The sequence below is a fragment of the Ammospiza nelsoni genome, chromosome 9, assembly GCF_027579445.1.
Source record: "Ammospiza nelsoni isolate bAmmNel1 chromosome 9, bAmmNel1.pri, whole genome shotgun sequence".
Lineage (NCBI taxonomy): Eukaryota > Metazoa > Chordata > Aves > Passeriformes > Passerellidae > Ammospiza > Ammospiza nelsoni.
In genome coordinates this window covers 16,705,357-16,849,535 of record NC_080641.1, presented here as the reverse complement: position 1 = coordinate 16,849,535, position 144,179 = coordinate 16,705,357, and positions in this window count along the sequence as shown.

Genomic DNA, 144,179 nt, shown 5'->3' with positions numbered 1-144,179 from the left:
CTAGGAACAGCTAAGTTAATAGAGCTGCATTTTGTTTTTACATCTCTGAATCAGAAGATACTCCTCTAGATCATACAGCTGTAATTGTAAGTAGAATATTTGAGTCTGGAATACCTTATGGGCTGTCCCATGAGCTTTTCTGAGCATTTCCTTGAGGAGATACCCCTGAGTCTTTCTTGGTCCCACCAAGAGCCTCTGCACTGCAGGAACTGAATAACCCTGCTCACCCAGGAGGCAGATGAGAGCCCCAGTACCTGTGAAGTGTACAGAGCACTGGAAGCAGACTTTGCACATCCTCCCTTTCACTTAAATGTGAAATAGACGGAAAAATAAAGAAGACATATTTAATAGTGTGCTAATCCTAAAACAAACTGCAAAGATAAACAACAAGCAAGGCACTGTTCTGTTCTGCTCAAAGATTGTCAATAGAACATGTGCAAAGTGTTACATAAGTTTTAGGATGAGGATCCCAGAGTTTCAGAGAGGGAAAAGGTAATGCTCAGGCTGTTTCTGGTAGTGAAACAGAGGGATAAACTTCTCTAGAAGGACTCACACCTCACTGGGTCCTGGAGCTCCACTAAACAGGCTGCTCATAGAAGAAGAGACTACTTTAAATCTCAGAGAGTATAAATTAGATGAGACTAATTGTGGACATGGTTTCAGCAGCTGAGGTTTCAACAAATACAGCCAATACAATGCATCACAACTTATTGACAACAGATTTGTGGTCCATGTTAGAAGTAAAGAATACAATATCATAGGGTTCTCAGTTTTTACTGTGTCTTTCAGTTAAGAATAAGAAGCAAATCCAGAGTCTTGCAGAGTCCAGAAATTGCTGACAGCATGAAAAGAGAACAAAAGTAACACTGAATTTTTATGGAAACTCTAAAGCAGAATGCACTTTAAATTATTTTAAGTTTACAATGTATCTTTCAGGCAGCTCTGATAAGACATGGCTTTCAGCAGTTGCCAGATTCACTGCACAGAATATTCAATAGCATTTTCAATATGGAAAACAATATTTCATGTATCAAATAATAATTTTAAAAGCAATGATTAATAATTACCAATACTATCTACCAATTTCATGGTGACTTTACTAATTTTTTATTGGAAAAGCTTATCAGTATCTTCAGGGTTTTTCCATACAGGGGAAATAGTTAATTCTCTGGTTCCATGGTAAAATAAAACAGCTCGAGGTGTTTATCAACAAGGCTGTAAATCACAGCAGAGCATCTGTGGACTTTTTATTTTAATGCCCCATTATGACGACCATAATGATTTGCAGTGTTTACTAGCGTGATTCTAACATAGAAATCAAAGAATTTTTGTTTGGGGAATTTTTTTTAACCTACACAGAGCCTATGTGATTTTTCAGGTAAGAGAAAATCAGTATTGTTATGGGAAAAATTGTGGACTCCTATTTTGTTATAGTACAGTTAAGGGAATGGCTTAAGGCTGAGAACACAAAGCTGTGGCACTCCCACATGTGCCAAGTCGATCAAACCCAGTGCCTCTCAACACTAAAAACAGAATTAGTTTTTCCACAGACTGTTTAATTTAGCAGAACTCCTGGTCACAGTCCCAGGACACTTTCCCAAATTCACATTTAAGGGTCCACTCTGGCCCGGGCACAAAAAGAAGAAGTTAAATGCCAGGGACCTTGTGGAACACGTCTCCTCATGCTCTCCAAAAGCTGTGCTGGAGGAAGGTGCTGCTCACAGGGGCTGGTGTGGGGTGGGCAGTGCCAGGCTCTGGGCTGTGCCTGCTCATGGGCACATCTCTCACTTGCTGTGAACTGCAGAGATGCCAGGCAAGAACTGATGCTGCCAGTGGTCTCCAGTGCCTCCCCAGCAGGGGTTTGGTGAGATGCTGGCACACTGCTCCTGCCCCAGCCAGCCCCACTGCACTCCTGTCTGAGCGACCCAAGGGACCAGGAAAACATCCTGCTTTATCTTGATTTGGCAACTTGTGCACCGAACAACCAGTTCAGGATTCCACACCTATTTGTCACCTGGCTAAAGGGCACTTTGTTTCGCAGAAACTAAGTCAGACCTCTGAAGCAGAGCATGTGCCAATACTATCTTGATTAACTAGCAGTCAATACTCCAGACTGCCACCACTTTCCATGGAGATAGACCCAATAAAGCAGCTAACCCTATTCAGTGTGGCCCAATTGAGTATATAGTAATAATATTCCACATTTATATAAGCCATTCATTCTCAAGCTCTTCAGAGACTATAGTGTTCTGATACCACTGTGGTGGCTGGATCATAACTACCCCCATCCACTGAACCACAGCAGTTTTTCTACCATGGGTGCAGAGATAATGCTGTAATGTTTCTGAGAGAAACCCATGAAACCCTAAAAAAAAAATAAATAAAAAATTGGAGTTTCTGAATCTACCTTTGGAAGACTTTTAGCTTTAGAACTAATCAGAATAAATCCATGTAATAAAATGCAAAGATCTCGATCAATTTAATTTGAGAAAACAGCCAGTGAGCCAGTGGAATTATACATAATTCCACAGATCCTGCAGATTAAATATTTTGAAATCTCTTATTTGGACTGCTAAGCTCCCTTTTCCAGTGACTGAATGCTGAATTACTGTTGGATGAGTTTTCCTCCCTTTAGTACCTAATTTTGGTTTTATTTCCTCTTTCTACTGTAGAAAGTATTTCTGACTAACCATCCTCTTCTACAGCCCTTCATTTTTTGTTATAATCCTCCATTTGATAAAAGCAGAGAATATCTCATCTTCAGCCACATTTTCTAAATGACAGAGGGAATGAAAATGAGCTATTGAATGCTTAGCTATTACTTTCCCTGCAAGAGCAGTGCAATACTTTATATACATGGCATATGCAGCATCTTGTTTAGATGTTGGGGATGGAGCAATGCATTCACTCATAAGAGAGAAGCAACAATATATTTGATTGAGAAAAGACACTGAATTATCAACACTGATTTAACAAGATTTGATGGCAAGGTACGCAAGAATTTACTGCATAATGAATAGGATCAGACAAAACTGTCTGGAAGATCATGAGGTTCATAAAGGATCCCTTTGCTTTCTAAACCTCTCAGAGGAGAGTTCAGGCACAGCTGAATTCAGCCTTAGTCCCAGACTTGGTCAGTGGTTTATGTCCAAAGGATTATATACTCGCCATCCATCCTTCATGCCACTTAGCCAAGATTTCAGAATTTCAGTGTGTCTATTCCTAATTCATTTACCAAGTATATGATGTGATAAAGAGTTTCTCAAACCTGAATAACTACCCTTTCCATCTGCCCTCTTAAGTAAATATTACCTTCAGCAAACAGGCAACTTAAACTGCTTGTTTAGGAGGTTGTGTTTGTCTCCTAGATGTATTTCCCCAGAAGAAAGCGAAGGGGTTTTTCTGCCAAGCCTTGCAGACCTACCATTTTCCTTTAGAGGTGTCAGCTTTCAGTTCTTCAGACCTTCTGCCGCATTTTGTAAATGCTATGAAAATACTATTTATAAAGTACAATTTTTTAAAATGCTTTTATGAACAGAAGTTCAGTTAGATTATTTGTTTTATTGCTGCTCTCTTATTCAGAAATGGAAGAAGAAGTTTTGCTCAAACATGCCAAAATAAAAATGTTACTTCTGAGAAGGAATAAGTTCAGAAAGCTGTTTCAGCCCAGCTTTAGCTCTGGCATATGGTTACTCTTTGCTGCAAGGGGACTTAATCCATTCTCAATGCACTGTTTTTGAATAGAGACATTTGCTGGAATTGAAGCTGAAGCCCCGGAAAGTTTAGCATTGGAGATAAATGTTTTGGAAGGTTAATAGCCTGTGGAAATAGAGGAGCCCCATGTTATGTTCAGTACTCAGCACAGTTGAAAGATGAAATAGAGACTCTCCTCACCCAGGCGCTGAAATGCAGCCACCTGTGGGGAGTAATGTGCCAGCTCTTTAGTGCAACAGTGCAAAACCATTTAAGTGGGAAGTGGAGCGTTATGCTCAGTCCAAAGGGAGTGTTTGCCATTGCTATTACTGAACAGCATGACATTTTTCTCTGGGTGGAAGGCACTGTTTGTGTAATGCCATGTTTCAAAAGAATTTGACTTTAGATACACAGGAAATGGGATCCTGCCATCAGTCAATCGATAACTCACTGCCACGGACCAATCTCCCTACTTAGCACTGGAAGAAACCAGCAGAGGCAAGACCAGGAACAAAGTGAATGTTATTTAATGTAAGTGCCCTCTCCAGTAGGGGTACTTGTATTTATAATTGTTTTTCACTGAACTTAAAGAGAGATTGAAATGTTTGGTAAGGCAAATAGCTTTGAGAGTTTTGCTATAGATTGATATGACTATTTAATTAATCATAAATTTCCTTTCTTTTCCAGCAGAATTAGTTGTCTCTCTTTAATTTAGGGAATTTCTCTTATAAATTTAAGCTTAACTTTGATCAGAATTTCAACCAAGCCGAATCTATTAACTTTAAAAATCGTCTTTATTCTCCCTTCCATATTAGAAAGGGAGAACTTGGAAGAAGTTTTGCAAGAGGCAAGACCATATAAAAGTAAACTGCAGGATTCTGGTTCTCTGAGATGATTTGTTCAAGGAAATCACACACTATTTGGGTTTAATGTATTAACTGTGGTGCTTTCTTCCACTCTGCTTTGTGTTCCTTAAACCCAAGGAACTGAATTTCCCCAAATTCAGCACACCACCCTGTCTGCCCTTCTGTGCTCAACTGTCAGAAGCAAAAGCATAAACATGGTTTAAAAATAGTTAAGATGAAAAATTGTAAGAGTATGTGTGAAAAATTCTCCTTAAATGTTTAGATATGCTTTCACCTGAAGGTGGCAATATTTAATAATGTTCTGAAGAAAGAAGCTTCCCATACAGACACCTTTAATTAAAGATTTTATGGTTTTAAGTGGATATCCTTCTCCCCCAGTATTTTTCACAATGTATTGAGAGGGAAGTATGATGAGGTATCAGACAATCTTGAACATATATTATGCAAAATTATTTGCAATTAAAATTAAAGCAAACATATAATATATAAGCCATAATTTTAATAATAAAAATATAAACCTTATATAATAAGCAAACCCTTCCCTGCCTTCAATTTAGAAGCAATTTTAAAAGAGATAGAGATAGAGATATTTCTTTTCACAGTATTACTACCAATATGCTCTTAACTCCAAACCCAAACTGGGGCTGATTCTTTCAGACCAGACCTTGTCTTTATGCTAAGTTATTTCACCTGCACTCCATACATGCTGTGATTTAGAATGTGATGCATCAGCCAGGCAAGAAGAGGCAGTCAGTGCTCTGGGAATTGTGCTGTGTGATGGCAGGACTGGGGTGCCCTGCAGACCACCAAGGGCAAAGTGCTGTGTGCACTCAGCACGGGCTAATAATCAGCAAAGAAGCTTGGCCCAAGGCATTCTCTGCAGAACAGAAGAAATAAGGATTTAAAATAGAATTCCTTTTTAAAAAGTATTTTATAGATTTCTTAAAAAAAAAAAAAAAACCAACAAAAAAACCCAAAACAAACAAAAAAAACCCCCCAAACCCAAAAAACCGAAATCTATCGACACCTGTCTTTGGACTATTGAGAAGATATAATTCTATAAATTTCTTAATCTTTGTGTCCTAATTCATCTTTCACTTTTTTTCCTCACAGCTCAGTGATTTTTCCTTTGATTTCTATAAAATCCAGTGTTTTCTGCAATCCCATTGATTACTGTCCTTTTGGCTACACACAGTAAGATATTGTACACAGAATTGAAATGTTTTACACAGTCCTGGCTGGTAAAGCTGCATCTGCAATGCTCTGAGCATTTCCTACTAGGAAATGATGTTAGATTTAAAGAGAAAAGAACATTTAACTAGGGCAGGCAGCAAACAAAAAAATCCTCAAAGTTCAGAAGACAGCAGCTATTGTTTTAAGAGTAGTTAGGCAAGAAAGCCAACTGTTGAATTTGGCCTGTCTAGAGAAAAGATGAAATGATAGCAGGCTGTGAGTGCTTAAGAAGAATTAATAACAAGAAGGTGGAGGGTGGTGTGGGAGGACAGTTGGCAGCACGGGGAAAGCAGGTAGAAGCATAGTAATAGCTCAGAATTACTGAAGGGGAAAATGTAGATTAAATAGTACTAAATGAGAGAGGAGGGAGGTAATCTGGCAGGGAGGATCACTGATTTCAATGCAAATGTTCATCCCTGAGGATCCACTGTTTGCAGGGGCTGGAGCTGGTGACCACAGGGGTTTTTCCAGCTCTAACATTGATGGGTCAGATGACTCCTCTCTCTGGCACTAACTGGAGCAGGAGTGTTCTGCAGGAGAGCCCTGCTTCCCGAGGCACTGCCCTGTGCAAAGGAAGCTGCGAGCCTGGCTGTGCACACCCTGCCTGCTCCCACTCCTTGGTAACAGCCTGCAGCTGCACCCAGCCTTTCCAGCCTGAAACTCTTGCTAACAATGACTCCTCTTGGCTCTGGAGACAGGCTGATATAAATAAAGCATCAACAAGAACTGGAGAGCAGTTACTTGGAGTACCATTAGTTGGAGTACCATTATTTTGACTGGAAAAAGAGCCATTGATGAATTGATGGCTCTACAACCAGCTAGTTCACATAATTTCTGACAGAAGGTTGATTTTGCTTTCATGTCTATCCCTGAGCAAAAGAGAACTGGGAATTATTTTCCTTTCAAACCAGAAACAAAGGCAATCTAGGAGGCAAGGTGAAGAAAATAAGGCTGTGGTAATTTCCTGCCTGTTCTCCCTGCCCAGCCCCTTGCCTAGCAGAGGGTGTAAACTGGCAAATTCCCTGATCTGTCCTACCTCTGGGAGAGAGACACAAACTAGCTCCCTCAGGGTATGAAATGGGCTCCTACTGCATGAGACCACAGCCACAGTCTTGTTCTTAAAAGATTAGCCATATTTCTTATTGAGTTTCAAAAGTTTTTTGGGAGAATGTCTCAACTCCTTTTTTAATGCATCCACTCTGTGACATTCAATGCACTTAGTCATTAAAGCAGGTTCACTACCTTTGGCATTTCTATTAAAACTGCATGTTCAGGAAGGGAACAGTGTCTGAGTGAATCACTGACAAGAAAGTACAGGTATTGCAGAGGGGAAAAGGGTGATTATCTCCAGGCATACTCTGCTGGAAATTGAATATACTCAATAAAGAATTGACCAAGTTGTAATAAGAACCACAATCACAAGGTAACAACGCAGAAAACCAAAATTAACACAGTCCTAAGCCTATGCATTTTAACTTCATGGTAACAAACAAAAATGCTAACACAAATGGCAGAAAGACTTCCTGTATAGTCTGACACAAGATCACTCACTAAAGCAAACATGACACAATATGTTCATGAGCAACAATGTGTGCAGATTAGTCATTTGCCACAGCCATAGCTAAAGAAGATTTTCAGCCTGCAGCTGTAGGGACAAATTAAGTGCACTCACAAACAGGATGGTCTCAGTATAAGAATCTCAGAACAACAAAAGTGAAAATGAATTTAAATAAAAATAGAGGTGTGAAAATAACGTATAATAGATAAACAAAGATCTGTGCCATCCAGAAAGTCTTGCTACAAATACAAAAGTTTTCATCAAAGTGTCCAAAGCAAACGCTTTTGGCCGTTCTTGGATCTGGGGGTGTTTCAGCCTGCAGGCCTAGACCCGAAGAGCAAAGCTGCCATGTCCCAGCCCCAGAGTCACAGTGCTCCTGCTGGGCTCAGGGGAGAGCAGAGGCAAAGGCAGTGCTGGGCTCCCTGAGCCCACGGCTGGCACCTGAGCAGATCAGTCCAGGCACAGGGTTTGTATCCCAGCCCCATCTCAGGGAACCACTGAGCACCACCACCTCCACACCTCTCTGTTCCCAGCAGGGCTGCCTTTCCCTAAGGCTCCCAAGGTTGGTGCTCCCTGCTGCTCTGGGTGGGATCTGGGGGATGCCAGGGGTGCAGAGTGGTGCAGGCTCCCCTGATCCATGCCTGGGGCAGTTTGCTCTTCAAAGGACGGGAAATGCAGCACCAGAGGCTCCCTGCTGCCACACAGCTCCTCCCGCTTACCAGGACTGGCTTTGCAGGATTAACAGATCCAAACCCCAGGGCCTTGGCTAGAGCACTTCATTATGGCAAAGCCCTGCTAAAGCTATGGCACACTTTGCAAAGAATAGCTTAATAATAAATTTTAATAGAGTCACATGCGCTGCTTATTTGTGCTTTAATTATAATGTCTCTCCTCTCCCACTCTGCTGCGTTGTGCCCGTTTATTTTCAATAAGGGTGCTTGATGAAGATGAATTAAAACCTGTAATACTTAATTTAGCACAGAATAAAATATTTAGTGTGTTAGTTCATATTCTGATGTGCTAGGCAAAATTTTCTCACACTTAACAAAATTAAGGGTCAGCCAAACAGCAAGAATCTGTCAGGTCCAACTCTGACTATAATGATCTGTGGTTTTGTCAGGATCTCTTTCACTAAGGAGAATCTCAGTAAATCTTTTTTCTTGGTGAAATCACATTGAAATGTACCTTTGGGACAATAGATTCATCTAGTTAATGAGACATATTTCCAATGCACATGTAGAATGGAGGTGGAAGGGTGCTGGGGTTTTTTGTTTCATTTTTCTTTTCTAAAAAGCTTACACAGAAAAAATGCTTTTCCTTTTGGGTTCTCTTGCAGTTAGTTCAGGGCCCTGGAAATGGTTTTATCTTTTATTAACCAGCAGGTCATCTCTATTATCTCAGATGGAACATACTGTCCCATTTACAGCACTGCCTTCGAATACTTTTTCTGTGTTTCCAAATTTTTCCTTTACTGAAAGAACCCACTGTTGAAAAACAGAAAAAAATAAATTTCAGGTTGAAGAATCCTTTACTAAAAGGAAGAAGTACTATGGCAGAAGAAGCAGGTCATTCCATAAGATTAATTTGCTAAAGTTTAATGTATGCCTCAGCAGGGTGGCATGAGTCTAATTGGATTTGAAAATTGTGTGAATCTCCTGTAATAAAAGCCATATTTGCCAGGGCAGCTACAGGAAAACACTATTCCTATTGGGTCTTAGATTTAAGGGACAGAAGAATGAAAGAATGAATAACAAGCATTCTACAAAATACTCTTCCACATGACTGTGGAATGCTGTGCAACTTCAAATCACAGTTCCAAAAAACAGGATTTATATTAGGTTTATGTTGTCTCCTACCAACAACCTCATATTGATAGAATACTCGGGGGGAAGCTTTAAGGAAGATTAGCAAAATAATCCTTTCATGCTGGGAGTTGCATTTCTTCAGTTAAATGGCCACTGCAAGCAATGAAAACGCAGGCAAAACTGCCAGTAAAAGAAGATATTCACAGAAGACTGAATCTGAGTGTTTTCTGGAGTCAGCCTAAATTATCTGGTAATGGACAGCTATCACACATGTCCCTCCTTCAGTGAAAAGGTATGATCTATACTACAACAGCATCTATTAATGAAGTCTCACTGACAGACAATACTGTATTGATGTAACCTGCTATTTAATTATTTTTTTTGGCTAGACAAAAATGATATGAAGTTTAGCATTTAGACTTTTCATTTATTTCCTGTTCAAAACATTTAGAAGCATGCACATGCACTAAGTCTTAAATGTGAGGGACATAAAATTTTTCTCACAGCACTTAATAAATCTGAGCTTTTTCTTAACCCCACCTGCAATGACAGATCAAGGAGAATTTTGTTCTTAAAAAAGACTGCCTCCAGAAACAAATCTTTCTTCAAAGGACAATGTATGGATTAGAGTTGAGGAGTACATCTACAGTCAAATGTGAAAACAGCAGCATTTGACCTGGCAACAGTATAGAATAGAAATACACATAGTCTTTAAAAGATACTCTGCACAAGTGGTTTTACATGAAAATCACTGGCTAGAGTTTGGGTTTTTTTGGTATTTATTTTTCCATATTTTTTACAGAATAAACCAAGACTAACTCCATTTTCCTATCTGACAGTTAACAATTTTATTTCTGGTTCAGCACCCTCCTTTAGATACAAAGACTCATGAATAAAGTAGCTGATCTCCTGAGGCAGCCATAGGTGATATTGCTATTACCCACTCATATTTTATAGCAGTCCTGCTATGAAATCAGCCACAGAGCAAAGGAGGCAGAACTGCCCTGCCTAGGATGTGACACAGCATCACTCAGGCCTGATGTTATACAAAGTAGCGGGGTTTCACCCAATGAAAGTGATGGAATAAATATTTGTTTAATTTCCTTCCTACTCAGGAGATTTTAAATTCTAGGCTGAAGGGCTGCACTGCAGAATTTATGCTGCAGAGGGAGGTTTTTTCAGTTAAATTTGAATCCTGAGATGCTCACAATGAGACTTTTTCCAAGTGAAAAGTGATCATTTATGGGGAATTTGGGCATCACCTCAGCAAAAGTCCAGAGCATATAAGATAGAACAGGCCATTTCCCTCTCTTTCTAAGCAGCCAAAATAAAAAATGAAAAAAAAAAACCACAAACAAACAGCAGCTGCAGACCAGGGCCATGGCTATGATCTAATTCTCCTCTCATCCTGAGGTAAGTTACTTGACAGCACTGTACTGTCATGCAGGTCAATATTAGGATGGAATGAAGCCAAATGGATTTCCATCAGTGCATGCTTTCACAGTTCTGTGGGAAACAGCCCCTGAGTTCCAGAGCAGCTCAAGCTGTACGCTGTCACAGGCTGGAGGGGAGGCAGGTCCCATCTCCATGTCCCTGTGCAGCACAAAACAGTGAATTTCTAACATTTTTTCTCTGTTAGGGAGAGTCTCATTGAGATAAAACTCTGAGACTGATGGTTGCATCCATTGTTGTGCTCCTGCCAAACACAATCTCCACCATTACCACCACATTAACCTTGGGTGTTTTCAGGGGTTGTTGGTTCCTTCAGCCAATGCCCGAAATGAGGGCACTGGTGCAGTTTGAGGCATCTCCCTGAATGTCCTCTCTGCTCCTCATGGAATCCCCTTGGCAGCCCCTGCAGATCACCAGCTCATGGTTAGGCCTGGGCCTCAAGGGCAATTACGTTTGGGAAAAACCTCTGCCAAGCTCCCCCGTCCTCCAATATTCCTCACGTTCTAGGGATGGGAAGTATTCCCAGGATCTCATAGCAGGCAGCACCAACACCCAGTACTCCTTTGTGCAGCCCACATCCCACCTTTCACTGCCAGTGGACCTTGAATCTGCACCTCAGAAGGTTAATGACTACCCACTGTGACAGCTCTCAGTCAGGTGTCAGCAATGGTGCCTTTTCAGTTCAAACCTATAGTCCAGAGATGTTTTTCAGATGCTGATACATTTAAATAGCAAAACAGTTTAAAGCAAGAGAGCCAGTTTTCCAGCTGACTAACCCCAAGCAATAAAAAATCAAAATTGCATTAACTATACTTCACTTTCTTTTTCCATCACTTAAACTCTCTTAACAAATGCATATGTAAAGAGAAACCTCCTGTAGTAGCCACTCTAGCTGAGTGTATGGAAAGCATTAAAGTCCTCATATACTGCAGAGTGTTGCTCTTAACCTGCCTACATACTAAACTTCTAATAGAGACAAGGGGAAGTGGAGGTGAATGAGAGAAAAAATTATTCTCTTGTAGACATGACTTGGGGCACAAAGAAGTGTTTTGCTTTGCTTTTTTTAAATCTGATTGGGAGGGGTCTTCAGTTCATATTCCCAAAATTAGCCAGTGACACTAACTGGTAATTTGAGCTCATCAATAACTATACTAATTATCTCCAACCTATAGTAAACTGAAAATTCTTAGTTTTTTTTTTTTTTTTTCTTTTAAAGCATGCATACTTTGTGTTGTGTCAACTTAGAAAATGCTTCAAGCACTTCTTCTCATAAGGGAGAAAGAAGAAGGTTTTTTTATTTTACGTGTGTATAAAATAACTTTTTTCTCCCCCATCTTTATGATGATTTTTGTATAGTTCTGGAAAGCAATTTTGCACCAGTCCTGGAAAATCAACTGTATAATTAAAATACTTTTGCACATGGAATTAAAGAAATAAGGAGATGCAAAATGAGAAACAGCACCAATTGACAGATATGAGAAATGAGGAATGTAGGTTTTAAGACTCAGACTTCTCTGAGTTATTAATACATCTAAATCCTTAAATAAAAGTCTAGGTCTAGGTTCAGGCTGGCACAGGAACACTGGTGATGGCACCAGAAATTGCAGGCAAATCCAGAAAGCTCCATCCAATTAGCAGCTCACTGACAAGACATTCTTACTCCCTACATTTTCAATGTTGACAGAATTTTTATAGATAATTTTCATGAAGATGTAAACTATCTTTTTAAAAATACACATACCTTAATAATACTTACATATGCAAATTCAAAAATTTCAGAATAACTAATACAATAGAAAGCAGGAGAGGGTCAATAATTGATAGGAAAATATAAAATGCATGGGAGTGCTATGCTGATCTTCCTCATAAGAGATGATGAGACAGTATTTTGAACTCACATACCAAATGTGAATTTTCAATTATCTGCAAATAAAAATTTTTATGGGACTTGTCAGATAAAATTATTGGGAGAAAAGTCAGACCTTATATATATATATATATATATATTATTTCAATAATGCCCACCTATTTATAACAACTCTTTGTAATGGATGTATTCTGTACCTAACCCTTTCTAGCTTTTGAAGCTTTTTAAATTAAGCAAAGCATCCTAATTTTCACAATTCAAACTTAGCTACATTGCTTATTCTGTTATCTTTTCCTCTTTACATTGGATGATAACATGAGCTATTGCTCTCTTGTTTAAGCTTTCTACTGATTTAGCACTTCTATGGCCCTTCAAACCACAGATTTTGGAGTCAGTTTGAAGATAAGATGAGCCTAAGCCAAGCTGAATTTGCCCAGCATTGCTTGTCCATTTCTTTCACCAGACATTTAATTAGCATTATAGAAGGAAAGAATACATGGAAATCACAAGGATATTTGATGATTTATCTGACAAAATATATTTCAAATTATGTTCAAAGGAAAAGGCGATAGAAAGACATTGTACAAATTGTCGTTATACTTCCTCTGCTGGACCTGGTACTGAAAAACTCAGAACTAGGTCTTGCATCAAAAATGAGGAAGAAGTGAATCACGAAAGTCAAACATGATTAGAGGCACATGATTAGAATTAGGAACTTTCTCAGTTTTGGCACCCCAGCATTTGGACACCATCCCCCTAAAGAGTCACTGTACAAGGAAAAGGAAAGGGAGTCCCAAGGGTTTGGTGGCTCCATGAGTCAGGACTGAAGCACAGGCAAGGGCAGGGACTGAGCTGATGGTGTGAGCAGAGTCCTGGGTTTTACTCAGCATTTACTGTCTGAGGTGCTGTGTCCCCATGGGACCTGGCAGCATTTCTACACTTGCTCTGCACATGTTTAAGGAATTCAGGAGGCAGTGCAGAATCGACACAAATACAGATTATGATGCAAATACTCATAGTTAAACTGATATTCCAAAGCTGTAACTTTGCCAAGATGCCATAACACCTCCTGTTATTGTTACTTATATGTTATCATCACTGGGACTGTTTAGGATGCTGCACCATCTCAGTCTCACCAGCACTGGGCTAGAAATTGCACAGCTTCTCAAACGCAATGAAGGTTCATCAGCTGCTCCTTGGCCAAACTGAGGGAGCATGTGGTGTGCTCTTCACTAGCTCCATTCTGTGGTGCAAGACAAGCAGTACTGTTAACGTGAAAGAGGCAGGGTAAAATATACAAAAGCTCCATAATTTACCAGAAGGTAATAAATAAACATCAATGCATTTAAATTATCTGAATGAGAAATCAGGTCCTAGGTACAAAAGGCTTGCATTCAGCCAATATGCATTCCCATTCTACTATCCTGTCCCATTTTCTGTGGCACCCTTATGTTTTCTTTCAGTGATCTCTTCTGTCATTCGGCCAAGATCTGGTTCAAAATCTTTTCCCTGCCATTAGTAATGACCCTTTGCATACCCTGGGAAATCATCTTCTTTTTGAATACAAAATGCTTCACCAGAGCCCTTGCTCTCAGTAAGTTTGAAGGGACACCTCTAGCACCTAATAAACACAGAACAGATTTAGCAAGGAGATTCAGAAAAGTTAAAAAAAAAAAGTAGATGAAAATGTAGTATAGCATTAAAAAGAGAGCCTTGAGACTCACTCAGAAGATTAAAGGATTACTTCTATCTTGGAAACTTGTGAGATGAAGGTTCCAGGTAACCTATGCACCTGTGTATCGTGGCATATTTAACTTGCCCAATACTAATTTATTTTTCTGGCATTTTTGCAAGGTAGAGTAGTTAACTAAACCAGTCATGATGGCATTCAAATAATGAGCCCTCTATCAGTGAGGCTGGAATAAATTCCATGAAAAGAACAGTCCACTACAATTTAACAAAGTGTTATTTTACTGTAATCCAGTTCACATTTTTACAATTTATTGAGGAGTTCTAGTTCTTATGAATTTTCTTTTTTGCCTACTAAATGTTATTTAGAGTATAAATATTCTCCCCTAGGAAACAAACCATAGTGTCCAACACTTTTGGGATCAGTTGTGACAGTTTATATTAAAGTGCTACAAATTTCCTTCTACACCAGATATTAGAATCAATGACACAAATTAATATACCACAATGTAATTACTATGATATTATACATTTGCTCAGGAGTGTTATTTTTTACTTGTCCAACTAAGTTTCTTTTGATACTCCAGGACTCTTCTATATTTAAATACTTAAGGAAATCTGGTAAAACACTTATTGTACTACTGTATTATGCATTTTGACTTTTTTTTGATGCAATATCAATGTAATTCTTCATGCCATCCTGTTTTCTTATTCTTACTTTCAGTAACACAAAACATCTAGAATTTCAGCCAAACACCTCACTGAATGAACCAATAAGTCAACAGGTCCAACTTTGTAGCGTCACAAGCAGACAGAGAGGAGACCACTTCAGGTGTGCTTTGACAGGGAAGAATCCTGACAGAATAATGGGTTTTGCCCATTTACTTCGTGCCTTTCAATGAAATAGTTTATCTGCACCCACAGAAAACTGCTTTTACCAGCCCGTTTCCCATCTGCTGTGCCCTCACCAGCGCTAAACAGACCCAGGCCGTGAGGGCACTGCCCACACGTGCAGCAAGCATCACCCAGGGAGGGCTGAGCACCTCCAGCTGCAGAGGGAAGGGACATCCTGCAACATTAAGCAAGGGACATTGCTAGACTTGGGCTTTAAAAAATGACTCCCAGCTTTGGCTTGTCAAAGTAGATGATCTAGTTGTTTTTATTTAGCAAGGAAGCAGCTGTACCAGAGGTTTGAGGGTCAGGGAGATAACTTGCTTCTGTAAATTACATGAGGATGGGATGTGGCCCTGAGAGCATCTGTAATTCAATTTCCGAATAGTTTCACTAACAAGTATTGCAACATCTTCTCTACCTTAATGCTTTTCAAGGACTAGAAAAGCTTAAACATTTACTCTGAACTTCCAGGTCATGTAATTCAATTCTCATAAAGTAACATGCAGAGCACCTGGGTATCATAAAGATGCCAGTCACTAAAGCAGACTTGCATGTAAATGTTGTAAATGTTCTGTTTGGGGTTTTTTTTTTTTCCCCATCATATCGTAATAGGATTTCATTATGATAATGAGACTTACAAGGAATTGTTCCCATCATAAATTTGGATAGAAAAGCTGAGAAGTCTATTTAACCCAAGTCACCATCATGCAAATCTATATAAAGCAATAGTCAAGATTAATTTTCTTGTGAAATGAAAGAGCAATAAGACTCATTTTACTTTGCTCTGTCTTACACATTAAGGTAGCAGGCATTTTAGAGAGAGCACATTAACTATTCTACATTATCATGAGAAATGGAAAAATTGAACACATGCCATTGGGTATGTGCATGTGCATCTGTTTTTCAGCAGTTAGTGTCTAAAAGGCTAAGCTACATAGGCAGAAATTATCCTTTTCTTTGCAGTTGTGAGGGTTCAGTGAGTTCACTGAAGTTCCTTTCATCTGTATTGTGTGAAAGGAGAATCAGATCAATCAAAAATTAAAATCCCATTGGACAAAACTGATCCCTGTGCAAGCCAACTTTAATTGTGAAGTTTCCCCTGATTTAAATTCCACTTAATTTGACTGAAGGCAAAATCATGATCCTGCCTTGCTACCTCACTATCTCCTCAAGTTCACTGTGAAAGCAACTAAAAGATATATTTAACAGGCTGAGCTATGTATTCTGCAGGTCAATAATCTCCAAGGATCAAGAGCAAAAGAAAATGCTGAATTACACCCTGCCAATGACACTGTCTTTCCTGCAGCTGCCAAAATACCTGCAGAGGGTTATCTCAGCTCATCTCAGTTACAAGGGCAGAGCATGACAAGAGGAACAGATTTGAAAGATCCAAAGAAGAGACTGAAACCAAGAACCTGCACTGAATACAGAAACAGTACATAAAACCTATCTAACACACGATAATGTGCTCTGTGCCTACAATGCTGCTGAACTGAAAATGGAAAATAGACCTTCCAGGGTGCTCAGTGTAATTGAAGCTGGGTACAAAAAGCCACGGATAACCATTCTGAGGGATCTGGGCAGAAAAGGGCACAAACCCTTTGGTGACTGCAGGTGGAAAAAGTGCTTTGGGCATCCTTATGACACCATCCAGAAGCTGATGAATACCCAAAAAGAAAGCTCTATTAAGAAAATCATGTACTGTTTGTTCAGATAGTTATTCTACTAAAAATAATTATTCTTATTTGCCCCAGTTGTTTCATTTCCCAGCTAACACTCATCTGAGTTCATATGAGCAATGCAAAGAAAATCAGAATTTTAACAGCAGTATTGCATGGGGTTTCACTAAGAATTTAAATAGTAAAAGTCTTTAGCATCCTCAAAATATAATTTTTCATTAGTCTCAGGAAATGCTGGTACCAAAGGTCTGTCCCAGAGATTTTGAAATAACAAAAGAAACCTTTGCTTTGTAGCTTCTTTCCAAGAAGTTGCAGAAAGTCAAGTAGTGTCAGGACTGTGGAAGACATCAAAGTGCCCCAAAAGTCCCTCAGGAACAAAATCCTTTTCTTTAAATCTTTAGAATAAAATGTTGGGACTTTTGGATGTGAAAAGACGTATTTTCTAATTTTGACATTTCCTGAAATCAGCTCTTCAACCACTGTTTTAAGCCCTTTCTAGGGCTTAAAAACATTCCCTATGTTGCTCCTAACAGCTAATTTCAGCTAATTGAATATCTTTCATTTTAATCAGAGGGATAGCTTTTATATGTATGCGAAAAAATAATGTGTTAAAACATAATATTTGTATAAAATGGTCTATAAACTAAAATCTGACTCTTTTTCCCATGAGGTATCCAATGTTTCCATTTATTGGATGGAAGGAAACTCCATCTGGTGCCCGAATCACACATTCAGTGCAGTCCATGTTCAGGCACAGTTCTCCCCTAAACATTGTTCCTGGGTTTGGGACACTGTGGTGCTCTCACAGGGCACCTCCATGCAACAAGAGGGCAACCTAGTATGTTCCTCTGGATTCTAGATTTCAGGAATAATTTTTTTAATGAATATAAAAAAAAGAATTTTACTTATCTGGTTTATAGAAAAAAAAAAAGTGTTTAAACTAAACAAGAAAGAAGCTTCTACTTTAATTTGTTTATGTTTGAGACTGAGCACTTTCAGAGTAGGAACAGAAATCTTGCCAGGCAATAACACCCTGATCTAAAGCTGGGGTCTGTGACAGTGCATGAGGCAAAGCACTGATAACCCTCTTTGGCAAACAGACATCTAACCCTGACCCAGCACCTTTATTAAGAAATTCACCCACACACTGAGCAAGCCATTGCTTTCCAGAGCTTAGTAAATTCACATCCATTTACTGTAATATTTTTCAATATAGAGTATAATACACTTAGAAAGCACTGAGAGCTGGCCAGACAGCATTTATTCTTTACCAGGAGGAATAAAACATTCTATACTGAAGCAAGCGTGAAAGTCCCTTTGATAAAAGGTCTTTTGCCAAAATCTGTCATTGCAGTTTTTCAAAAAGCATTGATAAACATGGTTCAAATTGGCTAAATACCCACCAAAAGATGTAGGCAATTTAAATCATAATATTAGTGTTGAGAAATCTCCCTTTTGTGGGATCACCCAGTGGGTGTGATGGCTGTGCAGCCCAGGGTTTGCAGTGGCCTGGGTTCTCAGAAACTCTCTTTCCCTCTCGTGCAAAAATCTTTAAAATTCATTAGCTTTGATTAAAAGAGAGAGGAAATTACATGACTGAGCATGTTAGCAAGAAAAACATGAATGACACAAAACCTTAAAAGAAACCCAGTAATTCTATTAAGAAAATTCTATTTTTCCTTTCATACAAACAGATAACCCCTTATTCTCTACTCCTTCCCTGTCTTGCCTTTTCAAAGTGATCTCAATTCTTACAACAACTCTAACATTCTGTGTCTACCACCAGCAATACTATGAAGTAGATTAAAAAAAAAAAAGGAAAATAAGAAAAAAATAATAGTCCTTGTGAACTTGGGCAGCTCAATTATGGTGCCACTGTGGGAATCTTTCCAGCCACCTAATTTAAGAAGGCCATAAGTTATTTAAAGATATAAATCACCAGTTCATTTCCTAATTCTGTTCTGTATGTTATCTCTCTGTTTTACAGTAACACATAAATATCTCCATATGCATAATCCATAGGGGTTATTGTTACTATTCTCAGTGCCTATTTTCAAATGGGCTTGAAGTATGCAACACAATGTCTTGTTTGCTGTGAGTATAAGTGTATCTACTGAAGTAAGGGATGACAATAGTGTTATAAAACTCTTTTAGGTGAGTTTTTAAAATTAGAAATTTAAAAAGTAGATACTGTCCCTGAATACAGAGTTTTGGTGCAGCGGGAGTTATTTCTCTCCTAATGGAGGGTACTTATGAACAAAAAGAGTTTTCTTTATTTGACATTAGGTTTATTTGAGAGGGCCATATTTGCTCTGTGATTGGTACATGATAACAGAGCAGAGAAAGGCAGAGAGCAAACAGAAGTGGCTGCATTTCCAGAAGTCATGAAACACTAATGGAAACATCCCAGAACTGGCCGTACACATCCTGGTCCTTCCCTAACAATGGGGGAAGCAAGAGGTCTGGAGTTTAATTTTCTCTTAGGGCAGCTCAGTAATACACCTTAATTCATTCAGCACTGACTCGTATTCCTGTAGGGCACAGGGGAGATGGCGGGAGGCTGGAAGGGTCATTTCTCTCCTCCTCCTGCAAACAGCCAGTGGCAGAAGTGTCTAAGGCAGCAGAAATGCCAGACCCTGGAATGATGCTGGGATGTTGCACAAGTGAAGTGAAATGACAAAAGGCAAGGCACACTCCCCACAGCCCCCAGCCTGCTCTGTGCTTGAGCCAGAGTCATCTCAGGGGCTTGGTGTAACGAGAGAAGACACAACATTTTCAGATTGAAATGTGATTTTCGAGTTGACAGTGCAGCTTTAATTAAATGGGAGTCCAAGGAAAGAACATAACACTGGGAAATAAATAGGCTCTAAAAGAAGAAAACCACTAGTGTGGATAGCCAAGGAAATTAAGGGAGAGAGCAGGAAAGAGCAAAGGCCATGTGAGACATCTATTACAAAACATCAAGGTTAATGCTACGAGTGGAGGCATAGACAGCCAAAGTGATAGAGATTACAGAAATGATCAAGGAAGCAAAGATCAAGCATGAAAGGAAATTGGCACATTCTTACCCAGTGCATTCTGTCTGCACTGACTGAAAAAGGGGAATTTTTTGTGTTTTAAAATGTTGTAGCTAAAAAAAATGGCACTGAAATATATTGTAGCTTTTTAGACTGTGAATTGACTTAAAATGCAAGCAGCTATAGAAAGCAATTATTTTAATATTCTACATAAAATTAGACTCTCTGTCACTTCCTTAAAAACTGTGTCTTAAATTAATATGAAAGAAGGCACTTTGAAGTATCAAACAGGGAACTTATGATTCTCTAAGTGTAGCTCCATAGCTGAACACTTCTGCCATTTTCTATTTTTCCCCCAAAAAAGTGGGGGGAAAAAAAGAGAATTGCTGCCAAAAGTATAATGGAATTAGGGAAAAACAGAGCCAGGCACCATGGTGCAGCTGGTGCATGAGCTTCTGCAGCTTCCAGCAGGAACAAGGAGGCCCTGTTTGAGCAGGACACCTGGGCTCTGAGGCAACCTGAGAGCCAAATCAGAACAGTGTTTGCTCCCAGAGCTGGTTGTGCTGGGAAGCTTTTCCTGCCACCCTGATGAGAGTGATTCTGCTGTTACGTTGCTTTTGTAATGGCCATCCCTTTTCCATGGTGCTCACCACACAATTCTACCTCAGCCAGCTTTTAACTGCACCTTGTGTTCTGTTTGCTGTAGTTATTTACAGCTATTTACTGAGTTCAGCTGAGCCCAATCTGATGAGTCACAGCCAGACCCTGAGCAGACATGTAAAAAGGACATTTACTGTTCTGGAAAGCTTGTGCTTTGCCTGTCAGAGAAGAAGAGATGTTCCACACCATATTCGACCTACCTGGCATAACTCCTCCACATACTAATTCAGTCATTATGACATCTGTTTAGACTAATAATTCTTACTAGTGAAACAATAAAAAACCACAGATACACTCATGCACACTTGAATTAGGTTTTTTTTTAAACTTTTTGTTAAACTGTCAATTTTAGCAATTATTTTGCCTCATCTTGAGGCTTCTGTCTTTTCCTTCTGTCTTCAGTTCTGGGTTGTACCTGTAGCTTACATGCTGTAGCTCACAGGTTTTCAGCTCTTGTACTTGAACCTAGCATTTAACAAGAATTTGCCTTTGAGATAGAAATGAACTACACTAAAACAGACAATTTCTGAGCCAGCCCAACATTTTTCTGTATCCTAAGGGCAGAATTTCAAAGGAGCAGCCATATCCCTGCTTTTACCATTCTAACAATCATTTTTGAAGGAGGATAACATTACCATATCTGCGATTCACCACTTAGAGCAAATCTAAAGTGAGGAAAGGCAAGTAAAAGTAATTAAAGAATGTCTATTTTTTTTTTCTTCCAGAGAATTAAAGTCTATTCTTACAAGATTTATATAATCATGCTCTAGTTGCACTTGACTCCTAGTGTTCAATTCCCTAAGGATTTAGGAACAGTGCTACTGCCTATACATTTTCTTCAGGGGACTACAATGGGAACTGTGAAATCCAGTCTGCTGGAGAAAGGCCTGCAGAATGCTCTCATTGCTAGGATTAAGGAGCAGAATTGTTGTCATTACTCTTTTCTAAGCACATCACAGCTTAATTTACTGACCAGTTCCACAAAAGGGTTCATAATTACGTATTACAGCCTTGCAGTACTAATTCTCTTTGGTGAGTGGAGACAAAAATCACACCAGTCTTGCCAATCCTCTCTGTTTTCCTCTGTTGGCCGCTCCCTTCTCAAAGAGCTGGGTGCAGGCCTTGCTCTGCAGCTCCTGTCTCTGGGCTGATCACACCTCACTCACATCAGGCACAGAGAACACTGCCAAGCACAGCAGGAAAGGGAACTGGTGTTGTGTGACTTCTGAAGAATGTTTAGAAGGGTAATAGACACACACAGGAGATGAACTGAGCAGAAACCCAGTGGGTACATGACAGCTGCCTACAAACAGTTGAAGGAAAAAACCAGAGCTTTAGGAAGGGTACTATTTATCATAAGCATTGGGGGAGCAATGCAAGCCCTGGATAAACACCTGGGGACTGAGCTCTTTTAACTTGTAGAGTCAGCTCCTGTATACACATTAAAACATTAAGGCATAATTTTAGGAAGCTAGTTTGAGGGCCTATTTGACTATCACAGAAAAACTCTCAGGGACTGAATGGGTTTGGAATCAAGTGTATTTACAAGTTATTTTCCACCACTACAATCTCCTTTTTTTTCCCTCTGGAAATGTAAAGAGACACGTGGTCATTTTACACCTGTGCTGGTCAAGGTTTTTACAAGCAAAAAATTAATGCAAATAATACATGATTGTTAGCTCCCTTAAACCAGTTTTAGTTCACTGGGATGTGCTTAGACTATGCAAAAATGGAGTGCAAAGGCAGAGAGCTTTGAAAGGAAGGGCCAGTGAGCAGCGATGACAGAACTAGCTTTCCAAATTTGCTTGGAAAAAATGCTTCATTTCTTTCTAGCCTTTGAAGGAAAACCGTATCTTTTTTTTTTTTTTTTTTACTGCAGCCTCAGATAATCATAAGAAATAAAGCTATACCTGCTCCTCTGAGGTAGCCAGAAAACAGGTGTGAAACCACACAACTCCTGGCTGATTTGGGTATGGCAGAGTGCTCTGTCTAATGCCCTTTCCTGCAGCAAATCCTATGGCTACTGTGAGAAGGAAAACCCTGAGATTATAAATATATTACTAAGAAACCTTTCCATCCTCGTTTTACTGTTGGGTCAATATCCATGATTAAAGTAACCTTTGGACAGTATCTCTATTTTTTATTTTTATGACTTAGCCAGCTATTTCAGAATAGAAAGGACAGTCAAAGTTATGGATGATGTTGACAGAGCAGCAAAACTTCAAAGATCAAAAGATGTTTATACTTAGAACTTTCACAAGTCCTTTAAATCTGTGTTTACCAGCTTGGTTTCCCATACACTGGCATCTATTTCTTCTGAATTGATCAAATTCTCACTTTGCAAACTGAAAATTTCAAGACAGACATAAAAATCGAATTTACAGAACAATGAACTCAGAGTAGACATGATGAACATTCAGGATGTCCTTATATCCTATATGAGTACAAGTGATTTTTTTTTTGTTTATTTCATTTGACTTAATATTATAGCACCTACAGCTTGTTTTGGCTCTAGAGTACCAAAAATAGTCCCTGTTGAAAAGATTTCTTCTTTTACTTTTGGACATATTTGTATAAATACTGCTACTAAATTTTTATTTTAAAGCTGCAACTCAATGTGCTTTTTTATTCTAAACAACAAAAACAAAAACAAATTATCTACTCTCCCTTATCACTATCTCCCTCACCTTTTTGATCCCTCTTCTTCCATGGCTGAGGCAGAAGGAATGGCATTAGAGGGAAAGGGATACTGTGCCCTAATGGATGTGGCCAGCTATGAAAACTAGATAACAAAATGCTTTCTGGGATATTATCCTGGATGTGAATCACTCTCTGGGCAATGGCAAAGACATCCCCATTTTTCAGCCATTTTGTTGTTAAAATGTTTGTCATTATTAGATGACAAACATCAGCATCTGATTCAGCATCAGATGATTCAGCATCTACACTGAAACAAAGAGCAAAGCCATTCTAATGATTTCAGAGTATTTAATACTCTCCACTAATTTCTTAAGTGCACATAAAGCCCATTAGGTCATGAGTCACACAGGATAAACACTAACAGTAAACTTAAGCTTATAAAAATTACTCATCATGTAATTTTATGCATATGAAATAGAAGAAATTGTGTCAACCATTGGCTATCCCAGCAGGGAAAAATGCGGGGTAAAGGTTTACTGAGAGAGATCAATTTATGCAGAAACAAAGACAACGTGCTTCAGCACATTGGGACTCTCTATGATGCATTTCCTGTGATTTTAGCCAGCTCCTATAAGCAGTTCCATGGGCAGATACAAAGTGCTCTTCCCAGTGCTCTCATGCAATGAGATGTCTCATCTGATCATGTTGTTTGTGTGCTTGATTTTTTTCAAGGAAGTGTTCATGAAAGTAACTTGCATTAAATTACCCAGATGCAATGTTTTGCAAACAGCCAGTGAAAATTATGATGAGTGCTGCTAGTTAGCTGATCATCAAGCTATAATCATTTTAGGATAAATTAAGCTATGGATATTATGGAAAAGTAAAGAAATGTTAGTGCTAGGGATTTTCTGTTGTTTTTTGGGGATTTTTTTTGTGTGTTGCAGTCAGTCGAGAAGGGCAGAAGAGGTTTGTTTTGCACTTAACCTCTGTTCACTTGTACTAAGAAAATACAAGTTTTTCAAAGCTCAGAACAGAAATCCTGGTTTGAACTGATCTTTTCATTACCAAATGGGATTTTCAGTAGTGAAGAACCATTTGTTTTTGTCAGATTTGACCCCACTTGTCTTCATCAGGTTACTTTTTTGAAAGAAGACTTCAATGATTATCTTAAAGAAAGAAATGATGTACTGATTTAAATGGCCCTGAGTGGAATTCTCAGAAGTCACACTGCTATCCTGGAAAAGGCTAATGAAGAAAGACCATCTCCTCTTCCATGACACTTCAGTGGCTGACAATACACTATTAAAAATCTTTAATATTCCATGATACAACTGACTAGGAAAAAAAGAGAGAGACATAGACTCATAATAATCTACCTAAATACTGCATGTTTGCAGACATAATTATGTTAAAAAAGTAATTCTACTGTGGCAATTGCTAGCCAATACAGAAGACATTAAAACTGTTTAATTTAAAACATATGGAAATCTTCACTGCTTTGGAGGCCTTTCAATCCATTTTAAAATGAGCAGTGTTGAAAACCATTATGAAATATGGACTTTCTAATAGCACTTCTTCTGTTTTGGTACCTGGGGCAATTAAGGAGGTCCTGCTTTTATGGGTTCTACTAGATTAAGTTCTCTGTTTATACATGAACCATGGCAGCTTCAATTTGTGTTTCACAGACACTGCCCTCAAAGCCTTCCTTAAGATTTTAGCTATTAATTATGCTTTATAATACATTTGGGCCCTCAATGGCAGATTAGCACATACTGGATTTGTTTCATGAATGCATTGAAGTTTTTCTGCTCTGGTATAAAATGACAAAAATTTCCAGTGATGATGAATTTAGAATTTTAATAGACTGCAATTAATCTTTTGTACATTATTTTCCCCTAAATCTAACATATCTACCTGCCATACTAATTACAAGAGAGGCTGTAACAGTGCAATTTGTCATGCAAAACAACTGTTTCTAGACCTCCTGTCACACAGAAGTGGAAGAATTTGGTTTGGGCTACTTTTGGAGCCAGGGCATGTCGACATGTAATAAATGATATCTAAGGGTTTTTCCTTTTTCTTTTGATATTGTTCCAAAAGAGGTGAAGTTAAAGTAGGAGAGGCATTGTAGAAGTTCAGTCCTGCCTTGTCTCTCAGAGGCACATTACAATAAGTGTCATATATATAAGATTCAGTCTGACAAGTGTTTGTGTAGCTGCAAGCCCAAGCTTCTTTTGACTAACTTGAATAGATAACCTTTTTGCAGTGCTACCTGTATATTTTAAGGATTTTTTTTTAGTTTAAAAAGTCATTCTAAAGAAGCTAAGTAGAAAAAAAAGCACCGATCATTTTTTTAAAAAATAATGTGCAGAATTGTAACCAGAACGAAAGATGTATATCATGTACCAGAATTTCACTAGGTCAAACACTAACCTCATTATAACCCTCCATAAAAGGGAAGTATTAAATATTATTGCCATCTCTGGCAGCAGCTAATAATTACAGAATCCATTTAGGGATCCACCTAGATTTTGCACAAAGGTGGGAAGAAGCAGCATGAGAAGAGATGGATCAAAGGCTGGACACAATTCCTGCCTGGGCTCTGCAGATGCCTGAGAGAAGACAAGAACTGTGGAGGCTCAGGAAGCTCCTTCTGGGCTCTGACTGCCAGCCAGGGAGGGCAGAGCTACACCTAAATCTCACCCAAAGCTCATGAGAAACAAACAAGCAAACAAAGCAGCAAACAAATAAATAAAATGCATTCCTTGTGGCCTGCTGTGGATGTCAGGGGAGAAACAAAGAGCCTCTGGATGCATACAGCAAACAAGGATCCAGAACTCAAGGACCAATTCTTTCACAGGTTCAAATAGCCCCACATTTGTACTTTGAGGTATCTCAGACATAATTTTGAGGAATTTGAGGCAGCTGCAGCCTCTTTTACTTTCAAATAAAACTGTGACACCCAATGGCTCTAAAAATTCAGCACCTCAGTTTCATGCAGGACAGTTACAAAAGGAGACTCTAAGAATTGAGTTACAACTCTGTCATGTCAGGCTTTTGCTTGGTTTATTTTCTTTTTCTTTTACAAGCAGTGTGTTTATTCAAGATTTTCCCCCTGGTATTATATTTTAATTAAAATGAAGTATTTAATGTGAAATTCAGTATTTTCTACCTATGTATAAGAATGTTAAATAAAGCATGAAGTTCTAAATTGAGTGTAGACATGTGGACAGGCTTGTCCTTTTAAAATGTTTTATTTATTTCCCCATCAGTAGTCTGACTGAGCAGGAATCAACTTTTTAACCTGATATTCCTTATCCAAATTGACTGGATGCAGAGCAATCCTGAACACAGAAACTTTTTCTGAGGCAGCACAGTGACTTTTTCTGACTGTCCTAATTTATTTCCAGCAAATGAGGGGAGTCAAATGATCCACTGCAGGCCTAGGCCTAGTGCAAAGGAGTTGAAAATTGCTGCAAGGTCAGAACAAAAAAGTTTCTTGGGTATTTATGCATATCTAATATCTCTCTAGATGCAAGGCAGAAATGAAATTAATTTCAAACCCAGCTTGTTAACAGTGATCATCTCTGGGGGAGGAGGACCTATTTTTTTCAGTCCTATAAGAATGTCTATGGTTTGTTTGTTGTTTTATACAAACTACAGCCTCAGTCTGAGGCTCTTTCTATAGTGATTCAACCAATATTAAAAAAACCAAAACATTAAAACAACGAGGTTTATCAAACCTTCAGGAATAATTCCCTGGACTCTTCAAGACAGTTTTCTGTTGCCTTTCAAGCCTTCCTGCACTCATGCAGCCTCTCACATTATTTGACAATGATGGTGTTTTGTCACCTTGCTCAAGTCAAGGTTCTGCACTGCAGTTCCTGAAACAGACCTGGGCAGGACCCCAAAGCCCACCAGGCGTTTTGGATCCCATTCTGCAGCTGGGAGAGGCTCCAGGTTCTGGCATCCATGGATTGTGAGAAGGGAACATTCCAAGTCCTTCATGCTGGACACTGTCCATGGCAGCAGGACACCTGAAGCCATATTTACCATATTACTGTTTATTACAGCAAGTGTTAATTACCATGCCCAGTCTGAGATGCTGGGCTAATATGGCACCACAAGGTGAGGATGTTGAAACCACACATCTCAAGAAATCCTCGTACACAATAGAAGCAACCTCAGTATTTAGTGAAGGTTCTGATGATTTTTCTCTCTACATGCCAATTGAACCACCTGTGTTAAAGGACCTCGTTCTATTTTATTTTTACCCTTGCCACCCTAAATACCATATGAGACCAAACCTCAGCTTTGAGAAGAAGGATGGAGTAGCTGAAAGGAGCGAGAGTAAAGAAAAAAGGAGCATGCATAAAATTCCTTTTCATTAGAAGAGCTTCCATTCCTTCTAACATTGATAAAATAAAATTCTGACTAGTGGTCATGGTCCTAAACTAAAGTACAAGAAGTTTCACCTCAACATGGGGAAGAATTTGCAGTGAGGGTGGCAGAGCACTGGAACAGCTGCCCAGGGAGGTCAGGGAGTTTCCCTCTCTGGGGACATCCAAGTTCCACCTGGACATGTTCCTGTGTCACCTGCTCCAGGTGACCCCTCCTTGGCAGGGGGTAGGGCTGGATGGTCTCCAGAGGTCCCTCCAACCCTGCAATTCTGTGAAAGGATGTCTGCAGAACTGCTCATGCCTGAAAGTTACAAAACTTCCAATGGCTGATAAGGAACAGGAAAAGACATCACAAATACACATCCATAAATAGCTACAAGTCTGACCAAATCCTACAATGACAGTGCTGAAGAGTGAGGCTTGCCATCTTTGATGCAGCAGCCCAGCAAGTGGCAGTTTTCTGACAGCTTTTTAAAGCAGGATTCACAAACTCTCAAAAACTTCAAACCTCCCCACTTCATTGTAGAAAATATCATTTTTAGTTGATATGTGAAGAAGGTGGCTCTGCCATGAAATAGCTCACATACCTCTTCGTTTGCATAGAGGGGCATCCTTTGAAGATTCCTTTCCTATTTTCCCCTTTGATTAAGGCCCAGATCTAACACTCAGTCTCCCAAGGTCCATTTGTGAGAGCAACCAGCCTCTGTGTCTTGAGAAAAACTTCAGAAGTGGGTTCTTGGAAAGTGCCCCAGCAAGCTAAGTCATGACAAAATACAGCTAAAAATATAGCGTTAGATTTTCTTAAATTAAGCTCTGACCATCTCAGAAAAGACTGGGTGTAAAATGGGAAAATGTTTTGTAGCCACAGTCTCTGAACACCTGTAGTCTAATTTCTCTTATTTTTCTGTTGCATTTGTACTTATTTAGCTAGCTTTTGAAAAAAAAAAAAACAAACAAAAAACCAAAATCAACCAAACAAAAAGAAACCCTACCTGTCTAGCAGGTAAAATCCCAAACTCGTCCTGGCTGCAGCTGGTCCTGTCCTCCCATCCCACTGCTGCTGTACACAACAAATCTCACACAACCCTCACTACACCTCACGTACCAAGAGAAACAAAGAGTTAGCAGCACCAATAACACTGAATTAATCACTTGCACCGGGGAAAAAATTCCATCTTTCCACATTCCTGGTTTTATTTTTTGGATGTTTTTCTTGGCTGATATTTATATCTCCACAGCTGGCAGAGCTCAAACCTGCTGTAGCTCCAGCTTGGTCTCAGAGCTCTCCATGCAAGAAATCAATAAAACTGATTAATGAAAAGCATCATTCATCAAACCCAGGTCTTGGATACAGCACTGCAGTTGATAAAATAACTTAGTTGTCTTATCCTTTAGCTAACTGCCTCATGTGTGGCACAGGGGATTAATTGATTTCTTGCCAGTACTCACACTTTTCATGTATTTTAACTAGTAAGAAGACATTCTGAATAGATCCAGTTGAATATTTTAATTATAGTAAAAACATTATGCTGTAAAAATAAGAATTAATTCTGGCAAAGAGTAAATCTATAAACAATATTCTCAGTTATTTTTGGTGAACAATACAGCATGAAACAAAACTTAAAATCTGGTGACAAGGAACAATAAAACACATGGACAAAGGTAATAAAAGCCTAAAATTATATCATGTTCAGTTAGTTATATTACTCTTTGACCATTAAAACGTTAACATGATTATAATCAATCTTAAATCAATTACTGTGTAATTGCTCAGTCAATAGAAGTGCAGTTAAATATTGATAAGCCTCTAAAAGCTCTATCAGGACATATTGACAACTGGAGGGATGAATGCAGGCCTGTGCAGAGGGAAAGCTGGACTTGCGTGGCTTTGATGGAAAGCAGCGCAAGGCTGAGTTTACATTCTCATTACCAGTGAGACGCGGCAATCGATGCCGGCTGCCTCTGCCCTGTCAGCACGGAGCACTGGAGATGCCTCCGTGTTATCTCCGCTCTTTTCATCTTTACAACACTGTGCAGATGACCAGCTAACATCCTGGGCAGAAGAGGACAAAGGACTTAACAGTCCAAAGAAAAAAAATTATCAATTGGTATGAGAAAAAACCTATTTATGTCCAAAAGGGTCGCTGCTGTTTCTGCTTAGCATTCTCTGGTGGTTGCTAAGGTAGTCAGAGTAGCCTGCAGGAACACTCACTGGAGTGCCTGTGCTTATAAATTATGAAATAAGAGTCCTTTTATTTTGGAGGATATAATCAAAAAAGCATCAAAGATTTATGCCATCTTTTACAAAATTAGAGACAAGACACATTTTAATAACACCCAGCTTTGTTTTATGACGCTGTTTATCAAAGGAATCACCAGTTTTGTTCCATGAAGGTGCAATAGTCATCCCTATCCTCCTGTTCTTCAGTTTATGAAAACTCTCTCTTTCTGCAATACTGTTTCTGCAGTACTTGTTTCTACAGTACTATTTCTACAATACTTGTGTTCCATTTGTCTGATGAAGTCATTATGTTGAGGCAAATACACTTTACTATTTCTTTTGTGTCTATGAGTGGATGAACAGTCGGTATCTAGACACTAATATTCTTTGAATGAAACATGCTCAATTTTATCTGTAGCCAGCAGCAAAATATAAAGGAACAGAGAACAAAACTATTTGGCTTCGGATTTGGGTCAGATAAGATGCAGTATTATAGTAAGCTCCAGTAGCAGTAGCTGGTAAGGTTAAGTCAGGAGTGCCATAATAACTTTCTATTTCTTTCATTCCGATAACTTTTTGAAACATTTTCCTTCTCTGGTGATATTTTCCTGCTTCGTGGCCACCCAGGGGCAAATGGTTTTTAGCAGGTTTCAGCTAAAACTATTTAGCCATTTACCATTACTGAAAGAATAACTTTCATTTCCCTCTTAACCCCTTAGTATATATTTAGGCAAAGTTTTTTTTCTTGAAGCAACAACAGCTGAGTGAACCTTTCAGGGCAGCCCTCATGGCTCCTTTCCTACCTGCCTCTCCAGGCTGGCAGCCAGACACAAGATGTGAGAGGAGCATCCTCCCCACCAGACACTGCCTCCAAGGGCTCAGGGCATGGGAAGCAGGGAGCTCAGTTCAGAGGTTCCTGACAGGAAACACCTCCTGTGTCATACACAGGATTTCCGTGGCACGACTTCTAAACCCCTCTGCTGGAAAACTGCCCTAGAGTTCCAACAAGCCCTGTGGATTTTGCCAGCTGAGGAGAAGCCTTCCAAAAGCCCTGCCCCACAGCATTTTCCAAATCTTCACAACTCCTCAAGTCCAACCACATCACTGGGGCTCCAATGTCCTTTTAGTCTCAGGAACATCAATCACATCCATTTGTCTCAGATACACAAAAGGGCTTGTGGTTTTGCTTGGTACTGTATTGTTCAGCAAAAAAAGGATGAATGGCCCTCAATTACAGCGACCCTTTAGCTTCACGAGGCTTAGATGACATTGGACAAGATGTGCAATTTAGAACAGTCTGGGACAGGTAACTAAATTGAAGTTTGTTGCTCACTGAATAACAAAACTTATTTTTATAGCCCATTTACATTGCTGAATTTGCTCCTAATAGAGGAAAAAGAGAAGCACTTATAAGTTCACTTTTACTTCCATCACTTTCTTCTGCAAGCTTCAAGAAAGAGAAAGTGCATATTTCCCTGGATGGTTGGTGGTTCTGGGAGTGGAAAATTGATATCCTCAGCAGGGAAAAAAAACCTTAACTGATGAACATTCTGAGGCCATGATACAGCCCAACCTTATAGAGATATGAGAGAGATTTTGGTTACTGTTAAACTGATATGACTCCTCGATTGCAGCACAATGTGCAGAGTGGCTGCCTGAAACTGAGGAGTGCAAACTGAGAGGGTGCAGGAGTGAGCTGTGGCTCAGACAGGCAGAGCAAGCAAACTTCCACAGCTGAGCATCAACACCTTCAGTGCTGCTCTGCCTGTGCAGAGGGGCAAGGACACACATCTCTACAACTGAGACTCCAGAGTCTTATTTAGATTCAGAATGTGGATGGGGTTATTTTCTAGCAGGAATAGACTCTCTCTATCAATCATTGCCATTGATGAAAAAGTCTCTCTAATGGGGAAGAATGTTACTCTTTCTAAGAGGCAGAAAGTTTTTAAAATGTCAAAGGCTTTTCATAAGTCTGTTAAAAAACTCAACCTGTGTCAGACTACAGACTGGTTTTATCCATTGTTTGGATGTGTTACATGATAAGTTATGCTTTAGGAATCATTTGGAAAAATGAAACAATAAATTATAGATTAATGACTCTGCTAATGAGATCCCCATTTTAATTAAAGCCTTTAGCAGATGAAACAGATAGGAGTTCAATAGTCTCTAACTTTTCCACTTTTCCATCTACAACAAAGCATGCACTTCTTAAAAAGTGAAATCGAAATGTGATGTACTTACTCAGATACTGCAGTAAGTAGCAGTTAAGACAAATAGTATATTTAAAATTTTGTTGAATTCAGCCTCCAAACAAGATACAAATTTTATTTACAGATTAAAAGAACGGTTTGAGGCACTTATTAAGGACGACAAGTCAGAGTCTTAGGGTGAGCTGTGTGGCCAGGGAGGTCTCTAAAGGGCTGGGCCTGATGGCAGCACAGTGCACACACAGGGAGAAATGTCTGTACTCAGCTGGATCCCTCCCATGGCTGCATTTGCCCAGGTAAGTCCCTTCAAATGCAGCCAGAGTCAAAGCCCACACCAAGTCAGTGAAAAGGTTCAATTTGGTTTTTAAAATCGGGTGTCAAGGTTAACCCTCACTGCAGTGTGTTTAGAGACCACATCAGGATCACAAAATGTTGCGTGATGCTCAGATCATCAGAATAGGTCTGAACTGAAGTGCTCACTAGTGCTGCTCTTTGTGTGAAGAGAGAGAAGCAAAGATACCTCACACATTTAATAAGTCCAGATAACAAATTACAAACTGGTAGCAGCGAAGTACCCACGAAACAAATCAATTTGACATGGAATTTTCAGTGTTAGCCTCAAACAAAAAGTATGAATTATCCCTCAGCCTTATCTATTTCCCGGTAGACACTTTGACAAGGAAGACTATGCAGTTGCTCATGCTCTCTAAATTCTCCATGTCTACACGTTTTAAAAAAATATGCAAAACCTCTATATTTAACCACATTTGGAAAACTAAAAAAAAAAAAAATACAGTTCAGAGTTTGAAATTATTTAAACAGGAAACTAATTACCTCTAAGGGGAGAACTGGTTATTTCAGCCAGCATGATTTTAAAACCAACCTGATGGTCAAAAAAGGAGATGTGAAACAGTAAAGTTTGAGAATTTCTAACCACTGAAGAGATCCCCTTCAAATCTGCCTTTGTCACTCACTCCTCATTAACATAAGCCTCACATATTGAAAAAGAAAGTGGATTTTAAAATGTAAGTTTTAATACATTCTTACTATTAAAATATGCCATATATAATTTGGGATATGCAGCTTAGCCACATTACAATTAGAACAGCCTAGCCTTCTAAAATATTCTGATTTTGAGTGTCTGATATTACAGTGCTAGCACTGCATTAATGTACCATTTTGAAGCACAAACTGTTTGTATTTATTATTAAATTTATAGAAGTGGTTCTGTACTCCTTTAGAAGTGTGAAGATGCATTCTATATATACCCCAGCACTCCTGCCAGGCCTGTGCTTTTCAAAGACTGACTGCAAACCCAAAAGAGGCGTGACACTCTTCTTTACAAGCATGACATGGAATCTGTTCAATATTTATGACCTTCAGATGTAAAAGTGCTCTTTATCAGCTCCTGTTTTACATTCTATTCAGCTAAGTCACACCACAGGTCAGCTAAAAGACTATCACTAGTGCAAGATAAATGAGCAGCTAACAGAGTATGTGAAAGGCTGCAAGTATCATGTAGTGTAAGTGGATAAAGTATAGGATTTGCTTTTACGGGAAAAGGCAAAGTCCTTTGAAAATTACTAATAATGAGTGAATTAATTTGAGCTTTACAACAAAACACCTACTTTGCCAAGAAAGAGAGAGGATGAGTTTCAGCTGTGTGATTTTTAAGGAAAATTACAGATGGGAGATTTGTTGTAGCATTCAAGGCTACATCTTGCAGCATTTGTCAGTCCTGCATGTCTTCTGCTGGCGTCCCTGATGCTCTGGGCCTTGGCATGTGCATCTTCCAAATATGGCCCGTGCATATTTTGGTTTGGACAGAAACAAAACGTGTGCTTTTTCTCACTGCAGGGCAGGAAGCACGAGGCAGTGGGGTCTGTGCTTCAAGGGCTGGGTCAGCAGCACACCAGTGATCAAAGCCTGTGGAAATACCCCATTTTTACTGACACAATGCCAAATTCAAGGAGATTCACCCTCCATGGGAACAATCTGTCTTTAATGAACTGCACTGCTCTGAATCCTGGAAGATAAAATCATAAAGACCCTAGACAGAAGGATCCAAGGTTTATAAAGGCGATGGCTGGTTGTTCTCTTTAATAGGGTGTCAATTTTGCAGAAAGTGGTAAAAGGGGTTCTACTATTAATCAAATAACACCTTTTTTTAAAGAAGTCCTTTCAAAAGAGTAGGTTTTGTTTATCTAATTTGTTTGAAATTGCCTTTTCCATTTATCTGGAAGGTAAAAATACACAAGCCTTGGAATCTTTGGGTGAGCCTGTCAGGAGTAGGAAAGTGTCTAATGCTGTTCCAGCCTCACTGTAAGGTGGTTGGACATTTTTATGCTCCCCTGCACAAGGATCATATAAGGCCTGTGCTTTTTCAGCAATATACTTAATCATATGAATGTCCAGACAAATAAGGACTGCTACAAACAAAAGGCAGAAACACTTTCCATTCCAAAGGGGGCAGGAGATGCTGCTCTCCTCAGGTTCTCCTCAGTGAGTCTAAAAAGAGGTGATCTTTTTCCAGTTAAAGGGTTTTATTTCCCACAGACTTAGGAGACACATTTCTGTATGTATTACCTGTAAAATACTGCTGAGGCCTTACAAGAAATACCTGCTTAAAACCAGTTTTGAGGGGAGGCTACTGTCTGTCCTGCCACATACACATTATCTAAAAACACTCCTAAGGATTTCAGATCCATTCCTTGGTCATCTTTTCAAATCACAGGTGGGTGGAATGATTTTACAGTGGAAGAGTTGGCCATGGATAAGTCAATCAAGTCCCTTTTCAACAGGGAACACTTGTCATAAGCTTTTGTTAACAGTGAGCAGCTCCAGTGTATATGTGCAACTTTTTACAGATAGAAGGAGGCGCAGACAGGAGGTGCTAGATAAACCACTATGCTAGAAAGGCTTTTAAACATTCCAGTAAAACTGTCTTAGCAAATTTGTTAATTGAAAATGAAAATTCAGATTTTTACGTCATTGTCACTCTAGCAACCTTTTCTAACAAAATAAATCTGCTCCAGGTCTCTCCGCAAAACAAAGCATTTTTCTTTTTATTTGTCACACATTTTCTCTCAAGGCATATTCAATCATTTATTTCAGGCACTAATCATTTAAGGCTATAAAATTGATTCAAAATAGAAGTCAGTGTACAGGTATATACTGACTTCACCTCTGGAATACAAATGCATTCAGCTGCACAGAATTTCATGGTAGATTTTGACTTGACTTTGAGGAAAAGCTAAACACAGCATCCCTGACTAAGCTAATGCCTGGCATGCACAGGTGTAGCATGGGGAGAATGTGTAGTCGAGGTTTAGGCTGAGAAGCTTAAAGAGAAATTCACTTCAGGAGGTTTTTTAGTACCAGTATAAATAGCAATTGCTGTTTAAAATCTGTCATGGTAATTCAGCTTTGTATAGTAAAGAGCCCTGAGCAAAAAAATTTCTAAATGTGCCTTCTAGTTATTTTTTCTAATAGCATGCTAATTATGCAGAAAGTATGCTGAAAATTGGTACACTGAATGTCTTGGTGCACTGTATATTTTTCTTTCTGAAACAAATTGTGTTTATCTTACTGAGCTATTTTCAGTACCATGAGGAGAAACGTTCCAGTAATGATCCCAAGAAACCTTGAGTGTGCTGACCCCTCTGTGACATCTGGACTGCAGCACAACACTGACAAAGAAAGCAAGCAGCTTTTTGAACCATTTTTGGGGATGGCAGCTGAACACAGCTGATTTGTATTAGCTTTGCTAGTTTACTTTTCATAAGTTTGGGGCAGTATCAAGATATGTCTCATCTATGGCCTCCCACCACCAAACTAGTTTGCTTGTACATTAGACTGGTCTTATCCCATCTGGCATCACTCGAGGGTGTTCCTACAATTCTCTAAGTCTCCTGATGCTTGCAATGATGTTATTTATTATTTTGCTATCTTTTTAGATATTTGAGCCAGGTGACAATCTGCACAATACAATAAAGTAGTCAGTTTCTTTTAAATATAGATGCTAAATGTGCATTTCTCTACTTTGTCTCTTTTGCCCCTCAAGACACCTCAGCTAGTTCCTTGAGGGCTCTGCTGAAATTTTGCCTTTTTTTTTAAATTTTTCTGTTGACATCTGATTTCTCTAAAATTATCCTACAGTCCATTCTTTCCTTAACTTTGGAATATTCTCATGATGCTTTTTTCTTAGTTTTAGTACTATCAAACATCCAGTAACATTAAAGCCTTCTGTAAGTCAGCAGCAAGAGAGCATTTAACGTTCAATATTTTCCACATCATCCATTATTTGTTGCCTCCTAAATACCAGATATCCACAAGCCTTTCCTCTGGTTGTAGTGAAATTATTCTCTTTGATTCATGGGCAGTATATTATGGCTAAGAACCTCAGCTGCTAAGAACACTTAGACAAAAGCTACCCAGGAAGAGCTCCCCTTTCATCTTTGAAACTTTCCTTGATTTGCAAGCATTAGAGAGGATTACCTAACACAGTTTTACATTAAGAGCAAAATAAAGAGCATAGACTAAAAATGTGAAAGTCCAAATGCCTCAAAGTAAAACTCCAGAATCATGGAGCACTGTCAAATTCTTTGATTGAGTGATCATTTCCATTAAGTTGTGTATTTTCCTTTAATTTACTCTATATTACAGTACTTTGTGGCTTTTCCCTGGGGATTTAATTTTGTTCTACCTCAGCCTTGTGTAGTGTAAAGCATCTTTTCAATACAATAATTAATTTTTCAGCTTGGCATTGCTTTTTTCATCTTCTTTTATCAATGACCCCCAGGCTGCTCTACAGAGCAATTTTTGCATGTGACACCGACAGAACAGCTTTTCATCAGAGCAGACACCAGCCAGAACAAGAACATTTTACATTAATGATGAAGGTCCTGACAACAAGATTAGAGCCAAATTGTTTACATTTACTGACTGTTCTTCAGTGTGGTAATTAGGTACACACACACCAATGCACTGCCTTTGCAAAAGAACAGAGCTCAATGGGTTTTGTTAAGTTGTATGCTTGCTATTATTTTTCATCATGCACTCATTATGGTAACTCCTACCTTTCCATAAAAAAAGATAATGAAATCGTTAATTACTCCTGGTTTTCAGCTGAGCTAGAAACCTCATGCATAATTTCTAGAAGGTAGGAAAAGGATCTGAAAAGGGGGGGTGTTTTGGAAGGATATGCTTACACCTGGGTTATGCGCCTATGTGTGAAAGTGCTGGCTTGGAGAGGATTCAGTACAGCTGTGCACCATATAGATTCATCAGAGTTCTTCTACAAAGGGTGCACACATGAAGAGAGGTATTTTATGTCTGCAATTAGCTATCATTGCTTTCATGGTCAGTAGTACCCCTCCATTAGGGATTATCTTAGGATAAATGAAAAGAGAGTTTGTTTTCATACTACTAAGATGCATAGAATGAAGAAGGAATAATTGCCAACACCAGTTACTGTTATTTTGAGCAGTAACTCAATAGGACAGAAAACAGAAGGAGCTGCAGTTCCCTTTTATAGGCAAATTGGTTTATGACCAATATTTAGGCAAGACAGAAAATCCCCTTTTCTTCTCAGTTAATTTTGATCTCACTGGACTGCTTGTACAACACCACCATGCTATTATGAAGAGAGACATCATCTGGTCCATGTAGGCAGAGAGCACTTGTCAGTGTTTATGATTACAGAAGTCAAGCTGCTTTCAAGTCACATTCAGAAACGCTGAAAATGTGCGTCTTTTGATAGCCTGCCAGTAGTGTATAGATATATAACCAGTATGGTTACAGCACATCATAAAATTTTATTTCCTGCAGATTTGTCTGCCACAGAACATTTACTCGCTGTCAAAAAGGTAAAAAAAAATATGCTAACAGCTCTGGGTTTCCTCTACACACTCTGAAATTTCTGAAACCATCCCTACAGCTACTGTTTTTTTTCCTTCTTGCCGCATTTGATGTACTCTACTTTTGATATATGAGAAGAATTTATCTTTAGAAATGGATTATTTTCATATTGGTATCTAGGGAACAGCAGCTTTTGGAGATATGATTTAATTTGGGTCTCCTCCATGAGGCTTAGGCACGAGCGTGCTGCACACACTGCCCATCATCTCTTCTGGAAAGAGCCCTCACAGAGCGACCCTGACGTGGTTTATGAGATCCAGGTACTGCTTGGCTCAGCCTGTTAAAGCAGAGATGAATTCAGAGCAGAGCCATTGCCAGCTCAGTTGTTTCGTGCTTGCCAAATAGAGGGGCTGAGAAGTGCCTCCAGGGCTATCTAATGGAGCAAGGGTTCTTGTGCTGTGCCTCAGGGCTCCTGGTACAGCATCCAAACCAGCTGAGGGGGGCTGAGCAGTGGCCTCAGCTAAACCATTAGAGACCAGTCTGGAGCCACCTGGAACTCAGCACTCCTTGAACTCTTTACTGAAGTCATCCTGTATCATCAAATTACCTGAAGGTCTTTATGCCAAGTCCTTCATACAGCTGGGCATTGCCTCCTACTGTCACATAAAGCAACCAGGTGTGATCCCACTGCAGACATTGGCAAGCCCAGGTTTCTACTGCTCTTACTCAGACCATCCCCCTGTGTGCATGGATAAATCCTACAGCACTCATGCTGAACGGTGCAGGGAAGGTGCACAGCCAACATCCATCCAGCACCTGGCTCAGCTCTTCCCAGCAAGTGCTGGAGAGGAATTCATATTTACTCCTCATGTTCAGAAAGGAAAATTCAGGCCCGTAGCAGAGCACCACTCCAAGAAGTTCTCTAATGACACTGTGCATGTGGGAGAACAAACCAGAGTCACCAGCTGAGCTCAGCCACTACTGGAGATGACACAACAGCTCTGATGTTGGGGGTACCTTCTGACACCATTAAGGACTCCTGGAACAACTGTGGCCATACTAAAATCCTCTCATTGCTAGAGTTTTCATGAAAACAGCTTTCTTACACAGTATGTGTGGCATAAAACTTTTGGGGAAGGAATATCTTACACAATTTGCTTCCAATTAAATTTTCTTTCTGTCCAAAAATAGGCAGCAAATCTGGTCAGACAGGCAGCACAGGTTTTCCAGTCTTAGATGTTTTTGTGTTGAAAGAGGAAATCCACAATTCCAAAAAGCCAGAACAGACAAAACCCTCAAAATTACTTCCTAACAAAATGTTTAATTTTACCTTAAACCTCTTAGTATATTCCATGCAGGAAATATCAGAATTATACATTTAAATGAAATAATTTATTACAACAGATTACCCAGAGGACTGTTTTCTGAGGAAGAATGATTAGTTTTAGTGAACAAACAGCTTCTAGCATTTTTTTCTGAAAAATTCCCAAGTAATTTTAATCACATAATAGAAATACCACTCTCAAACTCTATTTGTGTGCCTCTACTTTCTCCTAAGCAAATGGGATGCTCCCAAGACCATAGGGAGGAAAACCCCCTCACTAATTTTTAGCATTTGGAAAAGGAAGCATAAGAGAAACCAGTGCACTCCTGTGAGAGCATGTGCATTTGGCCACACAGCAGTGCAGCCTGTTATCAGCAACTGCATTGAAGTCACACACTCATTTAGATGGAAAAAACCTTTAAGATCATCAAATCCAGCCATTAACCCAGCCCTGTCAAGGCCACAGGTGCACCCTGTCACTACGTGTCACATCTCTGTGTCATTTAAACACTGCAGGGACATTGACCTCACCACTTTCACAGGCAGCCCATTCCACCCAACTGATAATTTTACAATTAAAAACTGAGAGGCTTTCAGTGACAGACAGCTGAAAATGAAACCCATTCAAAGAGTTTTCACCAGCCTGGTGATAGTATTTGTACCTCTGTCCTGCTAGTGCCAGGCAGGACTCTCCACTTCAAAGCCTGCAGTGCTTCCCCCAGGCAAGCAAAAATACTGAGGGCTGGATTCAGGCTCACTTCAGCAGAAATGTGAAAATCAAGTTATTTCAGATTTTTTGCTAGACCCACAGCCCCTTGGGCACATTTCCCTCCAAAAGCTGGGAAGGATTTGCCAAGGACCCCTCTCTGGGTGCAGGCTTTGAACTGGAGCAGAGCGTGAGCCATTGCAACTCTTTCCAGAGTAGGTTTTAAACAACAAAGCTAAGCTTTGCATTCAGAGTAACAATGGCCCAAACACAGCAGTCTTGTGAGCCTTATGTGCTATTAGCTGCATTATTTTATGTGCACCAGCTCTGAATGTCTTCTGTCAATACTGCACAATATTTTTGTTTGGTTCAGTGCTCTCCTCATTATGAAAGTACAATAGCATGTACCTAATCCCTGCTAGGAAGCCTGGTTTACACAGACCTCAGAAAGCTCCATTTGAGTTGAAAACAATCTCTGTATCTGGGGGTTTTCAGAGAGTCATAATATTTCTATTTTTATTGTCATTGTGTCTTTTTTACAAATTCCTAAGCACATGCAGAATAAATACATCCAATTCCATGTAGAGTTTTTCAGTACAATAGGCATTTATGACAAGCAAATTGCCAGGAAAACATTTGCAATGCATATAATTTTTGTGTGAAATCAGACCTTTAAAATAGAAGTAATTTTTTAGAGTTCCACAGTTTTTACAGCAAAAGCTTGAGAAAAGAGTGTTTCCCTTCTGAGAAATAAAACAATAAGATAATTGCAGAGCTGCTGTGAACCATTTGGCAAAAGCTGCTTGCCATATTTGAGATTATCCCTATGGTAGGTTTTATTTTTTCTCATAAACCTTAAAGTAGCTATTAGATGAATAGTAATGAATGAGCCTGGAGAAATACCCATATTTGGCCCTGAAACCAAAAGAATATTAGTATGTTACTGTTTTACTCCAAGGAGCTAATGGAAAGGCAGATTAACTGAAGGAAAAAATGGTTGGATCATGTTCTGTATGAAAACAAGAGGAGTCTGAACCTGGACATTAACTAAGCATGGAAGATTCTTGACAGGAATCAACCTAATTCTTTTTATTTTAATAATGTGACATCCTCTTGTGTTTCTGGCCAGCAAGTTATAAATCCAATGGAAGGAAAAATTCAAACATGGAAATGGCAACATCAAAATCAGTACTTCTGAAACATTTCCCCTTGAGTTTTCCCTCAATGTAAGAGAAGACAATTAGAAATCTGGACAACTGCAGGCCACAGCAAGCAGGCAGCAGTACAGTCTGAAGGGGAGTTGCACTTCATGAACCAGGAAATTAAAAATAAACAAATAACTATTAGCACTGGAAAATGTGGATTTCACACTTTCCAACAGCATATAACATGTGTTGCTAGCTCCAGGAATTTGTGCAATTATGGTGCAACTGCTCATTCCAGGCCAAAACAGGGCAGCAAAATCAATCAGGCAGAGAAGCCAGAAATGCCCTGAGCACCAAGTCAGCTTTTCAGCCACTCTGCTGTAATATAGCCATCACAAATATTAAAATCTGTAACAAATAAAACTGCAAGTGTTTAGGATGCTTATTCTGAAGAGTCCTGTGTTTCACTGACACACCTGAAGGCTGCTGGTAGAACTACAGCAACCAGGGGTATTTATGATGAGCAGTTTTTCATTATGAGATGTAAATCTCACCCTGTCTTTAATTTCAACCTTCAAGCCCAGTGATATTTCTAAATATGCCACTGAACACACTCAGCTATGTGGACCTTTAATGAAATATTGAAATTTCTGAAATATGAATGAATATACTGTCACCCCTGTTCAGAAAAAAGGGTAGCTCTATTTTAATAATTTTAATAAATTCATAACTGAATTTGATATTATATCACAAATAGGCACTCGTATTGTGAGAACTGAATCTTGACTCTGATCTTCAGTGGGGGCTAAATGGAAAAATGTGATGACTTTTCAAACCTACAAAAAACTCTTTGAAGAAAGACTTACTATAATCAATGCTGTGTCACTGAAGAATCCCTATGACCACTGAAAAGATTTCCCTCTTTCTCTCACCACGCTCAACAGCCTGAACATAAGTTTAAGAAAAACTACAATAAATCTAATTTTGGATCTTCCAATGCAAAGATATTTGGTTTGGCTGATCAGTGCTGTAAGGTTACTTGACTTATTTTATGCAGGTTTGAACTGATATATTTTAATTTCAGGGTTTCACACAGGAGTTATGTAGACTCTGTTGCTGCTGTCACCTCCTACCAATTTTATAAATCTAGTAAATTATTAATGAATTATTAGTCAGATTTTGGGCTCCAGTCTAAGCTTAAGACATACTACATGAAATCAGAGCATGCTGTAAAACAGGGCATGGGTTTACCAGTCCCAGATTATGACAAACATGGGCTACTGTGAGCTATACTTCCTTTTCAGAGAGCTCATGAAAGAAGCTCTTGTAAGGCAGCAATGATTTGCATTATTCCTTTTAAAATAATGTGTGCAAAGAACCGAGAGGGGGAAATAATGAGTGAGATTTCTAGAGAAATTGTAAAACACAAACCTTCTCTGCAACTGCATTCTTGGCCCCACTAACCATTTCTAGTGGTTGCAGTGACAGGAAAATTGCATGCTCTTGTTCTGGGTGGGTAGTACCAGACACGAGCAAAGGTGTGCCTCTGCACATCTCGCCAGAAGAAGAAATTACAGTCAAAGCTTGTGAAGCTATTTAAGCAAAAATGAAATTCTGCTGTAGAGGAGCGCTGTAATGACTACATTTGCACAGATAATGACAGCGTTCCAGTGTCTCTAGTTCAGTGTGCTAATAAGTGTGGCTTGACTCCTGTCCCTCTGGACCATGGTGTGACAGCTAATCGCAGGGTGGGGATGCCAAGCTCATTACTGCCAAAACCAGCTGGTTTTAGGCACTTCTCCAAAAAACACCATTCCATTGTATGGTATTTACAAGTGATCTGTCACACTGCCACATCAGCCACACCTTCATGTCCCAATATGGGATTAGGTATGTCCTAATACCTAACATGGTACTCACCCCTCTGGCAGGCTCCTGTCTGTGGGGCATCTGCCAGGTCCCATTTCTTCCCCCAAGGCCTGGTGGAGACAAGCTTCTCTGTGCTGCCATGGAATTCTGCAGGCACAGCCCACAGCCTGCAGCCCAATTCCATCTTATCTCCCTCTACACATCATAGTAATCTGGTGCTACTCTTCCTGAAGATGCCAGAAAATAATACTTTAGGTAAAATCAGCACAGAAAACAGTGACTATTGGTCTAATCCCAAATTAATGTCCCACAACTGGGTATAATATTCAGATACGATATGCTATTCAGATATTATATTCAGAGGAAAACTAACAATATTTCCTCTGGGATTTCCCAAGACTAAACTATCCCTTACATTCCTGGCATTTACACTCTGAGAGCAGTGTGCCAGTGACAAAAGTAAAACGTCCACAGGATGTGTTTTCAGACATTTGGATAAAAATATTGAAAAATGCTAACAACAGACATGAAATGAATGCAAACTAACCTGTTATTTGTGTATCTTATGTGTCGCTATACTTGATGTAGACACCAGAGTCATATTACTTGCATTTATTAGCTAAAATAATACCAAAGCAAACCCCAACCAGAAAAACAGAACCCAGCAGAATTTTGTCCTATTTAGATGGGAATTTTTTCTAATGTATTCTAAATAAGCCATGGGAGGAAAAGGAAAACAAAACTCCTTTTTCAATTAATATTCTTTGTTATATACCTGTGAAGGGTGAAGACCATTGTTTCCCATGACTATTGCAAAACTCCTAATGCTCTAGAGATGCTAGGTCACATGAGAAAGAGTTACAACTCATCTTTTCTAAATTCAAATCCTTAATTTCATTTTTTCCCACTGATAGGTATGGCTTATCTTTTATTTTGAAATCTGGCTTGTTTGGTTTCACTCTACAAAACAATAATAAATTCATATATGAATTATTATGCTGCTTTGTTTAATGATACTATTTCACTTCCAAAATTAGGAAAACCACTTTTTTTTCCCATCCATATACATGATTTTTTCTTTTAGATACTCCCTTTATTTTCCTCTCCCTTCCATTTAATACAGATTTTAAGCCGCTAAAAGTTTAAGCAATTAAATCTTGCAGAAGATGATAAAGTCTTCCAATTAAAAGTAAACTCATATTTTGACCTGCGTAGCCCTTTATAATGTACCTTCCTTTATTTATTCAATAGAAAGCTGCTACAGGAGAATTTAAGGTGGTAGCTATGGTACATTTCTACCTCTGAAACCTGAGTCTGTCTCTGGTTATTATGCTCTTCCTTGGTTGCCTGCTGCTTCCTAATCTTTCTGTCCCTGTGCTTGGGCTCACTGACAATAATCCATTTTAATTAAAGCTCTCTACCTCAGTATTAGGTCAAAAAGGAAAATGTAAAAAGTGATGGTTAAAAATACGCATTTCATTATACTACTGGAATCAACCCAAACCTCTTTTGCAATGTGGATAATTTCCTTTGCTGTAAAGGAAATCTTCTTCTGGTCCTACTTGGTTTATTATTTTGTTCACTATTGTGCACTGAAGTATTGAAAAAATGAGGGTTTTTTTGAGAAGGTGGTTCTGAAAGTATTTGTCTTCTATTTGAAATGTGCAATTTTATAACTGTACATCCCAATTGGTATAGCTGTTCCTACTGTTCAGATTCCCTTCATATCAGCTTCAGGCAATGGACTTATTTTACTTGCACTCAGCAAAATTTCCAGTTCTGTCTATCTGGAATGACTCCATTACTTTTTAAATGGTTTGAGAATGAGATGCTTGGATACACAGTAAATGGGGAGAGAAATATTTTTCTCAGGTTAGTCTACCATGATTACAAGAAAACCTTTTTTATATAAGAAAACACTTGTGACAACTCTTCCTAAAGGTTTTCTTCTTTATATAATTAGTTCATCTTTAAGTCCCTTCCAACCCAAGATATTCTATGATACCTTTGATGCCCAAATAAGAATTAATATACTAATTTATATTTCTATTAGAAATTACATCCTGTCTGTGGCTATTAGTATATTTATTAATATACTAATAGCCACAGACAGCATGTAATTTCTAATAGAAAATGTCTTTTTGATGTTCATGATGTAGCATTTATACACTGCTATCATTGTCACAGTGTGGTAAAAAAGGAAAGAATAGAGGTAGACATGAATGATATAAAAAGAGTTAATGGTAAAGGTGGGGTAAAAGCCTTTTTTCAAGCTTGTTAGAATGGTTTGCCTTTTCACAGACTGCAGTCTCATTTGCTGATAATTGGATAGTGGGCAGAAATTGTTCCTATCTTTTCCCACCTGAGAGGACTGAACTTAAAAATTTATAGGAGGACTGAGTTGACTGTCTATATTCCAGATAGCTCTGCACATGAAACAGATATTTCTGTTTCATTATTTCATTCCATATAGCTAGGAAATCTTCCTACCACCCTCAGCTCCAGTGAACTGCCCTGGATGCTGAGGTGCACAGTAATAATTACCTGGGTTATCCATAGTGGGTCACAGGACAGTCTCAAACCAAACCGCATAAGGTACCACAAAATAGGAAAAATCACTTTAGAATACATAAAAAGGAGCCTCATTGTTTTCATCCACTGCCAGTTTTCTAAGAGATCCCTATCAGAGAAGCTTGTACTTTCAGGATGATGATGATGATGATGATAGTATATTATTATTATTATCAGTAGTTCATAAGTGACTTAACCTGTATGAAAAGTGAAGGTTTGCTGGAGGAAGACTGATGGTTTGTAACATCTCTCAGATATAGAAAGTACCTCCTAACCTGTGCAGGCAGAACAGTGGCCATAATGTTGTTACACACAATAGAAGAAAAATTTATTAGATTACAAAAAGTGTTATTGGCCAGTGGAGGAGCTGACATGAGCACACCCAGCTGTACTCTCTGCATGGGGATGGCATCCCTTAGCAGCCCAGTTGTCAGGGGCAGATGTTCTGCAAAGTACATTTCTATTAATCAATTTGATATTCCAATGAGACTAAGCAAGAAAAAATTTCTGGTTTAATTTTAAGCAGGAAGAAGCACACTTCTGCTATCAGTCAATCAGTGTGTGTCAATTTAGGAAAAGGATTCACTGCTAATAATCTGTGCAGAATATTGGTAAGCATTTAAATAATGCAATTACATTCAAATAAATACCTGTCTCCAAAGACAAGAACTACTGAAAGAAAAGACCTCAGATGGACATTTTTCCTTGACTAAGGAAAGACACAAATATTTTACTGAAGAAAAGTATTTATTAAAATTCTGCAAGACTGAGCATAAATAATTTGAATAATCTGCAAAAATTATTAAAAGTATTGGTTAAAAACTTATTTCTGGGTCTTTTCAAAGTGTCATGAAAATTTGGAACCAGGTTTTAACCCAAAGGAAAATGCAAATGAATAAATTCAAGCAATACGAAGCATGATGGTACAGGAATAGAAAGTGTGTGCCATCCACATTCCTTTTTGCAGCTCCTACCAGCTTGGTAGGAACCATACACCCCAGGAAAAACACTTTGCAGAGGAAACTGATAAAATTTAGCTGTGCACACAACTCTATGTGTTCCTGCAGAATTCCAGTGATGTATTTTGAACAGTACTTTCACCAACATAAATTTTGAGAACTACAAAATAGAAAATTTACATTAAAAAAAAAAAAATTTTTCCTGCCATCCCTCCCTGATGTGAAACCAGACAACTAATTTCCTTCCTTTTTCAGTTCAAGCAGCAAAATGAGAGCAAACCCAGCCAGGAAGCAAACCAAGCAAGGTTAGTGCAAGTGCTCATCATAATTCTGCAATATCAGCCACCTTGAATTGCAGAGACTGGCATTTCAATCATTGCACTTACAGAAGGAAACAGGTTTCTGATCTGGACCATCCCTGCTGACTTCACTGTGGCATTAGGAATTTTTCCCTAGCACATAGTTTTTATCATATGCTTGGTCTCTGGCAGAGATCAGTATAGAGATGATTTAAAAGATTTAAGTAAAGGCTCAAAGGCTTCTGAAATGGTAAGTTTCAAATGAATCTGGATGGGATGTGTTTAAAAGATGATCACCTACACTAATCCTTTCATGGTGAAAGGATGGGAGCAAAAATGAGATGATGAGAGAAAACAGAAAGAAGTAGATGTTGAAAAGATGAACAGTCACCATTAAAGCAGGTGATGGATGCAGACTACAGCCATGCCGAAGATGGCTCCGCTCCCAGCACTGCACTGTGAGAAAACCACTTGATATATATATATATATATTCTTTTGTCCCATTATATAAGACCATTCTCCCACTTTACTTCTTATTTTGAAGGAATTTTTGATGAATCACAATCAAAAGCTTATTCCTGATCAAGCTTCCATGGGAGTTTGTGCCCAGGCACATTCAGAAGCCCCCATCTGCATGTTAGCTAACAGAAACTTTTCAAAATCTGGCTTTGTGTTGCCAGCGCAGATTGAACTGCTGAACGAAAACTGCTGGGAGAGAAATGTGTAGGCAGAAACAGAGGTTTTTTTGTGGTTCCTTTACATGGCCTGAGCATTGCAAAGCAGACAGTCTGCTCGCAACAGGCAAACAGAGGATTGTCCTAATGCATGAGAACACTGCACTCCTCAGAGCTGTTAGATCCATCTCCCAGATAAGCAATGCCACCACCCCATGCAGCAAAGGAAATAAAGATAGAAGCTTTTGAAACAAGGCAAAGCAAAGCAACCTTTGCCATGTCAGCCAGATGTAAGTTCTGCTTTGATACTACAAAGTATATATTGTGGTGACACCAGTGTGATCTTTGCAACTAAAACTTTGTCATCTCTGCTCGTATATTCTGCCTGGAACAACAAAGCTTCTGTTTCCGCCTGAGTTGGTTTCAGCTGCATCCAATCTGTTTTCTCAATGTTCATATGAATAATACTGCTGCTTCAGGTTTTGCAGACACTCCTTTTAATCACAAGAACAAGGCTGACATGTGAACTGACATCTGCAATACTGCACTGTAATTTCCCTCACACATCTCCAAAAGCTAAATTTGTGACTTATGTTGTCATTACAGCTAAATTAGTGCAGTATTTCCCAATTTTTACCTGATCTGCTCATCCTTTTTTTTTAATGGTATTGCTCAATTTTATAATTCATTTAATAAGGTGAGGTCTGTTCTTTGGTGGGTCATTTGCCTTGTAATAAATGTTGGTAGAACTGAGATTTCATGGCCAATCTAATGACAGAAAGAATATTATATGGTACCATCTCACAGTGTTATGGTCTAGTGAATCACATTCTGATGCACAAATGGTCAAGTGCTTACTTTAAAATGGACTGGAGATGGCCATCTGCAGCCACAGATATTTCCATGTGTTTAGGATATGCATGTTTCATGCGCTGCAGTCTGGTGTCATTGTCCTTCTCCCACTTGGCATTACAAAGATATTACGCTCCCATGAATGATGACTGACTACAGCAGTTCTGGCACTGACAGAAAATGCTGCTATTGTAAGATGTGCAAACTATGGCTTCCAGCAGTGCCCATCACGGCATGGTTCTCAAAAGCCTGGCCAGAAAGTCTCTTTCCAGTTATTCAACAGAACCACTCTTTATTGAGCACTGTGTTTTGAGCACAACAAATGTACAAGTCCAGACTGGGATAAGTCACAAAGACAATTCTATTTTGAAGGTACTTCAAGAGCTACATTTTCTCTTCTCTGGTGTTTAGGTAAACCCAAGGTTCTGCTGGGAACACATTGAGCCTACATGTTCGTGCACTGAGTTCTGCACAAACACCAACTAAGGAGAAAACACGGTCTGCATCTTACAAGTGGATTATAGCCACAAAATAGATGCTGACAGTTGTATAAGTTTTCTCCATTAATGACAATGGGCAGTCCTACAAAAATAGCATCTTTCTGGTTTTCAGAGGTTTTAATTAATGGGAATAAATACACACACTGTACAGGGAAATGGATCAGTGATGCAATCTGGGTTTTTCTTCACTGAATTTAATAAGTATCAATGTAAAAAATAATTCCTAGGGAAACCCTTTGTGCTTTGTAACCACAAGGTTCCTTAAATTAATCCCAGGTGATCATTGCCTTTCTCCAGCGAACACCTCTGACCCTTCCATGTCATGAACTTGATGACTTGTGGGAGATGCTTGACCTCAGCAGAGAGGTCTATTTTAGATAGTGCTGATTATTGACTGAGAGAAGCAAATGAGAATCAATGATAAAAACATCTCTGATAGTCAATGGGGAGGAATCTCATCTGCTGGCCACTGAACTTAAAGTCCTTTTTTAATGATTTCAGAGGGACATTGGCTCACACACACAAATCCCTTCATTTGTCAAGAGCAGGAGAGGCACCACATTCCCAATTCACCTATGGCATCCAACAATGTTCTTCTCAAACAACTCATGTGATTAATACAACACACAGAGTGCAAAGATTACAATTTTCCTGGCCACCAACCAGCAGTGTTTCAAACAATAAATGTTTAAAGCAGTGATGCTTTGTATCAAGCTCTACCAACCCATCCTTTTTACACTTCTTTTCATTGCTGTTATTAATTTAGAGCTGCATTTTCAGTTCCAAGTAATCTATATATGAGCATGCTTAACGTCATACAGTCACCATTTCCCTTCAATCTTTTGCTGCACACACCTTGAATGATATGGATGACTATATGCAGTTCACATTTTCACCTCATGTGTATAAGTTCTTCATCTTTTCAAAATAGCTTCTTTGTTACACTACATTAAAACAGGATAAAATTTTCTGAGAAACCATTACCAGTTCCTGGCAATTCAACTGTATAGAATTTTGTCATCTTTAATATCCTTGATGTTGAAATTCTAAGAATTCTAAGTTTCTAAGAAGCAAGAGGACATATAACCATATCACCCTGCTGCAGCATAGCATACAGAGAATACAACTTCAATGCATCAACTAAGAAGTTGCACAAGTTGCCTACAAAATTTTCCATGTATCCCAGAGAGACAAACCCCTTCCTATCAGGACAGAACATACTAAGCCCTCAGATAAGACAGCTTTTAAAAAGCAGAAATACTTATTTTACATTTGACTTCTCTCTTTCTCAGGTATACATGCCCCTTGGAGGCAAACTAGCAAATTACACAGGAAAATTTATGTGATAAGTCAGTCATTTCTTATGCAAATATTATGTTCTGCTTCAGGGTGTATCCTTAAGCTGCATCAGATATTTACCTCAGTTTTTGAAATAATTTCTTCTGCTAGACCAAAGTGCTGTGGTGTAGAAAGGAAATTATACTGAAGTTTGTGACAAAACAATCTGCAGGCATTTTAAAAGGCATTATCGCCAGAATTGGTGAAGAATACGCAATGAGATTTTGTTGCCTAGCAATCTTCTACGTATTTACAATTCATATTGGGTCATTGGAAATCACAGAGATGAAAGAAAACAAGGAATTTTGTTCCTTAGAGCTGCTAGAACATGTCCGGAGGACAATGGAACTGGGCAAGGGTCTGCAGAGTAAGTTATATCAGGAGAGCCTGAGGGAGCTGGGGGCATTTAGCCTGAAGAAAAGGAGGTCCAGGGAAGACATTACTGCTCTCTAACACTACCCCAAAGAAGCTGTAGTCAGGTGGGGGTTGGCCTCTCTCCCAGGCAAACAACAATAGGATAAGAGGCTGGTTCCAAACTGCACCAGGGGAGGTTCAGGTTGGACATCAGGAAGAATTTCTCCTCTGAATGGGTGAAAGAAGGGGCTGCCCAGGGAGGTGGTGGAGTCAAAATTCTTGAGGTATTCAGAAAACAACTGGGTGTGGTACTTAATGCTTTGGATTAGTAGACAAGGCTCAGTCAAATGTTGCACTCAATCTTGGAGGTCTTTTCCAACCTAAGTGATTCTGTTTAAGCCCTTCTGACACTATTCACATTTATTTTGCCACCAACAGCCTCTCATCTTCATGACATAAAGCTGTATAAAAAATTAATTCGCTATCTCTCCGTATTTTGTAGTCTAACTTGTATATATATTTCTTTACATCCTAGAATTTGAGAAAAAAGATTCAAAATTGCCTGGTTTTGTTTTTTTTTTTTTTTAATTTCCTGACTATACTCTTAGTTAATGCCGAGATCTCAATGTTAGCTCTTCTGACATTACAAAGACCTGATTTTGAGTTCCAAAAGTTAAACGTTATGTGCCAGTTTCAGATACACAGCCTCACCATTCTGGCCCACATCAAAGCATTAAAAAGGTCCCAAGGACATAATTCTGAAGGGTGTGAATGAAAGTCCCAGCTGTACAGGCTCCCTTCCTGGAAAAATAGCACATTTGAATTGGGTGGGGGATGTGCATCAAACTTCTTTAGATGTTGGAGCTTCATTATGCAACTGTTCAGATTTACCCATTACCATGACTGAAAATTCCAGCTGCTTTTGACTTCAAGGCAAAAATTCAAGGTTACTTTAACATAGCTTTCTCTGCATTTGATAATACCTATTTTCTGCTAAGGAAAAATTAGTTTAGAACTTCCCCTGCCTCACACTGCAATTATTTTTTTCATCAGTTAGAGCAGCTGCCAATTTACTACATTTTGTGACCTGCATTAGGTTGGTTTAGAAGACAATCTAACAGAAATAAGCCTTGCTGAGCAGGAATAGCCCCCCTGTTCACTATTCAGGGGATGGAGAAAGATGATAGCATCAACAGTCCTTATCAGATAACAATTGCAAACCCAGTTCTGACTCAATCCTCTGAGAGCTATGAATCAATTGGTTCCCTCATAATATTTTAACTCAAAAATCTGTAAAACAAATAATGCCTCGTGTTCTTAAAAACAAAAGTGAATGGTTTCTAGAATTCATCTGTGTTTTTGTTGTAGGCAATTCCCATTTTGAGGATGTCATGTTTGACGATATCACTGCACAAAAATATATGACAATATTGAAGCCAATGCAGTACATCTGAAGATAATTCACCAAAAAACCAGTAACTTGCGTATATAATTGCATTTACAAAAAAATAATCCCTACTACTAAATTTGTTAGAGAAGTCCACAATAGAAAAATGTGTACTAAGAAACAAAACTCATCCCTTTTTCTCATCAATATTGTTGACTACATTATCTATAACAGAAATTAGATTTGACATCCAAGAAACATTTTTAGACACACTACTACATGGCAAGTTAGAAATTTGGTCTTTTTTTTTTTTCTTAAGGATCATCAGTAAAATCTTACTTGAATTGTATGGTTAAAAGCACTCTCTGAGTAGCCAAGAGCTATTTCTGTACTATTTCTATAATATTTCCATTAGTATTTCAATTACTATTTCTATATTTCCATTTGTGGTAATTATTACCCTTTTACTAAAAAAGTCACATCTCTACCTTTGTGAAAGCTGGACAGAGACTCCTATTTATTTGGGAATTGACTTTGGGATGAATATCCCTGGGATCCAAGAACTCAATGCTTCTGCCCCAAGTGCAAGAGACAATTATTTCATCTCTCTCTGTAGCACAAGTAAACATGTCTCATATTTCAGAAATAGCAGCAGAAAACCATAGCAAAGGAAAATATTCCCCTGCAAGTCTAAGGAGAGTAAAAGGAAGCAAATAAGCTGTGACAGATTTGGTTACTTAATGTACCACTGGGAGGTGCCCAGAACCTGAGGTAATAAACACATTACAAAAATTCACACAGAACAGAATAGTCTAATTCACATGCAAAGCACTGTGCCCAAAGCATCAGGTGTTCCCTGGAGGGATATAATACAGTGGTGATGAAAATAACGGAATAAAAGAAGAAAAAGTATTTAGAATAACAAGTCAAATAAGTCAGAACAATTGACACTTCACAAGGGAAGGTATTAAAGACAAGGAGATGGAGAAGACAGTGGCTCTGGATATCTGAGATGACTAAAGCTCAGTCTGAACCATAATATCCCATGGCAGTCAAGGTATGCCACAAGGTATAGTAAACCATGTGTGAAGTATATTAAGGAATCCAGTGGTAAGGAAGAAATATCCTATATTTTGTTATGAAAACAAAACCACAGTTTTAGAGATTGTGGATATAATATTTTTTTCAATGAGTTGAAGTTTGATTTCAATTCTAGATCATGTCCATTTTTTTCACTGTCTATACAGATAGGGCAGAATATACACATTAAAAGGAAAAAAAACCCCAGTCATTATTCTTTAAAAGACAGATAATTTTTGATAGAAAAAGGCCCTGACAATGGTAGCTGTGTTCAGACACAAGGAAGGGTCACTTCATTGATGAGCGTGTGTTACTCACTGCTATTAAAGGTCTTTTAAGGTTTTGTCTTTAAATAGGTGCACAATCATGAAACTATCTGAAGAAAACCATATTCATTCACCAGAATGTTAATAAGGAACCATTATTCCAGTCCAGCCACATTTCTCCTAAAAACCTTATACTATCCATACTTATATGTATGGAATGCAAACAAAAGTAGCATAGGTTACACTTATTTCAGCTCTTCTTCTAAGAAAACCCTGTGAAGTAAAATACATTTTAATTCTTTTCCACTATAAAATATCTACTTTCAACTGCTCAAATACAGCTAATTAGTCATATCTCATATAAATGTGGGAAATACTGCAGTTTAAGGGCATAGATCATGATACATATTCCCACATCAATCTTATTAGAGGAAGTCACTCATGCAGTCTGTTTGTGTAAGGGATACTTATCACTTTGTGAATGATTCAGATTTTTAATAAAAATAACATACATGAAATAAAAGATCAGGAGTCATAAACTAAAGGTACAATAAAAACCTCTTCAATTTCAACTGTCTCCAAAGCATAATGAGCTCAGATCCAGGATTTTTAGTGAGTTCACTTTACAGCTAATCTGAAGATATTTACACGATTGAGATTTAGACATCACTGCAGGTCTGGTGTCCAGGTCAGTGTCCTTCTTTGAGTCTGTCTCAACCATATAGTTAGAGAGTGAAAGCTTTTTGAAAATATCAGTACCTCAAAAGGCAATTTTTAAATATTCTAAAAATAGAAAATATATTAATAAAGATATAAAATGGCTCAGGCTTTTATTGACTCGTTACCTGGGGTAACCATTTTTACAGTGCATTTGTGTTAAGATTCAGACATCTTTACAACTAAACTGATTCTTCTTTATGTATAATGCATGCTCAGAATAGAGGATTCTGAGGATCAGAATAGAGGGTTCATCATACTGAAAAATGGAATTACTTGCAGCAACCCTCAGTGTTGCAGGTATGCCAGCAGAGAGCCTTACTGTGCATGATCATGTTTCAAGACCACATATATGTCAAGCTTCAGCTGTTTCTGTCAAAAGGGATACTTGAATGCATAATAATACATTCTTTCTTACTGAAGAGCCTCTTTATGCCATACAATAAAAGCAAAATTGCAGAAAAAACTTTCCAATGTCTCCGCCTAAAAAGAAAAATAGATACTGACTGTTAATTTTATTTACAGCTTTTCTCTATGATAATTCTTTAGTGATCAAATACAATTAAATATGTGTGACACTTATTACATATCATCTTTATCCTTATTAAGTCCTTAAGTCCAGTTCAGTCCTTAAGATATTTCTAGGGTGTAGCAATCAGTATTCTCTGGAAGATTGTCTTACACATTCAGTGCATAAATGCAGTGCATCTGGAATTACTCACACAAATCCAGAGAGGAAACTTAATGTGCAACTATATGTTTTGGGAAACTGATCTGAACTGGCTGCATCTCCCCTACAAGTAAGATACAGCTTCTACCAGATAAGAACATGAGGATTACCGAAGCAATTTTTATTTTAAGTATATTTAAAAAACAAAATCTAGAAGCATCAGTCTACAGATTCCTATCGTTTGAAAAGCTCTGGGTTGTTAGAAATTATATTATGGAAAATATTACAGAGCCTTGCTACAAAAGGTGCCGCAGATGAAGAAAGTAGAGGATACATGTTCCAGGAGAAGTCAGGTGCCCTGGAGTTACACCAAAGCTGATCAGCAATCAGAAGCAGCAGCACAAGAAGCTCAACAAGGCCCAGAATCTCTTCTTGCAGCCCAGAAATCCAACCCTGTCCTATGCTGGGCTGCAGAAAAGGACTTGGGGCCAGCAGCATGAGGGAGGTGATTCTGCCATTCTACGCAAGCACCAAAAAGTTGGAGGAATACAAAAAATGATTTTTAAAAATCCTTCTGCCAACAATTCAAAATAAAAGAGGGGTCAATTCTCTTGGAAAAGGATTAATTCATAAATCTAGCACAGTAAATTTTCTCTAGCAGAAAGTCAATCACAAACATTTACTGACTGATGGTCTAAATGTTTATATTTTCTTTGATTTTCAGTAGACTGAATTTTTAATGAGAATTTTCTCATGAACATAAATGTTTGTGAGTGTCAATTAAAAATATTTCATCGCAGGTACAGGAGGGGTTGTATACTTCAAGTAATACCTTCAGGTACACATAAAGCTTTGCTTTAGGAAAGCCACCCTTTATCTGATGTAAATTAAACTAATAGACAGTATTAACTTTTACAGAATTGAGGATTAGAAAGAACTGAAACACTAGGGGGAAAAACATACAGAAGAAAGGTACTTAATGGCTTCTTCAGTGAAAGCCTATTATTTTTTGAACATTAAAAATGTTCATCTCTTTCAAGTCAGAGTTACAACGTGATACAAGCCTTTTACACAGCTGGAATTTCAATATTAGACCATTAGAAGACCAGAAAACCTGAAGAGATGTTTTAATTACTGGTGAGAGTACAATCCTTTTCTGGCTCACATATAAAATTTTTAATCTGAGGATTCTTCCTAAATATGACAGAAGGGTACTAATGAGAATTCTTTCTGTTGTCACATTGACTGTTTTAGTCAAATAATTTAATGATGCCATATCATGAAGATAATGAGGTATCTGAGCAGACACTATTATTTCACTGTATAATTATAAGTAAAACAAAGCTTTTATTGGTAAATGTTTGTATTCTTTAATTTTCAGTTATTAACTATATACACATTTCATGTTATTTACCACTACTCTACAACACAATTAAGCAATTAAAAAATTTTATTTTTCATAGAATCCTTTTTGTTTTCTAAATTGGAATCACAGACAGCTCTACTAGCTCCTAACATTTTTGAAGCTACAACTAATTTCTTTCTTAATATTGTAGCAGAGATGGATTTCAATTACACCTGATTATCCTCACTATTATCCTCTATTTACTGTCAGCTATATTTCCAATGTATTTTGGTAACAAAGCATAAAATACTCCATAATGGCAATGACTTGAATGCCTAAAAGTGAGCAGTTAAGCTGCCCAGACAAAAAGGAGAATAATGGCCAATAAAGAGTGGAAACAAGTAGGTACACAGATGAGGGGTATTTCTATCCTTCATAAGAATCTATTTTGCATCAATATTGGTAATAGTTCTCTCCATTTATTATAGATAGTGTATTTCCACCAACCCCCCCCTCTGGTTCTTGATTTGGGCCTGATTACCATCACTCACAGCCTGAACAAGCCACATCACTAAAAAGGCTCAGTCTTCCTGTCTCATTCCTGTTTAGTTTTTCTTCTAATGTCACCAAAACAAAATGGAAAGTGTGATGATTTCCCTTTTTGCATTGCAGAAGCGAGGCCAGCAAAAACTTGCTGGAGATTGACAATTAATTTATCTTAGGAAAGGCTATGCAATGCAATTATGCTGCCTTCCAGCCATGGCAGCACTAGCTGAGGCTCACACATATTCAACTATCCTAGCCTAAAACCATAAAGCATTCCCATGCTGTTAAAAGCGTTTCTAGTTCTCTCTCTCTAGCTATCAAAAACTCCCTATCACTGGGTGCCAATCTGTGCAGGGTTAGGATTACCATTTGCAAAGCTATTAGTGCTTGCTCTACTGCACCACCACCACATCTGAAATGATAATTTTAAAAAGTCAAACAAGAAAGAAAAAGCAGTTTCTTGCATAAAAAGCATAGGTTATACAAAACTGGCTTCCTCAAGGAGAAAATGCAGCCTGAAGGTTACAGCTCTGACAGTTGTTTTCTACAGCCTCTGCTTTTCAAATGTGATAATGTCCTTTTATAAGCACCCCAGTAAGAGTTTACAACCTCCTCCCAGGGACTGTAAATCCACTGCTTTTCTCCTCTAAATTTTTAACAGATACTATTGTTTCCTTAAATTGCACACAGGGGGGTTGAAAGAATCGAGATTATCCTCAAGTACATTAAATTCAGTTTCGAGGCTCTTTATGACACACAAAACTGTATCAAGGGACAGTTAATGGGCATGACAGATTCAATCGTGAAAGGTGAAAGAGCACTGCACCAGCAGATAAGCGATGCTAACCAAAACTGCAACTAAAATCATCTGAAACAAGGATGTGCTGCCCTGCTTATTCAAACACCAAGCCACTCATTAATATAAATGCAATATCAAATAGTTCTTTTTATTTAACCCTCTTAAGGTAAAACATTGAGCTGAGCCAAATATATTTCAGACAGAGCAGAGCTCAGATGTGTCTGACAGGACACTTTCACTGTCTGATCCCTCTGTACAGACACTGGAGTGGCAAAAACCAGTCCATACAGCATGGGGAATGGGCTGGGTTTTGGGGCAATAGAGCCCCCTCTAGAGCAGAAAAAAGAGTGGGGAAACCCTTGAGTTACCTCCACAGCAGAACACTAAACCTCAGCACAAGAATCTATCAGAAGCTAAGTTTTGAAACAAAGCTGGTCAGTTACCCTGCTAGTCAGTAACATCTTGACTTTCCCCTTCACTTTGGAGAGTAAGTTAAAGCACTGCCTGTGTGTAATACTGCTGGGACAGGGCACTGCACAGCTATGGCATTCACATTCTCTGAAAAAATTCCTTCGCCCAGGATTTTTCTCCCAGGAAGCTGAGAAGTGTCAGAGAAAAGGAAAATAATTCTTATCTCATTTGCTTCTCCTCTGTTTTGCTCAAGTGGAATGTGTTTGGAGATTGTTTACCTAAAGGTGATTGTCTGACTGGATTCTGGGGCGAGTCGTTTTGACTCTTTGGCCAATTGTTGCCAAGCTGTGTAGAGACTCTGAAAAGAGTCACGAGTTTTCCTTATTATCTTTTTAGCATTTAGTAAGTATCCTTTCTGTATTATTTAGCATAGTTTTGAATAGTATTCTTCAACATAATATAGTATTATAAAGTAGTAAGTTAGCCTTCTGAGAACATGGAGTCAGATGCATCATTTCTGCCTTAACCAGGACATTCCCAGCAAATACAATGCACAGCCCAGGACTGAGCTGCCAGGGCTGCACTGCTCTGTGCCCATCAGCTCCCCAGGGAGCCCCAGCCCTGCCAGCACTGCTGCAGCCCCTGCTGGGTCACAGCTCCTGCCCCTGCATGCCTAACCCAGTGCTCAGGAGCTCAATACACTGCTTCAGGTAAGAGCTGAAGTGTGCTTTGGACATGGACAGCTTTGGTTCTGCCCACACCTACCCACACCACATTGTCAGACGCACAATAAGGCCGCAGTGTGCTTGTTCAAGCCCTTGGCACACTCATGATTCCAAATGCATAAATATTCATTCAGATAAACTACTCATCATCAAACCATGAGAACCTCCAGTCTGTAGAACTCTCTGTTGCACAGTTGAAAAGCTTGTGATTAAACCTTGGATGTGCATTAATTACTAGTGTTATTTCTAATATGTGTATTATCTTAATAAAGCCTTCCAGCTTGCTTTTTTCCCCCAGGCAGTTTCCTCACCATACTATTTTATTACTTCTTTGGACCGCTCCAATACAGATCTTTAGGGAACTCATCCACTTTGGAAAGCACCCCTCCATATATCTCCATCATCTCCTCTTTGGTCACATTTTTCCTCCTGGTCCTCATTTTATTCCATGCGCATGATTTCCCAGGTGATAGCATATCAAAAGCCTTACTGAAGTCCAGAAGCATTTCTTTCAAGCTTTTGTTGCCAGAGTACATTCCAAGCTGGTAAAAACTTTGTTTCAGAGGGATTGTTTCTCAAAGAGAAGACATTGAAGATGTGCTGTAAAGCATATACATGCAACTTTGATTTTGCTTTGAATATAAAGATGTTTCCAGCTTTAACAGGCACATTATTTTATATTCTTCATTAATCACAATCAAAGATTAGACAGGGAGAACACAAGCTCTGTGCTTTTACACTAATTAACTGCTGCACATATATGTGTGCGTGCAATAACAATGAAGGATCAAGGGAAAAAAGTGTTTTGTTTTGATTAAGGATCCTAGTGGAACAAAGCAAATAGTGATATAATTAAAGCTGCTTAATCCTAATGCTTTTCTCAAATTTTTTGCAGCTTCATTCCTGTCTGGCTTTCTGCCACCTCCATCTTACATTTCTGCTTTTACATTGGTAAATATAGAAAATACACATGGTAAACCTGAGTTCAATTCGGTGAAACCTCAATGAATGTTTTCTCATATTTATGGAAGAAATAAATATTTCTAAAAACAATTCTGTCTTCCTCCTGCCGGAGCATTGGCACAGTGACTAAACATATTTCCCACCATGTTTTAATTCCCCTAGTAACACTGACAATTTATACAATTGCATATGTCAAAACACTTCCCTTTACTGTTCTGAAAGCAAGATTAGTGATCCTTACACTGATTACTTTTAGCTCTTCTAATTCGACAGTGATGGATTTCAGAGGCATTCAATACATCTAAAAAACTACCTTGTATTTACAGATATCATATTATAAAAGGAGGTCTGACCACTTTTGCTTTTCAAAAGAAAGGATAAAGTAAGAGGCCATGCAAAGTTAACAAAGCAGTCCTTGTGTTCCTGTTCCAAACTGTTAACTTTCATTTGAGTGGTTAAATTGCTTTACATATATTCATTTCCCTTCAAACAGATCTATTTGTTTATCAAAATCATAGAATAATCAAGGTTGGAAAAGACCTCCAAGATCAAGTCCAACCTTTGAGAAAAAGGCTTTGTCACTCACTTTGAGAGAAAGGCTTGGCCACTTTGTCAGCCAGCGCACGGCACTCTGGTCCAGCTGTTTCTCAAACACTTCCAGGGATGGTGACCCCACCACCTCCCTGGGCAGTCCATTCCAATGATGAACCAACTTTCACTGAAGAAATTCTTCCTGATATCCAACCTGAGTCTCCCCTGGCACAGCTCGAGGCCATTCCATCTTGTCCTGTCTCCTCCTTCCTAGGAGAAAAGTCCAACCTCCACCTTGCTACAACCTTCTTGCAGGTAGAAGTTCTCTTTAGTTCCTTGGCCATTTATTATTCACTTGGTTATTTCAAAGCATTTTACAATGCATGCTAGTCTGCTTGCATTTTCTCAGTGCTGAGTAGTCACACCAAGAAACCTTTACTCCGTACAACTTAAATTTACCACAATACCTGTTTAGTTTTCAAGCACTCAGCCCAGCAGATTGTGTGCCACTGTTTATGCAGTGAAAGAGCTGAGATGTTCAAGCCAAGACTTCTGGCCCCTTGACAAGGACATTGCCTGTCATTCAAAGCACCCACATAACACAGCTTGTGCTGTTTGCAGAGCTGTAAATTGTAATTTACTGTTCCCTCATCCCCTCCTGCTTTCTGGGATGAGACCTTGCTTAGGATCTGGTAAGAGGCTCATTTCTGACACATCACCCAATATCTCTGGTTTCAAACAGAGGCATGCTCTTCAGAAGACAGCCCAAAACACATGTTAGAGATGATATATCCAGTCCAAAAGAACATCTGCACACATAACCTACATCTCTCTGAGGCTGGAAGAGCCAGTCTATAGAATAACATTTAGCAGTAACCTATTTCACATGGGTAATGCAACAAATATTGAATTATTCAGCACTGATGTAAGCTTTGAGGTCTTAAATACAACTTCCCACACATGTGTCCTGTCTGAGCCAAAGTACCACTAGAGCAGACATTTAAATAAAGCAAACAATTTTCTAAGCATACTCAGTCAAAATGTCATTCTGTAAGTAATTTTATTTATCTTTCTATCTTTTAGAGAAAAGAGAGAAGTATCTTCCTGTGTGTAGGCATGGAGTTCTTTTTAAACAAGAACAACATAGTCTTATATATTGTATGTCAAAAGCCATTGACCCAAAGATGTGGTAGCTGGGGTTATTTAGTGTGAGGAACCTGCTACATGGTGAGTCTCTATACCTCCCATTCCAGATGATTTGCACAGGTGGTCTCTGAGCTGAAATACTTGGGTATCAGATGAAGGGGATGTACTCAGCCAGATATTCTAAAAGCATAAGCTCACTAGCCATTATTTCCAGGTTATTATTAGCTTTGCAACACTTTCATGTAGTAGCAGCCTGCTGCTTCATGGACCAGCTGGTTATCATTTTCAAAGGTCTTCCAAATTCTTTCTGGAGTTTCTTTGGACCTCCCTCCGGAAAGATTTCATTTTCTTTGGAGTTAAGGGACATCAAAGATTAGATTGTGTCATGCTTTTGAAGAGCTAGCTTTATTCATCTCAGAGAAAAAGCAGAATTATCAAGCTACATCTAACAATTTCAGCCTTCTGAAAAATCTTTTTGAAAATGTTAAAGACTAGCCAAGTCTGATCATGACCTTGTTCTATATTTAGTATTAAATGTATTCTGAAGGCATACAGAAATCTGGAGTTTGGATAAGAAGTCCCCAAATGAGAGAGATCAAACTGAAAGGAATTTAATTGTAGGGTAACTAGCAGTCTTGTATAGCGAGCTTTTAATTAAACCAGGAAGAAAAAATATATTAATTTTCAATGAATAATAATTTTATTACAATCAAAATTCTAACATATTATCTGTCCTAATACTTATAAAATAACATCATAATTTCCTTATGAACAGCTTTCTATGCAACAGGAGGAAAAGGCTATAACACTGAAATACCTTGCAACCCTGAAGTAAAGATGCTTCTCAGGTCCCTGTGCACAGGATTGCACCACATTCTTGTCCCCATCCTGTGCCCAGACCTGCCCAAAACCGTGGACCTTGAATTTAAGCCTCCAGATTTACTATTGCATAAATAATAGTTCTCTCTTTATTAAAGTCCCCACGTGCAAGGCTGGAAGCTCAGCATGGCAAAGGCGGGACAGCGAGGCCCAAAGGGGGGACACCGAGGCCCAAAGGGGGGACACCGAGGCCCAAAGGGGGGACACCGAGGCCCAAAGGGGGGACAGCGAGGCCCAAAGGGGGGACACCGAGGCCCAAGAGCCTGGCAGGGAGCAGTCAGGAGCTGGGTTTAAATAAGGCACCTGCCAGACTTGCTTGTGCCCTAACTGGTGCCTTTTTGCACAAGTGCTCAGAGGAACATTAAAAACTCCTGTCTCTTTAAAAGCCCATAGAAGGCTCAAGCTGCATTTTTAGCACTAATGCTTTCTTGTAATTTTTAGTTATTTTTCTCTGTTAGACTGAGCTGTTCTTTGACATCTTTATGTTCAGCATCCTATCAAGCAATGCACTATGTTACTCATACATATTTAGGAGATGATATTATATACATTTATTTGCACAAAGCATGACCAAAGACTTCACTATTTCCAGTGGCTCATATCAGCCTTAAGGAGACAATAAAATTGCCTTGCTTCATTTACTCACTGAATTTATGCACTTGTCCTTAAAATGTATTAAGTACACAACAAATTGATTTGCAACTACATAATTTTGTAAATGACTAGTGTTTATTTCTTGCATTTATAATATTCTACTTACTTGTAATTGGAATAACAGAAAAAAGAATTGCCATATACCACCAGGTTTTTGGATCACAAGAAAACTGTACCTTAAATTCCACTATTGGCTATGCACCATAAGCACCTAATGCAGCATTCTCATTTTAAATGTTCAGGTCTGTAAAAAGATATTTTTGCATTTCCCCTTTATAAAAATGTCTTTGGTGTTTTATACTCCATGAGATTCCCTCAATACAAAAGGAGAATTATTTGGGTGCCCCTGATTAATGCTAACTGGCAGAATACCTACAAATTCCTTGCTTGTTAATGAAAAACTCCACAAACCCTTTCTATCTGAAAATCCTAAGCATACAGATGTTTCAAAATAAGATTATGTGATCATTTTTAAATAACCAGTATTTTACCTCCTACAGGCTTCTCTGGTTTTAATTATAAAATATGCTTTACATTTAAAACTACAGGTACATCCTCTGTTATTCCAAATGTTCTGCTCCTGTTCTTAAGTCACCTTTGACGGAGTCTTGATAATAAATTCTTTTAACTTCATTTTACCAAAAAGGAAAAAAAAAAAGGTTTTAGCCACAGCTGATTTTATTTCAGAAAATTTTGTTTGTTACATAAATTGAGGTGACTGCTAAATGGTTTATCTTATATGAATTCAAGTTGGAAGCATAGAAATTCAAACACATCCTGATGCCTCTGAATGTCATGAACTCAGCAGGAGAATAAGGTGACAATCTGGCCTCTGCACTTGTATTTCATTAGTAGCTCTTCAAATAAGTGTTACACATTAGAAACTGAACTAATGGAAAATACTAGTGAAGGGTGACATCCCTCAAATCTCTCTTCAGCACTGTGATTCTGTCCAATATTGTCAATTAAAAACTCCTCTGTTCCTGATGGTTGAACAGAGAAATACACCATAATTCCGAAGAGTTTAAAGTTCTATAATCTGGGATGATACTCAAGCACAACCAAGGAAGACAAGTATTCCACCACTTATTTTCCTTTGCACTAATGACTGAACAAGAAGAAGCTGTGCTTCAATTAAATGTATGAGAGCCTGGGATTATTGATAATGATACTTTGGCCTGACACTAGCTCCTTTTTGCAGCTGGTATAAGTTAACTTGATGTCACTACCCACTTTTAGGAGGAAAAGAAAGCAGATAATGGCAATCATGGATTGATGCTCTCTCAGAACCATCATGTACATTTGCAACTTCTCTTAGTACCAAAATACACATTGTTTGAGGTTATCAAAACATATGAAGAACAATTCTCAAAATTATGTCAAAGTTATTTCTCCTAATGTCTAGATCAAAGACTGAATAGATCAAATCTGTGGCTCAGAAGCCCTTCAGAACACCAGTCAGCTTGGAGGTACCCAGGACAGACAGGAGATGAAGCAGCAGAACAGGAGGGAGGTACAGATGTTGCTCCCTCTGTGAAGGGAATGGCAAAGGGTATACTGGGGCAAATGTGAAAGCAGGGTAACTAATAAAGTAAATAACTCCATCTCCTCCTGCCTCCCTGGGATCCCACAGCTGGAGATCCGCAGCTGGAATGCAGAACGAGCACACGTGGGCACACCTGTCTGGCTGCTGCCAGCAGCAGATTCCCACACAGGAACCAAAGCAGAATGGAATCAGGGTGTCCCTGCAGCACAGGGAGATGGTCACTGTGCTTAGCATGACCATTTTACTGTAAACTAGAGAGAGGAATGCCATCTTCTACACTACCAACACAGAATAATGTCACACTGTACACTCTTATTCTACACAGACACGCAGCAAGCAAAAGTTATGCTCAGGATTCTCTCTGGAAAAGCAACAGCAAATATAAACAGGCATTTCAGAGCCCATATCTGACCCAGAGGGTATGTTAATCTAATCTAGCCATGCTCATAAGAATCTGATGCATATTCCAAAATACGTTCAATGTTTTCAATGAACAAATTAAAAATTCTATTTTAAGTCTATTAACCATTTAATGCTTATCAAAAACACCCATAACAAAGTGGCTTCAGCTGCATTCCATAATAACAAAGGAAACAGAAACTTTAGCAGTCCTCAAACTCTAGGATTTGAAAAGCTGATGGTAGAGCAGTAAGCTATACAAGCAAAAATGCTTGAGAAACAGCTCACACCATCTGATTTAATTGGGTTATAGAATTAAGTCGTGCCAGGAAAGAATTTCAAACTCTGCAGTCATTTTAACAGCCATGGATAGATAGTTTAAAGGCCATCAAAGTGGAAGCTCATGATAAAATGAGTCATAGAACTGAAGCTGCCAGAAAATGTGAAGAGCATACATAATAAGTACCTACTAGGGATGCTTGGCTGTTTGGTATGTACTGTACAATCGATTGTGGAATGCACCATCTAAAAAGCCATAACAGAACGAATAAATAAGAAAGTAGAATCCTTCAAAAGCTTTGGATTGAGTTACAAAATTGTTACAAAACTGTCTCAGCGCTCAGCTTTATTTTTTCCATTGTAGAGGTGGGATTGTCTCACAGTTCATCCTATTTAATTGATTTTTTTCTTATGTATCTTAGGATAATGCTTTAATTTGGTGAGCAGGAAAGGGGAAGTGGGGCTAATGGCCAACCATAATATAATTTAGACTCTTATAACTATTTCAGATGGAGTTGGTTTAAAAACTAGTAACATAAAATATATGGCCTATATTTGGCTCTGTGTGATGAAAAAAACAAGTAACTTCAAACCTTCCCTCACTGGGGAGAAATGGCATCAACTTGCTTCCCTGCTAAGTGATAACGCAATTTAGTGATCATTATCTGCTACCCCAAGATACCTCCTGGGTGCTTAGAGTTGGCCTGAGCAAGGCATAAAGGTTCAAATTTCTTTGCTTCATATTTAGTCCATGCTCATCCTTTTTTAATAAAAGACAAGCTGTGAGTGAAAGATATTTGGTACTGATCAGATGGGGACTGCTGAACTCTGTGACATTCCCTCAGTGAGCCCATTCTCTGACTCAGCTCCCAGCAGGAGGAGGAGGGACTGGAAACCTTCAGTAGCTGGTGTGCTTTGCACATAAAGCACACACAAACAACATATAAATAAGAAATAATGGAAAGAATGCATTCACATGCCATGAGGAATTTTAGCATGCTCAAGTTACCTAACATAATTTTCTTACAAAAAAAATCCTGTGTGAAAAGACTCCAGGAGACCTGCTTTAGAAGCAAATTTGTGCAATGTGCCAGAACTTTTAACCCCCTGGCAGAGGGAAGTGCAGACATGCAGTCCTGCCTTCTGGAGACAGTTCAGTCCAAAGACAGACTTCTTTTTCTTTGACCTAGACATTTTCCTTAAATATACCAGAATTTCATCTCTCTCTCACAAACAGAAAGAAATCTTGTCCTCAAACAGCATGCCTTTTTGTGGTTTGGTGAGAACAGACAGTCAGCTATTTTGAGGTGAAATCCATGCTGTTAGTCGTTATCTGCAGCACAGTATCTATTCTGGGAATGCATTTAGGACTAGAGGATGAGCTAACCTCCCCACCAAAAAGGATGAGAAAGAAAGGCCATGTGCCATAAAACCACCTGTTGCAGGGCTATGCTCACATGAGGCAGATGCTGAGAAAACAGCTGTGGGAAAGCAGGGGAAGGGGAAAGGGAAGAACAACAACAGAGTCATTCTCAGCTGTGGCATCATCTAGCTGCCAGGGCACAGCCACCACCAGCCAGGAGATGCTGTGGGAATGGCACTAGGAGTGTCAGCACAGGAACAGTGGTGAAGCTGCACTATTGACCACGGGGTGATGGATGGTGCTGCACATGTGGGAAGGGGTCAGGGCTAGCTGTGCCACCAGCACAGCCACCATCAGCCACCCCCAAACAAGCACCCCTGGCTTTGCAGGGCTATAGCAAAGCAGGCAGCCCCAACATCCAGGGGGAATGATGAGGAGGACTCCATTAATATCAGAAGGCTAATTAATTACTTTGTTATACCATATTTTTTTATACTGTATTACATTACATCTAAATGGAAAATGCACAAGCACTCAACTCAACTAAATCTTGTGACTGTCTGCTGACTGGCAGTCTGGATATGTGCTTGGCCTTGATAGGGCAAGGAAACAAAACACCATCACCCTGGGTAAACAATCTCCTGTTGCATTCTACTTTGGCAAAACACAGGCACAGCAAATGAGAATAAGAATAGTTTTGATCATTCTTTTCTCTGCTTCTCTCAGGTTCAGAGAATGTGAATCCCACACAGGGCTATAAGAGCACCCTTGGCCTAGCAGAGGCTCTGGGGATGCTGCAGGTGCAGGCCCTTGATCTGGGAGGCTGTGAAGAGAAGGGTGCTCTGACCACAGCCCTGCTCATCACCACTGCTGGTTCAGGCAGTGCCCTGGGCTGGGGCCAGCCCCACCCCAAAGGGACAGGGCTGCCCTCAGGGAGGCTTGGCAGAGGGCACGGACACACAGAGCCACACCAGGGCCTGCACACACCAGCCAGGCTTCCTCTTCTCCCTGACAGGCACCCACAGCACTCAGTACTCAGCATTTACTGATGGTTTGCACCATAGAGAAATCCGCCCTTCAATCACCATTTCCTGCTCCCATGTAGGTGAGAAATCACCCCTTTAACCACCATTTCCTGCTCCTGTGTAGGTAAGGTCTGCTGAGTGTTTTTCCCAGTTGCCCAAGCACACCTCCAGCTTGGGAATACCGACTGCAGCAAAGCTGAGCAGCAGCTGCTTCAGGCCATGCTGTCCCCAGCCTTTCTGCAGGTGCATCCAAAACCTGACATGCTCAGAGGGTCTGAAAGAGCCCTGCACACAGAGCACTGTATGGCTCAAGCCCCAGTTCCCTCAGGTTTGGAGCTATCATGTTTGGATAATCAAGGAAATTTTCTCCATTATTCACAAGCATCAAGGAACATCACCCTGCTCTGAACAATGACTGTCCAAATCACTGTGGTTTATTTAATTGAATTTGAACTGTTCATGTAAACAAAGAGGGGAGGAAGAAAGATATTGGAAGAAATCAAAGGAATGAATCAACCACAAGACCGCAGAAACTGACTATTTCCCTTGATGGCTGGGGAGTTCAATACAATTTAGATTATATTCAGTAAGTAAAACTTTGGCTTGTGATATTAATGGGCTCATAATAGCTTCCTTTGGGATATATATTACTTCCACTTCTGTTAAAACTTCCTTTGATAACTTATTCATCACTTTGCCTTTTAAGAGTTACAACGTGTTTCTTGATACATTCACTATGCAAGTCCTCCTGGAAAAAGGTTTCTGACCTTAAGTAATTTGAACTCTCATGATTTAGTGTATCAAAATTAGAGTGGGTAATTTCAATTGTACTGTTCAAAAAGATCATGGAAAAGACAAAAAAAGAAATAAAAAGTCATCATTGACAGAGACTATAACCTCAGAATAATTTGGGCTTCATGGGAATATTCTGATTTAGCTATAAATAGCATAAAAATAGAGTGTATATAAATAATGTTAATAATGGAAAGATATTGTGGTAATAAAGAAAACAATGCAAACAAGACAACAAGGCAATACTCAACATTACTGAGCATTCTACAATCAGTTATATCAATATTTCTTTTATAGCTAGTAATTCTGACAGTAATTCATGTCAGTAATCATATGGTTTAAAAAATTGCTGTCCCTTCTTGACACATTACTGAGAGAAAATGAGAGTCAGTGGAGAAATCAAGATTGATTATGAAAATAAGCAGCAAGCTTAGCTTTGCACACACTTACTGTGTTTTAATATATCAATCTATAAAATGTTTATGATTTTATCTGTGATATGCTACTTCAAAAATGCCTCCAAGTGCATGCACATAAATAAAACAGAAGCTGTCTAAAAAACAGGGAAACACAGAATAAGAGACATCAAAACAACCTGAATCCCTAGAGCACATGGGTTTATAGATAAAAGTCACTGTTTTGCACTATATAAGACAAAGAAGTTGATAAAATCAGATACTTGATGGAGAGGCAGGTAAAATTTATTTTACAGGAAAACAAAGAACATCCATTTTTGGGCTTGCCCATGGAAGGACACTTGTAGGGAAATGAGACATTAATTTCACAGCAACTATCTAGGCACAGCACCTTCCTTATGTGAAATGTAAGATAATCTGTACATTAGGGAGACTTGGGCTCTTCTCATATGGCAGAAAATATTTCTTTACAAAAAATTTTATAACAGAACCAGTGAACCATGACACATCACCTAGTGGTAATTTTACTACACATCTCAAAAATAAACCAAAAAAATTCAAAACCCTTTAAAAAGCAGAAACACACCCACACCCACCTCAAAGTAAAGCAGGAAGCACCACTGTATTACCATCACATCCTTCTGCATGCCAATACTTTCAGGTCTTATTCAGACTGCAAGCAATTAGTCATGGAGGGGACACCAGCTAAGTTTTATTTAGGTTTGATGAAAGAGCTGAGGGCAGCCTGTTGAAAGCATTTGCAACACCTCTATCCTTATTTGGGGGGGATGTGCTTGAATTGAAGCCCCCCCAGCTGACCTCAACCTTGGGGGGGGGTGGAAAAAATACAACTTTCTGTCTCTAGTGTGGGGTGCCTCCAAAACTGCATTAAAATAAGGCTTCCAAACTAATGAAAAACATTATTCTCCCCTGAAAATGGGAATGTATAATTCTAATATTCCTAACTCTAACATTCCTCTCCTGAAAAGGCCCAACAGTAGGTTAGCAACAAAGGCCAACGATACCTGCTTCAAGTTTTTCACTTAGAGATTTTATATAATTTGCTACTATCACCATCTTCTTATGTGGATATACCCCCCCCCCCCAAAGAAAAAATCCTGGTAATATCACTTTTTTCCATAATCAACTTGAGTGTTAAAGTTCAAGGCACTTGAATGTAGCAAATATTGCTAGAGGACTGTTGGGACTTCTGAACTCTGAAACTCTCATTGTGTCTGTCACCCAACATGGACATTTTCTGCTTCTCACTCAAAGAGAAAATACAGCATCTGGCATAGGGCAACTTGTAATAGGATTGCAAAAGTTATCTGATTTAATGTGTTATACAGTTTGACATCTATAATAGATTTCCCCTGATCTAAAAATTAAATTTTGGAACTTGCTTGTTCAAAGAATGCAAGGAAAGGATTGGGGGGGGGGAAGGTCCCTGTCCCAAGTACTTTACAGAAACCTGTACTTTCAACATCTTCGATATTCTTGGCTCCACTGAAGACTATTTCTATGCATTATAGTCTGTATTTGATTCTGAAGGCAGCAGGGCTTTTTTAATCTATAATTTGCAAATCTTTATCCCTACTGTACTGCATAATCCATGCATTTTAATAGCTCAGCAAATCAATTATCTATTTTGCTCTACTGAAGCACTAACTTCAACTGTTTAGATACCTTACTGATCACAGCCATGGAAGAGAACATTTCTAGGTTTTTGACTCGTTCTGAAAAATATATCCAAATATAGTCCAACAAAGATGGGAGTTAATTACCAGACTTCACTTAACCTGGGACTTGGAGCTGCTCGAAATTATCACTTTACATAAAGCTTACAGGAATATTGTTATAAAACTGAAGTGTGTCTGTCACAGGACATTTCCTGCACTGCTTACAGGAAAGATTAAGGGGTTTTTATATTACAGAAAAAAATCAAATGTGCTACAAACTTTTAAATTCCAGTACTTAATGTCTACATGACTCAAAAGACTTGAATATTGTTCAGTGCAAACTCCTACTATAGCATATCATGCCATCCCTCATATGTGTATTAGATTAGAGGCTCAGGAAATTCAGATTTTCAAACAGCATTTAGCACGTGAGCATATACATAACTTAAAATAGTTATAGAGGTGGAAATGGACACTGATCAGTGCACTAACACTGTTTTGGACTTTGAGTATTCTTGGTAGATTTTTTTTTTGTTTGTTTTCTGAAGTTATTTCTTCTCTGCCTTTTTATTCTGGTTTAATTACTGAACTAAGGTTTATTCTTCTGGTTTGATCACTGATCTATGCTCAGCCCTTGTTTTGTTTAATATCTCCACAAGGATCTCAAATATCTGTTGCAAGCAGATATAGCACAGATATTAACATGGAGCCAGAACTTCTCTCCCGGCTGATGGGATTCACATGATGGGAAAAGAAACAGGCCCTCAACCCCAGCTCAAGCAGTAGAAGCAGCTGAAATGAATTTCCACACTATAATCCCAACAAATGTTTCCTGTTGCTAGGGAAGACATTAGAAAAAATTCCTCACTGAAAGAGTGCCTGGGCAATGGAATCATCTGCCCAGGGAGGTGGTGGAGTCACTGTCCCTGGATGTGTTTAAAAAAACACTGGACGTGGCACTCAGTGCCATGGTTTAGCTGATGAGGAAATGTTAGGTCATAGGCAGGACTTGATGATCTCAAAAGGTCTTTTCAACATAGCTCATTCTGCGAGTCTATGAAACGACTGTGCTGTTGCTTGAGAAAATCCTCACAAGCAGATTTGTAATCCAAAAAAACATTTTTTTCCTCCTTTCCTTTCTGCAGTCCAGCAGGGACTCTCCAGACCCTCATTTACATCAGTCTCAAAACTTTGCTGCACCTGTTCCATATCTTTCAAATATGCCTAACTATTTGAATGTCTGGTATTCTAGAGAAGATTTGGCTTTACCTCAGCTGAAAGAAATTCAGCTGATACATCTGTGTTTTTCACAGTTGCAGCTTCAGCTGGCCCCTAGCCAATCTCCAATTAATTAATGCTCCAAGGGCCTTCTGTTTCTCTGGCCTTCTCAGCTGAATAATTCCTGGTTTATTGCTGAAATTTTTGTTTTTACTTAAGTGCATAGGTTTGCACTTTGGGTATTATAGCTCATTTGTTGCTTTTCAGGCCTAACAAATCATGTTGTCAATAGATTTCATTTGCACACAATTGTTTTCTTTCAAAAGCTGTGAAAAAAAAAAATCCCTGAATGCTTATTTGGTTTGTTTGAGCTATGTGTAATTGCAACACCCAGACCAACTCCTGCCACCTCTAGAATGCTTAAAATATCACATTCCACTGCCTAGGGAGAGGCTATCACCCCAATTCAACTGCTGGAGGGAAATTCATGTCCAGTCCTCTGTGCCAGACATTCCCACACCCCAACAACCTTCAGGAGCACATGGGAGGGAGGAGATGAGGGATTGCTTGGAGTATTCAATGAATGCTTCATCCAATAAGAAAATGAATTAATTTTTCACCACAGACCCAATCTAAACCATAAAGAAAAAAAGGTTTATGCTCATCCAAAGCACATCAGAACTTAAAAACACCTATGAGAATAAAAGAAGTAGTTGTTTCCATGTAGGAATAGGCTTTCATAGGTATTGGCAGCATTTTGCTTAGAACTGGATTGAGGTTGAACAGAAAGATACTGGCATTCTGCAACACAGTATAAGGTCCTGTCCCAAGCATTATTTGTCAGAGCAATATTTGTGTAGCTCTTCTAACCAGATAGAATTCTGAAAAATTGCTCAAAGGTATGAGACAGTCTGGACCATGTGACCCAGTGTCTCATTTCTGTCTTCCTCACTTCATCAGGTCTGAGTGAAACCTCAGCAACTCTGTAAATCAAGCCTATGATTTATGTTCATTGTTTTATTTCATTACTCCAGTGCATCAGATATCAGTTGTAATGTTGAACTTGAAAGCGAAAAGAGAAAGCAAAAATAATCGCCTGGAGAAAGACAAGCTCCACATCAGTGGCTTGGTGTTCAGGCAAAGTTTAAAAGTCCTTGAAAACAGGAGTCCCCCACCTGCCCTGTGCTGCTGCTTCATGAACAGCCCACAGTGAGGGTGTGGTTTGCCTGTTCATAACTCAGCATGCAGGTAAGGTCATCACCAAGCAGGGCTTCAAAATGGTCAGTGGGCTGACTCAGCCTTACAGGTTTCACTATCTACATTCATCCCCTCCATGTGCTGCATTTTCCTGGAGTGCTTGTTAACAACATCTTGAGGAAATAGTTTTTCTTTTGGATAATTTATTATCTGAGGTTAAAATAATTTTCTGCTATGTTATGTTCACAATATAGACAAAACCTAGGACACCTGAAATACATCACTAAGTGATATGTTGTCACTGGAAAAAAAAAGTCTTTTCCTGGTGAAATCATGATGATTTGACATTTATGACTCTCTCTCTGCCTGTTCTTGTTTATTTTCTGTTATTTTCCAGTGACATGAACAGTTTGCCTCTTGTCAAGCCTTTTTCATCTGCAGGTGCTACTTTTGCCTGCCTGCTTTTCTGCTCCTGTTGCCCACATTATTCCAGCTAACACTATGGCAGCTGCTGCTCACTTGATTTTAAAATTCCTTCTAAGACCTCAGCAACATTTTTTCCTTAAAAAACCCAAACAAAACACACAAATAAAACCAAATCCCAACAAAAACAAATAAAACAAACAAAGCTGCAAACCCTCCCCCTGAGAAACAGAAAAAAAAAACTAAAGAAAGAAAGCTTATGACCCGTGTTTAATCTCAATTATTAATTTAATCAATATCTAGAAAGGTTTCAAAATACTACACTAATTTCATAATAAGGGAAGTCTGAAAAGTGTGGCTGATCTGATGCCCACTGAAGCCATGACAGGCACAATTGTTACCCTCAATAGACATCAGATCAAGTCTTACTTGAGTGTCAATCTTCCAGCAGTTCTATGCCTTAAAATTTATTACCTTTCAGGTGAAAGTCAATGACTTCACTGTCATTTTATACCATAAAACTATGCTGGCATTTCAAGGCTGGTCACAAAATCTTAAGGGCTGAGAAACCTACAAACATATTTTCTAACAGAATTTCTGTGTTCTGCAACCAACATGGTATAGTCTTTAGCACACTGAAGAACCTGGGTGTTACTCATTGTTGAATGCTACACTGAAGTCCTTTTCTCCTTAACCATATCACAGATAAGATGTCAGTCCACAGCTTCTGTTGATTGTCAGAATTACAGCTTTAAATTAAACAAAATATAAAACATAGCTGGATTTCTAGTCTATTAATTGTAGCATTAATTTGAAATTTCAAAGGCAGCTGATGATTTATGTTTGCTAATCAAAAATCTTGAACCTACTTGTACCCCTTCTATTGTTGATAGACAATTCCACTTCTATTGTTGTTGTTGTTGACTTTTTCAAAACCCATTTTAAAACTGACAAATCTAAATGAGAAAAACCTACATTTTGTTCTGCAGTTTTCTTTGCTCCAAAACACCTTTTAACCCTGGTCTTCCAATCAGAGAAGCTCAAAATCTACCATTAATTAATTATCTACTGAGGTTTTTTTCTTGGTTGTGAAGAAAACTATCATCATTCTGAAGATCAGATTGAGCCAGTTTCTTCAGTAATAAGTTATAACTTAATGTCATCTGAACTCCAAAAGATTAATTCTTAATCAAAGTTTTCACACTTCCATGGTGCAATTAGTTTTACTAAAAGCTACTACAAATAGCATTCACAAAAAATCCTAGCAATTTGTCATTAATATAAGGTTATAAAATGCTCAGGTTTGCCTTATTTTCCTGCTAAACAGCCATTCAGAATTTATTCAGGAGAATATGCAATTCAGTCACATAAAGACAAAAGTCATCTGAGAAAAGTGAAGATGAAAAATCAGCCTCAATGTTTTTCCTGAATGGAATAAGCATTAAAGCCTAAAGAGTTATTATCATATGATAAAAATTCATTTATTTTACTTTAATCCCTTGCTATGTTGCTCTAAAAAAAATTCTGCTGAACCACAGATGCCTTAAGCAATGTGAATTTCAATGTGCTTGTAATCATTTATCAAAGCAGAGCTTTACCCTCAGCATTGAGCCAAAGGTCCTCCCTTTCACTGCCAAGCTTGTAACTCTTTAGGCATTAAGCACAGCCACAACACCTGCTCTTCTTTTTATAATTATCTGCTCTTAATGGAAAACATTGATGACATGCATTTACATGTGTAAACCACTGCATTGTATTCATATGAAATCCAACAAGAGCAGTACATTCACATTTTCATGGACTTCCTTACATGAAGAATCTCCTACATTGGCTGAGATTTCTTTTTGCCCAAAACACCAATGTGAAGAATCTTTTTTTGAGAATTTTAGAATGCTTCATTACCCCGACCAAATTAATTCTGTTTTATTTTACAAAAATGGTGTCAAATTTAATGTCAAATGTTGTTGCAAAGATTAATTTACCACATCTAGTAAGGAGGCAAAAGTGATCACAAGATCATGATTTCAAAATTATCTGCTAGATAACAATTTTTAAATTACTATCTTGTGAATACTGTAGGTGATGAGGTGACAAGAAATTGTTATATGCAAAAATATTGAAGTATTTTCTGTGTATGAGTAGTATTAACTATTGGTTTGTGAGTGAAGAGTAATTAATGTAGAACATAGAATGTTCAATCTACCTAATAAAGTGTTCCTCTCTGAATTCCTCTGAGAGTGGCCCCATCCAAAGCAGCAGAACAGCGCAAAGCATAGCACCAATTTTACCCATAGGCAGGCCACTTCCCTAGGAAAGAGTAAATTGGTCAGAAATCATGTCAGAGACCTGGCTGGCCTGAACACAGTCCCTGAGAGATGGGCCCAGACGTGTCAGCTGTAGGCTGAGATAATTGTGGTAGGCTTAAGAAAAAGTCAAATGCTATGTTTCGCCTTTGCTGAGTCATAACATAGAGTCAGACATGGGTGGCAAAGACCATTTCTGAAATTATGTGGTACCTCAGAAAAGCTGACTAGTCAATATGTTAATCTTCACTAAATCCATTGATTTCAGAGAATTGATTGACTGGTGCTGGGAATTCTTAGTGATTAATCACTGCTAGCACAATAAGGTGCTTGGTCTTGAACTGCAATTGGAATATTTTAATTGCATGGATGAGCTTGAGGATGTGCTCAGCAACACCTACAAGAGGCAGCATAGCACAAACCATGGGCACATCCCACATCAAAGCTCACCCTCACAGGCAGAGCCCCTGGGCTGGGGGAAAGGAGCAGCCAGCACACTCTTGTGGAGCCAGGGGTGGCACAGGGCAGAGGCCATAAAGCTCCCAGACCACCCTGGTGCACGAGCAGATGGAGAGCACTTTCCTCTCTCCACCAAACGTGTTTTGCCAAGAGGAACTGGGCTGGGAGCTCTTCCTTCCCCCGTAACCCTTTCCAGGAGGGATGGGGACAGTTCCTTCTCTCCTACTCCTGTACTCTTGGACAGGACACCTGAGTGTACAGCCTGCCCTTCTCTTTCATTTTGATATTAAAATTAAATATACCACAATTTTCCCCCAAAATGTGGTGAATAACATATGCAGTTCTCCCCAAATGAACTCCACCCTCACACCTCCGTCCCCCCTCCATTTGTAGCATCTTGGCTTTATTCTATTTCCTTCTAATACTGCCTTCTTTGTTTTAGTAGCTTATGACAAAATAGACTAATACACTTGGTTCACTTAGTGTTCTAAATAAAAATATTCAAATCATCTAGAGGCTCATGTGTTTTGAAAATAACTATTAATCAACTCAGTCTCAGTAAGATCATACAGTGTAAGTCAGAAAAACCCCAGAAAGCCCCCCAAACACAGCCCTTTTTTAGATTGTCTAGAGAACACAATGAATTGCAGATAACCTCTTTTGGCTTATACTGGATACAGCCCACAGAGTTTGATGCTTTTTATCTTGCAAGTCGAGTTACTCAATACCCCAGATCTTTCCACCAAACATTGCTCTTCCAAAGCCCCCCAAATTAACCCCAGGTATCTGCCAGTTGTCAAGACAACGTTTATTGACTTGAAGTGCAAGAGCCTTTCTCAGAGCTTGGGTTTTCCATCAATCAACACAAGTAAGAGGCAGGCACATGTATATGACATTTTCAAAATGCATTCCCCTTGAGAACTTAGTGTTCTTTCACATTTTAATTGCATTTTCAAGGATCTAATTGGTTTTGGTCCTTCTGTGTACAGGCAAATCTTTGAAATGCTTTTATGAATAGCAACATAATTTCTTCACCATTTCATTTTGTGGACTCTTTATTGCTAATAGATAATAGGATCAAATGAAACTTTCAACTTTCCATACCTCAAGATAAAAAAAGAAATTCTCAAATCTTTCTCTAAAATTCCTAAATCATTTCACACGTTGCTACTTTAAATTTGGTTACCTATAAATTCTTGTTGATTCTGTCAGTGAGGAGTGCTTAAGAAAATTACCATCAGAAAGTAACTGATTTTCTTTATAATTCTGAAAGACTATGAAATGAGTCAATAATGTGTAAGCAGTTTCTGTTCTCACATGTTAATGCCCAACTTTATGCTTCTTCATGAGAATATAAAACACACATTAAAGCTGGAAACAAAGTACCAGTGAATATTGTCAGGAATCTGTCAGCCATTCTGCAGTTTTCTATGAGCTGCTTCTTTCAGTTTGGTTCCTCTGAGCCCTTTTTTGTTTTCTCTAAAGGGTCTTTTTAATACAATTTTTTTTTGCAAGTAGAATACAAAAAAGTCCTTATCTTCATAGCACACCTATTTTAGTCTCTTTGATGCATGGTAATCCAATATGCATGTAACCTGGGGCTACTTTCAAAAAAGATCTGCAAATGATAAGAGCCATGTAATTCAGCATGACAGAATTTTAAAAAGACATTTGCAAGGCTATTTACCAGAAGAGCAGAAACTAACCTTTCATCTTGGTCTTGTTAGTACGGATCAAGATGGTTAGATGTAGATTGAGTAATTCTATATTTGTCAATCAACAGCTTCACTGGAGCTGCTTTTAAATTTTCATAGTCTCGTTTGTGAGCACTTAAAAGAAAAGCTGTAACAGCTCATGCCATAAATTCAATAACTACATTTCTATGCACAGGCATGTACAAGTGTACATAATGTACAGCTACTAAAAGTTCCCTCAGAGCAAGACACATCAGGAAGTTTGTTCATGAAAACAACAGTGTTGCTTTTATAGAAGAGAAACTATTTCAGAGTCACCAGGGAATTAATGTCAACAAGAAATGCATCAAACCAGCATCATTCCCCACATTCCTTCCTGCTTGGTTACATGCAGACTGCTTTGCCATTGCATGAGCCAGAGCTTCAGCGTTCCACTGACCTCAACCAAAGAGCCAAACTGTTGCTGTTCAAGCACTTGGAAACAAACAGCTCTCTCATAAAATAAGCGAGGAAAAAATTAAGTAACACCCACGGGGACTGAAATCTTTACAAAGAGGCAAGCTGATGGGAATTGCAGGACTTATCTCACCTGAGGAGAATGTTCAGGGGGTGTCAAAAGCTGTAACTGATTTCTAAAAGATGGGTCATCCTGATAACACTTGGGATGTGATATCACAGAACCTACCAGGCTGGAAAAAGTGCCTGAGATCATCAGGTACAAAGTTTGACCAGACACCAACACATCACCTAGACCATGGCACAAAGTGCCATCTCCAGTCTTTTCTTAAATACCTCCAGGGATGGTGACTCCACCTTATTTCTAATAAAAAAACCTAGGAAGTTTCTAATTAGGATTTCTGACAAGTTCAAGAAGGAATCTTTTCCTCCCTGCACTGGCAGCAGTGCAAAATCAGCTGGAGCGCTGTTTGGTCATTCACACCAAGCACAAAGCATCCCTCACAAATATGAGTCAAGGTATTTTAAGCAATAAACAGAGTGGGCTAAAAGGCAACTGAAACTTTGAAAAGAGGGAAATTCTGAGAGATCTCTTAAGGTTATCTTGATGTTTTCACTGCTCCTACAGGAACATGAGATTGTACTGCTCACAATAGCCCTAAGTGGGACACTGCTCCCCTGTTCATCGCCTACAGTTCACATATTTCAGCAGCACATAACAAATGAGATCTGTTCTGCTGTTATAAAAACAATGAGTCCCAAGGTGATCTCCCAGTGCAGACTTTCCCTTCAACACTCATGTTTCTTCTCTTGGCTGAGGAGGAGTAAGAAGAAATGTAGCATAGCATTTACTGCACAAGTGATGGGTATCTGGAGAAACAGCAGCATCAAACCAAGTCAGGAGCAGGAGATAAACTGGATTCAAAAGAAACTGTCAGGGACCTATGCCCAACACAGGAGACAGGGGACAACCAGGCAGGGTGCAACTGTCAGGAGCTGCAAACTGCATTCACATCTGCTCCTGCTTGCAAAGCATCCTGTGCAGGCAAGGCAGGGACCTTGGATATCCTGGCAGGGAGAATGGCCAGCCTTGCACCTCCTACTTGTTTCTCACCAAGACAACTCACTAGTACATCGTTATATCTTGATACTCCTAATCCTCAACTGGCTGGCACTATTCATGCAGGCTTCAACAAGGGAACTTATTTCTGGGCTGTAATGCTTAAAACTGCTATAGCTAGGGCAATGCAAAATTTCTTTCTTACCAGTACAGTAAAATCCCTCTTTATTTCACTTGGACCAATGACTAAAAGATTAAGACTAACATTGCCAGCAGTGACTGCCACCTGGGCATGGTGTATTTCAGGGTACTACAACACCGGTCAGCAAAGTCACATTAAAACTTTCTGCCCTGTAAGCTTTGAATGGGAGATGAGAGAAAGGTTTATATTCAGAATGATTCTCAAGCAAAGAAATGAGTTAAAGGAATTTGTGGAAGGCAGTGGTGTTTGAAGGACCCTGGGTGGGACACGACTCAGGAGTTGAAGAGTGCCTGCTGGTAGAGGTGCTTCTCTCCAGCTCCTTCTTTCTCCTCAGGACCCTTCTTTTCCCACAGTTTTTTCTATCATGGACATCCTCCCTTAACTGCCCCTTCCTTATTCCTGGACATTCCCATGACTGGTCTAAACCAACCTTCTTCTGTTCAAATCTGTGTCGCAGACATTTCTCCACAGAAATCTTTCCTTTTGGATTTCTGTGTCTTTGGGAGGCCAGAGGTCTCTGAAGACAAGGTAAACAATTATTATCAGCTGCTGTGGAATGCAATAGGATTCACCTTGATTGGCTCATTTTCTATGTTTATAATTAAGGGCCAATCATCAGTGCAAGCCAGGGGACTGAGTCCCTGGACACAACTTTGTTGTGGATTCTTTTCTATCTATTCTTAGCTTAGCTAGCAGCTCTGCAAACCTCTCTCTATATTCTTTTTAGTATAATTATAATGTATTATATCATATATTAATAAATTCAGCCTTCTGATCAAGATACAAGATTCACCGTCTCTCTCTCACCAGCAGCGACCCACTCAGGCCGCTGTAATATCTGGTGACCCCTCGTGTCAGAGCAAAAATTAATCTGATAAGACCAGAGGAGCAAAATTGCTGCACTGGGTAAAAATCCTGTATGTGTAGCATTTGAGGGTTGCTTTGAAGTGACCTCAGAAAGTGGATTCAAGCCAGGAGCTAAAGAACCGAAGATCCTGATTTGGACAGAGTTCACAGCCAAGGCTGACCACAAGAGAATCTTTCTTCTGGAAAACCATCAGGAAAGATGATGGAAAAGAGCAGCAGACCTGTGGAGCTGGCCAGAGCAAGCTGGACTCTTTCAAAAGGTACTGTTCACTTTTCTATCCCTGATGAACCAGCCCTTCGTAGCTTCTGGCTGTTTGTATGGCAGACCCATGCCTTGCCAGAAGAGATTCAATTCTCCCCTTCAGAGGAGAAGATAATAGCCCTCTGGAAACATTGGTGCAGGGAAGACGGTTTCTTTTTGTCAAAAACAGATATCTATGAATTCTTTCGATGGGCAAATCTTTTTGGGTTCTTTGCTGATGTCTTATATGCTTTAGATGCTTTTGTCTGGGAGTGCATGGACTCGATTATCCAGCGCGTCTTCAGTAAGGGACGCGTGTTGCCTTCTATCTACCCAGCATTTATAAAGCTTTTCCCTGTCCTGAAACGCAGAGCAGCTTGTTTTCAATGGATCTCTAATTGTTATGGCCAAGCTCCGTTTCCACCACCCTTGGCAGAAGACCCGGTGGGTGACGACTTTGGGCTTTTTTCCCCCCCCTGCTTCGCGGCGGGGGGGGCTGAAACTTCGCGGCGCGAAGAAGTTTTTTTTACTCTTGCTCCGGAGCATGCTCAGATGGAGTGTTCTCCTTCCCCCCCTTCTCTCTCTCCGGGGGGATGGGAGCGGCCGCTCAAGCCAGCGCCGGCCTCTCAGACTCCGCCTTCGGCGGCACCGGTCTCTGAGGTTTCCTCCATGACCCTTGCTAGAGCCGTCACTCCAGGAGATCCCGTCTCCGCCTCTCCAGGAGGTCCCGCCCGCGGTTTCACCGGCCTCCCTGCCCCCGCAAGAGCCTGTGTCGGAGAAGGCAGAAGAGACAGCACTTCCGTCAATTGACCTGTTGCTAAGCAACAGCGACGCTCCGCCGCTTCTCCAGGATCCGCTGGTGCCCGTGCCGTGTCTGCCGCCGCTTTCAGAGCCAAGGGACGCAGCAACAGCGTGTTCCCGCGTGTCCCCGCCACCTCCGCAGCGGACCCCAGAGTCAGCAGCAGAAAACGGAGTTGAACCTGCGGGACCCTCGGAGCAGCCCGCGGCTGATCCCACGCTCAGTGCGGTTCCCCCCCCGGTTCCGGCTCCGTCCCCGCTGCTTCCACCGGACGTCCCAGCAGCCGCCCTGGAGGCTGGTCTCTCCTTCAGTGGAGCAGGGGCTGCCCGCCAGCTCACTGTTGTGGCAGTCCGGCTGCCGGCTTTCAAGCTCGGCGGTTTGGGGGGTGGTTTTTCGGGGATTGTCCCATGGAGGCCGCCGCCTCTCTTGTGCCCTAGCGGCGAGGGGGAGGGGGCTCCCGAAAGTTTTGCCTTTGGTCCCCAGCCCAGTGGGGGTGGTGCCGTGATGCTGTGGGAAACAAACATTCCCAGACCCGAGATGAAGATTCTTGGGGCAGCTTCTATTTCCCTGCTGCTGGCATGCCTCAGTGGTTTAGGGGAAAGGAAGCGTCTCACTACCCGTGCTGCCATTGTGCTAGCAGCAAAGTTCAGGCCTGCAGGAATGCAGAGCCTTCCTTATGGGTTTGGCCTGGGATGCTGGGCTCAGGAGGTTCCTGGGCCAGGGCCATCATTTGGCCTCCTTGTGTTTCTAGGGGTTCTGGTTTGTCTACCGGTCCGGGTCCCCCTGTGTGAGCCAGTTTTGGGGTTCCTGGTCCAGTATGGGCCAGGGCCCCCAGGGCCTTTCCTTCTCTGGCACTGCTCTGCTCGGTTGCTGCTTCTTTTTGCTTTTCGATCAAAAAAAAAAAAAAAAAAAAAAAAAAAAAAAAAATTTAAAAATTAAATAAAAAAGATTGAAAATACTGGGCAGCAGCTCTGGAGCGTTGAAGCACTGAAAGGCCAGCAGAAAGGACATTTCAAAATTGTTCAAGTTGTTTAAAATTGTATTAAGACTGTCAATGGTTTTTGATAACTATTGATGGAACTCTTTTGCAGAAGTCTGTTTCAGGACCAAAAGGACTCTCAGATATTCGAAGGGAAACAACTTCGGCTCTTGGACTGTTCCTGAAACTCAGCTGCATGGACTTCAATTTCCTTTGCATTGTTTTTGGTAATTTTCTTATATTGTAGGATTGTTTTAGTGAATTGTTAGTATTCTATATTTTATAGGTGAAGGAATTTCCTGTTCATTCCACATCAGCATTTTTCTTTTATTTTTATACAACTTAGAAAGGTGAGATGTCGCAGACATTTCTCCACAGAAATCTTTCCTTTTGGATTTCTGTGTCTTTGGGAGGCCAGAGGTCTCTGAAGACAAGGTAAACAATTATTATCAGCTGCTGTGGAATGCAATAGGATTCACCTTGATTGGCTCATTTTCTATGTTTATAATTAAGGGCCAATCATCAGTGCAAGCCAGGGGACTGAGTCCCTGGACACAACTTTGTTGTGGATTCTTTTCTATCTATTCTTAGCTTAGCTAGCAGCTCTGCAAACCTCTCTCTATATTCTATTAGTATAGTAATAATGTATTATATATCATATATTAATAAATAAGCCTTCTGATCAAGATACAAGATTCACTGTCTCTCTCTCACCAGCAGCGGCCCACTCAGGTCGCTGTAATAAATCTGACAATCTGATCCTCAGGTGTAAGTTACGAGTGATAACCCTTGGCTCTCCTCGCAAAGGAGCCCACGCTCACCCTTTGTGCATCCCTGGGCAGAGTGGGGAAGGAAAGGGCCAGGAGCAGGACTGACTGAGAGCTCAGCCCTGCCAGGGCTCAGCCAGCCTGCTCAGCAGCAGGAACAGCCCAAGGATGCTGCAGGAGCTCCTGGCTTTGGGGAAGGGATGAACAGAGGACATATCCACACAAGCTGTGCTTGAGTGAACTTTTGGCAAAGCAGCAGCTGCTAGAGAAAGAGTGGTAACTTGGTGTTTCAGAGGCAAGGAAGGCAGCTCAGCCACCCCCTCAGCTCCTCCTGAGCTGAAATCATCCAGCCCAGTGCCTTTAGCTGCTCTCCTTCTGTAGAATCTATGTTTTACAAACAAAAATTTGAGTTTTAGATGGATGGAAGAGGTGAGAAATCTTGCCAGAGATGCCTAGCCAGAGGGAAGCAGAGGGCAAAGGACATGTCCCAGGATTTAATTTCCTTAGGAGCTAAGGAAATGAAAGAATAGCATCCCTATCAGATACAAGTACTTTCAGTCTTGAACAGGGAATGAAATGACAAAACCATCAAAGTAGAGAAGCATCAGCAGACCCTATAGCTCCCTTTGCGCCAGAAGGCAGCTGGTTCAAACCTTCAACCACCAATTATTCTTTATTTTCCCCAAAGACTCTGTATTTACAACTGCTGTGGGTCTTCATGCTTGTACTTTCAAACACTGATGATAGAAAGTTTATTCTTGATGAAATATGTGCCAGGAAGAACCCATCTTGAATTTCAGACTCAAGCTTGATACTGAGAGATTTTTAGAGTTGAGGAAAAGTTAAAAAACCCACAAAAAACACACACACAAAAAACCACTTTTGAAAGCTTTTCCCTAATGCAAAACTTTGCTATTTCTGTCTAAACCGCAGAAATGGTTTTAGAGCAGAATTACTTTCTGAAGCTTAATGATGTAGCAACAATCCAAATGCTTTCTGATATTATCCTACAACAGTAGCAATAGACAGGATTGTGTAATAGCTGTCAAATGTTTTCTTTCTTCTCTTCTATCAAGTACAGTTTCCCTACCAGAATAAAGCAAACATGCTCAACATCTTTCTTGCACCAGAAGCAGCAGGACTATTGATAATACTGCCTATCTATAGCCTCATATGAGAGAACATGTCTTTGTGTAGGGGAGAAAACTTTAACCCTGATGATATTTACAGATGTTTCAAAGTTAGTGAATTTCATATAGCAGGATGTTGGAGCCATCAGAAATAATGTATTTCTGTAAGTTTTATAATCAGAAACAAAAATCAATCTTTTTTTCTTATCCTTTTAAACATGCAAAGCAAAGGCCTGCTCATAGCTAAACACTTAATTCAAATATTTAAACACTTGAGTGCTTGTTTAGTTGCAACATGAAAGAGTGGCTTCAACCTCATGCTGAGAAAAAGGTTTCCTTTATTGCACTGCACATGCCTTTCTCTAAGGTTTTCCCGAGTGTTTGTGCAAACTTTTATAATAGAAAATGCTAGCAGAGTTAAAGAAAAAAAAAGGCAAAAACTCCAACAACCAAAAAACCAAAACCCATGCCAGCAGATGTACAGAATTTGATGTTAACTGCAGTTTAGAGATTTACTTGGAGAGATAAATATGTGGCCTCAGTGGTCCTAGGCACACACTCTACCCTGTGCAATAAACAATAATAAGCCCTTCAGTTGTGCAGCTTCCATTTCATTATTTCACTACTTTAATAATCAGGGACATTTGTGGAGAAAGTTGCAATAAAAACCAGGGAACATAAAAATTTTGGGATACCTTTAGGTTATGCCTAAGTACATACAGGGAGATACACTAAAACTTTAATTAAAATAGTATTAATTACTGAAGGAATAGATGAATTACTGAGCAATAATGAGCATGAAGTAACTGTTTTCAGATGGTCTAACTGGGGCAAATTACTCCCTAGAGAACTATATTGTAGTCACAAAATCAGAACATTAGGGATGTTAACATATGAAAAAGGACAAATGAAGGTCTAGTTAACATTGTAACAGCTCATTTATAGAACAGCACAGAACAGACATTCAGGCAAACCTCATTGCTTAGCACCTTTATGAAGGTTAAGTAAAAGAGGAAGCCATTCACACCCATCCTCTTTACGCAACTTTAAGTGAAAGGATATTTTTAAAAAAACCCAGTGAAGTCAGAGTGAACACCTGAGCAGGGTCTGTGCCCCATCCTATCTATTTTCCTGCCAGAGCAAGCAGTTGCATCACTGCGGTTGATTATAGGAAGAATCTGATCTTTGTCCCATTCTATTACCAAAATGCATGCTTGACAGAAGGAAAAATTCCCAAGACCAGAATGGATGTCCTAGGACTAGTGTAGTTCTATCAATGAAGTGCTGCCATTATATAAATAATCTCTTCTGCCCTTATTCCTAGAGCAGTGAAACTCAGGTGACTGCACTGCCCGTTTCACTGTTTTCACCTCAATAACTGAGAAATTCTGCTGTTTAATTTTATCCAATTGACACAGGGTAGGGGACAGAAAAATTCTCAGCGATAATTAAGTTCCTGAAAGTTTCAGGAAAAAAAAGTGCCTGAAAGAGAAAGAAAACTCTAATTAGCGTTCCCACAGATGGGAAAGCAGGTAGGCTCATCTCCGGCTTGCAGCTAGTGACTGACTAATCTACACGCTGGAAATGGCAAACCATCCAGCACACAGAGAGCTCCAGATCACTGGAGAAAACAACCTTATTCACAGAAGCTGAAGAATAAAGGACACACATGAGTAGGAAAATGGCTTAATTACTATGTGTGAAAAACCTTGAGTTTAAGCCACACCCCTCATTAGTGACATTCTGTAGAATGAGTAATTAAGCATCCAGTTCCCTTGCTGTGAAACTCCCAAGGATATCGACACTTCCATATAAAACGCATTGTAGACAATCAGCAGCTAAGCTCCCCTTTGCAGTGATAAAGCCCCAGTTCTTCCAACTCTCTACCTACAGCTCACAAAACTTCTTCAGGCCAAAGCAGCTTCTTCTAGTGTTGCTAAAATACCTCTGCTGGTCCAGAATTAGTACTCTAAAAGCTAAATTGGACTTACTCACCTCCACTTCCCAACTATGTGCATCTTTTTGCCTTCCATCTTAGCAGGCTTCCAGCTTCTCCCCACCCCACAGTTTGATTCCTTTGATACCTTTCAGAACACCACACATTTTAACTTAGCAAACACCATTGCCCCTGCGCAATTTCTGTACTCTCTCTGCATTAAAGTCTAGCAGGCACATGCCCCTTTTGATTTGCTGTTTAGCACTGACAACAGAACAGCAACAAAGCTTCCTGCCCTCAAATCAAGCCCAGCATGACTGAAAACATCTAAGCCTTGCAGTTATCCACGAAATCATGTCCTGAGCTGCTGCATATTAGCTGCAATTCATTCCTGTCCACTCAAAAACCTGAATGGGCAGGAGTGAATTGCAAAGTTTATCTCAGAAAAATAACGACCTTTTTTGAATAGAAAAGTTTGCAGATGCATCCCTGAAAAACTTGCTCCCTCTGTAATCCATTGTGTTCCGAAAAACCAACCAACCAACACACCAACAAAGCGAAACAAACCCCCAAAAAACAAGACAAAACAAAAAACTTTCCTCATAGTTATAATTCAGCTCAAATTCTCCTGGACACACTCACTTGTGTATTTTTCCCCAAGACTTAAAGTTTTCTAAAATAGGTACTCTCTGTATGTGCTCTATAATATCCACCTTTTCAATTGGATTTGCAAGGTTTTGGCCATAAAAGTTTCGTAAAGAAAAATAAAAGCATTGGTTAAATGACACATTTGCAAACACTTAGATGGTCTCTTGTAACTTCATGTCTATTGTGAACTGAAATTTTATGGATAATGGGAACCAATTCAGAGAAGCCAAATACTTTGAGTCTCTATTTTACAAAGAAATCCCAACAGCAACAAAAAGCCAAGAAAGAAGGATAATTCCTTCTTGTCCACAAAACTATGCTGAGCAGGTTTGAAGCTGAAAAGGCTCCTTGGCTCCTTTTTGTGGCTGTGCTCTTGGTAGAGACATGAGAAAGCCCAATGTAGTATCAGGGAACTCCTCTGGCAGCAAAAAAGGAACAGCTTCCAAAACATTGCAGCTGTCAATTGCAGAGGTATCTCTCCATGTGGATGGCAACAAACACCTTTGGGCTCTGCTGACCTCTTCCAGAGACAATGGAAATAAAAGGTGTGTGTGTATTCATGGGGATACCAGGCTCTACACTCAAACTTCCCTGTATTTTCTGTTGAAAAGTTTTGTAGGGAGGCCTATGTTTGGTTCTTGGCTGGTTTACAATTTGAATTTGTTTCCCTTGGAAGGATACTTTTTGCTTTGCTTTCCTCAGAGCATTCACAGCAGAAACTGACAGCACATTGTGGCCATTCATGTTTGTACAATTATTTCTACACTGTTAAAACAGAGGCAGCTAAAATTGGGAATTTCAAGGCATCATGGTCTCATGATGTTTCAGAGTCATATTTCCTGTATCCCTGCCTGCCCTGCATAGAGCAAACCAGTAGCACTGTCACAGGGAAGCGCAGATCTCGTTTCTCCAATGCATCAGAAAAGAAATAAACCTTGTTGGTACCTAAATACCAATTTTTTTGGCAATATCAAGTTTTGCAGCTGTATTTAATTATCATGGCCTGGGTGGGACATACTGTTGTTGATGTATGTATGAATTGAAGTGACACAAAATACAAGGAAGACTATGTTACTATAAAGAATATGCAATTTATAAGCTGCATTCTCTGATAACAGGTAGCTTTCAGAGGTACTAAATGCTATAATGTGCAGCACCAGGCTATTTGCAGAATGACACAGCTTAACCCAGAGAGAATAAACACAATTTACAGCCTAATATTTTACAGGCAAACTAGGGCTGCTCAGTGGGACACTATATCCTAAAAACTGAAGTGTTCATTTGAGGTTATATATGTGCAGTTCTAAGCGCGTGTATATACATCACATGAGTGGGACTAGGGGGTGCACGGGCACAGAGTCATGAAGACAATTTCAAAATGTGCTTCTGTTTCCTTTAATATAAGATTGCGATAATAGAAGTGAGGCCTAAATAGGCTGAGGACAGGAGCTTCTCAGATGACACAGTCACAATACCTCTTATTCTCTCCACCAAACAAAGCCATGGAGCATATCAGCTGCTTTGAAGAAAACTGCTCATGTCAGGATACAGTGGGAATTTGGGGACAGGCTGTAACAAGCACTGTCTTGTCCTGTCATTTATGTATTTCTTCTGCTCCAAGTATAGGACCATCCTGCACTGGAAATATATTAGCACATAACTAAGGTAAACTTATAAAAGGAATGGTCTAACACTTTCTATTACAGAATTGCCAGAGACAAGTGGCAAAGTATTAATTCAACACAAAGAGTAAATATTAGACAGAGAAAACAGCTAGAGGAACAGATTGGAGGGTCCTTTATAAAATGTGCTGTCAGAAGAGGTTGCAGACAGTTTCTTTGAAGCTAATGCACTCAAGTTTCCTGAGGCAGGTGCAGCCTAAGGCTGGAGCATCATGTGAAGGAGACATATTTCTGTCTAATCCTGCTGGAGACAGATAAGTCTGGCAATTGAGACGGTGTGGGCTTGACAGCCAGCGGCACCAGCTCTGTGACAGCACGAGATGGATGCTCAAGTACAGCAATGTGCAGCTCTTCTGACAGCAAAAACCAACACACTAGACAAGAAACTGCAGACAGGGTGTTTTCCAGTCAAACAAGATGTCTCTTCATGGAAAACATCAAATCTACCTCACTAGAAAAGTTCAATATTCATCTGATTGCTGATATTTTAGACTTCCTCCTTTCAGAGGTACAGTAAAATTTAGAGAAACTAGAATGAGACTTCAGTATTCCTCATGCTTCTCAACAAGACAGCACACTCTGTGATTTCTCCCTCAACAGGGAACTTGAAATACAAATCGGAATAATGTTTGTCAAAATTTTCTAGTATTCAGCATATTTTGTGTTGTCAGATTTATCTTTCACACCTGCCTTATTCATTGAGGCTTGGAACAGATTTAGATAGCTTTGTACAACCTTATCATAATCCACTCCTTTTACCCTCATTTCCTGCACAGCTCTGTATCAACGACTACATTTGACATTCTCGACTAGTTCAGAAAGAAAAGAAAGCTCCCATCCACTCAGGATGATTACTCACCACAAACAAAAGAAAAGATTAGATCTAGTGACCAGTTTTTTCTTCTTCTGGAAGTAGAGTAGGGGAAAAATGGAAGGGAGTGAGGCCACTTTACAGGAGGAATGACTAGCAGTGGAAGTTAAGCAAAGCTTGGCTCTAAAATGAAAGATCTCTACATAATCATTGGTTTATAAAATGGATAATAGAGCACAGTTCACTTACAACAGCAAAATTCAATCAAATAACCAGAAGATCCTTCCAGTGTTATACCAGGATTCTCAAAAATATCAAACTGACACACAACTCTAACAATTTTCAGAAATATCCTATACTTCTTAAGAATAGCACAAAACATAAATTTGAAGAAAACCAATTCCAAACACTGAATCAATAGGAATTTAAATATTATCATGTCCATAGTTAAAGTTTTGTCACACATTAGAATATCAATATTGTTGAAAACACGCCATTTTTGAAATAATCTATAACATTACTGGATGAAAAAAATGTCTTATTTTACATCCAGATACCAAATTCCAAAGCAAACTTATGATGAACAAGATCACTGCTCTCACTTCCCTGACAAGAGCATGCGACCTCAAATGGTTTATGGTAAGCCAAGAAATATATAATTAATATTAATAGTAAAAAAAAATCCCACAAACCAAACTCAGGCACAAACAAAAACCAAAAACAAAACCAGAGAAATAAGAGAACAAAAAATGCCCCCAGAAAACCCTGAAGAAACAAAACATCCTTGAAGAGAAAATTCTGAGAATACCACAACTAAGGCATGCAGCAGGTAAGGGAGGGTAAAGTAATTTTGAAGCAAACATATTTTTTGAGGATAAATTAGAGAAGACATGAGGATGAAAGAGGCATTAAGTACCACAAATTGATGGCAATGAGGTCCCCAATATTAAAATATGTTCTCTTTGTATCACTCTAAGTAGTTTAGAAAGCAAAGAGCTTGCAATGGATGCAATAAATTGCAGTGCACAGACACTGGATTTTAATTAGAATTACCTTGTATAGGTCAGAACTCTTTATTTAATGATTAAGTAGTGCAATTTGATATCATTGTGCTGTTTACCAACTCAAAACCACTGAGGTGTGATCATGCAAAGCTGTTCGCAATGTTATTTACTAGCATTTTTTTATTTCCTGCTTCTCCCTGTAGCAAATTCTTAGCTTAAAACTGGCTGGGGAGTATGAGTAGCTATTTGAACTCAAGCCAGGGGGATTCAGGTCTCCACAGTCATGGAAGTGATCTTTACTGAGCAACATTTTGTATTTTGCTAAATAGTGTTCTAGAAAAAAAACCCAACTTACCTAAATGACTGATCTGATCTGATCTGGTTTCCTACATTTCTAAAAGTCTTTCATAGTCAATGATGATTTTAGTTATAGACTCCATCCCAATTTGTCAATCTTTTTTTTAACCCTTGTACACTTTTTTGCTTCCCTGTGACACAGGATTGTCCCCCCGGAACAGTGGCCTCTGTGACACCGTGCCTTAGGAGAGGGTTTGCCACAGAATGTGCCCCAGTGTGAATCAGGAGAGCTTAACATTAGAACACACCTTGATCAGAAACAAGCAGCTCTGCCTGAGTTCCATCAAGGCACAGGAAAGACAGAAGATCAGTAATTTCTGCCTTTAAGAAGAAATCAACTCATTAAGTGCTAAGACAAGTGTGATTTGAAAACACAGAAGGATATTCTGATTTTATAACTGTAACTTATTGGCATTTCTTCAAAGTTGTTGTCTGTACTTTTATCCTTCAGATAACAGGATCAATCATACAAGAACACTGCATTTATATAAAATTTGCATAAGTAAAACATACAAACTCCTTCAGAAAGGTATCTTCCACCTAAGCAAGGGGAGTTTAAAAAAGCAACAAAAATATTTACAGACTAATTTTATAGAGTTACCCAGTTCCATTTCTATGCAGCCTTTATAAGGATAAATATATTGAACACAGATTTTCTTCTCAGAGACATGATTTATTGCCTCCATTCTAATTTGAACCTCAACTTTTAGGATCAACCCTATTTGTCATGTTCTTCAATGAACACAGCTTGCTAAGTAACTTTAAAAGGAATCTGGAAATCAGCCTCACAAAAACTAGTTGCTTTAATTACATGTCTATAGAACTGTAAGACTATTTAAGACAGGAGGAGCTTGACCCAGCATATCTTTTTAATCAGTCTAATAGGAGCTGTACAACCTATCCAGAAGGTTAACTACCTAAGCTCTAAAATGAAATATTCAAAGCATCTCTCTAGAAATATTCAACAGGCCTTTGAAAAAATTCCTTTAAGCTTGTCAAGAGCATTTCTGGTACAATAATAACATGGGGGGGGGGGGGGGAATTAACCAAACTTTAATATATCAAAATCATATGAAATGAAGAAATGGTTCAAAACTATTGACCCCATCCCTTTTTTCTAGAGGTGTGATTTATTCCTCTTGATTATAGTCAATGCTGGATCAATGCAGTTTTATCCCTTTGCTTACATCACCATTATAGCTAAGCTTTGTTTCAGTTTACGTAAATGTCCTCCAAAGATCAGGGGGAAAAAGTCCCTGTCATAAAAAGGAAAGTGATACACTGCATCAGCAGCAAAACCAGAGAATGCTGGGACAATCAATAGGCTTATGGACAGATGGCAGAAAGGAAGGAAGAGAATAAAAATAACCATGCCATGCAATCCAGAAAAGATGTAATGATTTGTTTTGAAAAACCTAAGTCATTTCTACTGCACTAGAAAAAAAGAACTTTTGTAGTGTCATTTCTGATATCAATGCTGGAATTTCCCCCCCTGAGCTACATCCTTAACACAGATGTAAGTACACACACACGCTGCATGTCTGTCTAGAAGAAAATGTGCTGGGAAATAAACTTGGCACGTGCAAAATTTAGGCTTGTTCCCTCCACATTTCCAAAAAGAATGTGCTACTGATAAGTCTGCAGGTTTCTCTCAGGAGCATGAAATACACCTTTCCATGGCAGGAAGGAGTCAGTTTCTCATTATCTCCTTTTCCTTTATTGAAATCCCATTTAGAATATTTGCATTCACCTTTGATTGAAACATAATACTGCACTTACAGCCCCAAACAACTGCAGCTGACTCATTCTACAACTCAAATGTGGCTACACACATTTTCACTAATAACAAAAAAAGACATCTAGTCAGAAAGAGGATATTGCATTGCATTGGATGAATCTTCTGGTACACAACTTGAGAAAGTTAAGACTAAAATGTTTAGACTAAAATGAATTTTCTTAAGTAACTCACTTCTCAGCTAAAATTCTAAGTATTGTTTACTTCTACCCAGATAATTAGGATATTACTGTAGTGGTTTACAATTTTGGTATTAATTTCCTATATATTTTGCATATTCCACTTTCTGTTCTGTTTAAATTGTTACAGATTCTGTTTTTCCAACTTAGGTCCTTTTAATATATCCAGTTGAAAAAAAATTATTTGCCACATTAATGCTTCTCATGTTCTTGGCAGGAAAATAAGTGAATGGGGCTTTTTGATACATTTGACTCTTTTGAGCTATTTGCAATCTTTTTTCCCCTTATTCCTGGCATTATTATCTATTTAAAATCACTACCACATAGAAAAACCTCTTGCCAGATTAAAAATCAATTTCTTTCTAGGAAAAAAAAAAAAAAATTACCAGTTTTCACAAATAGCTTTACTGAAACCTCCAAACTGAGTAATGAGTTTAGAGGCTAAGATAATGCCTCACTGTTTTCAGCCTCTTCCCAACAATGCTGCTCAGAGTTTTTCCAGGCAGGTTTGTTTATTCCCCCTCCCCCATGTTTGGTTGGGGTTTTTGTTTGTTGTTCGGTTAGGTTTTGTTAAAACCCCAAACAATTTCTAAACAGCACAATGGAAGTTAGAGCTGCACAGATATGTTTTAACTTTTGCAGAGCTCTCTGATTTGTTTTAGCCCCAACAGAAAATCTTGATTAGAAATGTGATGCATTTTTTTTCTTTTCCTAGTAGGACATGCCTCTGCTATTTTTGTCCAAATAGAAAGTTACCTAGATCCATGTTCCTACATCTAAAGTATTATGGAAAGGATCAGAGAAATCACATGCGAAAGAAACCCCTTATGGATGATATTCCTCAGAAGAAGCAAAATAACTTATCTGTAATGCAGTTTATTTCCAGTTATAACAAGTACAGAAGGTTGCTTCAATTGTGGTTTTGACAGGTTGTTTGATGGGATGCCATGGCCATCCCAGTTTATCTGTCAGCGCACCCAAAGACAGGGATTGTTTTGGGCTTTCCTATCCCCAGGCTGGTTGGTGCAGTGGAATCCCTCCCAAATACTGGTCTGGGGGACACAGGGGGCTCTGCCAAGCCCCTCAGTGTGCAGGTGTGCTCCCCACCTCCCTGCTAAGCAGCACCAGGGTGAGCCAACTAAACGAACTGCTTAAAAGTGCTGGTGGCATCATCAGTGCCTTTCCTCCCTGGGCAAGCACAGCCCTTGAGGCTGCAGTGTGCTTAGTATGCTCATCAGTCAGGCTGAATAAAAAGCCTGAAACAAAACAATTAAGCTTCTTTATGGAATGAGATAAAGAAAATAATAGATGCTACCATTAAAGATAGAGCAATGTGGCAATACCAGAGCAAGAGCTAACCGGGAGAGAGAAAAGCACAGCATCCCAAGCAACAGCTCCACACACAGGAGTGGGCACATGGGTGTGTTTAAACTGAAAACTACAGAAAAAAACAGGAATTCAAGGAGAAAGCTCCAATACAAGAAAAGACATTAAAAAAGCATGAACCTTGGGAAAAATTCTGCTTGTGTCAGTTGCTTTTGTGCATTTGTTTTTTTTTTTTTTCCAAACAGAAAACACACAGAGTTTGATATTTATTGTTTCAGGGATACCCAAACCTGCATTTCCCAAGTACTGACAACAGCCAGCCATGGCTGATGCTGGGGAAGGGGAGGATAGGGGCTCTGAATTTATTATATGTTATTTATGGCTGGCAGCAGGTGCAGATCCCAACCCCATGACACATACAGAAATCAGGTGTTCTTATCCACCCTTTCCAACTGCACTCATCAAGCAACTTCCTCCCCAGCAGTGCAGCCTTACTCAGCAATACCTCACCCAAGAATCACAAATTCAAACACTTTTTTTGCTTCCATTTCCTTAGATTATAATAGTTCTATCTCTGCAATCACTTCTAATCCAGATGGGCACTGTCTTGGCTAGAAGGTGCTGGCCCTTCCTCTGTGCACAGGTGCTTACAGAAATAAGAGGCCAGCTGCTGACTGCCTGCAGAAGCCATCAGAAACTGAAAATACTGAAATTCCAACTGTCCCCTATCTGCTGTCTAAAAAGGTATCATATGCTAGCAGCATGAAAATTGCATCAAGTCTGTTTCAGATTCCTTCTGCTTTTCAGGCAGCTGTGAATAACAAAGCATACATGGTAACACATGAATCAGTATAAAGTTCTTTTCCTCCTCACATTCAGGCACAGTAGCACTTTCAACACCACCTTCACTTGTTTATTCTGCATTAGCCACAATCAGATAAACTGCTTAGGCTTCCCTTTAATAGGCTGCCCATACAAAGCACTTCTTAAAAATCTTTTTCTGGCTGTGGGCTGCTCAGATGCAATTACAGCTTAGGTCATAGATTTACTTCTGTGAATTTAGTAAGGTCCCAGTTTTGAAAGGAATATTATTTAGGGGTTTGAAAGCTCGATCAATTTGATATTTAAAGCCAAATTACATACTACTCAGAGAGGGCTCTACTGAAGTTTTCGTGCAGCATTCTGTAATTCAGTACTTATACAGAACCAAAGCACCTCCAGCAGGTTCTTCCACTCTGGAATTTGTTACTCCTCACCTGAAATGCCAAGTGCCTTTCTGATACTTAAGAACACAGTGCTTTAGTGAGTGCAGCTCAAATGAAACCAGTCAGGTTATTCTACTTCTTCAGCAGGGAAATGCATTGTGAAGCAGCAAGGTCACAGCTCAGGAGACCATATCACAGAACTGCACCAGACCTATTAATAGGAGCAATGTAAGTTCACTGTAATTTACTCCTAGACAAAGCTGGTAACCTTAGTGACAGAATCAGGAAACCCTCCATTACTGTTACTGTAATATTTACAAAGAATATGTGTATGTGTGTATATATAGAGGTAGTGATTCAATCATATTTCTCTATAGTAAAGTACCACCAGAGAAATAAAATATCACAGTCTAAGCTGAAAGGAAAAGGAGAATATGTTTAATTGCTTCCTACTTAACAGAACTCCTGCTGAAAATTATTTGGATATGTATATAAAAAAATTAAGGAAGGATTACAACAGGATCCTATCTGCCACAAAAGCTCTACTCCCACTGGTAATAAGATAATTATTACATCTCTCATAATATTCTCTGTGAATGTGGCTGTGTGTCAGTGGGTCAAACAGGTTTCTGCCTTCCTTAATTTTGTCCTTCTCTGTGACACTGCCATTCTAAGGTAGCACTTTGATACAAGAGCTACAGATCCTTGTCTGAGGGCAGGAGGGGATTCCCAGTGAACTACACCACACTTGTGTGAGAAATCACAACTAAATTACCAGTACAGCTGCACATCTGAGGGTTAGTGCAGAAATACTTAAGAACACACACTTCAAACACTAAATTGTGTAGGGAACCATTTCTTAATGTTCCCAGAATGCAGTCAAGCTACTGACAATCTGCCCCACTAGAATTACTGTTTTTCTATAATATACACTATTTCCCCCTCTGGCTTTTAAAAACACATTAAAGGGAGAGAGCACCTGCTTTTTCTGTATGTGTTATGACTACAGGTCAGCAGGTTCAAAGAGCATATAATATTGAAAATTTGTCATCTTCCAGATTAATGAATTTGTATGTACTGGTGACAAGGTAGGAAACAAATCTTTTGGGCAGTTGAAAGATTTCACAAGGCATATTATGACCCAGCTTTAAGGTATCAACCCATAAATGTGGGGAAAAATACCCTAAACCTTGTGCCATTACTTACTGTGCTGGATGCACCTCTACTTCCTGGGGCAAAATTTCCTATTAGAATCTGAATTTTGTAGAAAAAAATTAAATACAATATTTAGAGCTATGGAAAACCCCCATGTATCATCTGTTCATAGCTATATATCCAACTGTTGACTAAATATTAAAAGCAACTCAGATGGGAACTGCATAATTGATTTCTTTTTCTCCTATGGGACAAAGCAGAGTTATAAAAATAATTGCTTTCAAACGGTTTGCTGAAATTATTCCTGTTGTAGTTACATTATGTCGAGTACAGAAAAAGCCTCTTGGGTTTAGTCTAAGCCTCACTGAATGTTATTAAATCATATCTGTACAATTAATGCTTCTTTCTGTACACATTATGTAGCCTGAATTCTGTCAACAGCCAGAGAAGTCACTCAGGTTCCATGCACAGTACTATTTGTGGCACCCCATGGAATCCATAAGGCAGAAAGAATGATACTCAAACTACAAGATCCAGGGTCATGGGTTAATGATCTAAGGAGAGCAGCCATGCCAAATCTCCAGGGTTTTGGTGCAGGCCACATTTTTCCATGGTTTCAGTGAGTGCTTCACTCACTGAATCACTGGTTGTATCTGGCCCACTGTTTTGGCACAGCACCTGTTTGGCAATGGCACTGGGAGCAAGCTGGTAAAAGCTAAACCCTCAGTTATGAGGCAGAATTCCTTCTGCAGCTTGCAAACATTTGCTATGAGCTGCAGTGAGTGACATTAATGTGCCCAATATACAAAGCCTAAAGGAATATATGACTGAAGGGAACCTGTGGAATGAAGTCACCACAAAATATATTATTTGATACTGCTGTGAACAGACAAACATGCTGGTGCATGGGTTTAAGGTTTTTTCTTTTTCACAGATCTGTAGGAGAGACCATGTGACTGTAAGAATGAATGGGTAATTAAATTTCCAGAATTCAGAAGTTTCACTGAGCATAAGACATATTTATTTTTGACTTTTTGTCAAAAAACTGCATAATATATTTTAGATATAACAGGTTACCTCTCTTTGATCTGCTTTTTCAAAAACAAGCATCAATTCATTTATTTAACATATTTTACTTAACAGCTTCAGTTAAAAGATCTGCAACTGAAAATGTTCTCTGACACAGCTAAAGGTTGGCTTTTTGAATACAATTATATCTTTAATGCTGAGTCATATATTTCATAAAGTGTAATCAATAAAGGGCTAGGACAAAGCATGCCACCACCAATGAGTGTTCTGGGACAGTGCTGCTCCTCCCACTCCTCTCTGAGTGTTTTGCTTTCTCATAGAAATTTTAAAACATCTCCTTCTGTTCCCTGAGGCATCATTGCAACCAGACACCTCTCATGTAGATGTGATTCTTGAAGGTGCCACAAGCCTGTTAGTTAGCAAAATGCATAATTTACACTATGTATTTGGTAATTCTGCTTAATTAAAAAAAAATAAATTAGACCCCTTGTTGCTGACTTTCAATTAATATCTTACACTTCTAGCCAAGTATCAGAGAATACTTTTAGAGTTGTAGAGGTCCTGAAAAACAGCTATATTCTTATCTACAATTGTCACCTTTTCCCTAAGCAGATGCATTTCCTGTTGGATTTTATGCTCCAGAGAGAAATGCTGGAGAAAGTCCCAGGTACATATGGGAGTGCAGCTCAAGCAACCTCCAGAAATCAACAGGAATTTCTGCAATAGGGAGACTGTGATCAATAGGTATCTAATTTAGTTGTGATTTAAATGGATTCTCCAGAAAGACATTTGCATTCCCATTTCAAAGATGCCTATGCTCTAGTTAGCTTAATTTTAAATATGTTTTGATAACTCCTTTCCCCAAACAGAGATCTTGTGCAAGTGCTTTTAAGTGCATGAAGAAAAATATATATTTTAAATAATGATGAGTCTGTTCTGCTCCAATCCACTTTGCCACATAAAAATAAAGGGAAGTTGCTGAAATTGAAGGTTTCATTTACAAACTTCCAGTCTGAAGTATTTGCAGCATCTCTTGCAATTGCTGCATGGATGGTGCATGGGAGGGACAAGATGCTGTGTTCTATACTCCACAGCACATGGAGCAGGTGGAGCCACAGCTGCTGCACAGATAAAAACATCAGGAGAGGGAGAGTGAGAGCTGATATTGGCTCTCAGGATACTGCAGGAAGCACAACACCCTTTTGGCCTATGAAAGAATAACAGCTGCTGGCTGTGCAATAGTTTTTGGGAACACCCCAATGCGCTGACAAACATTGAACTGATTTCAGGCATGGGTCACTGAGCTCATGAGACAGCAGCAGCTTCCAACACTGGTGGTCACCAGATAATGACTAGATAAGGTGACCAAGAAGTACAAGATCTTACAAGAGAGATAAGGAGATAAGGAGTACAAGACCATGTACTTGCCCTCACTATATTCTGCAACCCATCACACTATCTTTTATTTTAGGGACTACTTGGGCAACGTTCACATTTTATTTCATTGCTGTCTCAGAAAGTGTTTTCCGACTATACTTAGAATAATAAGCAACACATTTCTTGAATAAAATCCAATTTCAAAGTTGTTACAATCAGGTTACAAATCATTCTTTTTCTTTGATCTGCAAGAACTTACTTCTTGCTTCATTGAAAAACTCATCTCTAACATCAAGGTAGTCTGCAAGTGTGGGTGCATTTGTTTAAATGCAGAAATAGTGAAGAATGAAAGTTAAAGATAGTAAAAATTAAATGTGCAGCAGCAGACTCATTAAACCAAGTACACCTAAAAAAATGAATGCTCTTTGTCAGTGAGTACATAACCCTGTGAGAGTTTTATCACACCTTTTGAAGTTTGTCTTACTTTTTTCTTGGGCAAATTTAGTGTTCCACATGGTAGGCATTTCAACTGGATAATCAATAGGCTAATCTAAAATGTTGTACACATGGTCTGAACCCAGCAATCAGCCAGCTGAAGCGCTACATTATCTTATCAGCTCATGGTTTCCTCCAATTAGCAATGTATGAACCTCACCACATTTCCATTAAACAATTAAGCCATAAGAATTGTAGCTATTGAAACACTGCCAATTTATTTCCTTCCTTATTTCATGTCCTTGTCTTATTACTTAATCATCCTGGAAAATAATACACAGGCCATGAATCACTCGGTTCAGTGAAATGATAAATGAGTTGTAGGTGTTGCCTTGGACAAATATAATATCTGGCTTTGGTCAGAGATTGTTTTTCCACCTAAGTGTGCTAGATGAATTAAAACTGAGTTTTTAGCTGATAATTGCACAGTAGACCTTTTTTATAATCTATAATTCTGAGAATTTGTTTTCACATGGTCTTATTTTTCTTCACATGCTGCCGCACACACAAAAGAATTTTCTGCAGTAGTGTGGGCTTTCCATGGAAACCACCCACTGAGCAAAAACACAGTTCTGCAAATTCTACCCAGTTTACTTTTTTCCAAATAACTTGATATGGCACTAATTAGTCTGAGAGTCCAAAAAATAATTTAACTTGCTCAAGAAGACTTGGTGTAACACCAAAAACAATTTTCTACAATTGCAACCATTTTCTTGGCAATGTCTATTGTTATATAACTTATTTTGAGCAAACCAAGAGACAGTAATTTACATTTCCACAGAACACTTGAAAACTGACAGGAAAAATTTCTAAAGTGTTCTAAAATGTTTAACACCTCCAGTTTATCAGTTTCCTCTTCCATAAAGAGAGAGGTAAAACAGATTGCTTATTTCAGAGTTTAGATGCTTACTACAGACATTTATTCTATTTTGATTTTGATAATTCTAATTATGCATAAAAAACAACCAATGGAGTCCTTTGCTCAAAGTAGTCCTTGTTTTTCCACATTCATTTTTAAAAGGAGGCCAATAGCACTGTAAAAACACAGGGGCATGAGCCCTTCAGGTTTGAGCCGTTTTCCACAGTGCCACAGCAAAATATACACCAGGAAAAGCACAGTTACAGAAACTGATGCTACATTTTTATACTATTAAACTGTAAATTTTGCTGAAAACTAGAACTCACAAGCAAGAAGTATTTGAAGAAAAGCGATACATTTAGAAAACCAAAGTCTTATTAATAGCACTTTGTAAGGGTACCATGCAGTACATTGTAAGTGGTGCATTAAGGTTTTAGGGATCTTACTCTAAAATATAAGGAGATTTTTGGCAGCTCCTTGGAGGCCATATACTTCAGAAGTCACAGCACAACTTGAACACAGCTTTGGTGTGCAATACTCTGCATTTCATTTCAAGCCGCTTCACAGGAAGAACAGATGAAATGTGAATTTGTTGCTAAAATGGTTCTTAAAGCTACAAATTCCCGGGATAACTAAGTTCTGTCAGACTGGAAGCTGAGCTACTCCTACAAAACTCAGTGCTCTCTGCCTCTTTGCAGGAGCACAGGGGCCCAGCTCACCCAGAGGACTGGGCACTACTGAGCTAACCAGTTTATTGTTGCAATAAGAAAGACACAGACTACGAAGCCTTTGCTATTTTCAGACCCTGTTTTTGGTCTCCTTTCTACCTCTGGTGCATGTCTGGACATAAATAATCCAAATTCAGTCTCAGACTTCCTGTGACCTTAATGCTGCAACGACTTGAAGCAGATTAGGATCTGATCCAGCAGAGGCACTTGCAACCCATCTGCATTGCAAAACACAGGTTCAGCTGAACCCTGCTTTGATTTACTTTCCTTGGTACATATCAACAAATGTTGGGGTGCCATTAATACTGGCACATCCAGACATAATTCATTACAAAGTCCCATTTCCCAACTGGACAGTTGCACATTTCCTGTGGTCACCCAATTAATGGATGTCTATCAGCCCCATCTGCAAATCTTACTGGGTAATACTTGCACAAAACTAAATTGAGCTTGCCACAGCAGAAATGATGCAGTACCGTGGGGTACAATTAACTACACAGAGACATACTTTATCCCAAGCCTTAGGCACAATCAATAATGAGTTTCTTTTCTGAGATGTTATGGTGTTATAAGCACGAGATGATAGCCTTGAATTATTTAAATTTTGGTGACCATTTTCTACTTGGATCTTAAATCTCAGCAAATATGCAGCTAGACAAAGCTTTATAACACAGTAAATTTCCCTACCAATTCTAAAATTAAAGTGCTTAATTGCCTAAATATAAAGCAGTATCTTGTCAGTGAAAAAATTAATTTATAATATTAATAAAACAATGAGGACCATCTTTTCTATGCTTCATTTGTCTGGACACACAGAACTGCTTTTGATTTTTATTTTTAAAAGACACTAATTTAGGCAAAAAAAGAATATTCTAATTAACTGAGGAGAGTTGGAAGCTACATCTCAGTCCAGGTGACAGTGCAAACCTTGCAAATCCGCTGAAGACAGCGAACACTGCTAAAGACAGTGAGTCCAGCCTCACTGCATCTGAGCAATGAAATCTCCGATCTCTTCATATATCACTTGGAGACTGATTTTCACTAATTATGTCACTGTTTCAAGCATTTGTTTTCACTAATGTTCAGACAGGATTTTGCTTATTTACGTTTCCTAAGAGTTTTATATTGAGAGGAAAGACTGACCTTTTTCTTTTAAGTAACCTCTTAGCATATTCTTATTCCATCAATATTTCTCTCAAACTGCCCTAGAAGTTCCTCCTCAGACACAAAATTTGTTTCCTGGAATGAGCTTCACCTCAGCTACCTGTGGCTACTTGAGCTTAAGCACACAGTACCTGCACACCCCCAAACAATAGATAATCTCATTTAGCTGGCAATCTGACAGATGCTAACTGCCCACACAAAAATCTAGAAGGTTTTCAGATTAAGTGAGACTAATAATCTAAATATCTACAGAAGACAAGAGAGAACAAATACAGTGTCCAGCAATCACCTCCACCCACATTTTCCCTTGACCTACATGGTCTCCAACCACCTCTAACTTTCTTGAGAATATGTATTCAAGTAGAACACGGGGATTTTAAGTGGATAAGAAAATCAAACTGTGCTGGTGGTTTGCTGTGCCAGCCAAACTTGTTTTCAAACTTTTAACTTTAAACAGGTCACAAGAAAAATATTCATCTATTTACAAAGAATTTTGTGGTAGCCACGAAGAAATAGCATTAGAATGTACAATTTATTACACAGTACTTTGGAAGCCAAACTATTTCAGCAAAAGCCTAAAGGTGATTCTCTCACAAGACTATAGCATGGGGGGAAAAAGCCCACAAAGAAAGTTAATTTCAAATCTAATTTCAAAATTCACAATGTTCATGCCTCTCCAAGGTCACACAGCAAGACATGCAAAATCAGGGAACACAGCCTGGAGCACAGCAAGAAAAATGATTGGTATAGGCAGTAAGTGAAAAAGCTATAAAACCAATTAGCAGATGTGTGTTATGATGCATTAGGATTGGTGCTGTATAGGAGGGCAGGCAAAGCTGCCTGGACTTGGACTCCAGCTGCTGGATGTACCCAGCTTTTTCCAGCTGCAAAATCCAGCCAGAGCTATCCAGCTATCCTCCCATCTGCAGTCATTTGCTCACCCTGTTTCTGGGATAAAGGAAGCACAAATCACGGGTCCAAAGGCTACTTAAGTTAGTTTACAAGTGGAAAAAGGAGTAAATACACATGTTTGAAGCTGGGAAATAACTCCAAAGAGACAAATAAAATTGCTAGATAATGAAACACAGAACTTGGGAAAGCTGATGAAGTTCTGCCAATGCCTGATCGACAGCTACAAAGAGATATTTCTTATTGAAAACCTCTTGCCTCACTCCCAAATAGGTAAATGTATATTGCTTGACTTTTATATCCTTATTCAGGTATTGGAACAGTCTAAAATCTCCACAGTTACAAGTCATTTGAGTTTCTCATCTTGCCTTGTCTTCTTACGTGGGGTTGTGAAGCTGGCTATTTTAACTCTCAAAATTGACACAGAATGATGAATCTCATCCTTCAGTTCTACCAAATCCAGTAATCCCTCAGGAATGTCCCCAGGATGAGGCAGTCTCCAGGTAACATAATAGTGCTGCATATACCACTACCAGTTCCTTCACAGGTGCAATGATGCTTTGCTGTCTCCCAGAAAACCTCCCTTTGCAAGTGGACTCTGGAGAGCACTGGGAGCTGAGCATAAAATGGAGCAGCATAAAATGGCTGCTCTAATTAGGAGGGGGATCCATCTTGGTCCCTGCTGTCCCCAGAATTAGGGGGTTTACTTCTCATAGCCACATGTATTCGACTTCCCTTTGCCACTGCTACACAGAAAATCATCCAAGGTGGTTTTATAGAGCACTTTAATGTAGGCTCAGAACATTCAACAATGTTTATTATCTACTGTAACACATGAACTTTATGAAGCAAAGTAGATTCACGGGTGTTCATAATTCAGAATTTCCTTTATGCTCTGTTTTGGCAATGGTATTTCTTTTTACTTCAAATGTAGGGTAATTTCTTAGACTTTTCCCACTAAACTCCATTGACAATACAGAACTTAGTTCTCAAACTGTATTATATTTTCATTAAATATCGGAAATAAATTAATTAACAAATATTTTACAGAAATTTCAGGATGGAAAGATTCCACAGTGAAGTTATTTTATTAGTGCATGTTTATTTCATTATGCAGTACTTGACTATATAGCATCTTCATTTCCATTTCAGATTTTAAAAGACACCAACAGCTCAGTATCTTAGGAAAAAAAATTACAGGAGCTTTCAGTGTGCTTTCACATTTGAGCTTTCCCATGAATATTTTCCGATAACAGATTACGAGTTGCATTAAACTTTCACAGTCCTGCAAAGACTAAAACTACTTCAAAGAGTGGTATATTCCCTTGGGTAACATCTATGTGGCAGATATTAACTTTACTTAGGACATAGCCTTCAGGATTTATTCAGCAATCATAAAAGCTAGCTTGCCAGTGTTAATAGGGTTATACTACAAATACACAGTACTTGCAAGAAAATTGATACCATTCATTACCTACAACACTGTGTTTCCAAAGCTTGGCAGTGTGTGCAGTGCAGCAAAACCCCACAAGCAGCGTGGAAGCTAAAGAGATAAATGTGTGGCAGCAAAAGAGGACAAGATGCTTTGAGACTAATGTATAGGAATGAGAGCCAGGATACCTGGGGTGTCTTCTCAGAATCCCTTTCTTGTGTGACCTTGGGAAAGCAAAAGTCAACTCCTTAATGTCAGAAGGGAAAAAAATGCAAAGCCTAACTCACATTAATGAAAGCACCTTTGAGCCTCAGTCTGAACAAACTTCAAGTGTCAGCAAGGCAGCTCTATTACATTGGTCCTGGTGCAGCACAGAGCTGATAGCAAGGAGCTTCAAGATCAGTCCTTGCCTGAGGGGACCTGACACCACTTCACATCCCCTTGCTGCAATAATGCTTCTCCTTCCTGCCCCTTTGCCAAGAAGTGGGACAAAAGAGACTTGGCTGAGCTACAAGTCAGATGCACATCAGCATCGCTTCAGTGGCACTGCCTGCTGGGCAGGCTTACACATTTTAGCACTGCAAGAGAGGTACAGGGCATTCACCAGGTGAGCTGCAATACCAATCTCCACCCAACGTGTTCTGAGTCACTTGGTCAGTTCAGGCAGTGACAGTCATAAACAAGCTGTAGGAGAAACAGCATTTGAAAACTAAAAGGAAGTGGTCTCTTCTGCATATGAAAAATGTTCAGAAAGCAGAAGGTCTGAAACCTTTTTTCCTGAAGTACTTTGATATCATGTGAATCATGAACTATGTGGTGCTTATCATACTCCACAGCTGTCCAGAGTTTGGCAGAGCTGCTGTGCCTAAACTCTGCTTTGTAACCCATGGATCACTGGAAAAACCAATAGGTCCAAGAGCATACATAAACAAACAGATAGAGACAGATATTCCTTGTGCTCATGCCAGGCAGAGAGATGTGGCTTTGAGTCCAAGCTCATTTGCACCCAGCCAGTTTCCTGCAGGCAGAGCCAGAGTGCAACAGCGAGCTCAAACTGCGTCCCTGCTCCAAACCTCATATGGTGTTTATGGAGAGCAGTGGAGACCCACAGTGCAGTGACTAATCCCTGTGAAAGCCTGAGCCTGCAGTGACTCATCCAACTTTAGAGATTAAGACACTAGTATTCATTTTTTTTAAATAAAAAAGCTTCTGAATTTAGCTTTCTATTTAGGGGGGTCAGTCAACTTTTGCTCACCTCAAGGAGAGCAAACACATATCTTTGATTTCCATCAGCCAGTTCTGGAGCGTGGCAGTAGATCACATCCGTCAACATTTGAAAGCTACCATATGAGGAGAAAAATAGGGATGGACCTTACATTGAAATACTCTGTTGAACTCTATTGAAATGCATTAGTCTAAGAGATCTTTTGTTCCAGAAGAGCTTTCTAGGGCACAGAGCAGAAATGTGGCTGCTTTTTTTTTTCTTTTGCTCTCTCCTTTAAGTAGATAGCAAGAGAATAGCTAATAGACAGCAATAGAAAAATGTTTTTCAAAGAGGAGTTGACAAATATATGGTTAATATTTCTAATATACTTTGCTTTAACCAGGCTAGCGCTTGTGAATAATTTATTTACTCATTCTTATGACAAATTTGAAAGTAGCTTTGAGGAAATGCTTCATATACTTGATAGTTAGCTTTTGAGGTCAGAATTCAAGAGTGTAGCCATGTAGTGTGATTACTCCATTACTATGGCTACAGATTTTCAGTCAGCATTTTTCCTTATATGTAATGGGAATCTAATTAGCTTAATAATGTCGTTAATTCCTCTCACTAAGAAAAAAAAATAGAAAGCAATAATAGTATTCTACATTATTTCCAGCCAAACATTTCATTTCAGTCTACAACATTTCCTAAAGGCTTTGCAAACATTGGGGTTCAGCCATAGCTGAGATAGATGTAGCCCAAAATGAAAGCAAAAATCATTTTGCAGAACCCTTCCTGCTTCCCTCCCAGTGCTCTGCAGGCATCTCCATTCAGATGAGAGCATGACAACCCCAGCCTAAACATAGTTCTGATAAACTGGAGTACAAGCCAAGGACTTGACCTCGATCTGGATGTGGTATTGATGTGTCTCACAGTAAAAACCCAACAAAGTCCCTCCCCACAGTCCCTGGTGGTTCTGTCCACCAAGGATCACTGCACAGAAACTTGTTGCTACTTCTCCTAATTTTCAGCATTGGCAGTTTACGTGCCACTTCCAGAGCTTTGTTGCCTCCAGGGGTCTCTCTCATACCAGAAAAGAGGAGATAAACACGAGTAACCTGAGAGGAGCTGGGTGATGCTATTGCAGTTCAAGGACATCTAGGATTTCTAATGCTCCCAGCATGCTTGGGAAAGGCCTTTTTGTGGATGAAAGTGTTGAATAGATAGTGACCTCAAAATCTGAAAACAGCATAAGAATGATCTAAATCTTTGTAATTGTGTGTATTAGTCTAGAGACCAATATACACAAACCACTTTTCTTTTGAATCTCTCACCAGTGTCCCCAGTTGCAGACTGGTGCAGCCTGTGAAACAATCCAAATGATGTCTGGCTCTAAAGTGGAAAATATCTTACAAAAAGAATCCACAGCAGTCTCTGTAGTGGACAAAAGGCAGCAGTGTTAAGCCATTATAATAGATACAATCCCTAAAGTAGGGCAATTTCAAAGGAAGACATAATTTAAAAATACTGCTGTTCTTCACTATTAACCGAATACTGTTCCCACAAAAAAAAGGTACAAAGAATATCCTACAAAAATTGTAAAGGAACAACAGCTGCACTAATTCTATACACGTGGTTTGCTAAATGTAAAGGCTAAAGCAAAGGAAATGTGCACTTGCAATACAGTGAACACCACACTCCAGCTCACAGTCATTGTACCTTTTTTGGGTGGTGGGGAGGAGTAAAGCAAAGGACTAAAACACACATGCTAGGTGGCTGAAATTGTCAGTAGGTAAGATGGTGTGGTTACATCCTATAAGTGATTGCAAAATAGCTTTGAATAAGCCTTCCAGGGGAGCAGTGATTTTTATACCTCAGCTTCCACAGTGGTTGGTGTGATAGCTTGCCTTTCACAGCCTGGGCCTGCTGTGGCTCAGCCTAAAATGTATTCAAGCTTATCTTTCCTCCAAGGGTGATTCTTATACCATGGCTTAGAATTTTAAATAAAATTCTTTATTCAGTTGTGACTTTGCATGCAAGTACGTTTTCCATGGAAGCTTTTACATGCCACAGCTGACATTGAAATCTTTACATTTAGTCAGTGACATGTAAAAATGTAATACATATATCCATATCTGATAGGGATACACAAGGTTCTGGGCTGCTCATTGCCCAAAGGGAACATTTCTGGCATATAAACAAGCTGATAGTTACAGCTACTTCCAAACAATGCTAATGATACTGTATTGAAAAAGATCCCAAAATGCCATTGTCCTTCATGGGATGTCCTTTCCGCAGTCCAGCAGCAAAACAACTGCCAGTTAAGTTTCTACACCACATATGCTCAGCTCGTGCTACTTTCTGCTAGATTCAGCTATTGATGCAGCAGGTCACAATGCAATTTAGAAGCAATTAAAAGGTAATGAATGTGCTGAACTGAAACCACTGCCTGGGAGGCTTTTTCTGCGTACGAGGGAAAGAGATAGATTTGTGTCCTTCAGTGATTTCTGTTAGTGAAACAGCAAAGAAAAATGCTTCTGAAATGGGCCTCAGATGTCTGAAGGACAGCCTGTTTTTGCAAAAGTGAGCACTGCTGAAGTGTTGTGATACACCAGCTTAAACTCCTACACACAAAATCATAGGAACTTCTTACACCGGTAACTATCCAAGAATTCTCCCTCCATAATAAGGCTTTGGGGAAAAAGAGGAAAAAATAATATCATACCACACTTGGTATACCATGCAGCTTCCACATACTGCTGCATAGCTGTGGAATTAATATCCTATTAAACAAGGTAGACATAATCTCCACAGTTAATGACAGTGTATGTCAAACACTGATTAAAACAATTACATTCTATTAAGCCACATGTACCCTGAGTGGTTTATCCCCCTTTGAAAGCTTTATTTGAAATCACATTTCATGGTTCGCTTTTCTTCAAAGGTATTGCACTCTGTGTCTCCAAACACTTTGTTGATATTTCACAGTAGGTCAAGCAGGTGCAAAACCAGTGTTCTTAGCTTTCTACACCTGTTAATTTATGTGTATGCTTTTCTTACATTTTTAACTCTTTAAACACTCCTGGAATGAATGAATTAACTGGCTTTAGACTTATTCCGACCAAGAGACATTCAGGATGTCAGTCTTAGTATCCAAACTAAGCAGCTACAAAAATATTGGAAGGAGATATACATATACACACTAGTGTGCACAGTTTTAAAACCACAGTGGCTGTATATATTCTTTAAGATGGGCATATATTTTGCACACACAGAAATAGGTTTGAAAATGGCCATCTAGATAATACTGTGACAGGACTGTATCTGTCTAACAAAATGTACTTTTGCATGCACCCTAACTTGCATGTGCCAGAGTTTGCTGCCTCTTGTCATACTTAGCAGCATCTGAAGCAGGAAATGTTTTACAGCACATCTGAGCGGTTTATGCTCACGTTACCCAGAGACTCTTTAGCAATGTTTTGAACTGTTGACATTTCCAAGAACTGCACAGAACTAATCAGAACATCGCATTATAGTCTATGTTGTGATCCATGAATTGCTTACAGGCCAATTAGATTTCTTGAAGCCAGCAGCACCAGGGGCTGCCAAAATCCTCTGGAGCCTCTCTGGCCTCTCCAGGGCTCCACGCAGGGAGAGCAAAGGGGACAGACAGACAGACAGACAGTTTATGGCATAAGCAGGCTTACTGGTGACAAACGCTTCTAGACCAACGTATTCAAAGATAATTTTCTTTAGTATTGCAAAATTGACAATTCTGACCTAGACCTTTTCCAGAGATCAGTAACAAATACTATACGGTCATGTGGCAGGTTGAAATGTTGTACAGGATTTTATTTATTTGAAAAAAAGGAAAGCTCTCTTAGCAGCTGGTTTTTAAAAATAATTATCATTAAAATATTATAGGATGGCAGTCTTCAAAACTAGCAATGTCTCACTCTTTGGAATAGAAATTTAAACTTGACTGCTGTTCCTTCAAAAACAAGTGTCAAGTCACTAGGTTCCAAAACCTGCCCTTTAGGAGATGGCAGAAAAATATACCCTTCATTCTAGAATTTTTTTCCTGTGGTTCCACAGATCAAGAAAATTCAGTAACATGCATTTTTTTCTACTTTAATTTTTCTAAGACAAAAATAATCTCTATTTAATCTGCTGTTGAACACAGTAGTGACAATTAAATGTGATAGCTATAAAATCCATAACAGATGGTAATAAATTGAGACTTACAATACTAATCTTGTGTGCCCATAAAATACCCTTATCAATAACATTAATTCAACAGTTCACTCCTGATATTTGCTAAAGGATTCTATCAAAGTTTCTCTTCAAAATATATTTTATACCACACACACACAATCTTTTATAACCCCCAAAACATTAAGGTATCCTCATGAAAACCAGCTTATAAAAAACTGGCGAAAATTCTTCCAAGTTAGCATGCTTTCCTGATATTAATAAAGACTGCAGGATCAGGCTTAAAGAAGGAAAGAATCTGTATCAGACTACTCTTGTACATGGCTATGGATTCTGTTGAAATTGCTATTTCCAAGGCTAGGAAGGAAAGGAAAAAAGTCTGAATGCCTGGGGGTGGCTTCCCAGCTTGCATTTTGTGAGTCTGTGAATTATTTCATATGACAGAGGATAACTGCACATAACCCCATTTAATGTAGTATGGCACTTTTTAAAAGCAATTTATTTCAGCTGCTCATAAAAACATGATGAAATCTTATTAGGGAGAGTCTATCAGGGCTATCTGTTGTAGCTGGTTTACAAATACAGGTATTGTGACTCCACCACAAAGGTTAGCTCTGTTACAGGGTAATACTGAACTGCACCAGGTCTCTAGGATGGAAATCTCTGAACACAGTCTGTCTCAAAGTAAACTGCTATTTTGACAGGAAATACTGAAATGTTTACATCAGAAGAGAAAAACAGAGAAACCAGGAATCAAAGAAAAAATGACAGTAATCAACTTCTGAGAGGCATTTTCTGAAATACGACAAAGAGAAACCTTCCTTCAAAGATGCCTGTAACAAAAACCTGCACTGGTGTCAAGGAACAAGCCTGAATCCATCCCTTCAGTGCATTTGATACACTTAGAAAATTATTCTGCAGTTGCAGGAAATAAGCAAAATAACCGGCTGAGAATGGCTGAAACAGCCCCAAATTCCCACAGCAGCCACCTCCAGACCTTGGCCTATGGAGGCACAGTGAGACCTTTGGAATCTAAGCAGTGCTGAGGGGCAGAAGGGTCCCAGATGCTGCTGGAGCTGGGCAGGCTCAGGGATGGAGCTGCAATGCCTCACCTGCAGCTCCTGCTGCTCTCTGCACCTCTGTCCCACCAAGAAGAGAAAAATGATCAATGGCAGGCTTTTGAAAAAGCTGCTTTACGCATGTTGAGGGTGTTAAAAAAGAAAAGGATGAAGGGAAGTAGACTTAGCTCCAATTTTTGAGGTCTATATGCATGCAAATAAATGAAAGCTATTGTGGGGTCATGAGGAGAATCAAAGCGTTGGAGTTTTTTTCCAAACCACCTTTAAATCACAACAAGGTTGCTACTGAACTCAGATCACAAAACTCTGATAACCCATAGAAGCTTTGTTCCCACCCCAAAGGTCAGGTTTTTTTCCTTAGCTAAATCATACTTAAAAAAAAAAAAAAAAAAAAAAAAGAATAATCAACCAGTAGTCTGCTGTTCTTTTAGCCTTTATACTAGACATTGAACTGAGGGGTCCCAGGAAAAAAAGATTAGAAAAGCTTGTTTTCACTGCTAAAAGCATGACACAATCTAGGTTTGGTGTCAAAGTATGACGGAGCTACTCCTCACAGGGCATTGGAAGGGTCCTGTACAGCTCCCTATATCCTTCTCCTGCATCTTTACTTTTACCTCTGCAGAGCACTGCTCCAAATCTTGAGTGTGTGCTTATAAGATAGTCTTTTTTTTCATTAGGAATATGGGAATTGTACCATGCTCAGCATCCCTGGAAATCAACCTACTGATTTCTGGAGATCCTTACCCACATTGTAGAGCAGTTTTAAGCCTCCTAAGTTATCCATGTTGGGCTTCTTAAGTTTCTTGACAATACTGAAAATTCTGCCATAATGACAGTTCCCAGTTCCCATCTATGTGTGCAGTGCTGCTCAATCCACCAAGGAGTAAAATCATGTAAATAACCCTGAAGGATGTAAATTCTTGAAACTTCCTGGACTTGAGAATTTAGCCCAAAATTATCTTGGAAAGTCTCCTTTCATTTTTGATAGTAATGATCTGAAAATGTCATTTAAGAAGCATAGTATTTTTGGGGAAGACACTTAATTGGATGCAATTCTGCCCTCTAGGATAACACATTGTCAGAAGGGGCCTGGTTCATACACATATCAATAACACACCTGTAGAGTGAATAATGAAAATGATCCTGAAGACAACAGCAGCAATGGAAATAAAATGGTGCAGATCTTTATACATGGAAATAACAAAGGGAATAATTAGCATAGTGATCTTAACCTCAAAGTCTTATCCTCTTTCTTTAAGAGTGGAAAGAACAATCCCATTTTTACAAACCTATAGCTGCACTAAAACCAGCTCTGATTTGAACAAAAGAAAAAAAAAAAAGAAAGGCAAAAAGCTGTTTCTTGGAGTTTTATGATGCTCCAGTGCTAAAGCAGCATAATGTGCCTCTCTGGCTGAAGGTATTCAAAACCTCTTGTTTTTCATTTGGGCCTCTGGGTACCTTAGAGTTCTGATTAAAAGCTGTGAAAGTAATGAGTCTTTCCTCCAGCCTCAGTAAGCTTTGCACCAGACCCTGCATCAGAGCAAATCAAAACAGAGCACATATTCCGGAGAAAGCTTAATCACTCAATTCAAGTCAAATAACCAAAGTCACTCCAAATCAAATCACCAAAAATAAATGCACAACTCTACAAACAAGCATGCCAACCATTTGTGCTACCAGAGAAGTTACCTTGGATGAATTTTCTCTCATACAAAAACATGCATGTTCCTGCAAACCTTTTAAAGGATAAAGCTCACAGAAATCTCACTGAAGACTTAAATGTATGTAAGGGCTAAATTAAACATGGAGTTGCACACTTCCCCTGACTCAGTAAGATAGTTAAAATGCACTTACTGTAAGTGCATTGACTTCATAGGTTTGAAGTTAAGAGCATGTGTAACATGCTGGATCAGCACTCAGGAATCCATTTTACTGAGACCTCTTCCCAGGAGACATCACCTACTCCCTCAGACATGTCTATCCCCTCCTTGTACCCCTTCTCAAATCCTCATTTCTGCAGCTCCCTTGTCTGCCTTTACAGCCTCTCTCTCCCTTGTCTGCTTACCAACATATCAGGTTACCTTTCTTCTCCTTCTGGCCTCTCCTACCACCACCAAACCAGTTCCCCACTTTTCTGTATCTACACAGGGCCTTGCCCTGCCCTGTCCCCCCTTGCCCTGGGTTGGATGTGGTGCCCCTTGTCAGCCCTTGCTGCTTGGGGACAAGAGTTCTTCAGCAGAGCTCACCCTGTCAGGACATAGCCACCTTCAAATTCTGATGACAAACATTTATTTTGTCACAGCAATTAATTTTGATCATTTAATAAATCTGGAAAAGCATCAAAAAGTCCAGAAGGTGAGTTGATGTATAAATGCCAGCCACAACAGGTTACATGATTTCTGTATTTCCACTGGACATGAAGGATGTTGAAATCACAAAGAGCTTCGTTCCACAGCCCTGTGTGCAGCAAAGTCCAAAATTCAAGTCACTGGGGATACAGCAATAAATATATCTAAAGTAATTTATATCTAATATATTTGTGCAATGCAATGTAATGTATATCTAATACATCTGTGTTTTGACACAACATTGTTCCTGGTTAAGGTGTCCAGTCCAGAAAACCCCTGATAACTTTTTCAAGAACTTCTGAGCTATTCAGAATGAAAAGGTATGGAAAACCTGACCCTTATAATGAAGAAATCCTCTCTTTCCCTGGTTAAAAGAGAGAGAAGGGATGATTACACAGTGGAAAATGAAAATAAAGATGAGCATTTTTAAAGGGAAAAAATGTCCACACCTACAAATGTAACAGGGGACAAAAGTGAATGAGGAGCCATAGGGAAGACTGGAAAGATCAGCTTTCTAATTTTGCTGCTCCTTTCTCCACCACAGTCCCTGCTCAGTCCCCTGAGATATAATTTATCTGAAAAGAACTGAAAAGGAAACATCCCCTCTATCCTTCTCAACTGTGCAACTGCACAGCATTTATCAGGTGGGGAGGCCTCCTTTGAGAAAGAAGTGTTTAGAAATTACACATCATGAGCCACTAAGGCTAGAAGCAGGTATTTGACACCCCTAAACCCAAACAGTTATTTTCAAGATAGATTACAAGGTAAAGAAATTCTAGTAGTGTCTGACATCCAAATATACAATGGATTCTTTGAACCTTAAAATGTTTTTACCTGCAGATTTTAGCTATCTTCCCTTGAAATGCTGTATTCAGAAGCACAAGGTAGCACCGTTTTGAAGATTAAAGATATGTGAAAATCAGAGGTAAAGGCTGTTTAAGCTTTTTTATTATCTTTTAATGGTGACATTTGTATGACATACAACCTCATGAAAAGCAAGATAATACAATCCAATAAGACATTCTTTGCCATATGTTTACAGTGATATCCATACTGCTCCAGTAGCCTTACATACAAAGTGGAAGGTATTTTCCATGCATGCTGCAGCTCAAAAACACATTTTGATAAAGCCAAGGACCTACTTGGTGGTAAGAATTCAAAAGCCTTCTTGAACTGGGACACTCAGTCCCTTAAATACCTCACCCCTTTCACTACTCACATAGTTTACAAGCCTCATCTGATTTATGCAACACCACCAAGTTGTTCTACACTTGTATCTCAAGTCCACAAACAGTTTGTGCTGATACTTGACTCCATTTCCAAAATAAAAGTTAAACCATACAAGTTAAACTTATTTTTCAGGCTTTTTATCTTTTTAATAAAAGGTCACAATTTCCTGCTTCAGCAGTATACATCAAACCATACAATTCTTCAGGGAGGATTATTTCTAGCACATTACTTCCTGCAGCATGACTATTCTGTAATATCCCTTAACAATCAATTAAGCCTGAAACAAAGTCTGATATAGAATTAATGGCTTCAAATCTTCCCTCAAATCCTTTGAGCAAACCAGGACCTTAAAACTGACGACATTTGAAAAGCCATAGAAATAGATAATACTAAAACTATTTAAAAATCTTTATGCTAATGCTAACTCCATCAGTACTTCTCTTCTAGCACCCTGATTTTTTTGCTCATCCAATGAATTGATGAAAAATCATGGAACCATCACTATGATGGTTACTTTTAATTTATTATCAAAACTCATTGGTCATATTCAAAGCTTAGCAAACAACCCAACATAACACTGTGTTTTTGTCCTAAGAGCTTAACACAGAGAAGGGGGCAAGAGAGGGAAGCTGTGATCACCAGCCTCATGCCTCAATGAACAGACACCAAACATACAATTACCTTTTCTGCTTGTGACAACCCTCAAGAATTCAGAGGGATTTTTTTTCAAGGCACAAAGATTTTCACATGCATACATAAATATTTCAGATATGGCTTAAATTCTCTGAGCCTGCCAAAACACCTGTATCCAGACACTGTGCAAGCAGAACAGGAATTTTGCTGCATACCCTGCAGCTACGTGTGCTCCCCATGGGCTCTCTTTAACAAGTATACTTCCAATTCAGAAGACAGAGCCTTGAATATTGGGGCTATAACCAGCAGCAGCTTCAAAGGCATTTTTGCACATAGCACAAGTTCAAGAGGAGATGTGTTACCTGTAGATGGCAGTATCTTATCACATTGTCCCGGCGGAAAAGTAATCCCCAAGTTTTGCTCTCCATGGTGAGCTGGGGGAGCGGGCGCTAAACAAGAGGACTCATTTGTGACACCAGCAAGATAAAACTTGGGATTTTTCAAAAGTTGTTCTTTATTAGTGCTATCTGCAAGGATGGTTTCTTTTTAGCTTGGTTGTCTTTTTTGTTTGTTTTTGGTTTTGTTTTTTTTTTTTCCCTAATGCATTTCTTTGCCATTAGTAGGTTTATTGCATTTATTACCCATTTTTACAACAGGGGTACCACACCTGGACAGCACTAAGCTTCACGGGCAAGCCAATTTACCAGCACTATCTACCTTGCTCTACATTCAGTTTTCTTTGGCAAACTCCCTGATGCTTTGGGGCAATGGTTGAAATATTTCCTAGAAAGCAGAGATGCACACCAGCACAAGCTGGGTGAATGTGGATTTTCTGTACAGCTGGAGAGGAGGATGCGTAAACACAATCTCCTTTGCAAGTGGGTTTAGATTCATGGGTCCCCCCACAGCACGGCACAGAACAGAAAAAGACATTTTTTATTGCTGTTGCTAAGACCAGAAATCTTAATATGTAATTTCATCATTTCCCATAATGAAACACATAAGCAGCTTCACTTTGAAACACAATGAACTCCTTCAAACTCAGTCTACCACTGTCAATCTCATTCATAATGCCTTGTTCAGGCACCACATTTCGAAGAAATTATGTGATTGCTTTGCATAAACTATGCACCTGTCTCTGAATTCACAATATGTTTTTGTATAAATTATAATAATTTTCAATATACTGAAGAAGAAACCATATAAAGATACACTGTAAACAATAAAAAAGGAGAACTAACTGAAACATAAGAAATACCTTTTCAAATAAAAAGGTATTATCCCCTCAAGAGAGAGGCACCTCCCTCAAATAAGTGGAGACTGATAGCTATACACAACAGGGAAAACCCAGAATTATTAAAGCAATTTTGTCACAGTGACAGAAAGAAAAGTTATGTGAGAAATAACTTCAGTGATTACAAAATCCTCATAAAGAGAAAGGTGGGCAGGTAAACACAAAAGCTCCTCATCAAAATTTACCATAGCCCTTCACCAGGAACATCTCCAGGCTGGAAACACTCATAAAAGGAGACTCATAGAAGAATAAGTCTTATTCTTCCACCATAAAACTACAGAGTTCAGGGGCTGTGGGGGGAAAGTAGGGTTTCTCAGCAATCTAAGCCAGGTGACTCCATGACAAAATACACCCACCAGTAATAGATAGACATACCTGCTATCAGAATTTGCAGGTCTTGTAATACTATTCCTATTACTTTATTAAAATGAGACACCAAGTTAGATGTTAGATTCAGTAGCTCCATTTTAATTCTCAATTTTCATCTCAAAGCCTTTAATGAATCAGTTTACTCTTCTTAAAGGTAATTCATGTTTTTTATTTCCCTCTTTCCACTGTTCTTTTCAAGCTCCTTAATCAATATATTCAGAGAAGTCACTCTCCCTTAGTAATTTCCATTTTTAAGCTAACCTTCATTGCTATTTATTTATTTCAGATTATGGATACATTTAAGAAATTTCTTTTGCTCTCTTCTAATTTCTCCTTTAGGGGAGGGAGCTGTATTTTCCCATTTGCCTCCTTGTGTAGCCACCCATCTTTACATCTTAGAAAGCAACATCAGCTTTCTCACTTCGAATAACATCCCTTTTGAAATGTTTGAGGTAGTTGGCAAACCAATGTAACTCTGATTTCAGTAGTGCCTTCTAGATAAAGATGTCTGCTATAGTGAATTATTTAGCTTGAAACAAAATAATTTAAAAGAGAAGATGACACTTTTCACAAAACTGAGGCTGTCAAAGGCAAGAAGAAAACCAGGAAATTCTTCTGACAGTAGAAAGGATAAATCTGCATCACACAACGCACAAGATGCATTTCACAGAACTTCCCCTCAAAATACTTGGTATGGAGGAGCCAGGGTACTGAAGGGATGACTTCCAGTTGGAGCATGTCAATGCAGTCATGGATAAAAACACCTCTATGAATTCTGTTTTGCTGTGCTTGCATGAAACACCTTTCCTTTACCCATTAAACCCTCTTTATCTCAACCCAGGATTCTCACTTTAACCCTTCAGATTCCCTCCCCTTCCTGATGTGGGGGAGAGGGAGCAGCTGTGTGGTGTTTAGCTGCCAGCTGTGGTTAAATCTCTGCTTTACACCATGATGTTAATTGGATTGTAAATAAACCTGACCCTGTTTCTGCCTCTGAAAAAACACACCCACCCCCAGCTCTTCCATTATTAAAAGGAAAAAAGAAAATTTACCAAAACAGCAATGCATTAGTTACCTGCCTTAGGTTTTTCCTTATATTTGACTTAATAAAATCCAATAAATTTGACAGTACTTATCACTGCATCAACTCCTGTACTGCACAATAAATATATCACTGTAATTCCCTGAACTTTATCATTCAGTAGAAAAGAACTAGTGCACTTTGGCCTATAATTTTGTGGATTTTTGTTTGGCTCTTTGCTATGCCCAGTAGAACATTGTATATGCCTTACTGGAGCAGTTTGGAAGAATTATACTGCAGCTGGGAGGTCTCTATGTGCATGTGTCCGTCTAGTGTTGATCCCAGTTCATAACTTGTGTCCCAAAGGGCTCAGTTTGCAGTGACTCAAACGAGATGTGTACTTTGACACTGCAGAGCTGTGGTTTTTAACTCCTCCTGAGTCTCTGCTTTCCAGGGAACAGAAGTGAGAGCAGAGAAAGGGGAGGCTGCTCTTTGCTTACAGTGGCCTCAGTCGTCTCCTCAAGCAAAAACTGTCTGCAGATCCACATCCATGGCCCTCAACACCTCCATCACTCGTGTTCCAGGTCTGCACCAGGAGCTGTAGCCGGAATGCAGCTGAAAGCCCTGGGGAAGGCATCAGGACCCTGTGCAGGCTAGAGACACTCTGCCATGGATCCCACAGCAGGGCAGTGTGGAGGCTTGGCAAGAAAGCAGCACCTGTGGAGCAAGGGCAGCCTGGGACAGGGCGAGAGCCCCAGGGAGATTGCTGTCAGTGCCCTCAGGTCTGAAGCAAACACCAGCATGCACAGCTGTGCTTGTAAGGATGCAGCTCTCTTGCTATTACATCATTTCTAGATGTAGTTTTATATCATGATATAGATTAGATATACATATTTGTTATACATCTAAACACACTTAGGATAACAAGACTTTCCAAGAGATAAGATTAAAAAAATTAGTATTTGAGAATAGTTTTTAAATTAAACCTAAGCCATGGTGCAACACTACCCTGGAGCCAAACTAATTTGAGCTTTTCCAAGCCCTTAATTTGTCATGCTCATAGCTCAATAAATAGTTACTGGATTAGTTCCTCCATTTAGCCTGCTTCTTCATTTGTTTTCCTACTTGGCTCATTTCTAGATCTTCCTGAAATCATGAAAAAGCGCCATTATCATTGACCACCAAATTATGTTTTTATTCCTCTCCTTGTCTCAAACTACACTCCCATAAGTTACCAATATTCTCCAGAGGATTGCTAAATTATTATCTCTCAGGAGGAATTCAGTGCCTCTTATGGTCAATTCCACAGCTTGCATTTATTCTAACTCTTCCTCAGAACCTGGCACACGTTTCCTAATATATAGCAATGTTTAGAAATATTTCCTTATTGCTGTTCTTGCAAGTTACATTAATGGCACTTCTGCTCAACCAGTAAATGCTGTGTCTCACAATCCATAACATCTAACCTAGTACCTCACTTGGTGTGATCACAGCTGCAGATAAACAACCTAAATTTAATGTAATAGGTAAGATACCAAAAACATCACTCTACAATAATTAAAAATCATCAGAATTGGTTAAAAATTAATCTTTGCAAAGAATGCTTCAGGTCAGATGCACTGTGGCCACCTGCTGTGAGTGCCAGAGCCACAAACACACACTAATGGCAGAAGCATGTTACAAACCATGTTTCTCTCCTGGGCCAGCATTAACAGATTTGAGTTCAATCCTTTGAGCTTCAGTTATTACTGTTAGAAGAAAATTGTGTGAATGGGGAAAGTGGTGGGGGTGAGAGTTGTGAGTGGAAATAGGTAGAGGTACTTCAGCTCACTATTTTCCTAACAACCTTGTACCATGCAATTAACAGCACCTTTTATTCTAAAAACACTGTTTTGGCCTTGTGGCTTGGGTCTGTCTCTCTCTTCACTACATGCTGTGACAGCACCCTCTGCATCACCAACAGCTCGGTCCATTCTGAGAGGATCTGTGTGGGAATCACCCATGCAGAGAATGCTTTAGAGGATTACCTGCCTTCCACTTTATCACCCTAATGGAGCTTATTCTGGGGCTGCACGAGCCTCTACACCATCTCCAGCTGGAGAATAGGAGTGGGGTTGCTTTTTTCAGGGAGTGGTGGCTCTCAGGATGCCTCTGCTGTGCTGAGCTGCCCAGCTGCAGGGGAACAAGGGGGTGTGGACACCCAGGTCCTTTTCTCTATGGAGTTATCAGCCTTGAGGATGCTGGGACTTGTCAAACATCCATGGCTCTGGTAGCACCATGTCTTGATGGCAACGGCCATCTCACCTTATCATCCTCACAAACTGATCCAGCAGGGCTTTTAACACCAATCACAGTTTTTAGACCCACATTGCAATTACTGGAAGGCTGCTGCAGAATCTCTGAAGTTACTTCTCAGCCAAACGTTTATCCTTTACCAGACATACATTTGTTCTGAATTTAAATAGCTTTTTCTCCTCCCAGCACAGGAAAACAAAAGCTGAAGGAGCAAACACTTTCTACAAGTGCATCAGAGGTCTAAGCACCTTTTTCTTTTTCATGGCAAGTCATCCATTCACATTACTAGACCTTTTCTTTATCTGTTCCCATTTGAACCCATCTTCTTAAATAAATAATTCTGGGTAACCAGAATTGCAGTCAGCTTTTTTGAGGAGTGTCACTACATTACTTTGCTCAACAACATTAACATTTCCTTTTCTCCCTTGAGAAGAAATCCCACATATTTTAATGCATCCTGAAGGATCCCATTTATCTTTCTTATGTCTCTGTCTCATTAGTGCCTGATTCTGTGAAAGAGTACACAAAGTCCTTTCCTCCCTCAATCCTTTCCAGCTGATGAGCTTCACACTTAGTGCAGAAATCCCAATTGTTACTTTCAAAGGGCATGAATTTGCATTTTATATAACTGAATTACAATTTTATTGCCATTATTACAGTCCTCAAGTTCGTCTGTTTTTTCTTTTGTGGTATTGTGATCCACCTTTGCACTGGACACATCCACACAAGCAATACTCACCTCCTCTGCTGCTCAGGAAAAGGTCTTGAATATCTACCTCTTTCAGCCTGATAAATCTTTGATGCATTTACAAAAAAATGAAAGAACTGTAATGGTTAAGAGGCACAATTCAAGCCTCAGGACTTTTATAGCCATCCTTGTATGCAAACAAACACAAATCAAACACTAACATTATATATAAAAATCATAACATGCAAGTGATCTTGAAATTTGCTTTTGCATCCAAGCACTACCAAACCATTGTGGATAGAGCTTTACATTTATACCCTCTTTACCCACATATAATCTTGTGTTATAACAAGTTCTTTAGGAATAAATCCTCATCAATGCACACCTCTTGAGTATTATTTTATTCCAATGATAATGACATTATTCCAGAAAGTAAAGAGCAAAGGACAAAAAAAATCTTAATTAAAAAACAACTTTCCTGACAGGCCAACATACAAATTATGTTCTCCAGTAGAAAACAGTACAAGTTAGAAAGCACTAAGCTCAACTCTGTATGAACACCTTGTAGGAACTCTGTAATTACAGTTTCTTACTTGAATATCTGAAAACAAGGGCTTCACCTGGCTTTTTGTTGGAACAAAGTGGTCAGCTGATATGAAAGTTTACACAGATTTAGTTTTTGTACTTTCCAGACATTTAAGTTAGCTTTGTGCAGGTGTTCTGCTTTGGGTTTTTTTTTTTTTTTTGTTTTTTTGGTTTTTTTTTGGGTTTTTTTTTGTTTGTTTGTTTTTTTGTTTTTAATAAACACCAGAAAGTACTTTTTTGCTTGAAACTTTGTGGGTTTGCTATAAAAAAAAAAAAAAAAAAGCTATTTTTGCCTTTTCACAGTTTGCTTGGGAGACCTACCTCAAAAGGAAAATTTACACTAAGAAATTTTTCTTTAACCATAGAACTGGATATTGGAATATCTTTCTCTGTTAACTATATTAGCTCCTACATATTCTTAAAAATGCATGTGTTAAGTCAATTATAATAAACTTGCCTTCAAGATTCAGTTTTTGAAAGCATCAGAAGTAACTTTCCCCAAGCAAACAGATTTGAAGTGTGCAAGTGGACAGCAAATTTAAACCACAGTGACACAGGTCAGGAAAGGTTCCCCATATTCCAGGCAGCAGAAGAAGAGGGAAGGAAGCAAAGGCTCCACTAATGACACCATTTTCTTATTAAAAGTGCTTGATTTAATGGGGCAGAAATGTTAGTATGATCCAATGTTAACGCTTAAATAAGAACTGCTTCTGAAACCAAATTTAAGAATTAATGACCTCAGGGCCTAAATGTAAATGAAGCAAAAGGAATGTGCCTTTATGGCTACATTGTGGGGATCACGTAGGAATTCAAGTGGAAAAGGAAGTGAAAGGTGAGAATTGTGATGTTGGGAAATTATGGCTGAAAATCTGGTAGAAAGAATGTTAAGCTGACATTAATGGATGTAGATGTCAAGGATCTCCAAGCACAGGCTCAAGCCTTTTATGTGACACAACCACTGGAGATAAGGCAAAGGACTCCCCTCTATTTCACACAATTAAAATAATACGGAATATATTCCACCAAAAACCAGCACACTGAATTTATACCTCCTGCATTTATCATTACTAACTTCTAAATCCCAAACTGAACTGGCACCCTGTCTCAGGGCTGTGTCCTGGTTGTAGCCTCCCAACACCTGTTTTGGACAGTGCCACTACTTGAATCACCCAGCCACAGTCTGCAACTCTCTTTTAATCCACATGTCCCTGCTGCAAGTCCAGAGCCAGCATAAAATCCAGTCCAGAGCCAGCCTGGCCTTTATTCAGCCATGCTGGGACAACACTGCTTGCTACCAGGGTTCAAACACGCATTCCCCAGGGTACAGAGGTGTCAGAATCCGTCCTCCCTACCATGAAGCCCAGAGGCACTGAGGGAAAGTTAGAAAGCACCAATCACTCAAAGCTGCTGCACAATTCATGCTATTTCAGGCTGCAGGTTCTCCTGTTGTTCTTGGACAACTTCAAATCTGTTGTTTAGAAAAGAACATGTGCATTGTGCAGTCCCATACTAACAGCACAACCAGCAGAACTAACACCACTTTGAGTTTTGGAATATATTAAATAAATCCAGCTATTTCCTCTTCAGATAGGAGAGCTTAGACTTGTAGGCCTATTTAACACCTGGTTAAACACTACTTAACCTCACTGCACCAGCCAACTACTTTTCATAGAAGCTGAATTTTGGCTAATAATGTCGCAATTAAACAGCAGTCATTGTCATTCACTATCATTAGGCTAAATTGGTTTCCTGGGAGATGTCCCAATAAAACAGCCATCCTGGCTAAATGCTTACCAGTTAAGTAAGATATGTGACACAGAAAGAAAAAATTCAACCACTTTTACCCCACTCTATGTAGATAATTTGCCAACAATTTTAAGATCACATGCACCAAACCACAGAAACTTTCACTATTAGTTTTCAAATACAGGTGTGTGTGAGAGCTCCAGCAGGCAGTAAATAGCATCTGGGTAAATTCCATTTCTTTGCAGAACTAGGACAACATGCAACACAAACTTACATAATATATGCCCTTGAGAGAAGAAAAACAAGATGCTGTAGAAACAAAAAATTAGAAGTAGCTCTGTAGTGCTCTTTGGGAGTGGGTTCAGAAGGTTAATTCAGAATAATCTCTATTTAATATTAACAACTGAGAAAACGATTTCAAGATTATTTCACAGAAGCCTGGGTCTTCCTTTCCAAACCTGGCATCGGCAAGTGTCTACCCAGGACTGCAATAAGCTGGGCACCCAAGGCAATGCACAATTCATTTAAATTTAGCCATTTAGAGCAAGCTGTCTAGCCTAACCCAGTTGTTGAGAATTTCTCTGATGTCAAAGCAAGGCACTTCTGGTTGTAAAATCATTATCTCTGATAGGAAGAATGAATAAATGTCTTCAGATACTGATTTATCTATAATTCTCATAGAATGTGCTCATCCAAGTTAGGTAAGGCATTTTCTACTATGAAACTCCACAGAAGCTGCCCCAAAAGTCTGGCAGAACTGAGTGTGTGCCTTTCACTGTGTAGTCTTTTTATAGGATAGAGAAGAAGCAAGCATCCCTGAGATTGGCAAATCCAATCACTCACCTGAGCAGGGCGTGCAGCAAGCAGCACAAGCTAAAAAGGATGAGCTGTATATCAATCTCACAATGTCTTGGACAGAAGGAACGGGCCTGAAAGAAAAGCAGCTTTTAAACGATCATGTCAAATAGATATAATGCTGTGGACACACTGTCATGAAAAGGTACTAAAACACAGCTTTAATAGCAGAGAACACAGACAATTGTGTCAGGATGCTGTCTCTCTAACCCCATTCCAAGTTAACACACCCTGATTCTTGGAACAGAACCTTTGCAGGCTTTGTAAGACAACAGGACCACACTGCTGTCTACTTGTCACAGCGTGCAATTGCAGTCTGCACCATGGCTTGCTCTTCATGTCAGAAACAAAACTGAGCTGGGAATGAAGCAAAGTGAATAGTAAGTACATCAAATTACACCTTCCTTGCATATAGTTCTTGAAGCAGAGACTGATACACATCCAACATCTCACTGCTACAGAAACTCAGCTGAGCACAGGGCTCCATGGCCTGCAGTCACAGATGCACAAAGCAATTCAGATTTCCAGCAACTCCTTTATGGTCGTCTTGCCTCAAAAACCCAAAGATATTTCACCACTGCACAGTTTAGTGATATTTATAAAAGTTTCCTCAACAACCAGGAGTAAAGAGAAGGGATTTATATGTTTTAAAGGAAAGCTACAATTTTAGTACAATTTAATGTTTTCAGAGTCTGTGGGCTGTAGGGTCCAAGCACTGAACTGGCCTCAGGACAGCTTCTGTACTTAGGTCAGCAAAAAACTGTTCTTCTAATGAATTCTCCAATACTTTTCTTTCTTTCGTGACAAGAGTCAATGAGTTGCACTATTTGCAAACACTGACTTTATGGAAATTAGGAAACAAACAAACATAACATGTTTAAAAGCATCATTTTGAAAGGGAGCCGTGAGCTCTGCTTGAAAACTTCTGCCAAAGACGAAGATAAAAAAATTTAAAAGTTGTTGCTGAGGTTAAAGGATGGTTGGTTTTCCATCAAGAAAATGTTTTATCTGGGTCACACCAGGGACATGAGAAGAGCTCAAGAAGCTGAATTTAAAAAGTCTGATGCTGACATATTGTACAAGTCTATACTGCTGTTTTATTCCATGCTTCTGCTTACAGATATTAGGTCCAAAGAATAACATGCTCAAGGAAATAGTCTCAGCTGGACATCTCCAAAATGATCCACCAGCAGAGACTTTAAAAAAAGCAATTAACATCACCTTTTGTGCAAGAATGCAGCCTCCAGCTGCAGGTATGTGAAACCCTGAATCACCATCCACACTCCCTACAGTCTTGCAGTCAATTTAAAGACCATGGAGATTTCCTTTTCCTGCTGTGTGTCCCTGCCCCAAGAGGAAGATCCCAGCACTTCCTGAGGTCTGCACTGCAGCCTCTCCCTCTGGCAGCTGTGGGGGCTGATCAGCCCGTACATCTCTTGAAGAGGTGCATTATATGCCCATCTTTTCCCCCGCTATGCATAGCTAATTGGCATGAATTGAAGTCCTGCCTTTCATCACTCTTACTCATCTGCCCCCATGAAGTACATGAATACCCATCTCCCTTGCTTTGTTTTCCTGAAGCTCCCCTTCAGCTCCTTGCCCTTTGGTGTATTGTCCTCACATGCCTGCCTCACTGCCTCTGGTCAATGAAACGTGTTACAGACCTTGTCCTCACTCTGCTCCACACCTGGACACGACTTTATCTATTTGTGTGGCAGTGCAAGGAACATGCCAAAGCCTGTCTGAGCTCTTACTAAGAACAGCTAACATGTGATAGCGACCCTGAGGTAAGAAACCCCACACCTTTCCTGGCAGTGAACCAGTTGTGCAACCAAGGTCTTATTGCTTGACATTGGGAAAATGTGTTTTAAATGTTGTATCTAATGATATCAAGTAAAAAGTGAATGGTAGATCAAGCACCAGGACTGAAAATCAATTCACGTGCCCAAGTGCATACAGTAAAAGGTACTAAATTATTTTCACCTCTTAAGCACAGATAAAATAGAAAAGGCCAAAACTCACTTATAAGTTACTTATTTTTTCCTGTAAGTTATTTTGAAGGAACCTAGCCCTCCAGTTATTAGACATTCCTGATTACCCTGAAGTTTTGATAGCAAAAACACAATTATTCTGGAGAAAACCACATCCAACACCTAATTTATATTTATACAAAAACTACAATTCTTGAAGCGTAACAACTCAAAATACCACACAGTTTAGTTAATCATTTTTCTGAAACACACCTACAAGAGAGGAAGTCATAGGTCACACATTTATGAACATTTTGAAAAATTAAATACAGCCATTACTTGGAGAAAGTAATCTCTTTGATGAGATTTTATACCAATCCAATCTTCAATTACTAACTACTCTTCCTTCAAAGGCTTGGAATATCAAATCCTGCTACCTCTGGGATTGCTGCTGGTAAACAATTACTTTTAAGCATGAGTGATAGAAGCCTATAGCATTTCTACCCCAAATTTATGGGTCTGAGCACCAATGCTGCTGCCCTTATGCACAGCAATGGAAGGATGGGCCTGGGCTCTGCACCTGCAATGCAAGACTGAAATGGCCCTGAGCACAGGTGCACATCAAACAAAGGGCAAGCCCTGGCACAGCTTTTAAATAGATGAATAAGTCTCTGTTTTAATTTGCTCTCTCCACCTTCCTGAAAAATTCTGCTGTATTTAGTTACAGCTGCAAAAACATGTCATTTGTATTGCACGCTTAGGGAAAGGAGGCAAGCTAAAGAAAGAAAAGTCAGATGTGATGGGATGCTCCTTGCTTATATTTCTTAAGGGAAAACAGAATTTTCATGCTGCTGAAGCCCAGTAGCACTTGACAGCAACTTCCCCATCTCTAATCATCCTATCTGTCCACATCATCTTTAATATTGATGCCAATGACATTGCATCACAAAGATGTCTCTAGTGAACAGTAATGGGATTGATCTGCAGACGTTTATTTCAATAGTTCCATACATTACAGGTGTATTAATGAGAACTGCAATACCTCTATTTTTTACATTCTGTTGGTAGTTGTCTAATAAATTCTGCATCCTGAACATCCTATCAATACCAGAGAAGCACTGCAAGCTGCTCACGCAGATTATTGTGTGAACTTCTGTCCTATTTCATCAGCAATAACTGCATAATAGATAAACGCCTGAATTTTTAAACTCATTGGAATTTTTTTAATGTGAAATGACCTTTGCAATCATTCTGGTTCTTGCTTTAAAAATAACTAGAAGGATTAATGAATTTGTGTAGCTTTTATGACAACTTGGGTATTCCTGGTTGAATAGGTCTTCTTTTCATGCCAACAATAAAATTTCAACAAGTTAAGGCAATACATAGCAAATAATCAAGGCACCAAATTGGGAATTCATTTTTCTAAATATGAATACGGGTGAGTTTTATATGGATAGTAGGGATAGGATAGAAGTTGGGAGGGAAAAGTGTTGTAATTTAAGAAAAATCAATTTGCAAGTACCAAACTCCAGATGTCCAGGGCAATAGGAAGTGTCATACACAGCAGATAAAATCTATTTACTGTCTGGCTGAAGGGGCTTGGGTGTCCCACATCTGGGGATGAACACTGGGTTTTATCAAGTCTGCCTGATGTCCAACACCCATTTTGCTTTCACTACTCTTTAATTATCAAATATTATGCTTGAACATGATAGAACTAAGCACATTAAATCTGTTTGCTGCTTAGCATTTACATACATCTTTAGCAAAAAGAATAAGGGTCAAGTTTTCCACTTAGCACTGATAAGCTCATTTCACTCTTTCAGCACCTTTTTCTTTCCTTCTCCTCAGAGAACTGAGTGAGCAAATTCTGATTCTGTATTCCACATGAAATTAATGTAGGCAGAATATGCAACACTCCTGTGACATTTTACTACCTTTCTTCCTTAGGCAAAGTTCATCCCTGTGCAAAGGGTCAACATAAAAACTGTTCAGCTGCTGCAAATATGAAACTTGAGCATTCACTCTCTGCACAAGAATTTCAGCCAAAGTATATATTACACAGACATAATTTAAATAATGCTGCCTCTAACAGGTTCAATACACCATTACTTTATCTACAGCTTTATAGAAGACAAAGGTGAGCACAAATATCAGTCCCAGAACTAATGCTGCATGCCAGAGCACAATATTAATGTACTCTGCTCTAAATACTGCTCATACCAATGAGAACAGAGCCTGTGTTTGCAGCTAGCAAATGCAAGTAAAAATGCTGTTAGAAGGGTTCCCCATTCAGACAGGAAGTATTTTCTCAAAATTTTAGAATCAGTTCCCTATCCTTTAGGCTTTTCTGAAAATTATCATGTGCCACATATCAACTTCTCTCTGTCAGCTTAAACCTGTCTGAAAAGCACCCACTGGCCCAGCTCTGGCTGCTTGAATAGTAGGAGCATCCTGCGCACATACCCCTGTGGGTTAAATGATTGCTGGCAGATAATCCTGCATTAACATGGACTCCTAACCTGTCTTTCCATTGTTAACAATTTTAACGGTGTAGAGGATTCCGCAACAGCACCTTAATATCATAGTGGCTATTCAAGACTTTCCTGACCTCTCAGGGTCAGTTTTATGACATGAGGAATATCTTACACAAGTTGTAGATCACAGGTCAGTGCACTGAGGTTCTCTGTCCCCTTCCCTTTGCTGATAAACAGAAGAATTTGTAAGATTTTAAATTAGGAACTCCATATCATCTTCCTTCATCAGGAGTGACTTAAAATTCAAGAACTATGATTTGTAGGCACTATCCCTCTATCTGACAAAAACCCTGAGATTGTTTTACTCACTCCCAGTTTGGAAAGTGATTCTACACTTCAATATCATGTTCAACACATCCTCTCCTGGCAAAATCAGAGGGAGAACTGGGAATGCCAGAATGTTGGCAATTAGGGGTGTAAATTCTTTTAGAGAGGTTAAAATTGCTGGCAGGGATGCTTGCACAGGTGCTAGACGGCTAAAAAGTCAACAGGAGTGAAGGATAAGGCAGAAATCACACAGGTCTGTGTATGCGCCCCATAACACTTGCTGTTACTCCAGATATCTGCAAAACTAAATGCTCCTCTTGTGAACTGTGTCATGTGGCTTCTCAAAATACAACAGAGAAACACATTTTACTCATGCCTGATTTTCTGTGTTCCCTCCAAATAAAATCAATTTGTCAACTATATACCATTTTATCAAAATTGAGGATTTTCTTACAAGTGTTTTTGATCCTTTGTTTTTAGTAGAAGAGTAAAAACAGTTTTTAAAAAAGAATTACATTTCTAGCTTAATGAAAGTGCTTAACAGGTCCTTGAGATGTATGGAGGGGGAACTAAACAAAGAGATGTATGAGGGGGAACCAAAGCAGGAAAATGTGCAAAATATAGTATATTTCTATTCCAACCTCCATCATGCAAAAAGCAGCAGGTTCCCATGGACATTGGCATAAGATGCTTACCAAAATGGAAATAGCATTTGAAGTACCTTGTGAAGACTTATGTAACATATGAATAGACACAAAAAACCTACTTTGTCTTTTTCACTTGTGCAACTCACAGATCCCTTTTCAATAAGAATGGATGGTAACAAATGGGAACCCTGCTTGTCTAGGCAGCCAGGCTTCAGCAGCAACTGAACTCTTCATCAATCCATTTATAGGTAGGAGTACCAAGTTTTCCCATTTAGCAAGTTAACTGCTCCAAAATAAACTGATTCTGTAGTTCTATGTCTTCCAAAACGTGAAGTTGTTGCATAAAAATAATCAGTTGCACGAAATACAAGCTGAAAAAAAATTCTGTAGTCACAGATAAAAAAGTAAAATAAATTTACCCTTGAAGATTTAATAGTATATTAACTTTATTTTCTTTCCTCCTATGGCACAGCTATTCAGAATGAAAAAAAAGAGTCTGATGCATCTGGGCAATAATTCAATAGTACAACAATGTTTATTACAGCTTCTATAAAATCAAAGTACTTTGTTACCTCTTCAATAACATCAACAATTATGCTAACAGAATAACAGTAACTGTGGAGGTTAATTAGAAGCGTGCCTTCAAACACTGTACACACAATTTGCGCCCCTGTTGTGTTGTCGGTGCAGAACTTCCCTGAAAGGTCTCCTTGAACAGAGAAAAAATCTCTCCTGATATGAAAAGGGTCTGCACATCCCTTGGACTCCACAAATTTGTTTGTGTGTCCTGGCAACTTTGTGGTTGTCCTGTTTTCGGAGATACTAATGGAAACTTGGTTTAGCCCTAGAATATTCTGAAAAAGCCGCAAAATTCAGAGAAGCCGTTCTGTTCTACTGCTGAACGCGAACCCGCGAGGGGAGATGAAAAGGTAAACTGTTTACACTTCGTATCCCCTAACAGTTTTCAAAGGCATCTGTGCACTAATTGAAACTGTGGTGTCAAGAGGAGGCAAGGAAGGCATTATGAAGAAAACAAAAGGACTCCACTTTTTTTTTTTTTCCTCCATAATTTTACTAAAACTGTGAAAATGCTACTGGAAAGTTCTAAATGGTAAACTCTCCACAGGTATTTCTATAAAACTGGCACATAATGTTCCTAGGGGCACAGGTTGTTAGAATACAAGAGTATCCAGTATAAAAACTCTGTGTGATACTTTCCAGTTTTTATTAGTCATCTATCACCTATAAAGATTTCTTTTTGTTTTTTCAAGAAAGCAACATGACTAGTACCAGGTTTAATTTTCTGATGCAACAAAGTGAAGGACTGGTTGTATCTGAAGAGTTGAATCAAGATGAATTATACACTTAATATTTCTATATTTAGAGTACTTAATTGTTTAAGGAATTAATCTCTGTCTGCATGCTGCCATGGTCCCCTTCACTGGCATGGTTTTGTGCCTTACACGTACAACAAGGCAAACCACCTTGGCAGCCAGAAAGTCAGCCTTGCACAGAATCTGTAAACAAACACTCATCTGCCAAGCTGTGAAAAATAGGAGGGATAATCATTTCTCATAAGAGATCCTAAAACACAAAAAGGAACTGCAAGTTCAAGTGGATACAGTTCACCATAAGGATGCTGCTGCTGTTCCCAATGAGCCAAGTGTTACCTTCACAAGGGTTTTCTTGCTGGAAATCAGCAGGAATCCCCAGCAGGCAGTGGGCAAAGGGCATCACGGCAGAGATCACCTGGGGCCAAGGCAGAAGTGCCATGGACAGCCCAGGAGCAGCCAGGATGCCAGGAGAGTCAGGCTGGGGACAAGGAGGGACAATCTCTGTGCTGCTGCAGCTGCTGAGCCACACTCCTGGCCCCTTCCCAGGGACAGGCACCAGCCTTTCACAGAGGCAGGCAAAGCAGAGCTACCCTTCTGCTGGACACCAAATTCCCAATTTAAAACACAGATTATGTATTTTAGAGTGGAGCTTTGAGCTGACGCCCCAGTAACATTCTGAGCCTGCTGTTAGTTCAAAGTGGCAACCCTTCAGATCAAACTTATGTAAAACACAGAGATTAAAGTCTAGAGCTTAAATCACTTAAAACAGTTTGCCTATAAAAGAGATCAATACCTTCTGTATTTTGATTTTGTTTGTCTTCACATTACCTGGGGAAAAAAAAGTAGTTTATATCTTATCTGAGCACCTTGGCAAATTTTACAATTTGTCTATTTTAAAACAGCACCTTTTATTACTGTCACAGGTCAAAAGGTAAAGTCTCCTTGCTGCACCTCATCCGATGAGATAAATTGGTAGCTATGCTGATGTGAAAAGTGGGAAATATGCTGCTGAAAGGGAGTGGGGTGGCACACAGCTCTACCGGAATGTGGGAAAAAAACCTGACAGCTTCAGATTTCACACCAACCCATGTAAACCCACAAATTTTGTGTAAGCATATATATATTTATAATATATAAACAGGACTGCAACATGACAGACGTAAGGAATGACGCAGCACTCAATAACACAACCATTATTTTGAGTTTCTATTCACAAAATTATAATTTGATCAAAATGCTGCCTATTAAGCATATGGATAGAGTTACCAAATGTCCCACTCAGTACTCCAAAGGTGCTCACTTGCCATGTGAACTTTGTGTGGATGCACTGATAATTTTATGATCAATTTTGCTGCTTGGACAATGAAATGTTACCAGAGGCCCATATGGCAATACCTCAAAATAACTCTACACCACTAAGACTCAGAGAGCCATATTACAGTGTTAGAATAGTTTAGTATCCCCAAATGACAAGAATCAATTAATTCATGAATAAGGATCTAGTGCCTCTTGAGTGAAGTTTTTGTAAATAAAAAATTTCACTATTCCTTTCTGTGTAGTTTGATTAAGAAAGAAACGGGTTTCTAATCAACTTCAACAACTGAGGCACAAATGTGCCTAGATGAACCAGCTGCCTATTAAATAAATGTGCATCTTTAATCCAGAAAAAAAAAAAAACAGGTAATTCATCACAGTAGCAGCAAGAGAAGTTATATTTCTTTTAGAGGAAGGGACGAGGTTAAAAGTAAAAATATTTAGTTGTGTAAACACAACACACACATAAACACACACCAAGAAGGTTTTGCTCCATACCAAGCAAAAATAACTATAATGTCATTCTTGAATGTGCTTTTATTATTAAATCAAGGAACAGAATTGCATAAACCTGAAGTGTTGCCTAAAAAGTCTGACATCAATCTGTCCCTTTCGGAATGCTCAAATAAGCTTGTTGAAGGTTTTATTTTTTTCTTTCCCCCAAAACCTTCCTCCTTCTTTCCAGTAATGGGCACATTCAAGCATATTAGGTACTAGGGTATCCATAATCATGTTATCTTTTCCCAAAGTACATGATGGAACTTGCCGTCTGAAATTCAATTAATAAAACCTACCCTTTAATTAACCTATTAAGTTGTTAAATGCTTGAAGAATTGCTTTAGCACCTTATAAAAGCTACAGCTATGTAATAGATAATAAGTACCTTTGGCATGACTTCATGATTAATTGAACAAACAGTGGGAAAAATATGGTCAGTGCAATACTGACTCAAAGTCCGTCATGGAATAAGTAAATCACCAAATGCAGCATTGCAGGTAAGAAATTTTTCCCAAATAAGTACCTAAGTTTACAGAGGATCACAGCATGAATATTTGGCAATTATTTGCGGAAAAAAACATCTATTTCAAGTGAGGTATAGGAGCAGGAATTGATAGCTGCCAAGAAAAAAGCAGCGTATGACTATGGCTTCAGCTGCTGCCCTGTTGAGCCAGCTGCACCCACCCTACATCCATCCCCTGGGCAGGGCTGCCACACGTGCCCTGCTGGGAAAAAGGAGCACAGCAGGGCTCATAATCAGGGCCTGAGCATCAATCACATCACACCTGGCACGGGCTAAATGCCTAGAGGAGAAATAGGGAGCTCTTCAACTTTTGTGAGGAGCCAGGATAGCAGGAGCAGCAGCGCCTGCCATGGTGCGTGCCTGAGGAGCAGAGGAAGGTCATCCTGGAGCTCAAAGGAACTGAACCTTCTCTTCTGGAGAAATCCCACATCTCACACTTCTGGGTAATCCCAAATTACCTTAGATCTTGACAGCAGCTCTAAGCTTTTTATTCCACAAATCAGAAATCCTGCACACCACCTTCCAGAACTTTTTATGGCTGGTTAATTTTCTTAGCAGGTATCTACTGAGAAAGCCTCTCAGTGAAGTTATTCTCATCTTTCACAAAATTTTTTCTCTTAGCCCCTGAATTCCTTACCAAGAAGCCAGGAATGACTTAGAAATCCATTCCTGGACAAAATGACAGCAATCTCTCAAAAGCTCAATGACTTTCTGGAAAACATTATTTTTCCCCCTCCATTTAATGTCCCTCCCATCTGAAATCTCTTGCTGTTCTAGCAGTTCCCTTCTTTCCGCAAAATCTTTCTAGATTTTTATTTATCTACACCTGAGAAGATAAAATGCAGTTATAATAACAAAATTTTGCCTTTGAAAACAATCTACAAAAGTTCAGAGATATTTTGCCAGGTCCCCAGTGGTATAAGACATGCTGCCAAAACAAATTTTTTGTTTATCCAAAGTTTAGGATATTTGTCTAGAAAATTGCATAGTATGTGAGGAAAAATTTTTTTTAAGCATGTCTGAAACAGGTACACTGGAATATCTTTAAAATACAGATATATCCCAACTGCAGCATCTAATTAAGAACATGAACTGCTGCACAAAAATTATGGCAATTAGAAATTATATCATAATCTGTTTCAATACTGAAAATATTTATGAACTACAGGATTTAATAGCAATTTGTTGCTGCCTCAGAAATTAAACTTTAAGAGAACCTTCAGTATCAGCCAGACTCATCTTAGAGAAAATCTGAATGTCAGACATGTCTAAACTGAAAACCAACAAAACTTCACCTTAAATTCCTTTCATTCCATCCACAGGAAGGTGACAGATAAGGGCTTGGAATGAAGAGCCTATTCAGCCACGTAATATAAGCTGCATCTTGTTAACATGAAAAGCAAAAGACAAGTTATCTATACTGCAATATCACTGTCATACACTTTTTTTTTTTTGCTGTGCCAGAGATATTTTAAAAGGAGATTTGGCTTTTTGAACACCTTTAATAGGCTTCCTCAGAGTTTTAATTAGTAGGACATCCAAGCAGTAGCTGACAGCTGGCAGAATCTCCTGTCGTGAGTTAAAGTCAACCTAATTAAGATTCTGGAAGGAAAACTCATTCTTCCCAACATCCTTAATCAGTCAGGCTTGGTTGAAAATGCAATACAGAACCTTTTGCCTTGACAACAACATAACCTTCAAAATATGGCACTTCCAAACAACAATAATAGCAGAGTGATTTCTTCATATGGAAATTTAGTAGAACTCCTACTAAAGCTCTGAAATACATTCTCCACCTTTCCTTTAATAAATGTTAATATAATTTAGGATTATTTGTCATACTTAAGATTTGACATTTCATGACTGAGACATTTTGTGCTATCAGAATCACAGACAGTGACATATAAGCTGCCCCTAAGAGATGAAGCAACTTTTTTCTTTTCCCCCGGCACTTGTAAAATTATCTATTTACAGCTTGAGTGGAAATACAGCTGGAACAGTCAGGCTGAGCCAGATACACATAAGCAGGAGGAGGCTTGTCTCTATCACAAGCCAAGGGCTCTCTTGTCAGCCCAGGTCCAGGTGCCAGCCTGACCCTGCAGGTGCCGGAGCTCTTTGGTCTCTGCTCTGTCTGGAGCGAGCTGGCTCTGGGCAAACAAAGCCTGGCAGCCAAACTTCACCTCTGAAACAGTACAGCCATTACTACGTCACACCTTGTGGCTCTGCAAGCTTAACCCAAGCTTTAGTACAGCAAGCTGAAGCCTATTTACTGTATTTTCTTGGTTTTGTTTGTTTTTTTTTTAAACTAAACTGACAATGCATTTTGGTGGCACATATCAGTATCAAATTTGCCTTTATGTTTACCTAAAATCATTACTGCCTACAAGCAGTTCCAAACACCTGGCCCACTCCTGGCATGGCAGACTGCAGAGATGAAGATCACCTGGAAAATAACCCAGCTAAAAATAAACACCCCAGCACAGAGCACTGTCTAGAGTAAGGGTTGCCTTGAACAGCAAGACAACTCCCAGCAAGTCCAAGCACACAAAGAGAGATTTGAGTAGGAACCTCATTTAGAATTACAGTATAAAGTCTCCACTGTCTTCTTTTCTCTTTCTACAGCCTTTCTCTATCATACATTCACTTACACCTCAGAAACACCTTAATACACAGACTTTCTACTCATTCTGCACATGCCCCGGTCCTTCATTGCTATATGCAATGTACAATCAATCTGCAAATGCAATAATATCACAGCCAGTCTAGTGGCACCACATATTATAGTCCTTTTACTCAGATGTAAATGACTGCAGAAGGTACAAGGCAGTCAGGAATCAGGCCTGCAGTACTTAAGAGTGATTACAATGAATATGACAATAATCCCTCTCTTTGTAAAACAAAATCCCAGGAAATGTGTATACACGGAGGTTAAAGCCTCTTGGAGCAGCTGCTAAGATGCTGCTTAGACTCCTCAATTATGCTCTTAAACCAGCAGCAGCCACCCAGGTGATTTGATTCTCAGCACACAGCTGTGAAGTACAAAGCAGAAGATGCTGATTTTAATAGCAGATCTAAGGCAGCCCGACCAGCACAAGGTGCAACCACCATGAAAGAAGCTGTGCCAGCAAACTGTCCTGTTTCCCCAGTCACACCTGAATAGTCTAAACAACAAACATAATCGTGGTAGCTAACATCCCAGACCTATCAAGTGACTCATGAAAGGCACAGGGAGCTCTGACAAAAAGCACTGGAAGCAATCCTTCTGCATGCTGCCATTTTGTGCTGTGATAATAAAATCAGTGACAAAGCTACCCTTGAAGTCCAAGGCAGCATTATTAATATTAATACATAAAATTGGTCCAGTCTTATTTATCTTTTGGAGAGTGCTTTCAGACCCGCAGGATACAGCTCTCCTAGCAAAGAACAGGGAAGAGCTGCCTTTTTTTCTCCTGATGTATTGCTCTTTAGATATTCAGATGGGTAGCTACAGGGCCACAGCCAGGAAAGCAGCATTTCCATTAAGTTACTGTATTCTATAGACAGGCAGTCTCCTTGTTTTCCACTTTCAGTACTCCACATTTCCTTTTGTAAGTCAGCTAATTTTACTTCTGCCTTTTTCACTTCAGCTCAATATCTAAGTTACAGTTCCAAGTCCAGTGCAGTTAACATCTTATTCTCTTGTCCTTTTACCACTGTTTTCCTCTGCAAATCCACAGCACATGATTTATTTCCATTACCAGGGCACCTTTCCTGACTGAAGCTGCTATGACAGTCACACCAAGCACACAGTTGCAACACTTCCACTTCCATCCTCACGTCTGCCATCAGCCTCCAGGCAGCAATGACAATCCTCTTAGCATCAGCCCTCTCCCCCTCATCTGTCCACAGGCTGCTCCAGTTTCCCTGAGCCCTGAATATCATCTTCCAGACTGAGCTTCCCACCTGCCCATCTTTCAAGGACTTTACCTGCACCTCTACAAATGCTCTTACTAATCTGTGCAGCTTCTTTAGAATTAACAAAGCAAAGACCAATATTTAAACAAAGTAAAAAATGCAAAACACAGTTGTTGCACAAGATGCAATCAATAACTACCTTTATGCTGGTACAATGTCACTGACCTAACCAAGTTCTCTTGGAGGCCAAAAACCCTAGCTAAGGCTTCATCTCATCTCTAGAGCTCACCACCTAAACCCACATGCTTTTACAGACAAACAAATAAAGCTAGTCTAGGCTTTTTTTTAAGAGAAAAAGCAAATTAGGAAATAACCACAAAACCTTTCAGAAAATTTCATGCTTCAGGACATCAACATAAAACAGAGCAGCAAAGCCCCAAAACCCAATGCAGGTTGGGTTAGGCAAATGCCATCCCCCAGGGAAATTACTGCCCCTCATAATTTGAAGAGGCCTCAGGCCACACTTTGATAAAGCAATGAAGGCAGAAACTGATGCAAAAACAGACAGGTTTAAAAAAAATAGGTAAAGAAAACAGAGAGGTACCTGCTCATTTGAGGGATCTTCCCACAGCAGGTGACACACAAGGGGTCCAGGAGCAGGGCTGCAGCCAGAGGTGCTTGAATGAAGCTGGAGGAAAAGAGGGACCAGCAGGGGCTGGCAGGGGGCACAAGCACCCTCCAAAGGCAGGAGTCACTGAGCCAGGAGAGGTCTGAAAACAGCCCAGAAATTCAGAGCAAAGTCCCAGAGACTCAAAGAGAGGCTGGTAGACCCTTAATTATAGACAGGTGGAGCAGTTATGGTCAGTACCACCCCCTGCCCAGGTGGGGACAGTCAGGCACTAACAAAGAGCCCCTGCCCAGGTGAGGATAATCAGGCACTCACAAACAACCCCTGCTCAGGTGGGGACAGTCAGGCACCAACAAAGAGCCCCTGCCCAGGTGAGTACAGTCAGGGCAGTAACAGCCCTGCCCAGGTGAGGATAATCAGGCACTCACAAACAGCCCCTGCCCAGGTGGGGACAGTCAGGCACTAACACCTTCCGGGCCCTCAGCACCATCACAAAATGCAGTTATTTCCCCAGACGGGGTTGCAGCTGTGACAAACAAGCAGGCTGACTTGCAACAATCTAATTTCAAAGCATTAAATTTCCCCTAGTTCTCTTTACCAAGGAGCTTGCTGCTAGTGTACAACTTGGTTCTTGTTTGTGGTTGAAAGAAATGTCAGAAATCAGCTACACCTAAGCTAAATCCTAATTTTCATCCCAAATTCATGCCAAAGGCACCAGTCACAAACACAGCACCTTCCACACCAAGAGGGCTGAAACAGTCTTCATGGGGCATTCCTCACCACCTCTATAGTGACAGAAAAATGTGTAGGTGGCCTTACAAATATATATTTGTGGCTCAAAAGGGAGTCTACAGCCATCTTAAAAGTACCCACAGAATTCTTCTATCTCAAAAATTGAGAAAAAAAGGCATTCAATAATTAAGATGTGAAGCTGGTGTAAAGCATTTTAGCTCCCCAGTTTAGGTGGTGTGCTGAAGGGTTTGTGTCACCCAGGACTTGGCACAGAGAATATCTGATTGATGCCAACAACTTTACACATATATTTCCATGCAGAAATATTAACTAGGGGATTGGAATTGAAGTATTTGGGATTATGACATAATATGAATCAAAGACAAACTAGAATCTGAAGTAATCAATTCTCAAATTTAAACTTCTCCAGTGTGGAAAATCTCCCACCCTGAATAGTCATTTTTTGAGTAGTATCACAAAATTCTAGACAATTTGGTACCTTTCCTGGAAAAGTGGACAAGAAGTGATGCCTTAGAGGACTTTCTGCCCTGTGACAGCTGCTCTGCTTGCATGAAGCAGCACAAAAGCTGAGGATATGGAGCTAAACTTTTCCTGGTCTCTGAAGCAATCAGTGTATTCCTTGGAGTATGAAATTTGATTACACTTATTATCTTAGCTTGCATAACTCTGAGCGTCCTTACTGCGTATAAAATATTTCAGTCCTGTTAGAGATGCTGTGCAGTCCCTGACAGCTTCCTCAGGCAGGGGTGCTGCAGGTGGACTGGGCTATGTGAGACTCCACCAGCCCAAATGTCAGAATATCCAATTTTATCTGTAAGATTTTACACCACAGGCCAAGGTGGAAGCATGTGATGATGGGACAGCCTGGGGAAACTTCAACAGTCATTGTAATGCAGCACTTGTCCTGGAAGTAAAATATATTTGTACTCCATCCTCAGTGGCTGTCAATGCAAGCCCTTTCAGGGACACTAATTTTAACCTCAAAATTTGACAAATGATTTTATACTTAGCAGAAAAAGAGAAACAGTCAATGAAACCGAACTGAATAAGAAATCACAAAACACCTGAAATGGAGAACATGTTTTTAATTGCTTACTTCACTCCCACCCTATTGTCTGTCTGTGATGGATGATGTGACAGAATAATCCTCACTAAATTCTAAGTAAATTAGAATTAGCAGAAGTGGCACTGCATTTATCTTATTCAATAATGGTTCTTTGTTTCTCTTTGGTGTCATCTTTTGGTTTTCTAGTTGATGGCATTATTCAGTGTGAGGGATGAGATAAAAAGGCTAGAAGATTAATAGGGGAGAGGGAAGGGGTGAAGGCCAAAGTGTTCTCATGACATGCAGATTAAGTGCATTAAAGAAACACATTATGATCAAAATATTTCTTTCTCAATGACAGCATTTGCTAAATTACCCATTGCAAGAAAATGTGCTTCTGAATGTAGCACAGTTTGCTTTCATGTGGCTGACAAAGGCACATGCACAAAAAAGGGAAACTTGCTTTTGCCTTCTTTCCTTTCCACAAAATGTCTTACCTTGTTGCCCATTAAAGAGGTGAAGGATAACAAAGTAAACTATTAAAGAAGTAGTGCATTTCAAGGTTCAGTGCAAAAGGAACCATGTCTGCTCAATACTTAAAAAAAAAAAATATATATATATATGTTATTTGCATCTGCAAGTTGTTCCAGAAAAAAGCTTGGTCTTCTGACAGTGGTTGTCCAACAATACATAGATGGTCTCTCCTATATACCAGAATTACCTAGCTAATTCTGATAAACATTGCCTGGGAGAAAGCACAACACACTGAGCCACTCAACACCAGGCAGGTTCCACTGTTCACTGTCCAACCAAGCTACATTTGCCACATTTGAGAGTCCAGCACTGACTCAAATGGCATTATAATTCTAAGCTGATTTATTCAGCAAACACACAGAATGCTGCAACTTTAATTTACTGTAGTACTACAAGAATGCCTCAAATATAGGAATAATTATTTAACAAAAAACATGCTGCCAAGGTTGAGAGAAATTAATTTGGAAACAAGTGGCATATTCATGAGTATGTTTCCTTTGCTATTTGTATGCCTCCAACATGATCCTAATAAGCATTTCTGAGGAATAATTGACTTGGTCACTCAATCTGAACATGTATTTGAAGGTTATTAAACTCAGACACATGTCCACAGAATTAATATATTGAAAACTCAATTAAAATTGAAATACAAAATCAGTCATCTAATTCCTAACACAGTCATGCTGTCTCATGACAGTAAAACTGAACAGCTCTCACACTAGCTGCTGACACTGCATTCACCTCCTTCTCAAATCTTGCTTTCCCTTTCGCCTAATTCCCAATTCAGTTACCCATTTTTTGTTGCAACTCTGAACACCTACTGTACTAACAATCTTACTTTTGCTAAATCTACAAACCTCTGTGCGTAGGTATGTGAGCATATAAAAAATAAACAAGCAGCTGCTTCAAAACATGCCATTAAGAGGCACAAATGCCAGTAGCCATAGGTAGTTTTGTTAAATGTTTGCCCCTCTGTTTCATCCCAATCTTTCCTGTAAAACTTGAAGAATTTAATCAAGTTTTCTTGCAAAAACTGTGCAGTTTTTTTGACCTAAAAATGGATCTGAAGGTACAAGGGGTGAAGATTGAAAGAATACCAGAAAAGCTCTGAATACATCCATGCATATCTATTTTAATATAAATAAGAGATATTAATAGTGCCAATTTGTTTGAAGCTTATTTATACTCACATTTAGATGCCAACAATTTTCTGGTAAGAGAAGAACTTAATTTAAGGTTTAATTCAATCTTAAACTTTAAATTAGTAAAATATCCAGTTTAAACCCACCCCACATTAGTAATAGCTGTACAGTCAAACTACTACAGGGAAACTGTAGCATGAGCTACCATTATCACACTAAGCAGGACAAAAACTCCAACAAAAACAGTCTTTATTTTGTGGATGCAAAATTTTTGTAAGATCATATAAAAATATAAGTTTTTTTACTTTCTATGAATACAAAAAATCTGCAAAAATAAAATATATTTTCAGGATGACTAAGACCTACAGCTCAAGTACACACACCTTGTAAGATTTATGATCTATTTAGATAGATGAAGATTCATGGAAGCAAATCTGAGTTTTCATAGTTGAAAAAATGATGGATTGTCAGAAATAATAAATACAGAAAAATACTTCAGGTCTTATTAATTCTCAGATTTCATCTTAAGCATCAATAATTTCCATGTCTAAAAGCATAAATGCAATTAATTAAATTGCAATTAAAGAATGTTCTCTTTCATCAAACCAGATTAATTTATCTCAGACAGATTGTGTTCATATTCTTAATCCTGCAATGTAGAGAAATTAATGGGAACTTTCAAGCTGGGTAGCTGTGGACATGCAGGGCTACTTGGAGCTACTGAGTTAACAGTTCTGCCTGTGCTATTGTGGCTTTAAAAATATTCAAATCATTCTGCAAAACAAGGCTAAGGTAACTGAATGTGCATTCCATTTCATTCTGAAGCACTCATGTTCTCTTTTACTGACAACATAGAAATTCTAATAAAGGAATGCATAAATCAGGTACAAATGCAAACTAAAAAATAAGCTCATTTATGCTAGTTTTAGGATTTTGCTCTGAGGGTGTAACAACAAATTTTTTAATAATGCATATGTAGCTATTTGAATATTAAGCATAGAATTTTCAGAAGTACCCAGGTGTTCTGAGTACAAATATTTCCTTGTCATTCACTGGGTTGGTTTTCCTTATAGTGCTTTTGTATAGTGGCACACTGATACTCAGGGAGCCCCTGCACAGAGACCTCAGCAAATCACAGAGGTGGGCAATAGCCAAGTGCATGAAATTCAACAAGGGCAAGTGCCAAACTCTGCACCTGGGATGGGATAACCCTGGATGTACGGACAGACTGGGGAATGAGATGCTGGAGAGCAGCACTGTGGAAAGAGCCCTGGGGGTCCTGGTCAGTGGCAAGCTGGACACGAACCAGCAGTGCCCTGGCAGCCAGGAGGGACATCCCTGTCCTGGGGCACCAGGGACAGCACAGCCAGGAAGGGAGGGATTGTCCTGCTGTGCTCTGGGCTGGGACAGCCTCACCTCGAGCGCTGGGGCAGCTCTGGGTGCCACAACGTGAAGCAGACATTGAGCCCATCAGAGAGCGCCCAAAGGAGGCCCCGAGGATGGGGAAGGGCCCTGAGGGGAAGCCATGAGGGGTGGCTGAGGGCACTTGGGCTGTTCGGCCTGGAGGAGAGAAGGCTGAGGGGAGACCTCACTGCAGTCACAGCTACCCTGTGAGGGAACAGGAGGGACAGGCACTGACATCTGCTCTGGGGTGACAGTGGCAGAACATGAAGGAATGGCCTGAAGCTGTGTCAGGGAGGTTTAGGTTGGATATTCGGAATTGGTTGTTCACCCAGAGGGTGGCTGGGCACTGGGACAAGCTCCTCAGGGCAATGCTCACAGCAGCAGCCTAACAGAGCTCAAGAAGCATTTGGAAAACACTCTCAGGAAAATTATGTGATGCCTGGGGATGGTCCTGAGCAGGGCCAGGAGATGGTCTCAATGATTCTTGTGGGTCTCTTCCAACTCAAGATATTCTGTGATTCTGTGATGTAACCTGTCAGTAGAGACCCACTTTGGTTTCAGTGGGAAAATCCTTCTTACTTAATTTCAACTGAAGTTATAGAAGATTGACCTGAAAAGATGTCAGATGAAGCACACCCACCCAGAGATACCACAGCTTCCCACTGCTGATAGAGCAGAAAGCAGAAGCTCAGTTTAGGAAAACAGAGAGGTCCTGGTTCTGAATTCAGGGTCTGTGGAAGAATTTTGGTGCCAATGTGAGCATTCTGCAGCCTCACAGATGCAGTCCCCTGGAACTTGCTTTTGCAAATTAGTAGATTGTGCATGCTTGCATACATTGTTGAGTATTCTGGTTATTTTCAAATCCTTAGCTGCTGTTAGAATGAGCATTGGACACATATAATGGCATCAGTGATTTTATATAATTAAAAACGTGGATATTCAGACATGTCTTTCCCAACTGCTTTTTTAACTGTGTCCATTGTAGAAATGTCCTGTGACAATCTCTGAGAATGGCAATCCAGCTAATACAATACTTTCTCTGACTTGTTCTGAGGACAGTATTACAAACTAATTTTTGTATGTGGTAGCACACTGGATTTTGTTTGGGAAATTCAAGGCAATAATATTCACATTATACACATGTGCATATTTTTTCTCTGTATTTCATCTTTGTCAGAAAGATCTCATCTATTTAGGATGAAATTTCATTTCCATTTAATAAAAATGCAGTGATTCAAAGTTTACACTTGAAAAGTGTCAAAAATAGACACTAAAGTGGTCATTCAGTTGTGTAACTTTTAATCAGGGAAGCAGTATCAGTTCAATACAGTCAAACCGAGCAAAATTGCTTTTCCTTATATCAACTCTGAATTTGGATATTTGACTTCAAAAAGACTTTTATTAAAAGTTAAGGTACCACTGGCACACAAGGCTGGAGGTACAGATTAGAAATATCACTAAGGAGGAAAAATAGGCTGAAACATTTGAGGCTTGGAGTGTATGAGACCCCAACACATTCCTGTTGGGGACACTACATTGCTTTCAGGCTCTGGACAACTCACTTAAGATTTAGTGTTTTGGTCCTCAGGGATGAAGACAAAGGTTTTCTTTCTTTCTACCCCTATAGGTGCTTTAAGAACAGTTTCTTACCTTATGTATGTGTGCATGTGTAGACCTGCATGTGTACACTTAATATATATTAAATTATCATCTACACACATATATGTAATCTCCCCTCGAAAAGCAAACCCTGGTGTGGATTCCAAGCACTAATGTTATATAAATCAGAATTTAACTATCTCAGTGCAGAAGCAAAGGAAACAGAATTCTGGGAAACAGAATTCCCCAGTGTTTCTGGGTGTCTATTTTTGTCTGCCTGCATGGTTGCCCTGTAAATAATCCAAATTATGGTGAAAAGGGAGGGAAACATAAAACCAGATAACGCATAGAGAGCTTAACATTTCTGACTTTGAAAAGGGAACATGAACAGCCCTTTTTCACTGCTGGTATTCTAAAACAAAAACATAAAACACATGAAGTGACATAACTTACTTTGACACACCATCATTATTTGTTATGATAAATTAATAAGCAGCACCTTTGGGTGCTGCCAATTCATTCAGTTCCTGCCACAGCTGATTAGAATTTCTGACTAACAGGTAATAAAATGGAGAGTGCATTAGTATGTGATAGTTTCCTTTGTTTACTTAATGCAGAACAATTACTGCTTTTTCACTTCCCCAGTCACAATTTTCTCATAAACACTGAGCATTTCTACCTCTTGCTTACAGGGT